Here is a 132,070-nt window from a genome sequence, read left to right as displayed (position 1 = left end):
ATCAGAACATCCTCAGAATTACGCTGAGCCCAGCAGCCATACAGTATTACAAGTTAAAATGGATGCCTGGGCATCAATGGAAAGCTTTGAAGAGCTTTTAATGAGCAGATCGTAAGAGTTAAACATTTAGAACTGGTGGAAGTGCCACTGTGGAGAGAAGAAAGGGGGGAAGGAGAGGAGGATGTGTCTTTGATGCTGGGAGATATCTACGGAGCAGTGCTGGGGAAACGAACAGTACATCCAGGGATGGTCTGAGGTTCTAAAACCACTCAATTGATTCAAGTCTGTTTCCTTTCCTACCTACAGAAACAGTCAGAGAGGTCAAAGGAGACATAGGCAAAGAGTTCAAGAGGGAGGGAAAAGTGATAGAGAGAGAAAAAAGAGATTGTAGACGGAGGTTAACTCACACAGGGAGAGGGGTGTATCAGAGAGAAACAGAGGGAGCAAATGAAAGAGAATGAGAGAGAGAAAAGCGAGAGAGGCACAACACACAGCGAGATGGAAGTGTTGTGCCTCTAAGTCGGTGGAGGAAGCAGCGGGAGTCTAGTGCAGCTTTGAACTCCACCCCCATTAGAATGCCTGATGGAGGTTTGAATAGAACTGTTGAAAGCAACCGTAGCATTTTTGATGTTCATTTGTTTTTGTTGTGTGTGTTTTTTCCTCCCTCTCCTTTCCTCTCCTTCTCGGGCCACTTCGAAATATTTTATAGTCACACCCGATTTAACACAGCGATAAAGATACTTCCAGTTTTATTCCTTGTTCCTTCTCTCTCTCTCTCTCTCTCTCTCTCTCTCGCTCTCTCTCTCTCTCTCTCTCTCTCTCTCTCCTCTCTCTTTCCCTTTAAGTTTCAGTGTTCCTCACTTTTTCAAAGAGAAGGGCGATCAGTATTTTCATGGTGTCGTTGGGTTCATGGTCATTAGAAAGTTTTCATGTGTGCTGAATTCCCCACATCTCTCATAATCACTATGTTGCTTTATGGTATGCAGAAACAAATCTGGAGAGAAAGAGAGATTTTATCTCTTCACATTTAATACACCAATTTGCAGGGGTTTTGATATTTTCCTCTTGTTTCCTCTGGCACACATTGTCAAAGTGCAGATGATGAGATATGTCTGTTTAATGCGTGGTAGTGTGACAATGACGTTGTGTATTGTAGTGTTATCTGGAACAAATCACTGAGTCTCTTACACAATACTTCATTGTACTCATGTTTTCACGAATGTAGCTTGTGTTACTGGCATACACAGTTGATTGTAGTGACGGAATCACAAATACATTAATGACACAGAAACACATGAAACTATTGTACCCTCACTAAAAATACTTATCGCTATTTTCTGTTATTACCACTTGCATACTTATAGCTTTTAAATCATAACTCAGCAAATAAAAAGCTACTATTCATAAAATCGATTCATAAAAATATGAACGCAACATGCAACAATTTCAAAGATTTTACTGAGTTACAGTTCATATAAGGAACTCAGTCAATTGAAATAAATTCATTAGACTCTAATCTATAGATTTCACATGACTGGGACTACAGATATGCATATGTTGGTCACAGATACTTTAAAAAAAAGTAGGGGCGTGGATCAGAAAACCAGTCAGTATCTGGTGTGACCACCATTTGCCTCATGCAGCACGATACATCTCCTTCACATAAAATTGATCAGGCTGTTGATTGTGGCCTGTGGAATGTTGTCCCAACTCCTCTTCAATGGCTGTGCGAAGTTGCTGGATATTGCCGGGATGTCTGGTGAGTATGCAGGCCATGGAAGAACTGCGACATTTTCAGCTTCCAGGAATTGTGTATAGATCCTTGTGACATGGGGCCGTGCATTATCATGCTGAAACATGAGGTGATGGAGGCAGATGAATGACACGACAATGGTCCTCAGGATGTCATCCCGGTATCTCTGTTCATTCAAATTGCCATCGACAAAATGAAACTGTGTTCTTTGTCCAGGCTTATGCCTGCCCATACCATAACCCCACCGCCACCATGGAGCACTCTGTTCACAACGTTGACATCAGCAAACCGCTCGCCCACACTACGCCAGTCACGTGGTCTGTGATTGTGAAGCCGGTTGGACGTACTGCCAAATTTTCTAAAACGACGTTAGAGGCGGCTTATGGTAGAGAAATTAACATTCAATTATCTGGCAACAGCTCTGGACCTGCAGTCAGCATGCCAATTGCACACTCCCTCAAAACTTGAGTCATCTGTGGCATTGTGTTGTGTGACAAAACTGCACATTTTAGAGTGGCCTTTTATTGTCCCCAGCACAAGGTGCACCTGTGTAAGGATCATGATGTTTAATCAGCTTCTTGATATTACACATCTGTCAGATGGCTGGATTATCTTTACAAAGGAGAAATGCTCACTAACAGGGATGTATACACATTTGTGCACAACATTTAAGAGAAATAAGCTTTTTGTGTGTATGTGTAATGCCCTGGCCATAGAGAGGGGTTTTTGTTCTTTATTTTGGTTAGGCCAGGGTGTTACATTGGGTGGGCGTTCTATGTTCCTTTTTCTATGTTTTTGTATTTCTTTGTTTTGGGCCGTGTGTGGCTCCCAATCAGGCACAGCTGAAATTCGTTGTTGCTGATTGGGAGTCACACATAAGGAGCATGTTTTTCCTTTGGGTTTTGTGGGTAATTGTTTCTGTTAGTGTTTGCACCTGACAGGACTGTTTGGCTGTCAGTTTTCTTGTTTTGTTTTGTATAGTGTTCTTTCTGCTATTAAATATTCTATGATGAACACTAACTCCGCTGCACCTTGGTCTACTCTCTCTCACGACAGCCCTTACAGGATTACCCACCAAAAACGGACCATGCGGCGGAGGAAGGAGCAGCGCAAGGAGAGAACCAGGAGAGGAGCTATCTGGAATCGTGGACTTGGGAGGAAATCCTGGACGGTAAAGGACCATGGGCTCAAGCTGGGGATTATCGCCGCCCGCAGTGGGAGATCGAGGCGGCGAGAGCTGAGAGGCGCTGGTATGAGGAAAGGGAGCGCAGCAGACACGAGAGGCAGCCCCAAAAAATGTTTGGGGGGGGGCACACGGGGAGATTGGCGGAGTCAGGCGGTAGACCTGAGCCAACTCCCCGTGCTTACCGGAAGCAGCGTGGTACTGGTAAGACACCGTGTTATGCTGTGGAGCGCACGGTGTCCCCAGTGCGCATTCAAAGCCCGGTGCGCTACATACCAGCCCCCCGCAAGTGCCATGCGAGGGCAGGCATCAAGCCAGGACGGGTTGTGCCAGCTCAGCGCGTCTGGTCTCCAATGCGCCTTTTCGGACCAGGGTATCCTGCACCGGCTCTGCGCACTGTGTCTCCAGGGCGCTGGGAGGGTCCAATTCGTCCAATGCCTGCTCTCCGCCCGTGCCGGGCCAAAGTGGGCATTCAGCCTGGAGTGTGGGTAAAGAGCGTCCGTACCAGAACTCCAGTGCTCCCCCACAGCCCGGTTTATCCTGTGCCTCCTCCTCGGACCAGGCCTCCAGTGGGTCTCCCCATCCTGGTTAAGCCTGTGCCTCCTCCACGGACCAGGCCTCCAGTGGGTCTCCCCATCCTGGTCTCTCCTGTGCCGCTTCCACGGACCAGGCCTCCAGTGGGTCTCCCCATCCTGGTCTCTCCTGTGCCGCCTCCTTGGACTAGGCCTCCAGTGGGTCTCGCCAGTCCAGAGCCGCCAGAGCTGCCCGCCAGTCCGGAGCCGCCAGAGCCGCCCGCCAGTCCGGAGCCGCCAGAGCCGCCCGCCAGTCCGGAGCCGCCAGAGCCGCCCGCCAGTCCGGAGCCGCCAGAACCGCCCGCCTGTCCAGAGCCGCCCGCCAGCCCGGTGAGTCCTGTGCCTGCGCCTAGGGCCAGGTCTCTTACATGTCTCCTCAGCCTGGTGAATCCTGGGTCAGTGCCGCCGGAGCCGCCAGGGACACCCGCCAGCCGGGCGCAGCCAGGGACGCCCACCAGCCGGGCGCAGCCATCGCCGCCTGCCAGCCGGGCGCAGCCATCGCCGCCCGCCAGCCGGGCGCAGTCAGGGTCGCCCACCAGACCTTCGGCGCGGCCAGGTGCGCCACCTAAGAGGGCGACGCCGAGGGTGGATCAGAGGCCACGTCCCACACCTGAGCCGCCGCCGTAAGAAGGCCCACCCGGACCCTCCCCTTCAGAGTCAGGTTTTGCGGTCGGAGTCCGCAACTTGGGGTCGGGGGGTACTGTAACACCCTGGCCATAGAGAGGGGTTTTTGTTCTTTATTTTGGTTAGGCCAGGGTGTTACATTGGGTGGGCGTTCTATGTTCCTTTTTCTATGTTTTTGTATTTCTTTGTTTTGGGCCGTGTGTGGCTCCCAATCAGGCACAGCTGAAGTTTGCTGTTGCTGATTGGGAGTCACTCATAAGGACTGTTTGGCTGTCAGTTTTCTCGTTTTGTTTTGTATAGTATTCTTTCTGCTATTAAATATTCTATGATGAACACTAACTCCGCTGCACCTTGGTCTACTCTCTCTCACGACAGCCCTTACAGTATGGCACATTTCTGGGATCTTTTATTTCAGCTCATGAAACATGGGACCAACACTTTACATGTTGCGTTTATATTTTTGAAAACCATACAAGGATACAAGGTTAGGGTTCCTTATATTGAGTTGCACCTCCTTCTGCTCTCAGAACAGCCTCATTTCATCAGGGCATGGACTCTACAAGGTATCGAAAGCATTCCACAGGGATGCTGGTCCATGTTGGCTGAATGTCCTTTGGGTGGTCCATTCTTGATACACATGTGAAACTGTTGAGCGTGAAAAACCCAGCAGTGTTGCAGTTCTTGACACACTTAAACTGGTGCACCTGGAAAATCTTTTGTCTTGCCCATTCACCCTCTGAGTGGCACACATACACAATCCATGTCTCAATTGTCTCAATGCTTAAAAATCCTTATTTAACCTGTCTGCCCCCTTCATCTACACTGACTAAAGTGGATTTAACAGGTGACATCAATAAGGAATCATATCTTTCACCTGTATTCACCTGGTCAGTCTGTCATGGAAAGAGCAGGTGTTTTGTACACTCAGTGTATATTATTATGACGATAACATGGTTGAGGATGACTGATTATTGTTGATTGTCAGAGTTGCGATGGTGATAGGGAGGTGAGGCTATGTGTTGGAGTCAGGTGGAAGGGAGGGGTCCATGTCAGACATCCTGTAACTTCAGTGTCCACTATACAGGACCAGTGAGAGGGGGGAAGGTGGTTCACTCTGACCTCTAACCTCTGGGCCACTCTGACCTCTACCCTCTCAGCTCCCATCAGGTCGGTCACATCTAAGAGCCTGTGAGAGCCTTTGTCTCCCCTCTCCCCCAGCCTCTGTGACAGGTTCTGGGGACACGTCTGTGCTGGGTGAGGGGTGGGCTGGGTCTGGGATGGTGAGTGTGTAAACAACAGTGGTGTGTGTGTGATCTGGTGTCACATGAAAGGCTTTACCGTGGGGCTGACGGCCCACCGTCTAAATGTTTACCCCTCAGATTTATGTATTTATGCAGGGGCGGCTTCGGCTCAAAGGGCTGTATGGCTGGAGAGGAGGGATGGGGCAGGGGAGGGGGCTGAAGTCTGGAGCCAGGGACTGTTCGAGTGTGAGTGGGGGGTCTGGGGAGGGTGACAGGGGAGACAGAGGGGAGACAGCGGGGAGATGGAGGGGGAGAGCTATAGGGACAGCTGGAGAGCGATGGTGCTGATTCAGAGGCTGGAGCTTCATTCAAACCTGCCTGGAGTCTGGGCTCCTCAAGTCCTGGGGTGGTTGGATACAGGGTTAGGGTTAGTTAGGTGGTTGGATATAGGGTTAGGGTTAGTTAGGTGGTTGGTTGGATACAGGGTTAGGGTTAGTTAGGTGGTTGGTTGGATACAGGGTTAGGGTTAGTTAGGTGGTTGGTTGGATACAGGGTTAGGGTTAGTTAGGTGGTTGGATACAGGGTTAGGGTTAGTTAGGTGGTTGGATACAGGGTTAGGGTTAGTTAGGTGGTTGGATACAGGGTTAGGGTTAGTTAGGTGGTTGGATACAGGGTTGGGGTTAGTTAGGTGGTTGGATACAGGGTTAGGGTTAGTTAGGTGGTTGGATACAGGGTTAGGGTTAGTTAGGTGATTGGATACAGGGTTAGGGTTAGTTAGGTGATTGGATACAGGGTTAGGGTTAGTTAGGTGGTTGGAGACAGGGTTAGGGTTAGTTAGGTGGTTGGTTGGATACAGGGTTAGGGTTAGTTAGGTGGTTGGATACAAGGTTAGGGTTAGTTAGGTGATTGGATACAGGGTTAGGGTTAGTTAGGTGGTTGGATACAAGGTTAGGGTTAGTTAGGTGGTTGGATACAGGGTTAGGGTTAGTTAGGTGGTTTGTTGGATACAGGGTTAGGGTTAGTTAGGTGGTTGGATACAGGGTTAGGGTTAGTTAGGTAATTGGATACAGGGTTAGGGTTAGTTAGGTGGTTGGTTGGATACAGGGTTAGGGTTAGTTAGGTGATTGGATACAGGGTTAGGGTTAGTTAGGTGGTTGGATACAAGGTTAGGGTTAGTTAGGTGGTTGGATACAGGGTTAGGGTTAGTTAGGTGATTGGATACAGGGTTAGGGTTAGTTAGGTGGTTGGATACAGGGTTAGGGTTAGTTAGGTGATTGGTTGTATACAGGGTTAGGGTTAGTTAGGTGATTGGATACAGGGTTAGGGTTAGTTAAGTGGTTGGATACAAGGTTAGGGTTAGTTAGGTGGTTGGTTGGATACAGGGTTAGGGTTAGTTAGGTGGTTGGATACAAGGTTAGGGTTAGTTAGGTGGTTGGTTGGTTGGATGGATACAGGGTTAGGGTTAGTTAGGTGGTTGGATACAGGGTTAGGGTTAGTTAAGTGATTGGATACAGGGTTAGGGTTAGTTAGGTGGTTGGATACAGGGTTAGGGTTAGTTAGGTGGTTGGTTGGATACAGGGTTAGGGTTAGTTAGGTGGTTGGTTGGATACAGGGTTAGGGTTAGTTAGGTGATTGGATACAGGGTTAGGGTTAGTTAAGTGGTTGGATACAAGGTTAGGGTTAGTTAGGTGGTTGGATACAGGGTTAGGGTTAGTTAGGTGGATGTGGGGAGATCAATGGAACCACTACATCACTGATGTGAATACAGAATGTATACTAACACACAGTGGGAGACATAGTCAGATTGACATGCACACACACACTACACATACACAGACACACACTACATATGCACAGACACACACATACTACACATACACAGACACACACACTACACATACACATACACAGACACACACAGGCACACTAAAAGACACACTGTCTTAGAAGGTTCATTAGCCATTTCCTAATGGAACATCATAAAACAGATGAGACAGCAGCTGTAGAGACTAAAAAGTAATGAGTAAGGTTAATATAACTGTCTTCATCATCATTTTATGAGGGAGTTCCACTTTGCTGTAGTGACTCCATGCTCCTTCTCTTTGAAGTTCAGATTATAAATGCATCCAAGAATTCTGAGGTATAATGCTTGGATTATGTGGAGTCTCCATTTCTCATGTAGGTTAGCATGAAAAGTCTACTGAATTGTATGTTGTTCATATATCAGCTAGAACCTCATCAAAGCCATGTATTTTCCTGCTGTTTCTCTCTGACAGGTTGCTGTTGTAAAGACATGGAACTAGGACCTCCAGGGTTGTACAGCCTTAATGGCTACTAAAGGGGAGGCATTATTTAATGTCAAATTGAAACCCAGCTTTGTGTCAAATCCTGTTTGTCTTCCACCTTTTCCATAAGCAAACTGCAACTCTAGATGACACCACCAGGAGGCAGAAAAGAGCCCCTTTGCGGTCCCTTATGGAATCTACAACATGGTTGATTTCCCAATTCAACTGAAGCAAACAGTTAGGTAACAGAAAACACAGCCTGCCTTGAAAGTGCTGAAACACCAATCGGAATGGGGCCAGTGGTTTACAGTGATACCTGATACCTGGGGCCAGTGGTTTACACTGATACCTGATACCAGATCTTACCAGGACTAAGATCGAGTCGTACTACACCGGCTCTGACGCTCATTTGATGTGGCAGGGCCTGCAAACCGTTACAGACTACAAAGGGAAGAACAGCCGAGAGCTGCCCAGTGACACGAGCCTAACGGAAGACCTAAACTCCTTCTATGCTCGCTTCGAGGAAAACTACACTGAAAGATGCATGAGGGCATCAGCTGTACCGAAAGACTGTGTGATCAAACTCTCCGCAGCGATGTGGGTAAGACCTTTAGACAGGTCAACATTCACAAGGCCGCAGGGCCAGATGGATTACCAGGACGTGTACTGTGAGCCTGCGCTGACCAACTGGCAAGTGTCTTCACTGACATTTTCAACCACTCCCTGTCCGAGTCTGTAAAACCAACATGTTAAGCAGACCACCATAGTGCCTGTGCCCAAGAACACTAAGGTAACCTGCCTAAATGACTACCGACCCGTAGCACTCACGTCTGTAGCCATGAAGTGCTTTGAAAGGCTGGTCATGGCTCACATCAACACCATCATCCCAGAAACCCTAGACCCACTCCAATTTGCATACCGCCCCAACAGATCCACAGATGATGCAGTCTCTGTTGCACTCCACAATGCCCTTTCCCACCTGGACAGAAGGAACACCTATGTGAGAATGCTATTCATTGACTACTCTTCAGCGTTCAACACCATAGTGCTCTCAAAGCTCATCAATAAGCTAAGGACCGGGGGGGCGGAGCTAGCATGTTGGAGTGAACGGCTGTGTGTGAGAGGCTCCTGCAACTTTTTTGCGAAATAATCTAACTTAACCTACTTTATAGCACTTTTTACAACAAACGTTTCTTTCTAATACAATATTGTAACTTTCTATGTGAAAATGCCGAGTAATAAGCGACCAAAGGACAATAAATCCACTTCGGAGGCCTACTCCCCGCCAAACATCGAGACAGACATGGCGGAAGGCACAGGTAACAACGTGACACTTACAGAACTTACCCGGGCTTTGGGAGAACTACGTGTTGCTATAGCTGAGGATCTTAAGGCTACTATTGCTGAACTGGACACTAAAATTGAGAGCACCATTCGAATGGTCGCCTCGCAGGGCCAGAGTATTGTGGACCTTGAGAAAGCCTCTGAATTCAACGCTGGTAGGATCGACGAGTTGGAGAAGCTATGCACGTCATTGCAGGATAGTGTGCAGAGGCTTTCTGTGAAAGTGGTCAACCTGGAGGGTCGATCCAGACGTCACAACCTTCGCGTTGTTGGGCTGGCAGAGGGGATAGAGGCTGGCTCTCGCCCCACCGACTTCTTCGCCAAGCTATTGAAGGATGCAATGGGATCGGATGTTTTGGCTTCAGATCCCCAACTGGACCGTGCACATCGCGCCCTTGTCCCAGTGCCTCGACCGGGCCAACGTCCTCGCCCAGTAATCATCTGCTGTCACAGTTTCAAGACCAAGGATCTTATCCTGCGCGAGGCTCGAATGAGGGGCAACCTGTTACATAAAGGGCACCCCTTCCGTGTCTACGAGGATTATGTGCCCGATGTGGCAAAGCACCGCGCCGGCTACAGAGATGTCATGACCAAACTCTACAAACTCCATCTTCGCCCAGCCTTGCTCTTCCCTGCAAGACTAAGAATTACCCCGCCTTCCGGAGAGAAGATTTGGCTCTCCTCGATTTTGGACGCAGAGAAGTTTATCCGGGAATATACGCCAATCCCCCGTACAGGTTAGAGTGCCTTGTCATTGTGTGTTAGGGTCTGCTCATGGACTCGAACCCATACTATACCATAACGGGTGAAACCGTACTAAACGGTCTCGACAGGGCCTGCCGAACATGTAACACGCTGAGCTGACCAATGGAGGGCGGTTAGAGCTCTCATTTAACGTCAGTTTCACTTTAATTCCAACTGGGTTCGTGGTGGTGCCTGTTTGGGAGGCCTTCCAGGTCTGATCATTGACACTTTCGGATGGATATACTTATGTTCCCCCATTTTTGTTTTGTTTCGTTATTTATTTTTCAATTATTACATTATTCCTATTACCATACCAGTTAGTTATTGCTTGCGGAGGTCTGGGGGTGATGGCTGGGAATCACTATTGTTTTTTTAGAATGGGGAAAAAAAATGTATTTTTTATTATTATTAATTTTTGATTTTTTTTGATTGGGGGGTACGTTCAATTTATCGAAATCCTTGTTCCCATCTCCTAACCCACAATATGTAATTGTACTGCTGTCTATGTCGGTTGCGGATGGTTTATGTTTAGACCGGCATTGCTTAGCAATGTAATCTTGTGATGCTATATCTTGCTTATCTCAGGGATTGACCCAAGATGAAGCTTAAGTGCACAATATGTTTAAGTTGCAACTTATTCTGTTTAGGTTTAATAGATGCTAATTGAACACTTTAATCGCGGGAGCCTCCTCAGTTCAGATGTTAGTAGAAGTTCTAGGATAGTGAGAGGTGAACGTACAGTTGGGATTTTATTTTTGTTTTACCTCTTGTTCGAGGTCGCGCCGTGCTTTTTTGGCATCGGCCAGACAATGTGTTTATTATTTTTATTTTCATGTTTTTTTCTCTCCTTTTTGTGTATGCCTGTTAAATGTGGGTTGATGGGAGGGGTAAATGTTGGGGTAAGTAGGGGAATAGGGTGGAGAGTAAAGGTGCTTGCAGGGGGGGAGGGGTGGGTTGGATACTGCTCGGGTGTAGGTGCTACATATGCTGATCGTGATAGTTTGGTGCACTTTCTTACCTTTTTAGTAACTTACATGCTATGCAGGCCACCATAGGAACTACAAATGAGAGGAGGGCGGGGCTTACATTCACTTCCTGGAATGTCAAGGGTTTAAATGAACAAATTAAGAGAGGCAAGGTCCTAGCCCACTTGAAAGCACTCTCGTCTGATATTATATTTTTGCAAGAAACCCATCTGAAAAACAATTCTCATAACAGACTTAAATGTAAGTGGGTGGGGCAAGTGTATCACTCTAACTTCTCTGCCAAAACGAGAGGCACAGCGATTCTGGTACGGAAAGGAATTCCCTTTCAACATAAAACCACTATTGTGGACAAAGAGGGTCGTTATGTGATCGTAATAGGAGAGATCCACTCTACTTCTGTAACTCTACTTAATATCTATGGGCCAAACATTGATAACCCCTCTTTTTTAAAAGAGTCCTTGCCCTGATTCCAGATATCTCCCATACTAACCTGGTCATTGGAGGAGACCTCAACTGTGTACTAGACCAATATTTGGATAGATCCTCTACCCGGCGAACCCCTACCTCCTATTCAAGCGAATTCTTGAATACCTACATAAAAAATGCGAACTTATTTGATATATGGAGGATCTCTAACCCTACGGGTAGGGAATACTCCTTTTACTCTCATGTTCACAATGTTTATACTCGAATTGACTACTTTTTGGTTGATGCTAAACTACTCCCCTATACCTGTAATGTGAGGTATCATGATATTATAATCTCTGACCACAGTCCACTCACCTTCTCCCTGAGATTGGGTGACATCGTACCAAACGAGAGGGTCTGGAGGTTGAATCCTCAGCTCCTCACAGAACCAACATTCTGTGAACATCTTAAAGATCAAATTACATTTTTCTTTGATACCAACGACAACACAGAGACTTCCCCAGCATTATTGTGGGAAACACTGAAGGCTTATTTGAGAGGCTGTATCATCTCCTTTCAGACTGCCAGGAGTAGGCAAAACAGAAGAGAATTGGTAGAACTGGAGGGACAAATTCACTTACTGGATAGGGAGAATGCTAGACACCCATCTAGGGAGAAACCTAAAAAAAAATTATGTCTTTAAAATTTAAATACAATCAGATCCTCTCTGCTAAAATTGCTAAATCTTTTCTCTATGCCAAGCAAAAATATTTTGAGTTTGGTGACAAACCACACAAACTACTCGCCAGACAACTTCGTAAGAATGTGAGTGACCGTATGATTCACAAAGTTAAATCTGCATCTGGGGAATTACTCTCTTCCCCAAAGACATAAATGACAGATTCCGTCAGTTTTATGAGACTTTATATACATCTAAAGCGGATCCTATCCCCTTAATTATGCAAAACTTTTTGGAGAACTGTAATGCCCTGCCCTGAACCAGGAAGACTCTAACTTCCTGAATAAGGAAATATCTCTTGAAGAAATTACAGAAACAATAAAATCTCTAAAGAGTGGCAAGACCCCGGGCCCAGATGGATACCCGAGTGAATTCTACAAAACATTCAGCAACATGCTCTCTCCCTACCTACACAAAATGTTGGTTCAGGCCAACGAGGATGGAGTGCTCCCATCCACTTTGGATGAGGCGTTTATTACAGTTATACTTAAGAAGGGTAAGGATCCGGAAGAGGTAGGGTCATACAGACCAATATCCCTCCTTAATACAGACCAAAAGATTTTAGCAAAAACTTTGGCTAACAGGCTGAGCACTTTAATTGGCAAATTGGTCCATTCAGACCAGACCGGCTTTATCCCTAACAGAAACTCATTCTTCAATCTCAGGCGCCTATTCAACATTATGTATTCTCAGAGGTTACCTAACGTGGACCTAGCCGTTATATCTCTTGACGCTGAAAAGGCCTTTGACCAAGTTGAGTGGCCCTATCTATTCAAGGTCCTACAGAAATGTAATATTGGAGATGGGTTCATAAAGTGGATCCATGTTTTATATAGGAACCCCTGTGCGAGAATACTCACTAACCAATCATTGTCACCCCGATTTAACCTTCACAGAGGGACAAGGCAGGGTTGTGCGCTGTCGCCTATGCTCTTCGCCCTAATTATTGAACCTCTCGCTCAAGCGATCAGATCTCATGCAGCAATACACGGCTATAATACTAAACATACTCTAAATAAGATTTCCCTATACGCAGATGACATTCTCCTCTATGTAACAAAACCCCAAGATAGTATTCCAGCTATTCTAGAGGTGATTAATTTGTTTGGTACCTTCTCGGGATACAGAATAAATTGGAACAAGAGTGAATTAATGCCCATTCGGTTGCAAAACACCTCCTGGCTAGAACATCTTCCAGTTAAGCTATCTTCAGATAAATTTACCTACCTTGGAATTGTAGTTACCAAACAATACTCCTTACTATTTAAAGAGAGTTTCCCCTCTCTGATGCAAAAACTTAAGGCAAACATATAATTTTGGAGAACTCTCCCAATCTATCTGCTCGGAAGAATTAATGCCATTAAAATGGTCTTCCTCCCACAACTGCTCTACCTATACCAGAACATCCCAATATTCATACCTAAGTCCTTTCATAAACAACTGGACTCTATTATCAATCCTTTCATCTGGGATTATAAAACACACAGGATAGGTAAAAAACACCTCTGTAAATCCAAGATGGAAGGAGGATTGTCTCTCCCAAACTTTATATTTTACTACTGGGCCGCCAACCTCCGCGCTGTTACGTTTCTGCTGGATGACGCACTCCCGCCATCCAGCTGGCTTAGTATGGAGCGAGAGGAGTGCCACCCCTTCTCTATTGGTGCTGTGATTTTATCACCTGTCAATCTGGAGATGTCACTTTACCGTAACAATCCTATTATACATAGCACAGTCCGAATCTGGAAGCAAATTAAAGTCCACTTTGATCTTAGACCAATATCGTTCATGCTTCCTGTTGCCAGGAATCCCTCCTTTGCCCCCTCTAACCTTGATAACACCTTTGAGCGGTGGGGAGAGTTGGGGATAAGTACCATAGGGGATTTATATATAGGGGGAACCTTTGCTTCCTTTGAATCGCTGAGGGAAACTTATAATCTTCCCAGAAGTAACTTTTTCAGATACCTACAGATTAGAGACTATGTTAGAAAATACCTCCCAACATTTGGGAATGCTAAACCTTCCACGTTTGACGGATGCATAAAAATATGCCCCACCTCAGACAAACTGATATCTCGTATATATGATGCTTTTCAATCTGTTAGCGCACCCTCTACTGATGCCATTAAGGCAAAATGGGAGGAAGAACTAGGGACTGACATTTCGGTGGCAGACTGGGAAGATAGCTTGGTGTATATCCACACCTGCTCCATTAACTCCAGACATCGTCTCATACAATTCAAGGTATTACACAGATTACACTATTCCAAAACCAAACTGCATAGGATATTTCCTGGTACATCCCCTATGTGTGATAAATGTCAGGCTGAGCAGGGTACACTACTCCACTGCTTTGCCCTATGCTCTAACTTGTATGGGTATTGGTGTGGAATTTTTGGGGTCCTCTCTGAAGTTCTGGAGACTTCAATAGACCCAGACCCGCTTCTGATAATCCTGTGAGTGTCCGATTCCCTAAACGGATTAACCAACTCCCAAAAACAACTCATCTCTTATAGTCTCATTTCGGCAAAAAAAATAATCTTGTTGTTTTGGAAAAAGAGGGAAGCGCCCTCTACCAAATTATGGCTCAGCGAATTGGCAAACACTGTACACTTAGAAAGAATTAGATATATTTTGAACAATAAATTATCAACATTTGATCAAATCTGGCAGCCTTTCCTCTCTTACTTGGACCAGGCGGCGCTGTGAATTTGCACTTAACGCACTCTTAATTGTCATGCGGTAATCTACCTTTGGGCAGCGTGTGCTGGCCCCGCCACCCGAGCAGTTGGGAGGGGAATAGGGTGGAATAAGGGGGGATAAAGTGGGGTATAAGTGGGGGGGCTACATCGACCCTTTTTTTGTTGTTTTTTTTTTTTTTTTCTACCTGTCCTTGTTTTGTATGTCTTGTTTTGTAATATTTGTTTTGTGCCCAGAACTCTGGGTCTTTTGGTTAATGTCTATTCTCTTATGTTTAGATAAGAACTGTAAACTTGTCTTTTATACCTATACACCATTCTTGTGTATGTGTTCAATAAAAAAATATTTGAAAAAAATAAAATAATTAATAATAATAAAATAAAAAATAAGCTAAGGACCCTGGAACTAAACACCTCCCTCTGCAACTGGATCCTGAACTTCCAGATGGGCCGCCCCCAGGTGGTAAGGGTAGGTAACAACACATCCGCCATGCTGATCCTCAATACAGGGGCTCCTCTGGGGTGCGTGCTCAGCCCCTCCTGTACTCCCTGTTTACTCATGACTGCACGGCCAGGCACGACTCCAACACCATCATTAAATTTGCCGATGACACAACAGAGGTTGGCCGACAACAACGAGACAGCCTATAGGGAGGAGGTCAGAGACCTGGCCGTGTGGTGCCAGGACAAAAACCTCTCCCTCAGCGTGATCAAGACAAAGGAGATGATTGTGGACCACAGGAAAAAGAGGACCGAGCACACCCCCATTCTCATCGACGTGGCTGCAGTGGAGCAGGTGGAGAGCTTCAAGATCATTGGTGTCCACATCAACAAAACAAACTAACATGGTCCAAGCACACCATGACAGTCGTGAAGCGGGCACAACAAAACCTATTCTCCCTCAGGAGACTGAAAAGATTTGGCATGGGTCCTCAGATCCTCAAAAGGTTCTACAGCTGCATCATCGAGAGCATCCTGACTGGTTGCATCACTGCCTGGTATGGCAACTGCTCGGCCTCCGACCGCAAGGCACTACAGAGGATAGTGCGAACGGCCCAATACATGACTGGGGCCAAGCTTTCTGCCATCCAGGACCTCTATACCAGGCGGTGTCAGAGGAAGGCTCTAAAATTGTCAAAGACTCCAGCCAACCGAGTCATAGACTGTTCTCTCTGCTACCACACAGCAAGCAGTACCAGAGCGCCAAGTCTAGGTCCAAGAGGCTTCTAAACAGCTTCTACCCCCAAGCCATAAGACTCCTGAACATCTAATCAAATGGCTACACAGACTATTCACATTGCCCCCCCCTCCACACCACTGCCACTCTTTGTTGTCATCTATGCATAGTCACTTTAATTAACTCTACCTACATGTACATACTACCTTAACTAACCGGTGCCCCCGCACACTGTTGTATTCAGTGCATGTGACTAATAAAATTTGATTTGATTTGATTTACCATATCATATTTATGGGATGCACAGAACGGTATCGTTTTCAAACAGAGCTAGATAGCTACTGTATCACTATCCAGCAGGCAGCATTAAAGTGACACCTGAGAGGCTGTTGTTAGGGTGGTAACTGGGACTGCTCTGAACGTTCTGTCTGTTGAAATCTATACACTGTGAAAGGAGGGTATGTTGAACAGTAGGTTTTTGGGGAACATACAGTATATGTAGAACCTTGTTTTTCATGAATTCATTTTTCACAGCCATTTTAAGGATATGTTATGTTTATGTATCAACATGATTATTTTTTTTTTTAATCCCCCCCCACACACACACATTTCTCTGCTTTTCTAACATTGTTCACATGGAGAGACACACATACATACATACATACATACATACATACATACATACATACATATATACATATATACATACATACATACATACATACATACATACATACATACATACATACATACATACATACATACATACATACATACATACATACATACATACATACATACAGTTGAAGTCGGAAGTTTACATACACTTAGGTTGCAGTCATTAAAACTTGTTTTTCAACCACTCCACAAATTTTCTGTTAACAAACTATAGTTTTGGCAAGTCGGTTAGGACATCTACTTTGTGCATGACACAAGTAATTTTTCCAACAATTGTTTACAGACAGATTATTTCACTTATAATTGTCACAATCGTCTTCATCGGATGATAAAGAGAATTCATTGTCGGACCAAAACGCAGCAGGGTTATGTGCACTCATCTTCTTTTATTGAATTGGCAAAGAAGGAAAAAAAAAAAAAAAACACGTACAAAAAACACAATGACGACTAACAGGCCGGTAAGGCATTAAAGCTATACCTAGCACAATCTCCCACAAAACACATACCTATATATAGGACTCTCAATCAGAGGCAACTAAAAACACCTGCCTCCAATTGAGAGTCCAACACCCAATTACCTAGACATAGAAATACTAAACTAGAGAGAACATAGAAATACAAAAAACATAGACCATAACCCAAAACCCGGAAATAATAAATCAAACACCCTTCTAAACAAACCACCACCCCGAACCACATAAAACAAATACCCCCTGCCACGTCCTGACCAAACTACAATACAAATAACCCTTATTACTGGTCAGGACGTGACAATAATTCACTGTATCACAATTTCAGTGGGTCAGAAGTTTACATACACTAAGTTGACTGTGCCTTTAAACAGCTTGGAAAATTCCAGAAAATGATGTCATGGCTTTAGAAGCTTCTCTTCTGATAGGCTAATTGACATAATTTGAGTCAATTGGAGGTGTACCTGTGGATGTATTGAGGCATACCTTCAAACTCAGTGCCTCTTTGCTTGACATCATGGGAAAATCAAAAGAAATCAGCCAAGACCTCAGAAAAAAAATTGTCGACCTCCACAAGTCTGGTTCATCCTTGGGAGCAATTTCCAAACACCTGAAGGTACCACGTTCATCTGTACAAACAATAGTACGCAAGTATAAATACCATGGGTCCACACAGCCGTCATACCGCTCAGGAAGGAGACGTGTTCTGTCTCCTAGAGATGACCGTACTTTGGTGCGAAAAGTGCAAAACAATCCCAGAACAACACCAAAAGACCTTGTGAAAATGCTGGAGGAAACAGGTACAAAAGTATCTATATCCACATTTAAATTAGTCCTATATCGACATAACCTGAAAAGCCACTCAGCAAGGAAAAAGCCACTGCTCCAAAACCTCCATAAAAAAAGCCAGACTACGGTTTGCAACTGCACATGCGGACAAAGATCGTACTTTTTGGAGAAATGTCTTCTGGTTTGATGAAACAAAAATAGAACTGTTTGGCCATAATGACCATCGATTTGTTTGGAGGAAAAAGGGGGAGGCTTGCAAGCCGAAGAACACCATCCCATCCGTGAAGCATGGGGGTGGCAGCATCATGTTGTGGGGGTGCTTTGCTGCAGGAGGGACTGGTGCACTTCACAAAATAGATGGCATCATGAGGTAGGAAAATTATGTGGATATATTGAAGCAACATCTCAAGACATCAGTCAGGAAGTTAAAGTTGGTCGCAAATGGGTCTTCCAAATGGACAATGACCCCAAGCATACTTCCAAAGTTGTGGCAAAATGGCTTAAGGACTACAAAGTCAAGGTATTGGAGTGGCCATCACTAAGCCCTGACCTCAATCCCATAGAACATTTGTGGGCAGAACTGAAAAAGCATGTGCGAGCAAGGAGGCCTACAAACCTGATTCAGTTACACCAGCTCTGTCAGGAGGAATGGGCCAAAATTCACCCAACTTATTGTGGGAAGCTTTTGGAAGGCTACCCGAAACGTTTGACCCAAGTTAAACAATTTAAAGGCAATGTTACCAAATACTAATTGAGTGTATGTAAACTTCTGACCCACTGGGAATGTGATGAAAGAAATAAAAGCTGAAATAAATCATTCTCTCTACTATTATTCTGACATTTCACATTCTTAAAATAAAGTGGCGATCCTAACTGACCTAAGACAGGGAATTTTTACTAAGATTAAATGTCAGGAATTGTGAAAAACCAGCCAAATACATTTAAACTCAGTTTTTCACAGTTCCTGTCATTTAATCAGAGTAAAAATCCCCTGTCTTAGGTCAGTTAGGATCACCACTTTATTTTAAGAATGTGAAATGTCAGTGTAACTTGGGTCAAACATTTCGGGTAGCCTTCCGCATGCTTCACGGATGGGATGGTGTTCTTCGGCTTGCAAGCCTCCCCCTTTTTCCTCCAAACATAACGATGGTCATTATGGCCAAACAGTTCTATTTTTGTTTCATCAAACCAGAAGACATTTCACAAAAATGTACGATATTTCTCCCCATGTGCAGTTGCAAACCGTATTTTGGCTTTGGTTAGAGGTCATCTGTCTGTAGCCGTGGTCAGCTGAAGTGAGGTCATGGACCAGCCCATCTATGTGACTCGGCATCACAAACTGTGATCACAGACTCTCCTCTCACATAGGAACAATCAGTTACAGTGGTGGGATTGTTCAGGCTGGGGTTGGTTTGGAAAAGAGTCAATACAGTACACAGTTAGTCTGCCTATTCTCTACATAAAGCACCGCCAGCTAGTGAATAATTGAAAGGTTTGGCAGCCATTTCTCCAGTGTTCAGCGTGAGAATCATGGGCCGTATTCAATAGGCACCAAACAAAGAAAATAAATGTCAGGGACTTTATCTGAACTTGTTCTTCGTTTTGCTACGGTGTGCCCTAATGAATACGACCCTGGTTCTGAGGAGCAGCAGACTTGGTTCCCATGTGTGGAGATTGGAACTCCTGCAGAGGTGTAGAACAGGCTCCTCCAACATTCCCTAAATCCTGTTGGCCGGCGTTGTAAAGACGGGGCTTCAACAAGATCTCCCCTGCCTGCCTCTGATCCTCCAGCCCTGCTCCAGAGTTCCAGAGAGGAGGCTGCCCTGCCAGCGCCTTTATCCCAGCTACCTCCCACCCTGGGCGGGCAGAGCCGGACTGACAGTCCCCCGCTGACCCTGGGGCCTCCGTCTCATTTACACCGACCACCTCCCATCGGCTTTCAATATCCAAACCAATTAGAAGGAGAATCCCCCTCTTTTGTTTGAGAAAAAGAGAGTGAAAAAGGGAAAAGAAGGCAGAGGGCCAAGTTGGTGTATTAGACCTAGCATCTAGCCAAGAGGACCCACTTGTGGAGCGGTGGGTATTAAAACTCCACAGAATTTGTTTGGAGAAAGCTGCTCTGGGGCCAGAGTGAGATTATGCTCCAGGTTGTGAGTTCCCATGGACCAGGGCCAGGGGGTTAGGAGGTAGAGGGGGTTAGAGGGGATTGGGGAGGGAGTTTCAGGTTGTGATGGTGGTCTAGAGGGGCTTTATGAGTTGGAGTCTGTGTGGATGAAAAAGCCTGCTCTCAGGGTAGAGAGAGGGACAGAGGGGCTATTGAGCCTCCAGACACCCCCCTCTATCTTTCTTTCTCCCTCTCCCTCTCTCTCTTTCTCTTTCTTTCTCTTTCTCTATCTCTCTCTCTTTCTTTCTCTCTCTTTCTCTTTCTCTTTCTCTATCCTCTCTCTCACTCTTGCACTTTCTCTCTCTCTCCTCTCCCTCTCTCTCTTTTTCTCTTTCTCTCTCTCTCTCTCTCTCTCTCTCTCTCTCTCTCTCTCTCTCTCTCTCTCTCTCTCTTTCTCTCCCTCCTCTCTCTCTCTCGTTCTTTCTCTCTCTTTTACAGAGGTCACAAAGGGTACTAGGGGTACAAGTGAGAGAAAAAGAAGAGAGAGAAGTGAGTAAGTAGAGAAAGAGAGAAGGCCACGGGGAGAGAAAGACAGATAGAAAGAGAAGGCGAGAGCCCAGGGGGTCTTGGTCAGGTCTTTGAAACAGCTCTTGATTGACACTAGGAGCATCAGGTTATTTATTCAGATGTCCAATCAACAGCTGCAGGATATCAATTAAAATGTTGGTTAGGAAAAACATGAGAACCCCTGCAGAGAGCATAGGACTAAGGGCTCGTTCAGGGAACTGGCTCATTTGAGGCTGGTAAACAGGCTTCAGTTAGAATAACTTAAATACTTCACTTCCGACATCAAAACAAAATGGACATAGTTCTGTAAGGGTGGATGGAGTCCTACTGACACACACACACACACACACACACACACACACACACACACACACACACACACACACACACACACACACACACACACACACACACACACACACACACACACACACACACACACACACACACCTTTACTTCTCCTGAGTGCATTCTATGATTCCACGCTTCTCACCCTCTCCCATCTCTCAGTGCTTGCTCCTCTTTGAAGCTTCGGCACAGCAGTTTGCTCCGCTGTCTGACTACATACTTATGTGAGGAGGTGAGAAGGCCCTTTGATTCCAGCACATCTCTCCCTGGCCCGTCTTCTACACCTGGTGAACTGGGCCTGGAAAGGGAACTTTGCTGCTCAGTACTCAGAGTGCAGTTAGAACAGGGGTGCACATCTCCAAACCTAGAGAGAAACAGTGTGTGCTGTTGGTGTGTGTGTGTGTGTGTGTGTGTGTGTGTGTGTGTGTGTGTGTGTGTGTGTGTGTGTGTGTGTGTGTGTGTGTGTGTGTGTGTGTGTGTGTGTGTGTACGTTTCTCAGCATCCTGATTTTTAATGAGAACTTTTGACCAAAGTGACAGGGTGCTAATCCTCTTATCTATCAGCACGAGTCATGGCTGGCCAGAAGTTATCATACCCACCTATACATCAATATATAACCTAGAATAGAATAGAAACACATAAGAATTATAGCAAATGATAGGAAGCTGTATCATCTCAGGCCAAATGAGTTCTATAATGTACACAAAGTATACTTCCCTCTCCTCATCTACATCTCCCCTCCCCCTCCCCTCCCCATTCTCCTCTTTTAAAGAAATCAGCGGCAGGCAGCTCAGTTGCGGCATGCACACGTTCCTGGTTATTTGAACAGCAGGGCAGTGCACTTCAAACAGCTTTCAAAGGGAACTGGAGGGGAAAGAGGAGGAGGGAGAGAACAGAGAAGTCCTTCCACCTGATCAGAAAACCCAGAGATGGACGTTTATGATATGCAAATGGGGCTTTATCATCAGTGCTGACATTCATTATAAATCCCTATAGCAGAGTAAAGGTAACATGAAAAGGTACCTCCCCTCCCCTGTCCACCCACCTCTGCCTTAACAACCAACCCCATCTCTCATTGTACACCTCGCCCAACCACAGCCCCTGTCTTTAAGATCAAAAGGTTTAGTCATTAACACACAACAAAGAAAGGGCTGCCTTGAAAAGCAAAAAGTTCCAGTACTCAGCACTTCTATGTACTTTTCACCGAACGCTGAGCGGTGCCTATTGATTGGTCAGCCGCGGTGTTGCCCCGCAGCACTGAACAGAGGGGAGAGTGAGCCGAGAGAGGCGAGACATCTGCGTCCATCAGTGGCCAGATAAGATGGCCATCTTTGTTGTTCATCACTGCTGTGTTTCAGTAGTAGTGTGTTTGAGACAGATGCATCACGGAAGGCCTTGTGATCTCCAAACACTGCGACTGAGCTTTGATATTCTCTCTCTCTCTCTCTCTCTCTCTCTCTCTCTCTCTCTGTCTCCCCACTCTCTCTGTCTCTCTCTCTCTCTTTCTCTCTCTCTGTCTTCCCCTTTCTCTCCCTTTCTCTCTCTTTCTCTCTCTCTGTCTTCCCCTTTCTCTCTCTCTCTCTGTCTCTCTCGCTCTGTCTCCCCCTCTCTCTCTCCCTCTCTCTGTCTCTCTCTCTGTCTCTCTCTCTGTCTTTCCCTCTCTCTCTCTCTCTCTCTCTCTCTCTCTCTGTCTCTCTCTCTCTGTCTTTCTCTCTCTCTCTGTCTCTCCCCCCCTTTCTCTCTGTCTCTCCCCCTCTCTCTCTCTGTTCTCTCTCTCTCTCTCTCTGTCTCTCTCTCTTCTCGCAGTCACAGGACACAGATGCAGATAGAGACACATTTCAAAGGAGGAGGCAACAGAGGTGGCTCTCTATACTTCTCTGAAGTTATTAGCTCAGCGAGTCCTCTGCATTATTAGTTTTGTTTGTGAACTTGATAAAGGATGCGTTATTAGAGCAGCAGGGAGGCAATGGGGGCTCTGGCCTTTCAGCTTAGCAGCAGGAGGCTGGACTGCTTTGATGTGAATCACTGCTAAATGGCTTTGTGTGAGGGAGATAGAGGGATCTTCTGCTGAATCTGTGACCAGGGCCCATATCAATTATTAACTACGGTCCCTCACTTTCTTCTCTCTTTCTTTCTTTGTGAGTCTCTCTCTCTCTCTGTGAGTCCCTGTGAATCTGTCTCTCTCTGTTTCTTACTCTCTCTGTCCCTCATCATTCTGAACTTTTACTGTTCTGTCCCCTTTATCATTCATTTCTCTCTCTCTGTGTCTCACTCTCTCTCTCCATTACATTACATTAAATTCAAATGGGCTTTATTGGCATGGGAAACATTGCCAAAGCAAGTGCTCTCTCTCTCTTTATCTCTCTGTTATTTTAACCCCTTACACTTTGTCTTTATCTCTCTCTCTCTTGTTCTACCCTCTTGTCAGTTCTGTACCTCACAACACCAATTTGTTCCACCAATAAATACCACTGGGTGTCACTGTGTTCCTATTTTACACCAGAGAGAGAGACTCGAAGGAGCCCAGCTGGAAACCATTGTTGGGGTCAATTTAATTTAGATGAATTCAATTCAGGAAAGTATTAAAAGTCAACCATAATGTTTTATAGAATGTCAGGGCATGTGATGTGACAATGACAGATACCTGTACAGATGGCGGCAGGTAGCCTAGTGGTTAGAGCGTTTGGCCAGTAACTGAAAGGTTGCTAGATCAAATCCCTGAGCTGACAAGGTAAAAATCTGTTGTTCTCCCCCTGAACAAGGCAGTTAACCCACTGTTCCTAGGCTGTCATTGTAAATAAGAATTTGTTCTTAACAGATGTAGATGCATTTTCACTTGTTGATGGTACATATCCACTAGATGGCCACATTTCTCTTCCAAACAGAAAGAGATTTTTGGCCACATTGCTTACACCTATTCAATCCTTTCAGATCTACACAAGTGTCTAGGTTAGGGGCCAGGGGTTGTCGCTGGTTGTCCAATGACTGTCCCACGACTGTCCCATTCAGTTCCATGACTGTCCCATTCAGTCTCAGTCCCATGACTGTCCCATGCAGTCCCATGACTATCCCATTCAGTTCCCTGACTGTCCCATTCAGTCCCATTCAGTTCCATGACTGTCCCATTCAGTTCCATGACTGTCCCATTCAGTTCCATGACTGTCCCATTCAGTCCCAGTTCCATGACTGTCCCATTCAGTCCCATGACTGTCCCATTCAGTTCCATGACTGTCCCATTCAGTCCCATTCAGTTCCATGACTGTCCCATTCAGTTCCATGACTGTCCCATTCAGTTCCATGACTGTCCCATTCAGTCCCAGTTCCATGACTGTCCCATTCAGTCCCATGACTGTCCCATTCAGTTCCATGACTGTCCCATTCAGTCCCATGACTGTCCCATTCAGTCCCAGTTCCATGACTGTCCCGTTCAGTCCCATGACTATCCCATGACTGTCCCATGACTATCCCATGACTGTCCCATGACTGTCCCATTCAGTCCCATGACTGTCCCATTCAGTCCCATGACTGTCCCATTCAGTCCCATGGCTGTCCCATTCAGTCCCATGGCTGTCCCTTTCAGTCCCATGACTGTCCCATTCAGTCTCAGTCCCATGACTGTCCCATTCAGTCCCATGACTATCCCATTCAGTTCCCTGACTGTCCCATTCAGTCCCATTCAGTTCCATGACTGTCCCATTCAGTTCCATGACTGTCCCATTCAGTTCCATGACTGTCCCATTCTGTCCCATGACTGTCCCATTCAGTCCCATGACTGTCCCATTCAGTCCCAGTTCCATGACTGTCCCGTTCAGTCCCATGACTATCCCATGACTGTCCCATGACTATCCCATGACTGTCCCATGACTGTCCCATTCAGTCCCATGACTGTCCCATGACTGTCCCATTCAGTCCCATGGCTGTCCCATTCAGTCCCATGGCTGTCCCATTCAGTCCCATGACTGTCCCATTCAGTCCCATGACTATCCCATTCAGTTCCCTGACTGTCCCATTCAGTCCCATTCAGTTCCATGACTGTCCCATTCAGTTCCATGACTGTCCCATTCAGTCCCATGACTGTCCCATTCAGTCCCATGACTGTCCCATTCAGTTCCAGTTCCATGACTGTCCCGTTCAGTCCCATGACTATCCCATGACTGTCCCATGACTATCCCATGACTGTCCCATTCAGTCCCATGACTGTCCCATTCAGTCCCATGACTGTCCCATTCAGTGCCATGGCTGTCCCATTCAGTCCCATGGCTGTCCCATTCAGTCCCATGGCTGTCCCATTCAGTCCCATGACTGTCCCATTCAGTCCCAGTTCCATGACTGTCCCATTCAGTCCCATGACTGTCCCATTCAGTCCCATGACTGTCCCATTCAGTCCCAGTTCCATGACTGTCCCATTCAATCCCATGACTGTCCCATTCAGTCCCATGACTGTCCCATTCAGTCCCATGACTGTCCCATTCAGTCCCAGTTCCATGACTGTCCCATTCAGTCCCATGACTGTCCCATTCAGTCCCATGACTGTCCCATTCAGTCCCATGACTGTCCCATTCAATCCCAGTTCCATGACTGTCCCGTTCAGTCCCATGACTATCCCATGACTGTCCCATGACTGTCCCATTCAGTCCCATGACTGTCCCATGAATGTCCCATTCAGTCCCATGACTGTCCCATTCAGTCCCATGGCTGTCCCATTCAGTTCCATGACTGTCCCATTCAGTCCCATGGCTTCTGAACCACAGAATAACAGTGTGAGCTCTAGGCCCTATTTAAATACTTTAAGAATGGATCCCTCCCTAATTCCCTCCCTTCCTCCTTTCTAGATTGGTGAAAGTCAAATCCTTGCTTTCCTATAGAAGGGAGATTGCAAAAGTGTTGTAAATCATAACTGATGCCTGTGATTACAATTCAGGATTTTCACCCCAATCACTTCATAGTGATGCACTTCTGACTATTCTGCTGCAATATCATTAAATATGCATATTATTTGATGTATGGGTTGTATGACTTCAGTATTGTAAGGTAGGCCATATGGTGCTGCAGGGTCGTATAAAGACAGCGTTATACAACGTGGGTGTGTCATATGATCACCTAAACAAATACCTAGTCTCTAACATTTTAATCAATCCCAGAGCGTATAGGCTAGAGATCAAATGCCTGTTAGGCGTTCTGCCATCGGATCCGATTTGATTATTCTGCCCTTGGAAAACGGAGAATACTTTTTCTCACTGTATTGGGCTGTCACTGGGATTCACATTCAGCTCTCATCATCACATATGTAGGCAGCTATACTATACGCAGATTGATTGTGGGAAATCCAGGATTAATTACAGTGTGCATCAGCGGCAGCATCAAACACACCCGATGTGGATGAAATGAACCGTCGATACGGTAAGATTGATATCGCCTATAATATTAGCCTAGATTCTAATATGCCTTTGCTTTCTCTCTCGGAGAGCATTTTTTTGTCAATGGCTGTATCCTCCAGTCCATTCAGTTGGGTGGGTCTACTATATTCGACGCGGAAGAGAGCAGAGAGAAGCCTTATACAGATGTGGACAGACAAAGCCAAAGTGGCGATGTGACTCCGACCTGTTTATAATGTCCGCTACAGAGGTTAACCTACAATGTTACAATGTAACGGTGCTGATACATTAAAACCATCTGAAATGGGAGCGGTAGGATATTGTAGCCTAGGCTGTAACGTTGCACATACAGTAGCGTATATCCTAGCCTGTGTATCTGCATATGTATCCGCATGTCTTTGTTTATGCTACAGTGTTTATGTCATGGTTTCTTGCTATTAACAGACATAGCATTTGCAGCAAGCAGACATAGCCTAGGGGTCGTTGTCTATAGGCTCTGAGCTGTGAAGCAGTGATCGCAGGTCTCCATTTAGTAATATTATTAACAATTATTGGCTAGGTATCACAGAGATACGATGATGAATCAGCTAGGTATAGGCCCTTCTGTTCCTTCTGAAACTGAGCCAGACACGGGCAATTTGAGGTGCAAATATCTCATTCTATAGGATTCTTCATACTGATGTTGGTTTCAGTAATGAATAGGGAGACAGATACTGATGTTGGTTTCAGTAATGAGTAGGGAGACAGATACTGATGTCGGTTTCAGTAATGAATAGGGAGACAGATACTGATGTTGGTTTCAGTAATGAATAGGGAGACAGATACTGATGTTGGTTTCAGTAATGAATAGGGAGACAGATACTGATGTTGGTTTCAGTAATGAATAGGGAGACAGATACTGATGTTGGTTTCAGTAATGAATAGGGAGACAGATACTGATGTCGGTTTCAGTAATGAATAGGGAGACAGATACTGATGTTGGTTTCAGTAATGAATAAGGAGACAGATACTGATGTTGGTTTCAGTAATGAATAGGGAGACAGATACTGATGTTGGTTTCAGTAATGAATAGGGAGACAGATACTGATGTTGGTTTCAGTAATGAATAGGGAGACAGATACTGATGTTGGTTTCAGTAATGAATAGGGAGACAGATACTGATGTTGGTTTCAGTAATGAATAGGGAGACAGATACTGATGTTGGTTTCAGTAATGAATAGGGAGACAGATACTGATGTTGGTTTCAGTAATGAATAGGGAGACAGATACTGATGTTGGTTTCAGTAATGAATAGTGAGACAGATACTGATGTTTGTTTCAGTAATGAGTAGGGAGACAGATACTGATGTTGGTTTCAGTAATGAGTAGGGAGACAGATGCTGATGTTGGTTTCAGTAATGAATAGGGAGACAGATACTGATGTTGGTTTCAGTAATGAATAGGGAGACAGATACTGATGTTGGTTTCAGTAATGAATAGGGAGACAGATACTGATGTTGGTTTCAGTAATGAATAGGGAGACAGATACTGATGTTGGTTTCAGTAATGAATAGGGAGACAGATACTGATGTTGGTTTCAGTAATGAATAGGGAGACAGATACTGATGTTGGTTTCAGTAATGAATAGGGAGACAGATACTGATGTTGGTTTCAGTAATGAGTAGGGAGACAGATACTGATGTCGGTTTCAGTAATGAATAGGGAGACAGATACTGATGTTGGTTTCAGTAATGAATAGGGAGACAGATACTGATGTCGGTTTCAGTAATGAGTAGGGAGACAGATACTGATGTTGGTTTCAGTAATGAATAGGGAGACAGATACTGATGTTGGTTTCAGTAATGAGTAGGGAGACAGATACTGATGTTGGTTTCAGTAATGAATAGGGAGACAGATACTGATGTCGGTTTCAGTAATGAATAGGGAGACAGATACTGATGTTGGTTTCAGTAATGAATAGGGAGACAGATACTGATGTCGGTTTCAGTAATGAATAGGGAGACAGATACTGATGTCGGTTTCAGTAATGAATAGGGAGACAGATACTGATGTCGGTTTCAGTAATGAATAGGGAGACAGATACTGATGTCGGTTTCAGTAATGAATAGGGAGACAGATACTGATGTCGGTTTCAGTAATGAATAGGGAGACAGATACTGATGTTGGTTTCAGTAATGAGTAGGGAGACAGATACTGATGTTGGTTTCAGTAATGAGTAGGGAGACAGATACTGATGTTGGTTTCAGTAATGAGTAGGGAGACAGATACTGATGTTGGTTTCAGTAATGAGTAGGGAGACAGATACTGATGTTGGTTTCAGTAATGAGTAGGGAGACAGATACTGATGTTGGTTTCAGTAATGAATAGGGAGACAGATACTGATGTTGGTTTCAGTAATGAATAGGGAGACAGATACTGATGTTGGTTTCAGTAATGAATAGGGAGACAGATACTGATGTTGGTTTCAGTAATGAATAGGGAGACAGATACTGATGTTGGTTTCAGTAATGAATAGGGAGACAGATACTGATGTTGGTTTCAGTAATGAATAGGGAGACAGATACTGATGTTGGTTTCAGTAATGAATAGGGAGACAGAGGATTTGAGGGGCGGTGTGGGCTCATGTCTGCTGTATCTCATTGACATCAATTGTGCTATAATCCTGTCATTACACATACATCTGTATGTGTTTTTGTGGTAAAAGCATTGACAATGTAGTTACATTGACTAGCTGGACACAGAGTTCAGTCACCATTCAATCTCTCCTTACCTGAACACCTCAGTCTCTGTTCTCTCTGCTCACACTCTCTGGTGAACAGGGTTACTGAGGGATCAGGGGGGTTTTGTCATTCATCTATGCGTTTGTGTTGGAGACAAGTTCAGCACATTAATATCTTATGAGTCCCAGTTCATTCACAGAACTGCAGTCTGTCTGCTGCTTGAGAGAGTGAAGTGGCAATCAGGGTTTACCTGCTAATCAGAGTGCTACCGCTGTGTGTGTGTGTGTGTGTGTGTGTGTGTGTGTGTGTGTGTGTGTGTGTGTGTGTGTGTGTGTGTGTGTGTGGGGGTGCATGTGTGAGTGTGACAGTAAGATAATGATATACCTTCTAGTGCTCCCCCTCACCACAATCGATGTGTCTCTCTCTCCCATGCAGGCCTCTAAAGCAGCAGCATGATCCATGGCCTGGCTGTGTGTGTGAGTGTCAGTGAGGACAGACAGTGTTGCAGCCCAGGCCAGAGGCAGCAGATTGAATGCCACTGAAGTCTCAAGGTAAGCCTGAATATGAGCTCCTATTGATCGGGACCCTGCATGGGGACTGTATGGCCTGACCTCACAGAGAGAGAGAGGGGGATTGATCCAGCCTTGAACAGCCTCTCTCTGTCTCTTTATTTCTGTCTATCTCTCTTTTTCTCTGTTTCTTTTCTCTCTCTTTATCACTCTCTCTCTTTCGCTCTGTCCATCAGTCCAAACCCTCTAAACCACTGTGCCTTTTTCTGGCATACGTTACCAATGCTAAGCGGTTTGCATTATCTCACCGCGTTACATAGAGGACATACTGTATTATACTGTCACCTGGGAAGAGACATGGGTCTGTGTTCTGTGTGTATTCTGTGTTCTGTGTGTGTGTTCTGCATGATCTGTGTTCTTTGTGTGTGATCTGTGTTCTGTGTGTGTGTTCTGTGTTCTGTGTGTGTTCTGTGTGTGCATGCGTGTGTGAGCCTGCCTTAGGGAGACTGAAGCAGTATACTTTATAAAGGGCAGCATAGCATCTTGAATGTGGCATTACCTAACTCAATAAGAGCAATAAAAACTGCAACTGACGGTATAAATCTCTGGCTTGTAGTGTTTTTGTCAAACACTGAAGAGGATCCTCCATGTTGGGCTAATTAAAGACATTACTGCTGTCACTAGACTTTTACTGTAACTACACTGGAGGTGCGTTGGTTAGTAGGTACAGTATGCTAATAGAAACACATATCAACTCTCTCTGAGTGGGAGAGATGGTGTGTGTGGGGGATAGGGGGTGATGGTGTGGGGGATAGGGGTGATGGTGTGTGTGTGTGGGGGATAGGGGGTGATGGTGTGGGGGATAGGGGGTGATGGTGTGGGGATAGGGGTGATGGTGTGGGGGATAGGGGGATGTGTGTGTGTGGAGGATAGGGGTGATGGTGTGTGGGATAGCGGGTGATGGTGTGTGGGATAGCGGGTGATGGTGTGTGTGTGTGTGTGGGGGATAAGGGGTGATGGTGTGGGGGATAGGGGGTGATGGTGTGTGTGTGGGGGATAGGGGGTGATGGTGTAGGGGATAGCGGGTGATGGTGTGGGGGGATAGGGGGTGATGGTGTGGGGGATAGGGGGTGATGGTGTAGGGGATAGGGGGTGATGGTGTGGGGGATAGGGGGTGATGGTGTAGGGGATAGCGGGTGATGGGGATAGGGGATGATGGTGTGTGTGGGGGGATAGGGGTGATGGTGTGTGTGTGGGGGATAGGGGCTGATGGTGTGGGGGATAGGGGGTGATGGTGTGGAGGATAAGGGGTGATGGTGTGGGGGATAGGGGGTGATGGTGTGGGGGATAGGGGGTGATGGTGTGGGGGATAGGGGGTGATGGTGTGGGGGATAGGGGGATGTGTGTGTGTGGGAGATAGGGGTGATGGTGTGGGGGATAGGGGGTGATGGTGTGGGGGATAGGGGGTGATGGTGTGTGGGATAGCGGGTGATGGTGTGTGTGTGTGTGGGGGATAAGGGGTGATGGTGTGGGGGATAGGGGGTGATGGTGTGTGTGTGGGGGATAGGGGGTGATGGTGTGGGGGATAGGGGGTGATGGTGTGGGGGATAGGGGGTGATGGTGTGGGGGATAGGGGGGATGTGTGTGTGTGGGAGATAGGGGTGATGGTGTGGGGGATAGGGGGTGATGGTGTGGGGGGATAGGGGGTGATGGTGTGTGGGATAGCGGGTGATGGTGTGTGTGTGTGGGGGGATAGGGGTGATGGTGTGTGTGTGGGGGATAGGGGGTGATGGTGTGGGGGATAGGGGGGATGTGTGTGTGTGGGGGATAGGGGCTGATGGTGTGGGGGATAGGGGGTGATGGTGTGGAGGATAAGGGGTGATGGTGTGGGGGATAGGGGGTGATGGTGTGGGGGATAGGGGGTGATGGTGTGGGGGATAGGGGGTGATGGTGTGGGGGATAGGGGGGATGTGTGTGTGTGGGAGATAGGGGTGATGGTGTGGGGGATAGGGGGTGATGGTGTGGGGGATAGGGGGTGATGGTGTGTGGGATAGCGGGTGATGGTGTGTGGGATAGGGGGTGATGGTGTGTGTGTGGGGGATAGGGGGTGATGGTGTGTGTGAGGGATAGGGGATAGGAGGTGATGGTGTGTGTGGGGGGATAGGGGGTGATGGTGTGGGGGAAAGGGGGTGATGGTGTGTGGGGGGATAGGGGGATAGGAGGTGATGGTGTGTGTGTGGGGGATAGGGGGTGATGGTGTGGGGGAAAGGGGGTGATGGTGTGGGGGATAGGGGGTGATGGTGTGTGGGATAGCGGGTGATGGTGTGTGTGTGTGTGGGGATAAGGGGTGATGGTGTGGGGATAGGGGGTGATGGTGTGTGTGGGGGGATAGGGGGTGATGGTGTGTGTGAGGGATAGGGGGATAGGAGGTGATGGTGTGTGTGGGGGGGATAGGGGGTGATGGTGTGGGGGAAAGGGGGTGATGGTGTGTGGGGGGATAGGGGGATAGGAGGTGATGGTGTGTGTGTGGGGGATAGGGGGTGATGGTGTGGGGGAAAGGGGGTGATGGTGTGTGGGGGGGATAGGGGGATAGGAGGTGATGGTGTGTGTGTGGGGGATAGGGGGTGATGGTGTGGGGGAAAGGGGGTGATGGTGTGTGGGGGGGATAGGGGGATAGGAGGTGATGGTGTGTGTGTGGGGGATAGGGGGTGATGGTGTGGGGAAAGGGGGTGATGGTGTGTGGGGGGGATAGGGGATAGGAGGTGATGGTGTGTGTATGGGGGATAGGGGGTGATGGTGTGGGGGTAAGGGGGTGATGGTGTGTGGGGGGGATAGGGGATAGGAGGTGATGGTGTGTGTGTGTGTGGGGGATAGGGGGTGATGGTGTGGGGGATAGGGGTGATGGTGTGGGGTATAGGGGGTGATGGTGTAGGGGATAGCGGGTGATGGGGATAGGGGATGATGGTGTGTGTGGGGGGATAGGGGTGATGGTGTGTGTGGGGGATAGGGGGTCATGGTGTGGGGGATGATGGTGTGGGGAATAGGGGGTGATGGTGTGTGGGATAGGGGGTGATGGTGTGGGGGATAGGGGGTGATGGTGTGGGGATAGGGGGTGATGGTGTGGGGATAGGCGTTGATGGTGATGGTGTGGGGGATAGGCGTTGATGGTGATGGTGTGGGGGATAGGGGTGTTGTGGGGGATGGGGTGATGGTGTGGGGGATAGGGGGTGATGGTGTGGGGATAGGGGTGATGGTGTGGGGATAGGCGTGAGGTGATGGTGTGGGGGATAGGGGGTGATGGTGTGGGGATAGGCGTTGATGGTGATGGTGTGGGGGATAGGCGTTGATGGTGATGGTGTGGGGGATAGGGGGTGATGGTGTGGGGATAGGCGTTGATGGTGATGGTGTGGGGGATAGGCGTTGATGGTGATGGTGTGGGGGATAGGGGGTGATGGTGTGGGGGATAGGGGGTGATGGTGTGGGGGATAGGGGGTGATGGTGTGGGGATAGGCGTTGATGGTGATGGTGTGGGGGATAGGCGTTGATGGTGATGGTGTGGGGGATAGGGGGTGATGGTGTGGGGGATAGGCGTTGATGGTGATGGTGTGGGGGATAGGCGTTGATGGTGATGGTGTGGGGGATAGGGGGTGATGGTGTGGGGGATAGGGGTGATGGTGTGGGGGATAGGGGGTGATGGTGTGGGGATAGGGGGCGATGGTGTGGGGATAGGGGGTGATGGTGTGGGGGATAGGGGGCGATGGTGTGGGGATAGGCGTTGATGGTGATGGTGTGGGGGATGAATGTGTGTGTGGGGGGTGTCTCTGTGTGTCAGTGTGTTTGCATGTACGTATGTTAATGACCAATGCCTGGGGATGAGGTTAGCATCATGGCTACTTCTATCAACTATGTGTATTGAGCTTTTCAGGTTGAGCTGCAGGGCTGTAGGTTCTCTCCCAGTCTAAATACATTCAGCTTGAGGCTGTCTGGCCAGCCATCTCTGACTGACTGTCTCAGCCTTAAGGAAACAAGTCACGACTGCTTCTTTTAACAACCAGTGTGTAGGATGGTATCTGTGTTCAGTACACACATGGAGGCCTCTCCTGTGTGATGGTCAAGGGTAGGGGAGTGTGTGTGTGTGTGTGTGTGTGTGTGTGTGTGTGTGTGTGTTTGCTTATCGACTGGTTCTGTTAGCCTTACTGTGAGGCAGACTGATTTCAGCTGCTTTCAATCTACAGAGGCCAGTGTTTCAATAACTACATAACATGATCCTGTGTTGTGTTGACTTCTGATTTGGTCCCTCATTGCTTTTGGAAGAATTGTTAAGTTAAATATTTAGTTACTTGTGTTTGACCAGGGTGGTACGTCCCTTTCTGTTGAGGCTCTCTGAGAGCAGGAAGTGTTCTCAACTCTTCCTGTTGAGCAGATTCTGGAAATTCCTCCAAAACACACACGCATACGTACACAGACTACGTGCACGCACACACACACACACACGCACACACTGTAGATATACATTCACTATACACACACTATAGCTGCTACTAGGCCAGATGGAATTCAGGTCAGTTGATTGCAAAGTGAATTTGCTAGTCAGATAAAGCTGTTTACCCTATTCCCTGTCATGTGTATGTGAATGCTTTACATGTGTGTATGTGTATGTATGTATTCACACTGGTCTTCGCACAATGCAGTAGGTTAAATACATTTTAATTCAATCACTTTTTGACAGCAACACCTTTTGGTTTGAACAAAACCTTCCATACATATTTGCCCATTGTAGAAGTGGTCAGAAAGTGACGTTTTGGACCTGAATGATAAAACATTGAAGAAATAAAAGGTGCTCAAAGTTGACCTATGTTGCATACCCCCCATACCATGACACATCCATGTCTTCATCACTGGAGAAGATTCCTATCATTTACAAGATTACAAACAGGGTTGTCATGTATACATAACCTGGGCGGATGGGGACTGGAGGCTAGGGGAGACAGACGTGGGGGCGGTGACAGACTCAGGAGGCATAGGATGGACTTTTTTGATTTAATAGGACCCTCTGAGAGATCTCTATATATCTGTTTATCTCCCCATTTATACATCTCTCCCCCAATTTCTCACTCTCTCCATTTCCCTTATCCCTACTCCCTTGATATCCCTCTATCCATCCCTCTCTCTTGCCATGCCTTCTCTCTAGGTGAAAGTATAAACTTGCGTCATTAAAATTTGAAGCAATATCCATTTGGTGAGATTACTTAAGAGTCTTCATTCTGTCTAGCTGATTGGTAGATATTAGAATTGATCTTTTCCTTATAAAGTGTGTCTGCAGTGGAGCGAAAAAATGACCGAACAAAGGCTCAGTACTGGAAGAGCTGACCGGGCTGGGGCTGTCAGTACTGGAGGAGCTGACCGGGCTGGGGCTGTCAGTACTGGAGGAGCTGACCAGGCTGGGGCTGTCAGTACTGGAGGAGCTGACCGGGCTGGGGCTGTCAGTACTGGAGGAGCTGACCGGGCTGGGGCTGTCAGTACTGGAGGAGCTGACCGGGCTGGGGCTGTCAGTACTGGAGGAGCTGACCGGGCTGGGGCTGTCAGTACTGGAGGAGCTGACCGGGCTGGGGCTGTCAGTACTGGAGGAGCTGACCGGGCTGGGGCTGTCAGTACTGGAGGAGCTGACCGGGCTGGGGCTGTCAGTACTGGAGGAGCTGACCGGGCTGGGGCTGTCAGTACTGGAGGAGCTGACCGGGCTGGGGCTGTCAGTACTGGAGGAGCTGACCGGACTGGGGCTGTCAGTACTGCTGCTTTTGTTTGAGAAAGAGGGAGGCAGAGAGAGAGAGTCTCCCATGCAGATTACTTTTCAAGGATACATAAGAGTTTAATAATGTAACTGAAATGGTAATCTCTCATTCTATTCATGCAGCTTTGCAGACAGGCACCTCTGTGTTGTGTGGTGTCTAATGCACCAGAGCTGAGGGAAGGGGAATAGTCTAACATCCACTCAGTAGAATTGAATCCCAACAGTCTTTGTTTGACCCTAGATTTCAGTTAAGTTTTAGCATGGCTAAACAAATCCCTCAAAGTGACATTCTTGCTTGTCGTAAATGTAGATATATTTTCATATTTAGTGACAGTTATAGAAGAACGATTCCCTCATTCCAGATGTTGTATTTTACCTTCTCATCCGTCTCTCTGCCTTTCAATCTCTCTCTTTCTCTCGCCGTCACCTCCTCCCTCCATCAGCCACTGAGCATCTCTTCCGTCTCCTGTTTTCTTCCCTCCCCCTCTCCCTCAGACCTATGGATTGTGTATATGTAAGGCTTACCCACAGTGACTGCTGAAACTCCACAGGCAGCCCTTCTACAACACACTAATCCTCCAGTACATTCTATACTCCCTGAGGTGTATCTGTCAATGACATTACCACTTTCATATTTCTATACATGCTAAAAGGCAAAGATGAAAACCAGTTGATCCCAGGTTGATACCTCTCAGCCATACACACCAAATCCACTATATCCCCAGCTTAGTCTAATGTCATCACATATGACTAAACAACCATTCCAACAACATTAGTATTACTTAAGTGAGGTTATCTGTGTGGATCTCCTCAGCTCCCTCACCGAGACTGTCACAGGACTCTCCTCTCCTCTCCTCTCCTCTCCTCTCCTCTCCTCTCCTCTCCTCTCCTCTCCTCTCCTCTCCTCTCCTCTCCTCTCCTCTCCTCTCCTCTCCTCTCCTCTCCTCTCCTCTCCTCATTATCACTCCATAAGGAACCTGAAAATACTCCACACAGAACTGTCTGTTTCTAACCAACAATTGTTGCTAACAAACACTTGTTGAAGGTCATATTCTGAGGAGGAGGAACCTGAGGATAATAGTAGAGCTAGAGATGGTAGAGTGGAGCTCTCTCACAGTTGACATGGCAACAGCTTGTCTTGATCCTGGAGAGGCTGGAGCCAGTGACAGTAAGTTCTGCCTGTGAGATGGCAATGATGATGAATGGGAGACAGAACCAGTTTGATCCGGCATGGCTGAGTGCTCTGTTCTGAGCAAGAGAGAGAGAGAGGTGGGGCGAGGGAGAGGAAGATAAATATATATAGACAGAGAGTGGGGATGCAGTGAAATACACACCACTGAATTAGAGAAAGAGAGATTTCCTGGTGATTCATTTCACTTAGCAGGTGGCAGCAGAATGCACACTGTCTGTAGGCTGTTATGGGTTATGAGTTGTTCCACAGAGACTTACAGTAGTGAATGCATACATTTTCACACACACACACACACACACACACACACACACACACACACACACACACACACACACACACACACACACACACACACACGTACATACGTATGTACAGTATGTGCCTGCTTGGCTACATACCTGCATGTGTCACCCTCTTACCTAGCCCTGTCATGGTAATGTACACCAGCATATTGAGCTGTGTGTTTGTGGATGATGTGTAACTCTGTGTCTTTGTGACAGAACAGACAGGCTCACTGGAGTGGAGCTCAATGCTAAATAGTAATGGGTGGACTCAGCAAACCCTCTCTCTTTATCTACCTCTCACTCTCTCTCTCTCTCTCTCTCTCTCTCTCTCTCTCTCTCTCTCTCTCTTTATCTACCTCTCTCTCTCTCTCTCTCTCTCTCTCTCTTTATCTACCTCTCTCTCTCTCTCTCTCTCTCTCTCTCTCTCTCTTTATCTACCTCTCTCTCTCTCTCTCTCTCTCTTTATCTACCTCTCACTCTCTCTCTCTCTCTCTCTCTCTCTCTCTCTCTATCTACCTCTCTCTCTCTCTCTCTCTCTCTCTCTCTCTATATCTACCTCTCTCTCTCTCTCTCTCTTTATCTACCTCTCTCTCTCTCTCTCTCTCTCTCTCTTTATCTACCTCTCTCTCTCTCTCTCTCTCTCTCTCTTTATCTAGCTCTCTCTCTCTCTCTCTCTCTCTCTCTCTCTCTATCTACCTCTCTCTCTCTCTCTCTCTCTCTCTCTTTATCTACCTCTCACTCTCTCTCTCTCTCTCTCTCTCTCTCTCTTTATCTACCTCTCTCTACCTCTCTCTCTCTCTCTCTCTCTCTCTCTCTCTCTCTTTATCTACCTCTCTCTCTCTCTCTCTCTCTCTCTCTCTCTCTCTCTCTTTATCTACCTCTCACTCTCTCTCTCTCTTTATCTACCTCTCTTTATCTACCTCTCACTCTCTCTCTCTTTATCTACCCCTCTCGCTCTCTCTCTCTTTATCTACCTCTCACTCTCACTCTCTCTCTCTTTATCTACCTCTCACTCTCTCTCTCTCTCTCTCTCTCTCTCTCTTTATCTACCTCTCTCTCTCTCTCTCTCTCTCTCTCTTTATCTACCTCTCACTCTGTCTCTCTTTATCTACCCCTCTCGCTCTCTCTCTCTCTCTCTTTATCTACCTCTCACTCTCTCTCTCTCTTTATCTACCTCTCACTCTCTCCTAGTTTAATCTAGCCTTCTTTACCTCAGACTATCCATACATACTGAATCTGTCTCTCTCTCTCTCTATCTCTCTCTCTCTCTCATTATCTCACTCTCTCCTAGTTTAATCTAGCCTTCTTTACCACAGACTAACCATACATACTGAATCTGCCTCTCTCTCTCTCTCTCTCTCTCTCTCTCATTATCTCACTCTGTCCTAGTTTAATCTAGCCTTCTTTACCACAGACTAACCATACATACTGAATCTGTCTCTCTCTCTCTCTCTCTCTCTCTCTCTCTCTCATTATCTCACTCTGTCCTAGTTTAATCTAGCCTTCTTTACCACAGACTAACCATACATACTGAATCTGTCTCTCTCTCTCTCTCTCTCTCTCTCTCTCTCTCATTATCTCACTCTGTCCTAGTTTAATCTAGCCTTCTTTACCACAGACTAACCATACATACTGAATCTGTCTCTCTTTCTTTCTCTATTAGTCTTAATCTAGCTTCCTTAATGTCTCAGACCAACCAGATTTCTCTCCTGTTTCCTCACTCTCATGTCTGATTGCTTATCGGTTAAGAACGTTTGGGCCATTAACCAAAAGGTTGTTGGTTTGAATCTCAGAGCCGGCCACCCGCACCTTTCTGAAAGTTAAATGTGGAAAACACATTTTGGTTGAATGCATCAGTTGAATAGGTATCCCCTTTCCCCTAATCTAATGGAGTCTACCCTTCAAACTGTCTCAGTATAATCTAACTGGCTACAGGCTCCATGTTGCTCATTAGAAAACACTACCATAAACTATTTTCAGAAGCATGGTAACTTTTCTTTGACAATGTATGTAATTAGGCAATTATTTAACCACCCCATCTCACCACTGTTTCTCCTTCCCTCTCTCTCCCCATCTCTGTTCCCTCTCTCTCCCCATCTCTGTTCCCTCTCTCCCCATCTCTGTTCCCTCACTCCCCATCTCTGTTCCCCCTCTCTCCCCATCTCTGTTCCCTCTCTCTCCCCATCTCTGTTCCCTCTCTCCCCATCTCTGTTCCCTCACTCCCCATCTCTGTTCCCCCTCTCTCCCCATCTCTGTTCCCTCACTCCCCATCTCTGTTCCCTCACTCCCCATCTCTGTTCCCTCTCTCCCCATCTCTGTTCCCTCTCTCTCCCCATCTCTGTTCCCTCTCTCCCCATCTCTGTTCCCTCACTCCCCATCTCTGTTCCCCCTCTCTCCCCATCTCTGTTCCCTCACTCCCCATCTCTGTTCCCCCTCTCTCCCCATCTCTGTTCCCTCTCTCTCCCCATCTCTGTTCCCTCTCTCTCCCCTCTCTCCCCCATCTCTGTTCCCTCTCTCTCCCCATCTCTCTCCCCCATCTCTGTTCCCTCTCTCTCCCCATCTCTCTCCCCATCTCTGTTCCCTCACTCCCCATCTCTGTTCCCCCTCTCTCCCCATCTCTGTTCCCCTCACTCCCCATCTCTGTTCCATCTCTCTCCCCATCTCTGTTCCCTCTCTCTCCCCATCTCTGTCTGTCTGTCTGTCTGTCTGTCTGTCTGTCTGTCTGTCTGTCTGTCTGTCTGTCTGTCTGTCTGTCTGTCTGTCTGTCTGTCTGTCTGTCTGTCTGTCTGTCTGTCTGTCTGTCTGTCGTGTGTGAGATGCAGAGGGCAAATCAGGTTTTAACTGATTAAAGTGGCCTTGCTTTGATTAATTGGATGAGTGTGTTGTCTCCACCTGGTTTGCAGCTCTGAGCCCCTCTTATAGCCTAGCTGTCACAACCAAGAGCTTAGGACTGTGTTTACGATCTCAACCTTGGAGTGTTCTCTCTCAACAGTTTTCAACCATTTTACATGAACATTTGAGTCGTTTAGGAGACGCTCTTATCCAGAGCGACTTACAGGAGCAATTAGGGTTACGTGCCTTGCTTATATTGCAAAAAATATATATACAATTGCTCCTATTCCATTGGTCAACGCATTTTAGCGTTATAGCTGCTAAAGATCCCTGTAACCTGCATGGAACTTCCTCTGTTTTAAGATGTTTTCAATTTTGTCAATGGTTTTCCACGATGACACTGTAGTGATAATAAGCAACAGTAGACCTGTGTGTGTTGTCAGATGCTCAGCACTAAGGCTCTGTAGTGATTTGTGTGGGATCCTCTTCCTCTCCTGGTTGAGTTTCTGGATGAATTTGTTTGGCTGTCCTCCTATAGCTGTTGAATCCAGAAATCTGGTTCAATGGCTCAATCTGATCTTTCTGTAGCCTGACGACTCACACTGCATTGTTCTGTTGCTCTGTCGTTCGCTACATACTTTAGTCTGAGACTGCCGTCATTGAAGTTGTTTGTGGTGACCAGGGGCACGAGGGGCGTCGTACAAAACAAAGTCATCAGCGACTGGATCGTCTCTAACCAATCAGAGTATCAAAACCAATGACGAATTTTCACCTCGCCACTTTACCCACGTGTGTTCTGGCCCAACCCATTGGTGTCTGGACCAATCATCAGACGGCCCCAAATGTGTTTAAATCTTTCTACCCTTTTACCTCTCATCTTTTAGTCTGTTGTTTAACCTTTGATCACCAGGATGTCATCCTTCGATCCACAGCTCCCTCCTTCTCACCCTCCCTTGCGTCGGCCCTGTTCTGTGGCCTGTACTCTCACTTCAAAAGCATTTTTCCCTGTTTGAATTCATCTTCAAAGACTAATCTCTGAAGGTCCTCTGCTTCCACTACAGGCCCCTGTGGCTCTATTTCCTTATTTTTGCTCCCTTGTTTTTTCGCCCTCTCGCTCCCTCCATCTCTTGTGCCTGCATGCCATGACTTAAGTATCACACACACACGCAAACACACTGTAACGCCCTGGCCATAGAGAGGGGTTTTTGTTCTTTATTTTGGTTAGGCCAGGGTGTTACATTGGGTGGGCGTTCTATGTTCTTTTTTCTATGGTTTTGTATTTCTTTGTTTTGGTCCGTGTGTGGCTCCCAATCAGGCACAGCTGAAGTTCGTTGTTGCTGATTGGGAGTCACACATAAGTAGCCTATTTTTCCTTTGGGTTTTGTGGGTGATTGTTTTCTGTCTCGTTCGTTTTTGACCAGACAGGACTGTTTGCTATCGTTGCTGTTTTATGTTTTGTTTATTGTGGTTCATTTGATTAAATATTCATAATGAATCCACAACCTCCGCTGCATCTTGGTTTTCTTGCGACGACAGCCCTTACACACACACAAACAAACAAACACAAACACACACACAAACACAAACACAAACACACACACACTCCCTCGCTTAGACACTTTAGAGAAAACCTATTTCAGCCCAGCAAAAAATAGGGGCTTGCAGGAGAGTCAAACACTGTGTCATTCTGTCCAGCAAATGGCTATGAAAGAGAACCAATTCAGGCTGAGCCTCTGGTGGGAAGAAAGGCTTTCTGGGATATAAAGAAACAATCACAGCCTACCAGTTTCATTGTTTCTGTCTCTCCATCTTCCATTAGAGGCTTTTATCAACCACTTGCAGGCTTGAGAGATGTGTGTGTTTGTATATTTGGGGGGAGGGGGAGTGTGTATGTGTATATGTGTGTGTGTGTCACAGGTGGCCGGTGGCACCTTCTCACCAGCCTCCTCTGGTGTGTGTGTGTGTGTGTGTGTGTGAGTGTGTGTGTGTGTGTGTGTGTGTGTGTGTGTGTGTGTGTGTGTGTGTGTGTGTGTGTGTGTGTGTGTGTGTGTGTGTGTGTGTGTGTGTGTGTGTGTGTGTGTGTGTGTCTAATATATGGCTACCCAGATAATTATACAATGGGCTAGAATAAACAGCTAGAATAACTCAATAACAACGCCACGCCTAATTTAGGAAATCACTCACTGATTATTGTCTGTGGTTCAGCCTTGGTGGAGAAAAACAATGACTGGCTTGTTACTGTATGATCTACCAGCCGGGGCTCACAGCACGGCCCATTTTGCATTAATTACAGTTTGTGTTTTGTGTGTGGTGTTGTTTGTTTTCTGTAATAACCATTATGAATTCCTTTTTTTGTTGAGGGATTTATTTATGTATTTATTTGCACCAAAGAAAACAAGTGATAGACAACAATACAGATAAAAACTCAAATCTAAAAAACAGTGTGCAGGTGTGCTTGGATGCCCAAGGGCTGATATGAAAACCACACCACAAAAAAACGATATTCAATGCATAAGTACAAAAAGAAAATTGGTTTGTTAAAACAGAACCTAGTAAACTTACTAATTATATATGTATAAATGAATTGATCAGTAATCTCAAAAAACAAAAGTAACTGTTTTGTTTAAATGTGTGTGTGCATGTGAATGTGTGAGAGTTAGGCTTTATGGAGGAGATTACTGAGTAGTTTGGTTCATCAGGCTGACCCCCAGTCTTCGCTTGAACTTATTGAGGGATGGTGATATTTTGGCAATGTGAAGATGAGAATGGTACCTCTGTATCTGATAGAGAATTGACTATGTGAGGTGCAGCAGTGGGGAGGGTGAAGGTTATCGAGGTGTCTTGTGTTGTATAGATGGATTTCAGAATGAACCTGGAAGAATCCATTGAAAGGTAAACTGTCTGGGAGGCATGAGTATTTGTAGATGAAAGTACATAATTGGAGAACATTAACGTCATAAATAGACAAGATATAGAGTTTCTTAAACAAAGGTGCATATGGAGCCAGGTAATTAGAGGAGGTGGCTAGTCTTGCAAATGTATTTTGTATGATGAGTAATTTGTGTAGTTAGGAGGCATATTTACTGGCCCAGATATGGGTAAATTAAGCTGTAGTATAGAGTTAGGAAGCAAGCCTGGTGAACCAAACCACTAGTCTTTCTGATGATACCAGCAGATTTCATCACTTCGCTAGTGACAAATCGAATATGATCTTTCCAGGATAACTTTTCATCAACTAGAACTCAGAGGAATCTAGTGGATGTGACTTGTTCCATTTCATTCCCACCAACATTTAAAGATCATTTGTTTATCTGGAACCATTCAGAAAATGTGGCCATGCCTGAGTTGGCTTCATTAATCAAAATTCTTGTGTGATAAAATGTAATATGTATCCTCACCAAAGAGAAGGGGAAGTACGGTAGAAGACACAGCAGCAAGGTCATTGATATAGATTAGGAATAACACAGGTCACATTATCAACCCTGTGTCACAGCACAGGATATCTTGGCCCTGGTAGATGCACAGCCGTTTGCATATACAAATTGTTCTCTATCATAAACAGAACTATATAGCCAATTATGTATAATCATGAAAACCATAATAATGCAATTTAGAAAGTAACATTTCATGATCAACCATGTCAAAGTCTTTGGATGAATCTAAAAAGACGCAGAGAGCGTGTTCATTGTTGTCCAGGGCTGGAAAGATTTTATCCACAAGTTACAAAGGAGCTGTCACGTCCTGACCAGTAAAGGGGTTATTTGTTATTATAGTTTGGTCAGGACGTGGCAGGGGGTGTTTGTTTAGAGTGTTTCGGGGTTTGTTGGGCTATGTTCTTATGTAAGAGGGGTGTTTGTTTTATGTGTTTCGGGGTTTGTGGATAATGTTCTATGTTAGTATATTTCTATGTTCGTTCTAGTCTTTCTATTTCTATGTTTAGTTAATGGGGTTGACCTTCAATTGGAAGCAGCTGCTCCTCGTTGCTTCTAATTGAAGGTCCTATTTAAGAGGGGTGTGTTTCTTGTTTAGCTGTGTGCCTGACAAGACTGTTATCGTCGTTGTTTTTGTATACGTGTGTTTTGTTTCGGTTTTCCCTTCTTTCTTCCTATTAAAAAGAAGATGAGTATACACATTCCCGCTGCATTTTGGTCAAGTCCTTACGACACCCGTGACAGGGGCTATATATGTGGAGTAGTTTTTCAAAAACCATATTGATGCTCATGTAGAATATAGTGTTGATTTAAGCGTTTCAACATTCTCTTACACACCACATTTCTAGGATTTTAGAAAAACATGGCAGTACAGATATTGGGAAATAATTTGTGAAAGATATTAAGATACCCAGATTTATAGAGGGGGATAACTTTTTTCAATTTTCAAATCTTTAGGAACAATACTACTAGTTTGGTGAAGATAATTCAGGAAGTAATTGAGGAAGACACTGATTAATTGAGGAAGACACTGATTTCACCAAAAAGGTACCAATCTCATCATGACCTTCTGCTGATATCTTTACCATTTACCTCCATCACCTCCATTACATCAGGAGGATCAAACTGAAGCAGAGAAGGGAAATGTCCCTTAATGTAATCCAAGGGATTGCCATCAGTTTTCTCAAATTTCTTTTACAGAGAGGAACCCACATTCACAAAAAAGTTATTACATTCTTATTTCCAACAATAAATTGAGATGGGATGGTTCTAGATGCCTTTTTCTTATTTAACAGTTGATTGATTTTCCAATTTGACTTGTATTATTTAAGGATTCTTGGAATTAGTCAAATATATTTTTGGGGATATCCGAAGTAGGTGAGTAAATTTGTTCTTTTACTTTTTGTAATTTGCAGAATCCATGGGGGAAGAAAGTGCCATTCCTATGAGCCCTCTCAATCTCCATGAGTTTAGGGTCCAGTTTGAGTTGATCTGCCAGCAGTGTCTTGGCCTTGACTTCTGTGTCATGCCAAGTTTCAGTCTTTACGTCCTCAATTCCATCAATTCAAATGTTATTGTGCCTCGATTGTTTTTTGAGGTAGTATCCTTTGGAAGAGTGCTTGTCAAGTGTTATTTGTAAAATGGTGAAATCCTCAGACATGGTTTTGAATGTGGTCTGGCTGGGGACATTCACCTCCGACTGCGTAAATTCCAAACTGTGTATAAATTCCGTTACGGCCTTAAACAGATCATCAACCCTTTTGTTGGTAGAATCCAGAAAGAGTTGCAGGAAGGACTTCAAGTTATTTTCCTGCAGATCTGTTACATCTTTATAGAAGTATTTTTGTTTATCCAGTAGTTCGTGGAGTGTAGTGCTTGATACGTACTCGTCTTCCGCATTGAGCTTTGCAGCGTTTTTCTGTATAGTATCAGCCATGCCACAAGCTTGTTGTGAGCAAAAATGAGTTCGCAAACACAACCCACAACCCGCTTCCCGAAGACAAGCTCTGCCAATAAAATGACCTACACACAACAGCAACTCACACTTGATCACACATGCACCAGTAGGATAAACAGAGAGAAAGAGGAGGACTTGCTCACTGTACTGTCCTGGCTGCACTTTACTAATCCAGTCAGTTAGTGCTGTGGATACAAGCAGTATGTGAAAACACCGGTCAAAGATGCTTGGGAGAGACAGCGGTAGGAGCATTCATTTATCCACGGAACGAGCAGCGGGAACGAGCAGCGGGAGCGAGCAGCGCAAACTTGGTGCCTCAATTAAAGCTACAATCCTTAATTGATACAATGACAAAGTGGACACCCTAGCCTCTGTTTTGGTAAAAACAAACTGAGGGATGAGCCTGGAGAAATGTAACCACTCTCAAATTCATAGACAGAGCTGTGGATGCAAGGACAGTTGTTACCATGTTTTGAGGCTATATAGTTTTTGTTTACATATATATTGTTTACATATTATATATTGTTATATATATTGTTTACCCCTATGATGTAACTGGAATGATGAGATAGATGCTCTTCTTCTATGTTTTTGTTTTATTATTTCACTGCCATACTGTGTTCGATCTTGTCTAGCCATCTTGTCTCAAGAGGATCACAATGGAAATAAGTCCCAGACTGTATTGTGTGTTATCGTCCATGATTTTATTAATGTGCATGTATGGCTTTTAAGTTTTATGTGTGCTTGTTTTTTAAAATGGTCAAATTAATAAACTAAACTTAACTAAACTACAAACTTCAGAGTAAAAAAAACATATATTTTTGGTTTTGATGGGGTACGACAGTTGAACTAAGCTCATGAGGCATAAGTTATATTCCTCAAGAATCAATAGTCAAATTGATGTAGCAGCTAAGGATTCTAGCTTTAAAACAATATATATATATATATATATATATTTTTTTTTTCTTTCTCTCTCTCTATCTCTTTCTTTCTCTCTCTCTCTCTCTGTCCCTGCCTCTCCCACACCACTCGTTCTCTCTCCCTCATCCCTCTCTCTCTTTCACTCTCTCTCCCCCTCTCCAGGCTGTGAGCCCTGTGGAGTGTGGTCATGACCAGCCAGGGCAGCAACAGTAGCAGGAAGGACGGCCATGCTGCTGACAGTACCCCCTCCTCCTCCACGCCCCCCCGCCCGCCCCCCCGGCCCCAAGCTGCAGGTGCAGCGCTCCCTCTCCCGGGACACCATCACCATCCACTTCTCCGCCCTGGGACAAGAGGAGGACGAGGACGAGGAGCTGTATGGGTTTGGGGCGTCTGTGTCATCGTCCTCTGCAGGAGAGGAGTCAGAAGGGCTGGGTGGGATGGGGGGGGAGGACTGAGGACCAGGGCATCGTGACGGCCTTGGAAGCCAGCGAGGAGCTAGTGTTTGATGCTGGAGGGATTGGGGCCACCACTACCATTGCTGTGTCCTCTACCACTCTACCCCACAGCCCAGCCCTGCCCATCCTCCCCTCCTCCATGCACACCCCCCTCCATTCCCCCCCTGCTTGCTCCTCCTGGCCCTCTGATCACACAAGGCCCACGATCCCTCCCACCTCCTCCTCCACCACCTCCTCCCCGTCTCGCTCCGCAGCCCTGCCCTCCAAGCCTTTCCTCAGCCTCAGGTCCCTGTCCAATGAAATGATGGTTGCCCCTCCTTCTTCTGCCGGACGCCACCGCCACCATCTGATGAAGACGTTCGTCAAGTCTCTCTCCACGGACAACACCAGGCCCGACCACCAGGAGGCGCCCTCACCACCATCTCTCTCCCAGCAGCGCCCACCTCCAGACTCCCGCGTCAACAACCTGCAGCTCTTCAAGCAGTTGGGCCAGCCGATGGGTTCCACCACGTTTGGGGGTGGTGACTCCAAGACGGCCCCCTCCTCACCCCTCACCTCCCCGGCCGACGGGAGGTGTTTCTTCAAGGTGCAAGAGATGGAGGCCAGGATTGAGGATACTAGGAGGCGTTTGTCGGAGGTCATGTGTGAGCCAATGCATCTGTTCAGTAAGTTCATGGGCGACGAGGCTGGAGGCGGGGCCGAGGGAGGAGGTACAGGGGGGGGTGCCTCCGCTACCCACCGCTCCCTCTCCCTCAGCGCCACGGAGCTCACCAACCTGGCAGGCCTCAATGGGCACGCAGAGAGCAACAACAACTACAGCATCAAAGAGGAGGGGGGCAACTCTGAAGGAGAGGAGGAGGAAGAGGAGGAAGAGGAGACCCCTACTGGTGAAGCCTCAGCAGACTCTGTCTTCTCCTCTCCTCCAGCCAAGTCCTCCAGGACCTCCAGGGTCTCCTCCCCTCCTCCTCTCCCCAGGTCCTCCTTCCTCGCCCTGGGTCACTGCTCCATGTCGGCCCTAGTCCGCCTGGAGGACGAGGAGTTCTGTGAGCTCTACAGTGAAGACTTTGAGCTCTGTACTGACACTGAGACACCGGACGGGGAGCGGCCCGGGTCCCTGCAGATCCAAACAGGAAGCACGGGCGTCTGCAGTGAAGCCGAGTCCGACGAAGAGGAGGAAGACTTACCAAACGTGCCCATCACTGGCCTCCTCTTCTTCACATGTCTAGTCTACAGTTACCTGGTATTCCCCCTGCCACCCTATTTGTGTGCGGTGGTGCAGGGGGTGGCAGCAGGGTTCATGCTGGCTATACTGGTGGTGTGGCTGTCGGCTCCGGAGGTCTCCAGCTGCAGTGGGACCAGGCAGGGCAGACGAAGGGGGGAGCAGTGGAACGTGGCCCAGCTGGATATCAAAGAACCTGGAATCTTTAAGGTAGGTCACTGTGTTAGCAGTTTAGTGCTAAGTATTTAGAAATTTGACGACTTACGTCTGAAATTAGTGCCAAAGCAATTGGGAAAAAACTGTAAAGGGTGCATTAGTATAAGACTGGAACAAAAGCCTGCTCAACTCTCCAGAACCAGAGTTTGTGACTGAACACTGTCCTACGTTTCACAGCCTATCCCTGTATTTTTGTGTAAGGTTATGACATAGAAAGCTTTCTACCCAAGAGGATAGATAATAGATGTATAAATGCAACAATAAAGATATTGTCATGGATAGGCATACTTTTCTGTTGTGCAACGACCAAGGTATATTTAAGGCAGATCACATAGAAAGGAGCCTGACATCTTAGATAGGCTGTGTCCTTCCCTTAGTAGTACCTGTCATCACTGTGGACAGATAGCCTGACATCTTAGATAGGCTGTGTCCTTCCCTTAGTAGTACCTATCATCACTGTGGACAGATAGCCTGACATCTTAGATAGGCTGTGTCCTTCCCTTAGTAGTAGCTGTCATCACTGTGGACAGGTAGCCTGCAGCTTCTATTGAGTTAGCAAGCTGAGCACATGTTGCTGATAGCGTCTACAAGATAAACAGCTGATACATGGCTGGCTTTTCCCCAGTGGGACTCGGAAAGAGTAGGGAGGATCTACAAGAATGCGTCCCACATGGCACCCTATTCCCTTTGTAGTGCACTACTTTTGACCAAGGCCTATAGGGTTCTGGTTGAACATAGTGCACCATATAGGGATTAGGTTGCCATTTGGGACGCAAACCAATTCTCCATATCGCGTCTCTGTTTGTCGTTAAAGTTCAGGAATAAAACCTGATGGCTGCTCACTTTATCAGATAGGACCTGAAGCCATTCAGTAAATGTCTGTAGATATCCGTCTTCTTCCCTCTCTTGAATTGCTAAACAGCATGGTTGCCAAGGTAACAATTCTCCTCCCTCCATGAATCCTAATATCCACACCAGTACTTTTCAGTCGGCTTGGGTTATTACACCATTAAACATTACACTGGCTTAAATATTGGGATGTACAACCTCTCCTGAATGCTCATGCAGCATTCACAATGGTGGCTTCCCAGTGGGATAGAGAAACATTGGCTGGATAACAAATACATCAAAGTCCGGTGTGGCTCAGCATGGTGCTTGCAACACCAGGGTTGTGGGTTTGATTCCCATAGGGGACCAGTATGAAGATGTATTCACTCACTACTGTAATAAGACTCTGGATAAGAGTGCTAAATGACTAATCTAACATCCTCATTGGGCTATCCAACAACATACTGAGGCTATATAGCGTTCCCTCCAGCTGCATTGGGGTTTGCCCTGAAACAACCTCACAGATTAAATGGTCTGTTGATTTGTCAAGCGTTCTCCTTTTAACCCAGTCAATGTGCTGGAAACTGAAGCAGAGGAGACACGCTTAGCGCTTGGCTAGCGGTTATGTAAGCGTGTGTTTGTGTTCTTATTTGAGTGTGTGTTTGTGTTCTTATTTGAGTGTGTGTGTGTGTGTGTGTACTTGTGCGTGTGTGTTTGAACCCGTGTGGCCACATGAGCTCAATAGCCTCAGGCTACAGCTGTACTGGAGAGAGGCTCTCTGGTCACGTGGAACACAGCCCAACATAGCGCCTGTGGAACCACAGAATATAGCCAGCTAAAGGAGGGGTCATACGGGTCAACTCTCACCCACAGTCACGCTATGATGTCATCATGCCCATGATGGAACTCATGAAGTAACGTCTCCCCGTCTCTGAAGAGAACTGAACAGACCGTTGTTGTTGTTTAGAGGAAGCCATGTTGTGATACTATCTCCACATATCAACATGAAGTAACGTCTCCCCGTCTCTGAAGAGAACTGAACAGACCGTTGTTGTTGTTTAGAGGAAGCCATGTTGTGATACTATCTCCACATATCAACATGAAGTAACGTCTCCCCGTCTCTGAAGAGAACTGAACAGACCGTTGTTGTTGTTTAGAGGAAGCCATGTTGTGATACTATCTCCACATATCAACATGAAGTAACGTCTCCCCGTCTCTGAAGAGAACTGAACAGACCGTTGTTGTTGTTTAGAGGAAGCCATGTTGTGATACTATCTCCACATATCAACATGAAGTAACGTCTCCCCGTCTCTGAAGAGAACTGAACAGACCGTTGTTGTTGTTTAGAGGAAGCCATGTTGTGATACTATCTCCACATATCAACATGAAGTAACGTCTCCCCGTCTCTGAAGAGAACTGAACAGACCGTTGTTGTTGTTTAGAGGAAGCCATGTTGTGATACTATCTCCACATATCAACATGAAGTAACGTCTCCCCGTCTCTGAAGGGAACTGAACAGACCGTTGTTGTTGTTTAGAGGAAGCCATGTTGTGATACTATCTCCACATATCAACATGCTCTGGATGATTATCCCACTATGATGTTAGTATGGACCAGGACTGTCAGCTAAAAGTTGGAGACCGTGTGGTTATGCGGTTGTATTGCAGCCCATCACACTCCCCAATTAGTGTGTGTGTGTTTGTGTGTGTTTGTGTGTGCGTGTCATTCGTGCATATTATTAGTCTCCATGTTGTTCCATGCGTCGGTCTGAGAGTTAACAGTGTGTGTTGTTCTCATTAACAGGGCTGGATGAACCAGATGTCCAGCTATGACCTAGAGATGTACCATGCCACTCTGACCCACTCTGTGTATGTACGCCTGGAGGGCTCCACCCTGCGCCTGTCCAAACCCAACCGCAACATCGCCCGGCGGGCCACGCACAACGAGCCCAAACCTGACGTCACCTACATCAGCCAGAAGATCTACGACCTCACCGACAGCAAGGTGTGTGTGTCTGTCCGTCTGTCTGTGGAACTTGTTGTATGGTCGTTTGCGGATGGATGCGCCATTTTGTTTGTGTATGTCTAAGACAGAGAGGGAGGGAAAGGGAAATACGATGTGCAAGTGGCGTCGTCCTACGTCATACTTCCGGGTCCTGTCCCCAAATCTCTTGAATGGGCTCGACGATTATATCATTAAATCCGTGAAAACGCGGTCATTTAAGATACAGTTGAAGTCGGAAGTTTACATACACTTAGCTTGGAGTCATTAAGTAGTTTTTCCAACAATTGTTTACAGACAGATTATTTCACTTATAATTCACTGTATCACAATTCCAGTGGGTCAGAAGTTTACATACATTAAGTTGACTGTGCCTTTGAACAGCTTGGAAAATTCCAGAAAATTATGTCATGGCTTTAGAAGCTTCTGATAGGCTAATTGACATCATTTGAGTCAATTGGAGGTGTACCTGTGGATGTATTTCAAGGCCTACCTTCAAACTCAGTGCCTCTTTGCTTGACGTCATGGGAAAATCAAAAGAAATCAGCCAAGACCTCAGAAAAAAAATTGTAGACCTCCACAAGTCTGGTTCATCATTGGGAGCAATTTCCAAGCGCCTGAAGGTACCACGTTCATCTGTACAAACAATAGTACGCAAGTATAAACACCATGGGACCACGCAGCCATCATACCGCTCAGGAAGGAGACGCATTCTGTTTTCTAGAGATGAAGGTACTTTGGTGCGAAAAGTGCAAATCAATCCCAGAACAACAGCAAAGGACCTTGTGAAGATGCTGGAGGAAACAGGTACAAAAGTATCTATATCCACAGTAAAACGAGTCCTATATCGACAGCAAGGAAGAAGCCACTGCTCCAAAACCGCCATAAAAATGCCAGACAATGGTTTGCAACTGCACATGGGGGCAAAGATCGTACTTTTTGGAGAAATGTCCTCAGGTCTGATGAAACATAAATTGAACTGTTTGGCCATAATGACCATCGTTATGTTTGGAGGAAAAGGGGGAGGCTTGCAAGCAGAAGAACACCATCCCAACCGTGAAGCACGGAGGTGGCAGCATCATGTTGTGGGGGTGCTTTGCTGCAGGAGAGACTGGTGCACTTCACAAAACAGATGGCATCATGAGGAACAAAAATTATGTGGATATATTGAAGCTACATCTCAAGACATCAGTCAGGAAGTTAAAACTTGGTCGCAAATGGGTCTTCCAAATGGACAATGACCCCAAGAATACTTCCAAAGTTGTGGCAAAATGGCTTAAGGACAACATAGTCAAGGTATTTTAGTGGCCATCACAAAGCCCTGACCTCAATCCCATAGAACATTTGTGGGCAGAACTGAAAAACCGTGTGCGAGCAAGGAGGCCTACAAACCTGACTGAGTTACACCAGCTCTGTCAGGAGAAATGGGCCAAAATTCACCCAACTTATTGTGGGAAGCTTATGGAAGGCTACCCGAAACATTTGACCCAAGTTAAACAATTTAAAGGCAGTGCTACCAAATACTAATTGAGTGTATGTAAACTTCTGACCCACTGGGAATGTGATGAAAGAAATAAAAGCTGAAAGAAATAATTCTCTCAACTATTATTCTGGGATTTCACATTCTTAAAAAAAGTGGTGATCCTAACTGACCTAAGACAGGGCATTTTTACTACGATTAAATGTCAGGAATTGTGAAAAACTGAGTTTAAATGTATTTGGCTAAGGTGTATGTAAACTTCCGACTGTATATAAAATTATATTTGTGTTTTTGGATGAATTTACCTCTGAAGTTTGTGTGCTGAAGACCGTGCTGAAGACCATATGTTTTTGCCCATTCAAAACGCAAAACTACAAGGCTACTTCCTGAAAAACGACACGTCACTTTCATATCATATATGGTGCACATTTGTGTATGACTGTGTATGTGTTTGGGCATACAGATATTGAAGTGGGCCTCCCTCACAAGTGATATAAATACCTGTATCTGTCCAGTCAGCCTAATATTTTTAGAACACCCCCAAGAGGTTCATGTAGTGTGTAACATCCAAATGTGTCCCCAGATCCACCTGGTGCCCCAGAGCCTGGCCAGGAAGCGCGTGTGGAACAAGAAGTACCCCATCTGTATCGAGCTGGCCAAGCAGGAGGACTTCATGTCCAAGGTCCAGGCCCAGGGAGAGAGGCCCGATCCTGGGGAAGAGAAGCCGGCCGGGGTGGGGGAGAAGGGGGAGAAGCTGGAGGGTCCAGGTGGAGCTGGGGGTGGAGAGGAGCCCAGGAAACCCCCAGGGGAGCGGGATCTGACCCTGTTCCTGTTTGGGAGGACGGGTCGGGAGAAAGAAGAATGGTTCAGGAGGATTTTGGTGGCATCCAGACTTAAGTCTGAGGCTAATAAAACATCCAGTGAGCATCCAGTGGGCGGTGAGGGAACATTCAGATGAACACACAGACAGCTGTACTTTTTGGAGACCAACAATTGATTCCCATTCAAAATCCTATTCTCCCTAACCTTAACCCTAACCCTAATTCTAAGAGGATTACAGACAGGGTTAGCTAAACATTAACATATGTGAAATGATTTCCAATAGAATTTGAACCCAGGTGTGGTTGTCGTTGCCTAACAGACTGGCCTCACAGACTGGAGGCAGAGAGCAGGAGTAGCAGCCGTGGCAGCCTCATGGACGAGCCCAGTCAGAAGGACCCTTCCCTGGCCGGAGGGGTCAGGCAGAAGATGCTGCTGGACTACAACGTCTACATGGCCAAGTACGTCACCCCCCTGCCCCCGCTGGACAGCCCCCCGGCCAGCAGCCCCTCCCACAGCCCAGAGGGCAGCCCTGGAGCCACCAAGAAGGTAGGGTTGATGGGGGAGACCACAGAGATCTTATTCATTCTATATGTAATTCTATGGAGGTGACCATGTTGACACAGGCTGATCAGATAGCCATGTAGACATGTAGTTAGTGTGGCCATGTAATAGCATGTAACTATACTGAACAATAAACAACTATACTAAGCAACATGCAACAATTTCAAAGAGTTACAGCTCAAATAAGGAAATCAGCCAATTGAAATAAATTCATTAGATCCAAATCTATGGATTTCACATGACTGGGAATACACAAACAGCAGGGGTTCAAACTTTAGAACCCAGTTCCTACATTTGAGTATAAAAATTGATTTTATTAAACAAAACTATGCTATATTTTTATCTCTGGGACCCTCAGGATGACAAATCAGAGCAAGATTATGGAATGTAAGTACATTATTTACCTTCAGAGGTGAATGTATCAAACCAAGTGCCGTGATAGTTTTTTGTTGTTGTGCACTCTCCTCAAACAGTAGCATGGTATTTTTTTTACTGTAATGGCTACTGTAAATTGGACAGTGCAGTTAGATTAACAAGAATGTAAGCTTTCTGCACATATAAGACATGTCTATGTCCTGGAAAGTTGGATGTTACTTACAACATCATTCTAGTCACATTAGCGCACGTTAGCAACAACCATCCCGATATAGGGACACCGATCCGGTAGAGGAAAAAAAAAACGAGGGGCATGGATCAGAAAACCAAGCATAGAGTTGATCAGGCTGTTGATTGTGGCCTGTGGAATGTTGTCCTATTCCTCTTCAATGGCTGTGCGAAGTTGCTGGATATTTGGCGGGAACTGGAACACACTATCGTGCACGTCTATCCAGAGCATCCCAAACATGCTCAATGGGTGAAATGTCTGGTGAGACCATGGAAGAACTGGGACATTTTCAGCTTCCAGGAATTGTGTATAGATCCTTGCGACATGGGGCTGTGCATTATCATGCTGAAACATGAGGTGATGGAGGCGGATGAATGGCAAGACAAATTGCCATCAATAAAATGAAATTTTGTTTGTTGTCCGTGGCTTATGCCTGCCCATACCATAACCCCACCGCCACAATGGGGTACCGCTTGCCCACATGACACCATACATTGTCTGACATCTGCCCGGTACAGTTGATACCGAGATATATCCATGAAGAGCACACTTCTCCAACGTGCCAGTGACCATCAAAGGTGAGCATTTGCCCACTGAAGTCGGTGATGAAGCCAGACAGCAGTCAGGTCAAGACCCTGGTGAGGATGACCAGCATGCAGATGAGCTTCCCTGAGACGGTTTCTGACAGTTGGTGCAGAAATTCTTTGGTTGTGCAAACCCACAGTTTCATCAGCTGCGGTTGTGAGGCTGGTTGGACATACTGCCAAATTCTCTAAAACGACGTTGGTAAAGAAATGAACATTCAATTCTCTGGCAACAGCTCTGGTGGACATTCCTGCAGTCAGCATGCCAATTGCACATTCCCTCAAAACTAGAGACATCTGTGGCATTGTGTTGTGTGACAAAACTGCACATTTTAGAGCTGCCTTTTATTGTCCCCATTACAAGGTGCACCTGTGTAATGATCATGCTGTTTATCTTGGCAAAGGAGAAACGCTCACTAACAGAGATGTAAACAAATTTGTGCACAACATTTGAGAGAAACAATCTTTCTGTGCATATGGAAAATTTCAGCTCATGAAACATAGGACCAACACTTTACATGTTGCGTTTATATTTTTGTTCAGTATACATTCAAACTCTAAGCAATGAGAAAGTATTCTCCATTCGTTTCACATACAATTGTATATACCCTGGACCTGACCTCTAAAATCAGTTGGATATAGAGTATGTATGTTTACTACGTTTGTCTCACTACCTGTTACTCCCACGTTGTTCCTGTCAGTTACCCAGCAGCCCGTGCGAGCGGCCGGGGCGAGGGGCGGTGCCAGAGGCGTGGGTGAACGCCTTGATAGGCCGGGTGTTCTGGGACTTCCTGGGGGAGAAGTACTGGGCTGACATGGTCTCCAAAAAGATCCAGATGAAGCTCAGTAAGATCAGAGTGAGTACTGGCATCATATCTCCTCTCCCTCCACATACAGTCAGCGTGTATATTCTTCTTATCTGTCTTTGTCCCAGAGAGCTCTTTGTCGATAGTCCTTTTTAAATTCCAAGCGTCTTCTCCTCACTTACTTCTCAACACACCAGAGGGAAATGAGATGTAACTCAGAGAAAACACACGTGTAAGAAAGGAGACTGTCCTGAGGTGTAAATATCCTGTGTGTTACAGCTGCCGTACTTTATGAATGAGCTGGCTCTGACAGCGCTGGACATGGGCTTCTCCATTCCCAAGATCCTCCATGCCTCCAAGCCCTCTGTAGACCACCAAGGTAGGACACTCTCTCTCTCTCTCTCTCTCCCTGCTTTCTCTTCTCCCTCTCTATCTTTTCTCCTCTCCCTCCTCCTATCATCTCCTCTCTTTCCCCCTCCCTTCTGCCTTTTGTTTCAGTCTCCACATACCTCTGCCTTTATGAACCAGAGTAATTAACATTTTGCCTCACTCTTCCATGCAGAACTGGTTTAACTCAGCGATATTTGTGGGTTTTCAAACATGAACTGTTCGTTTCAAGTCCTGCCACATCTCAATTGGGATTAGGTCTGGACTTTGACTAGGCCATTCCAAAACTTCAAATGTGTTGCTTTTTAGCCATTTTCATGTAGACTTGATTGTGTGTTTTGGATCATTGTCATGCTGCATGACCCAGCTGCGCTTCAGCTCACAGACGGATGGCCTGACATTCTCCTGTAGAATTCTCTGATACAGAGCAGAATTCATGGTACCATCCCAGTACCACCACCATGCTCAACCGTTGGCATAAGGTTCTTACTGTGGAATGCAGTGTTAGGTTTTCGCCAGGCATAATGGGACCCATGTCGTCCAAAATGTTATACGTTTCACTCATCTATCCATAAAACTAAAATAAAAACAATTGAATAAAAAAATAAAAAGGATCATCCAGGTGCTTTTTGACAAACTTGAGTCAACTTTTTGGATGAGATGGGTCCCATTATGTCTTGGCATTGGGTGTTGCATAACTTTGTTTATGAAATAAATCAATTAAGTAATTGTTGTGTTATTTGTTCACTCAGGTTCCCTTTATCTAATATTAGGTTTGGTTGAAGATCTGATAACATTTAGTATGAAAAATATGCAAAAGTAGAGAAAGTTAGAAAGTGGGCAGATACTTTTTCACAACACTGTAGATGTAATTGATTAGGATCTAAAAGGCCAAACTAGATCAGCACTCCAACTGAGAATGTGAATACAGCCCGAGGCACATTGATATGTCTGACTTTGGGAGGGGATGAGGGGGAGAAGTGGGAGGCTAGTGAGGAGAGTGGGAGGTCATATTGATCCAATCATTTAACTATATTCTGATGTAGTTGCGAGTGTGTGGGTTAAGTCTGTTTTTCATGTTTTACCTGAAAAACCTTTCATTGCTAAGCTTGAATGTCTCACTGTCTTGCTTTAACGGTCCACTTCCCCTAAAGGCCCAGTGCAGTCAAAATTCTGTTTTTCCCTGATTGTGTGTCATATTGTACAACAGCTGATGAAACTAACACTGTAATGGAGTTTTGGCTGACCTGGTGACATCAACAGGCGGTATACGTTTTAATAGACCAAAAACAAAGAGAGTTCTAAACCTCTCTGACAATACCAGCTAGTTTTCAGTTTTCCCCTCCCCATTCAGACCACTCCCAGACAGTCCTAGTAAAATTATAGCTTTTTTTGCCAAAAAGCATTTTCTTTGGGGACCATTTTAATTCAAAACAATCACAGTAAGGTACTTAATTGTTACCCAGAAATGATTTGATATTGAGATAAAAAGGCTGCATTGGGCCTTTAAAGCTACAGTCTGAGATTTGGGAAGCTTTCCATATTCAATTCAAGGTTAAGGGTTAAACTCCTAAGGCTCTACTGCGGCGTTTCTCAAACTCGTTCCTGGGGACCACAAGGGGTGCCTAGCACTACACAGCTGATTTCAAATCATCAAAGCTTGATGAGTTAATTATTTGAATCAGCTGTGTTAGTGTAATAAGGGTCGTCTAAAGGAGACCAAAATGCGGCGTGTGAAGTGCTCATAATTACTTTTAATGAAAACACTTAGCAAAATAACAAAAACGACCAACAACAGTCCCGTCAGGTACAAACAACGAAAACAACCACCCACAAAACCCCATGAAAAACAGGCTGCCTAAGTATGGCTTCAAATCAGAGACAACGAAAAACACCTGCCTCTGAATGGAAACCATACCCAGCCACAACATAGAAAATACATCATAGAACGACAATCATCATAGAACGACAATACATAGACAAAAACACCCCCCTGTCACGCCCTGACCAATCTACTATGGAAAAATGACCTCATACTAAGGTCTGAACGTGACAGTTAGGGCAAAAACCAAAACGTGCACCCCTTCGGGTCCCCAGGACTGAGTTTGGAAACACTGCTCTGCTGTCTTGCTACAGTAGAAGCATCAGATAGCCTAGTGGTTAAGAGCGTTGGGCCAGTAAATGAAAGTTCGCTGGTTTGAATGCCCCTGAGCAAGGCAGTTAACCGCCAACAACAACTGCTCCCAGGGCGCCGATGATGTCGATTAAGGTACATTTACATTTAACATTTAAGTCATTTAGCAGACGCTCTTATCCAGAGCGACTTACAAATTAGACCCCCACACCGCTCTGATTCAGAGGGGATGGGTTAAATGCAGAAGACACATTTCGGTTGAATGCATTCAGTTGTGCAACTGAATAGGTATCCCCTTTCCCATAAGCTCCTCAGTCCAGAGAGTGATTTATTGCACACTGTCCTACACAACACAGTTCCCATGGGCTTTCCCCCCAGGCATTATCAGCTAAACGCTTGCACATAATGAGCCCTATGGGGATTACTGCTCAGCAGCTCTGTGCTCCTCTATTCCAGGAGGATGATGAAGCCGATATAAGTTAAGAGCTTTATAACTGTTGTCATCTGAAGAGTTTCCAGAGAGTTAGTCACAGAAATCCCTCCCCACTTTCATTGTGTGGGATAGAGAGTGCTTGGAGAGAGATAGAGATGAAGAGTAAACATGTTGATATTTCCTCCCCGTATAGAGACGTGATACGACTGAAGAGCTTAATTTCACTAGTGCCACACACACACACACACACACACACACACACACACACACACATATACACCAAAAAACCCTGCTGGGTTCTGACCTTTCCCACCCAAAACCAGGAAGAAGCCTGGTGAGTTAGCCAGCTTCTGTGCCAATCAGAGGTGAGGCTGCCCTAGAGTTGACCTTTTGGTGTGTTTACTAGAGGATCATTCCACTCCCTACCAGTCGGACACAGCATGTGGCTTCACTGGAATTAGAAGTCAGGCGGGGAACCTCTGGTTAGTCCACAAAAACAACATTAGCATTTGTACTTTAGAGACATGCAATGTTTAACAGAGTTTTACAATAGTACTAATAACGGGCCAAAGCAAACAATACTGAATGAATTATCATCACCAGGGGCTGCTAGCGACCAGAGTGCCCCAAAGGCAGATGTGATGCTGATTAAGGCCACTACACACTTCACGCAAACAGAGCGACGGAGCGTCGTACACGTTACAACATTGTTACCAGAGTGAGAGCGAGATTAGCAGCTACGCTTCCTGGGGTCTAACAGTGTTAAAACAATTACATTACAGCCAAACACAACAACAGCCTACATCATCAATAACACAATACATCATACATTATTACTCTATTATACAACATTTATAATATAAATACACTATACCACAATACATCATATATTATTACTCTATTATACAACATTTACAATATAAATACACTATACCACAATACATCATATATTATTACTCTATTATACAACATTTACAATATAAATACACTATACCACAATACATCATACATTATTACTCTATTATACAACATTTACAATATAAATACACTATACCACAATACATCATATATTATTACTCTATTATACAACATTTATAATATAAATACACTATACCACAATACATCATATATTATTACTCTATTATACAACATTTACAATATAAATACACTATACCACAATATGACAACATTGCATTGTGTGTGTGTGCAGAGTGTGTGTGTGTGTGTAGAGTGTGTGTTTAGAGTGTGTGTGTGTGTAGAGTGTGTGTATGTGTCTCTTCACAGTCCACGTTGTGCTGTGAGTTGTTGTTTTATCTGTTTTTTTCAATCTGATTTTACGGCTTGCTTGAGTTACTTGATGTGGAAGAGAGTTCCATGTTGTCATGACTCTATGTAGTACTGTGCATTTCCCAGAGTCTGTTCTGGACTTTTTGACTGTGAAGAGACCCCTGGTGGCATGTCTTGTGGGGTATGTATGGGTGTCTGAGCTGTGTGTTAGCCATTTGAACAGACAGTTTGGTGCTTTCAACACACCTCTCACAAAGAAAAGTAGGGATGCAGTCAATCTCTCCTCTACTTTGAGCCAGGAGAGACTGACATACAGGTTATTGATATTGTCCCTCCGTCTACATTTAAGGGCCAGCCGTGCTGCTTTATTCTGGGCCAACTGTAATTTGCCAATATTCTTCCTTGCTTTATTTGACCATATAACTGGGCAGTAGTCCAGGTGGGACTCGTACTGCTCTTTGTCTCAGGCTCACAGTGCATGAGTGACTTATCCACTTACACATAGGACCAAGAGCTTTTATATACCGTCAGCATTAGCTATACATTTTTGTGCTTTTGTGGTAACTAATCCGATATGGCTGTGTAGTTTGTTGGCTGCATCCTCAACGGTGGAGAATGTTTTCATTGCAGGGAAGTGTGAAAACATCATTATTCCACTATTGTCGTCCAATGTGCCAACGATGGTATGTTAGTAATGATTTACCATCCCTCTTTTATCCCTTTCTCCCTCTCTCTCTCTCTCTCTCTCCCTCCCTCTCGCTCTCTCTTTCCCTCTCTCTCTCCCTCCCTCTCTCCCTCTCTCTCTCTCTCACTCCCTACACTTTCTAGGTCTGTGGTTTGATCTGGAGGTGTCCTACACTGGTTCCTTCATCATGACCCTGGAGACCAAGATGAACTTGGCCCGTCTGGGGAAGGAAGGAGAGGGGCTGGGGGAGCAGGGGAAAGAGGGGTGAGTATGGAGGAAGGAGAGGGGCTGGGGGAGCAGGGGAAAGAGGGGTGAGTATGGAGGAGGGAGAGGGGCTGGGGGAGCAGGGGAAAGAGGGGTGAGTATGGAGGAGGCAGAGGGGCTGGGGCAGCAGGGGAGAGAGGGGTGAGTATGGAGGAAGGAGAGGGGCTGGGGGAGCAGGGGAAAGAGGGGTGAGTATGGAGGAGGCAGAGGGGCTGGGGCAGCAGGGGAGAGAGGGGTGAGTATGGAGGAAGGAGAGGGGCTGGGGGAGCAGGGGAAAGAGGGGTGAGTATGGAGGAGGCAGAGGGGCTGGGGGAGCAGGGGAAAGAGGGGTGAGTATGGAGGAGGCAGAGGGGCTGGGGCAGCAGGGGAAAGAGGGGTGAGTATGGAGGAGGGAGAGGGGCTGGGGGAGCAGGGGAAAGAGGGGTGAGTATGGAGGAAGGAGAGGGGCTGGGGGAGCAGGGGAAAGAGGGGTGAGTATGGAGGAGGCAGAGGGGCTGGGGGAGCAGGGGAAAGAGGGGTGAGTATGGAGGAGGCAGAGGGGCTGGGGGAGCAGGGGAAAGAGGGGTGAGTATGGAGGAGGCAGAGGGGCTGGGGGAGCAGGGGAAAGAGGGGTGAGTATGGAGGAGGCAGAGGGGCTGGGGCAGCAGGGGAAAGAGGGGTGAGTATGGAGGAGGCAGAGGGGCTGGGGGAGCAGGGGAAAGAGGGGTGAGTATGGAGGAGGCAGAGGGGCTGGGGCAGCAGGGGAAAGAGGGGTGAGTATGGAGGAGGCAGAGGGGCTGGGGGAGCAGGGGAGAGAGGGGTGAGTATGGAGGAGGCAGAGGGGCTGGGGGAGCAGGGGAGAGTATGGAGGAGGGAGAGGGGCTGGGGAGCAGGAGAGAGAGGGGTGAGTATGGAGGGGGGAGAGGGGCTGGGGCAGCAGGGGAGAGAGGGGTGAGTATGGAGGAGGCAGAGGGGCTGGGGGAGCAGGGGAGAGGGGTGAGTATGGAGGAGGGAGAGGGGCTGGGGGAGCAAGAGAGAGAGGGGTGAGTATGGAGGGGGAAGAGGGGCTGGGGAGCAGGGGAGAGTATGGAGGGGGCAGAGGGGCTGGGGGAGCAGGGGAGAGAGGGGTGAGTATGGAGGAGGGAGAGGGGCTGGGGGAGTAGGAAGAGAAGGGTGAGTATGGAGGAGGTAGAGGGGCTGGGGGGGCAGGGGAGAGCATGGAGGAAGGAGAGGGGCTGGGGGAGAGGGGGGAGTATGGAGGAGGGAGAGGGGGGAGCAGGGAGTATGGTGGAGGCAGAGGGGCTGGGGCAGCAGGGGAGAGAGGGGTGAGTATGGAAGAGGGAGAGGGGCTGTGGGAGCAGGGGAGAGAGGGGTAAGGACATAGAGATAGGCAGTATTTAAAATGTTCTATTTACAAATGTGGTTAAAAAAGAGCACTCAGGGAGATATTATAAATCTTAAAATCAAGTACTTACTTATATAGTACTTTAAGGTATGTGCACCTCTTTGATTATGTAGGCAATCACGTGAGGAATTGGTGGCATTCAGGATGTATGATACTGAACAGAGTGGCTTCGCAACACCTTTTCCAAATACTTATTGGCTCCATTCACTGCCTGACTTCATCTGGAACTGTCAAAGTGTTTTGTTTGACTTCCAACAAAAATGCTATTAGTCAATTAGTGGATGCTGGGAGGGGAAGTAACATTTTTAGCTGTAAATCTGGGATCAACAGCATGGCTTTGAGCATGTGCTAATGGCTGAATTGATAGGGTTTGTTCAGTGCTGTTCTATGCAAGTCCTGGGGAATCATAGGATTTGCAGGCTTTTGTTCCAGCCAACACTAACACACATGATTCAAGAACAGGTGTGTTAGTGCTGGGCTGGACCAAAAACCTGCACCACATGAGTTTGAATGAGAGGCATTGTTAACTATCACATTTGCATATTTTTTCTCTCTCCTTTCTTTCCTTTATTCCCTCTCTCTCTGGATTCTACCTCTGACCTCTGTGGATGTGTCTTATTGCTGGTGAGTTTGGGAAAGATTTCTTTCTGCCTGGTATACTGAAATCATCCCTCTTTTTTTCTCTTTTCATATTTCACCCTCTTTTGTCTCATGGAATCATCTTCCCTGCAAGCCAATCGATCCTTTAAATGCCTCGGCAAGGAAGTGGTCTGGTACCAGATCTGTTTGTGCTGTCTTGCCATCTTCTATGGCAGTGGTCACCAACCTTTTCTGAGTCAAGATCACTTTCTGAGTCAAAATGCAAGCCGATATCTACAGCTCAGATTTGTTTTAAACATGACTTAAACGTAAGCCCATTAAAAACATTTCGGTAACAATGAGGTTTGTGCAGTAGGCTATAGGCCCAATACATCATCACTGTATGTTGGCTATGCTTGAATTGCCCTGCCAATGTTGTTCTTCTCAGATCATGTAGAAATGATATTGAAAACATTTAGGTATATGATCACACTGGTAATAGCAATGCAAGCTTATCGGAGCACTCTGCTATCGGCTACTCCTTCAATGCAGCTGCAGTGCTAGTTTTAGCGTAAGTAGAAGTAGGGAGAACGCACATTTTATTGGTTAAAGTGTTGACGGTGCTGAATAACAACTTAAACATAAATTTACTCACAAAAACATCAGCTCTTTGCTGTATTCGTAAACTTTTTGAAATCTCACAGTATCAACTTTGCTGTGCATTCGAGGCTTCATTTTACCGTCTATGGCTCGAGGAAACTGTGCAGACACGGTGATCTGAGCTACCTGATTGGCCAGTGGTAGGCCTATAGATGCACTTGATTTGCTCTTTGGGCCTGCTGTGTAGTTGGAGTTCTACCTTCAGACACATGAAACTTTAAAACAATGGGAACACTGCCTTCCTGGTGCAACTAATGATGCTGAATCAAGTGCACCTACCACCAACAGTGAAAAGAAAAAGAAGGAACACAAGGCTTTATCATTGGTTTTTTTACAGAAATGTTTGGTGATCTACTAGGAATGCCTTGGAGATCGACCAGTCGATCGTGATCAACCGGTTGGTGACCACTGTCCTATGGCTTGCCAATGACAACAGGAATTAGCAAGACAGCACAAACAGAAGTGTGACCAGGCTATTTCCCAGCCGAGGCCTCTGAGGGATCAATCATTCTGGGAATGTTTAATAGGGGATTTGATGATAGTCTTTGAGCTGCTCAACAAATGCTCTTCTGAGTGTACTTGGTTTGACGAAAAGGGAAGAAAATCCCTCTGCAAACAGTGGGGATGGCCTTGTGAGCAGAAACACTACTTCACATGCTGTTCCACATGGGAGTCCTTTAGGCTTTAGTGTAGGGTAAATGTTAAATGTTAGTCCCTGTTCAGGACTGAAGGAGTGTCAATACCTCAGCTTTGAACAATGAAACGAGCTGCTGTGTCCAGACTGGATTTGCTGAGGGCTTCCTAGGCACAAATGCTGCCAACACCGCTACCTAATAACAACAATTGTTCATACTCATTTTCATCTCTTTTCCACTTCCATTTCTTAAAGCTAATACTCATCCCCTTTGTTCTCATGTTTTGGTGTGTGTTTTATGTGTGTGCAGGCCCAGACCTCGGGCCTACTGCCTGGCAGACAGTGATGAAGAGTCCTCCAGTGCTGGATCGTCTGACGAAGAGGATCCCCCAGAAATCCCCATGGACATGGTGGGGGCGGAGGGGTGAGAACATCCTTAGCATCAGCCCGTGTCTGTCTCTGTTTCCATTAGTGTTTTTATAGACTTCAGAGACTCTTTCTACCACTAATTGGTGAATTGCAGCTCATTTTAGCTGTTACAATATTAAAATGAAGGAGATCAGAGAACACAGTCAATTATGCAGGTTAATAATCGTGCATATATTAAGGTATTGTCCTAAGTACCACAAACAGATACAGGCAGGAGCTGCTTTCCGGCCCAGTGACAGAATGTACCCACTCACTGCCCTGCATCGTGGGTGGAGAGAGACTAATGAATATCTGATGATGCTGACTCACTCCCTCCTCTTCCTTTTCCGACACCTCTTTCACCTCCTTCACTTCCCCTTATCCTTCCTTCTCCTCCTCTCCGTCGTTCTCCATCTCCTCTTTGTCCGCTCTCCTTCTCTCCCTTTTTCTTCCTCCTCTTCTCACCCTCCTCCTCCCCCCTCACAGTTTCGTCGGAGGCCACCGGCCCAGTAAGATCATGAGGTTTGTGGACAAGATCGCCAAGTCTAAGTACTTCCAGAAGGCCACGGAGACAGAGTTTATCAAGAAGAAGATCGAGGAGGTGTCCAACACGCCCCTGCTGCTCACCGTGGAGGTGCTGCAGTGCCGCGGGATGCTGGCCGTCAACATACCACCCCCACCCACCGACAGGATATGGTACGTTCCGCCCATGCCCACCTCCCCTCACTGACAGGATAATGGTACGTCCCAATACCTTCATACAGTTACATACCACCTCCCCCCACCATTAGGATATGGAACGCCCCATCACCCTCATACAGTATACATAACACCTCCCCCCGCAGACAGAATTTGGTACATTCCACTCCAGGGGTAAGGTCTGAATATTGAATATCCAGTGTGAATATTCATGTTATTCAGCTATAGAGATACGGCTTGTTGACACTTAGCCCACATATCCTCTGCTGGTCATATGAATGAAGTAGATGAGTTAAAGCATTATAAAAAGGAAGACTAGACTAGTAGCTTACTAGTTCAATAGATGTAAGAGAAACCTTCCCCAGGATATTAGGATACAGTAAGCCAGTGGGTTTAACAGAGGAAACCTTCCCCCTCCAGGTATGGCTTCAGGAGTCCCCCCCACTTGGAGCTGAAAGCCCGGCCCAAGCTGGGTGAGAGGGAGGTCACGCTGGCCCACGTCACCGACTGGATCGAGAAGAAACTGGATCAGGAGTTTCAGGTATGCTGAGACCAGGGAGAGTAGAGCAATAACGGCTCTCTACTTGGATTATGTAATAACTGTAGTGTGTGATCTGAAATCCAGGAGCTTTGACTGAGTTTTTCCTCAACATGGGATCTGCCTGGGAACATCTCTGGGCTCTATAGTCTTTCCTGGTCAGAAAGATCTAAGTCCCCCTAACTCCAGACTCCACACAAACCCCAAATCCGATCACACAGAATAAGATTGACTGCAGTCTCCTGGGTTTTTGTGCGAAATCTGCCTTTTCTACAGCATCAGCTCACTGCTGTAACTGGTGTTGTGGCCTGTTTGTTGTTTTCACAGAAACATATACTTTATAACTACTATAAATTGCTATTTTGTGATGCATTCAAAAGTGATAAACTAAAAGATTAGTGTTCTTGTCAAACATGCACAGACAAAAGGCTTATCATAAATGTAATAAATATTCTTGGCACCCCTTTAGCTTGAAGTGTGTTCTGTTTTACTCCTAGTTACTCAAGTTCTCTTGTTTTTGTTCTCACAGAAAATATTTGTGATGCCAAACATGGACGACCTCTGGCTACCCATCATGCACTCTGCCATGGACACCCGTTCTAACGCCAACCTGGCTACTGTGACAACATCGACCGATGCCTTGAGGGACCCAGACCTCTCGGAGCCTGAACTCTTTGACATGTGAAGACATCAAGACTCCGTTTCTGGGGTGTTGCTAAGGATAAGTCACTGGCGATAGGACAGGGAGGCCCAGGCGACCTGACATCCTGGTAACCACTGGTGCCTGCGCCGCAGTTGGTGGGGCTTATTGTCCTCCCCTCAGGACAGTGGGCCAATCCTATAGCCACTTCAGACTGTGGATCCTCTACCAGGAAGTGAAGACAGAGAGACAACCTACTTACTTCTCACTTGGCTGGGACATACTGCATCATTTGTTTGAAGGAATATTAATCCGAGGATGGTGTCAATCAGACAGGTCATGGATTCACAGACCATTTGGAATGTAAGTGTGTGTGGGGTCAGACAAATTGCCATGCAGTGTAAACTGAAGAACCACACTACCTGTGATGTACAGCAGCTACACCAAACGTCATAGACGAACATGAAAAGTGTGTGTACTAATTGGAGTCCATGATATGCCCTGCATTTCTTTTTCCATTGTTTCAGACCCGAAACCCTTTAAAAAAGGATGGGTGTAGATGGTCATAGAGAGAAGGCTGTGTGTGATTTGTCACATGCGTCATCATCTTATGCACATATGGGCATTGTGAGACAATGTCTATCCCTCTCTCCGCCCCCTCCCCATCCATCGCGTGGCATTCCTTATGCAAACAGGTCAACGCCACTGTGCATTGATCAACAATACCATCCTACCCCCAAAACAACTCAAACTGCAGAAGGCAGGCTCATGTGGTAGTTACTGAATAGCCTGGGATGAATACCCTTGCTTGAGACCTGAAAATGTGTTGGATCCTCAAGATAATGTCTAGGCTTTAGCTCAGCGTGCTCACACTCTTGTGACATGGGTATGAAACCCGGGTAAGTCACAGATGAAGGCTAAATATAGTAGTTACTGACTGTATAGCTTGGGAGCTTTCATCAAACGCATAGGGCCTTCAGTGTCTTCTGTCCATTACCTCAGCCATTCTGAAGTCACGAGGTGTACAAATACCAACCATAAATCTATGTATAGTCACAATAGTCTTATAGCTATGATGTCAAAAGAGGTGTGTAGACTGTAGACAGAAGGCCTAATGAATGTACCTTTAACATGTAAAGCAGGCAGTTCCCTAACTGGGTCAAATATAAAGGACCCTAACTGCTAACTTAGGGCTCCATTCAATCAGAGCCGCTTTAGGAGACATCTGCATAACGGTTGTTTTGCAGGTGTCGGAGGTGTTACTGCGTTAGAGCAGTCAAATACACAAGTGGCTTCTGGAATTATACCTAAAGCAGACATTGCCATTGGCTGTTTGGAGTCGCATTAAGAGAAATCCCATGCAGCTGTAACCGATGTGAAATGGCTAGTTAGTTAGCGGTGGTGCGCGCTAATAGCGTTTCAATCGGTGACGTCCATCGCTCTGAAGTGGTTGTTCCCCTTGCGTTGCAAGGGCCGCGGCTTTTGTGGCGCGATGGGTAACGATGCTTCGTGGGTGTCAGTTGTTGATGTGTGCAAAGGTCACTGGTTCGAGCCCACGTTGGGGCGAAGAGAGGGACGGAACCTACACTGTTACACAGCCTCGTTTACAAGTTCAAACATTGGAATGTGAGGCGTTTTCTACACCTTAATTAGGCTGATAGAAATCCTATTTTTTTTGTTGAATGATTTTAAATTTGAGCGTTATTATTTATATATAGACTATACTTTCTCATTCTGAACTTCTAATGTGTGGGACGGTGTGGCAATGATCACAAGAGCAGCTGCTCACTGATTTGTTTCAACGCAGTTACACCTCCAAAACATTTGCTTTGCGGGTGTCGTCTATCGCCAGTAAAGGCTTGATCTGATTGAATCTAGGCACTACTCTGGTAGTGGTAGGAGATATTTCCTGAGTTCATTTTCTATCAACTGTTTTAAAATGCAGAGATCAAATGCATTTGTCTCTAGCTGTCTTATAGGCCAAGAAGCACTTTCACTCACACCCACCTTTTTAAAACGGTTTCTCTCAACCTTTTTTGTACCAGCAACTGGCAAATATGGTGTCTTATTCAGGGGGTGAACTTGTACAGCAAGTCTCACGAAACAGGATAGGCTCCTTCCCTGTGGTCCATTCTAGGTCGGACAAGACATGCTTAGCTACTGGCAAAGCTATGCGTTTCCTCTTTGGAGCACCACTGCGCTACATTACTGAATTGTCAGACATCCATATCGGAGGGACTTCAACATCACAGGCCCAGAGGTTGAGTATCACTATCTTAGGACACAGCTTTCACACACTCAGATTCTGAACATGTTTCGATGCCTGTAGCTGGCGATTCAAACAGCCATAAGTAATACGTCAGCCATACCGCTCAGCCAATGGAAACATGAGCCATTCAGTAAATACGACTGCTTTTATCAATTTCCTGTACATATGAAAAAATATTAAACACGTGGCTATGACTGGGGTAGATGGTTTTTAACCTTTCAGAATCATGACATTTGCCAAGATTAACTTTTACAGGTGACATTTGGGTTTTGTTTGCCGGAAAGCAATGTGTACGAGGCAGAAGTGCCGTTTGAATAACCATTAATTCTAGTTGGTTAAATGTTTTACGATAAATTGTGTGCATGTGAGGCCACGTCATAGATTATTTCCTCATACGCTCGTTGCAGTGATGGGGGGAGAAAAAAATAATCTGGAATTTCAGTTGCGTTGAGCAATGTCATAACAGTTCTGATCAATAAAACATTGCTTTCATGTAGCTGATCATCCTAGGCTAAGATAAGACAATTCAAACTAATGTGTAGTAGTTTGGGCCATAAGGACTTTGTACTTTTGAGTTATAGGAACATTTGCCCATGTGGGCAGATCACACAACAGGTTAGTGTCACTGAATAGTACACAGAACATTTTTTTTTTTAAATTAAATCTGCCTATTAACAATATATACTGGTTTATTCCTTGTAGCTCTAAAATGAGGGAAGGGATGCCTTAGGAAGCATATTCAGATTGAAGATCAGAATACACACATGACAAATAGTGATTAGATGTGAGTTGCATTTAAAAGAGAAACTTGGGATGAAATGCCAAGTAACCCCAGTTATAACAAGCCTTTGATTTGCTCTTGCAGCTGTAGCTTGGCCTACGGAGCCATGGAGAGGGCTCCGCTGGTTCAAAGACAGTGCATACAGTTACAATATACATGAACACCAAACATTCCACTACAAATGACACTTTACAGGACAATTTAATAATGTTCAATAAATTGAGTTGTAGTAGTTGAAGTCTCTCCATGGTATTCATTTTTCACTACATTGGACACAGGACTTGTTCCATGACTGCATCTAGATACACGGGGGAAAAAAGGCACAAATAAGCCTACTATTTCAAATGCAGACAGTCAGTTTGATCTGAGAATGGGTTATGTCAGAATACAAAAGGTAACTTCACCATCAATCAGAAGTCTAACGCGTAAAACATCATTCATAACCCCCCCAATTTCACTACAGATGTCAAGATCACAGTATTCACCTTCACATCTTTGAGGGAAACCTGAATGATGCAGGGTTCCTTCGTGGAAAGGAGCCACGCTGTTAATCGCTGTTAATGGCTTACACTTCACCTGCTCCAAGACTTAAGCCACATTAACTCGACGATTCCCTGAAGTGGCAAAGAAAAATATATAACTTCACCAAGACAGGAGACAACCACATTAATGTCCATGCCTGGGTTATGAGTCAGAACAACAAGTCAACTTCACTGTCAATCAGAAGTCTAACGCGTTAAAACATCATTCATACAACCATGGATATTTTCCTAGATTATTGGATTGCCATTGCATGCAACTACCTCAAGAGAACACAAGGGGTTCCATGGTCCCAACGTGGACTCAAGAGGACCATGCTGCTGACCACGTGCGCAGTCTCCGCACATGATTGTGGTGCTCGTAATGGCCTCCGACTTTCCTGAGGAATAGAATCAAAACATTAACGGAATTATTTAGCATCAAGGATGTTTAAAGTAAATCCAGGTGTCGATAAATGAACCTTACCTTGAACGAGTCGTAAGTAGCTAGGTAGCCATTAGCTACTGGGCCTTTTACTAACCTCATTGCCAAATTACATAATAGGAATTAGTTGACATTCACTCACTACAGTTTTCAATGCATAGTATTTTAGCGTCTATCAAACAATACGGGTAAACAAAATTCGAGTTTAGTCTGCACAGTTTGCGCCATGCGTCTGTAATCAGCCATACGCTCCATGTTCCTCTTGCCTGATGTAATGTGACCGGAAGACCCCCGACGAATTTATACTTGCTTGCAAAGCATATCCGGTAGCTAGCTGTGTACTTATTGGTTGAGAGACATCCTAGATTTTCCCCCTCCTCCACTGTTTCGGACATCGCAATCTAAATCCAACCTCCACATATTAATTTCAGGAAGATGTACAGAGCCAGAGACACTTGATTACTGAAGCTTGGAAGAGTAGCAACGCAACAGACAAACTGAAATGTTTTGATACTGTAACTCTTTGGGAATGCCTCTTTAAAACTTGGTTGTATCGCCGCATTGTATTCTATGTAACTCGTACTACTCCGTCTGGACTGTATAATGGACTGGACGGTTAGCAGTCGGGCCCTATTGTGGTGCATTTTCACGTTACTGTGTAGTATTGACCCACTTCAAATGGTAAGTAGCTAACCTAACTTACGATACTGAACCTTAGTGGGAGGAATTGACATTGGCTAGCTAGTTAGCTAATGTGTTTAGGGGTTAACTAACAAGAAAAGACGGGCATGGCACTACCTAGCTAATATTTACCACTAGTTAACTAGCTGATATTTTTGGCTAAATGGTTATTAGCTAGCTAGCTCGTATCCTTAGCTGGTTGGCTATCTTTTTTTATTTTACCTTTATTTAACTAGGCAAGTCAGTTAAGAACAACAACCAGTTATATATTGTATGCCTAGCTAACTAGTGTCGACTCCAACTAAGCTACGGTCAATATTGTATGTTGTAAAATTGCTTGAAGTAGCTACTGTAGTATTAGCTAGTCTCCTGTTTTTGTAGTAGGGGTAATGTTACAGATAATGTATTGTACAGAATTTATTCAACCAACCTAGCCATTAAGTCACACTAGTTGGCTAATCGAATCATGCCATAAGATGAAGCCAAGGCATTAGCCAGGCTAGGGACCCTAGCTAAATTGATATGATTAGACTTTAGACCCCCATGTAAAGAATCTGTCAGTAAAGACCAATCAGGTGAAGTTCCACCACCTCACTGGTTGCTTGAGCAAGACCATTGCTCTGTTAAATGTTTCTTTCTAAATTGGGAAAAAACTTTAAATAAAAATATTGTGATAGTTACATTTTGAAGCACTATCCAACATGCAGCTTTATGAATAGCAGTGCAGGGATGTTTGTTTAACACACTCCGTGCCCTAGTAATTCAGCATGCTTGTTCTGGTTGTGCTCACACTCTTGCAGTCAGACGTGTAGGTGGAGCTGGGCGATATGGACAAAAATCCATATAATGATAAATTGACTTGTCATGATAACAATAAATTGGATGATAAGTTTAACATTAATGTGCACCACAGTTTTTTATTTATTACCCTTAAAACTACTACTTGTAGTATGTTGTAGCTTTCAATTGTCCCATCAACAATCACCCATATTAGCAAACTTATTTAATTTAAAACTTCACATTTCTCTAGTAGGCCCCTATAGGTTATTTATCATAATGAATGAGATCAGCAGAATGTCCATGATAAGTGGTCGGTTTATTGTCCCAGCTATACTTGTAGGCCGTGCTACCATGTGCGTATAGACAGAGTTCAGTCTGTGTATACTCTTTTTGACTGTGTGTGTGTGCGTGTCCTATCTTATCACAAGGCCAATGGCTGTGCAGGCACTTTTCTGGCTGTATTAGGGTCTACATGCAGCTGCGGCAGAGACTGTGCCACTGAATGTTGACGAATGGAAGGGAGCTCAAATGGCCATGCACAGAGAAATCACAACACAAACATGCTTGATGTTTTAAGTCTCTGCACACACTAATATCTGGCCATCCGACCTGCCTACGTGTGCATTGCATGTGGGCAAAACAAGTAGACAATTAAAATTCAACCACAGTGAAATTTAATGCAAGGTGGTGTTGAGGGCAAGATGCTCAAGATGGGACACGCAGGTTCAACACAAAATATACATAACCTGGTCATGCATGGCCATTTGTACACCATGTCAGTTTAATTTCTTCACCTTCTCAAAAAACATTTCCTCTTAGATTTTGATCTGTGGTCACCAGAAGTGAAATGATAATGAGCGTCATCAGTTCCTGTCTTAATTCATGCCTGCACACAAACTGTGAGCGCTACAGCAAATCTACAAATGGAAGGAAACATTCCGACTGTTTTGGAAATGTTCCATTGAAGGTGAATTAATGGAGGCAAGGTTGATAAAGCACTTGATAGAGTCAAGCATTAATTACCTTGTACAAATTGTAAAAGTTGCTATCAATAACACCTCTTCAAGGCAATGGTCTGTTCTGATATAGTAGGTCAGTTAACAGGGATCCTGCGGATTTGGGTTGGAAGGTCATTTCTACATTCAGTTCCACTAAGTATTTCTGAAGCAGCTTGTACCGTGTCCGGTTTCTGTTCTCCATGTCCCTTCTGGAGGGTGCATCTAGTGTCAATGTTTTTCACTCTCTTTTTGATTAGGCCTGTGAATTCTGTAGGCTAGTGCCTCACTTAGTGATTCCAGTAGTAGTGGTGGAGAACTAGCATACATCTGGTCCCTACTTTGTATCACATTTGAACACATTTAAGTCTAGATGCAATGTTAAAAAAAATAACACTTTCTCACCTGTCTCTACCAGTGAGACCTTTAGCTCTAAGCATCAGTAGCATTACATTACACTGAAAAAGTACTTGTTTTCCTCTCTTTTGTGTTCCCTCTTCCCTGGAAGGCTTTGATTCCTATTGACTAACGGTGGGAAACCTGCCAATCACATGTTCCTGATACCACTGCACGAGAACTCTTAGGCATGTTCATTCTGTCTCTCTAATGGAACATGGCCTCTGCAGAGGGAGAGAGGCAGAGTGAAAGCTCGGAACCTGCCAAGAATTGTTTCGCCAAGTTCGAGTACATTATGTAACCCTAGCAGTGTTACGCAATATCTTACTTCTTTCCCTGGTAAAAAGCATTAGGACATGTAAACCAAACGGGGCCTGCTCCAATGACCCCTTCTCTCTACTCCCGCTCCCAGATATAGACCCGTATAGAACTGAACTCCCCTATACTATCAATCATACCGTATAGCCTAACAACCGCGGACAGATGTTCCAAGGATGTACTTTTAGGCCTGACGGTGTTAAACGTTGTTTCGAACAGAGTGCTGCTTCTCACAAACTCCAACCGTCCGACATATGTTCCAGAGATGTTGATTTTGAAACTGAGAGCAGGCTGGATGTTTGTGTGGATGAATAATAACAAATCGACATTGATGGTTATTGTTTTACTGTTCCTGGTACAGTTCTTATGAGGTGATAAGCCAGTGGGAACAACCACAGCTGTCCACTATTGACACAAGCTCTCTCTGGTGTGTAGACTGTAAGATTACAGCAGGGTTAACTGAACAAACAAACCCAGGAACACACACGTTTCCTTTTTTTACCAAATCCATTTTAAGATAAACTGCTAAATAAATTAGCTGTAGCTAGCAAACAGCACCTAAGTGAAGTGGTTCGGTTATTATTGCTTTGATTTCATCAGATAGGCCTAGCTTTATACAGTAACCTTGGTTTTCTTTCATTACTCCAGCAGGCCGAGTGTGTTTGGTCTGGTCCATTTCGGAGACTAGACGGCTGGGAGGAAGACGACATAACAAGGCTGTCTGATTCATAAAGGCCAGGGGTGATTCACTGAAGTGTACTCTGTTTGTTCTGGATGCCATGTGCTCCTCAGGCCCTGGCTCGCTGGTTGTGGTGGGGGGGCCACATTGGTGTCTGGCCTAACAGCACTTAGGCCTAGTTCTCCCTTGTAAGTGTGAGTGCTGGGTAGGGCCTCGAGTAATTATAGATCAGTGATCTGCCTTTAACAGAAACAGCACGGGCTAGTTATACTATCCTGAGGGCCCTTTGGAGGGGATGTTTCATCCCATTGAATTAAGACATTCAATTCTATGTTCTACTGTCCTAATTTTGTTTCGGCTGGAGGAGTGGGGGTGGGGTTAGTGGAGTAGGTTGGTACACAGAAGTCAGGCACGGTATTAAAATCCCTCTGGCCCTAGCTGCCTCCTTTAGCTGGGTCATGGCTATAAGAGATGTATAGCTTTTGTGAAATGAATGTCAAAATGTTTTAAATTTTTTTGGTGTATTTTAGCTATCCCTAACCCTTCCTAACCTTAACCTGCTACGTTAATTATCCTAACCTGCTGCATAAGTTCTCCTAACCTGCTAGGGAAAGGTAAAATCTTACAAAAACTGTATCCCATCTAGTCAAAACCCTTGAGCAGCCAGAGCACTCTACAGTACAGACACCCCCACCCGGCCTCTTCCTGTGCCAAAATCAAAATGAAGACTACGGATCGCATATCAGTGTGATGTTTTTTTTTTTAAATGATCCCTTGCACTCACTGACCACAGAGACTTCCAAGGAGAGAAACACCCCCTTGGCTTGACCGGGCCTCTGTCAGAGCTTAGTGTGGTCAGTGATTCAGGCGCGGCATACACCCACTTACGCCTGCATATATTTCTCTTTCTTTGGTTTTTCATTCCCTCTCTCCAAAATTGCTGTCCATGTTGTGCTACTGAACCCAGTCAAGGTCTGCCCATGTGGGCTTGTGTCCCTCTCCCAGAGAGAGCGATATGAGAAGGACTGGAGAGAAACACATTCACATGTCCATCTCAGCCCTCTTCGTCTGTGCGGTGACTGTGAAACGCATTTCTCCCTGAGTTTCACAGTAAAGCAAGCTGACCATGCTTGCTTTATCAGCCCAATATTTTTTAAGTAACCTTTTATTTAACTAGGCAAGTCAGATAAGAACAAATAATTATTTACAATGACTGCCTACCCCGGACGACACTGGGCAAATTGTGCGCCGCCCTATGGGACTCCCTAACACGGCCAGTTGTGATACAGCCTAGAATCGAACCAGGGTCTGTAATGACACCTGTTGCACTGAGATGCAGTGCCTTAGACCGCCGCTCCACTCGGGAGCCAAAATTGTGATATTGGTGATTCTGCAGACAGCAGCGTGGCTCTTTTGCAGAAGTTCTTGAATCTTGGCACACGTGTTCCTCCTCACAGCCTTTGTGCACTAGCTGCACTCTTCAGTCTCCCAGTCCTGACCCCCAGACCCTTACCTAGCCTTCCTCCCCACTCTTCAGTCTCCCAGTCCTGACCCCCAGACCCTTACCTAGCCTTCCTCCCCACTCTTCAGTCTCCCAGTCCTGACCCCCAGACCCTTACCTAGCCTTCCTCCCCACTCTTCAGTCTCCCAGTCCTGACCCCCAGACCCTTACCTAGCCTTCCTCCCCACTCTTCAGTCTCCCAGTCCTGACCCCCAGACCCTTACCTAGCCTTCCTCCCCACTCTTCAGTCTCCCAGTCCTGACCCCCAGACCCTTACCTAGCCTTCCTCCCCACTCTTATCACAGACTCCCTTTTGAAAACAACTGTCTTAAATTAAAGGCTCTGCATGATCAATCTGACGTCTGAAGTGGCCATACAGCATTTACTGCAAAGCAGCCTCCAGTCTTCAGAGCTTTCATGCTTATTGTGCTTAGCGGAGCAGAGCTATTGTGAAGAAAGTTGTCAAGGGAGTGAGTTTGTTTTATATAGGACGTACCGCCCCAACCTACTGTCAACCAATCATGTCAATGCGGAGCTATACAGAGCCCTCTGCATTGTTAAAATAAATAACAAATGAGGCACACGGCGATGAGGTACAGAGCTTGATTTGGCCTCTGCGTGCCTCGAGAGGCTCCGCAATGCAGTCACACCCTCCATACAAAGCCTCCGACCACATTTTTCGGATCAAGCATAACTTGGCCTTTTCGGCTAAAGGCGTCTGCATGCTTCCCACCCGAAACAGTTTGGAACAGTTCATCAGCTGTGCACATGGGGGGGAAAAAGAGGCAAGCAGAAGTCTATGCCCCTTCCTCTGTGATTGGTCGACAGTAAGGATTCTTCAATTAAGCGTTTGAGACAATTTATGCAAAAAATGTTCACTCTCTAAATACTGCACCAAACAGCTATCTTAATTAGGTGCAAAATTGCGCGACTAAGATCTCCTTGGAATTTTTTTAAATGTATGACAGATTTCATGAGTAATCTTTTAGATTAATTCTGACTTGGCGTCTCAAGATGGTCAGATAGTACTATTGATCCTTTTCTCATTTTTCAAGCGAAGGTCTTGTTAGGGACTATGAGAGCACAGACGAACTGAAGCCGAACTGAAGCCGTAACTCCCCCTCAGGCAGGTAGCTAGCGAGACCTAACCCCTCATCTGCTCCTAAGTGTTTTACACAGCCAGTTTGAGGAGGGGGTAATGTTTGGCGATATGGGGCAGCAGTTAACCCTCGGCTTCCCTGCAGCCCCCCCCCCATTCTAGTGGTAGTATTCAGGATATGTATTCAGTTAATGAGGAAAACAGTCCTTCTCAGTATTGGCATTCCTCTGGGGCCTTATAAACTGCTGGAGGTTCTCTGTTATGGCAGCACATTGCCTGTATTCCTATGTAGTGTAGACTATTTTATAGTTAGTTAGGTATGATCAAACTGATTATGAATCAGTGTTCAATAATACCACCGTTTAATTAGTAGCAACCATTCGTCATGTATACAATACAACGGCACACATGTGGCCTTGGCTCTGATATGGCTATAGTTTCCATTATTATAGTGTCTAGCCATAGAGGCCATGGTCATAACAGGGCTGATATGGCCAGAGCTCTTCGGTCGACAGAATGTACTTGCATTGGCTGTAGATGAAACTCTTTTTGAAAGAGGTGAATACTAAGATTAGGCCCTTGGCTTATGTTGAATACCACTAAAGAAGACTATCTTCTGTTCCCCTATAGATGTGCTTTAACAGTATTTTGTGTTCTGTCTTGCAGAGTTTCTGCCGCGCCAGCACCGTCTCCCTCCCCGACAGCCTGCTCTTTGTGTCCACCCTGGATGGAAACCTACACGCCGTCAGCAAGAAATCAGGCTCTATCAAATGGACGCTGAAAGAAGGTAAGGAAGAAGAGAGTCCTGAGTAATTCACTAGCACCTTTTGTTTGTGTCTCTATCAATCTTTAGGTGCTGTTTGGGTTACACCTGCGAAACAAAGCGCCATTGTTGTTCCACAAGGATCACAATTGAGACCCTTTAGTTTGTGAAAGTGAAGACCAGTTCTGTGCTTCGTCTTTTGTTGAATGGTGGAAACCAGATTCAGAGCAGAAACATTATTTTGAGAACTAATCACACAGTGTACGAGGCAGTGGGGAGGAATGCACGTGTCGGCCTACTTTTTTAACTCCGCTGCGTATCATTGCATGTACTAATACTGTAATTACAGCTATTGAGGTACTGAATGGTTAGAGAAATCAACACTGCTCAAGTGAGCGTGGGAGTAGGCTGTCAATCATAAACTACAGTAGCTGTGTTATTCTCAGGCCTACCTCATAAAGGGATGGATTGACAGATACATTTTCACTGTGTAAATGGTATTTCTGGGTTTAGATAATGGTGGGTGTTTTCACTGTATTTTCTGCTCTCCCGGCGCATGAGTAAATGCAGTGAATGCTTTGCTCACACATGCTAACCTGGTAATCATTAACCTGGAGAGAGTGGAACAGATATAGCTTTTAATCGTGGTCAGCCATAATAGGCAGGGGTGAACTGCTCTGCTGTATTTATATTTCTCTTGTTTTTGTTCAACTTTTATTTTATAGTACTACTGATAATGATTACTGCGTTGTTGGAAAAGAACTTGCAAGAAAGGCTGTACTTATGAAAGTGTTTTTAAAAAAAAAAAATATTATCTAAACATCCTGTCTGAGATTAAATGGTCAGAATGAGCATTGGTATGATTAGCATACTAATGCAGGGTCCATTTACTAGAAGTCATGTAGCTAGGCTAATAACGTTACCATTTCGGATTCAAGGTGAACAACAAATGCAAACCGTATCAGATGGGCTGAATAACAGGGAAACAGTGGATCACAAATGGTTGACCTTTCATGTCAAACCAGCGAGTCACACCTGATACCGTAGAACATCATTAATAAACATGAGAATATGGAATCGGTCCCATCTGAGCCCTGTGTTTACTCAAAATGCCCTTTTAATGTGAACATGGACAGGGATAGCACCAGGTCGCCTTTCTCAAACATCTGCTGTCTTCCCTGAGGCCTAACTAACTAAAGCCCACATCCAGGAGGTAGGCAGGTCTTCCCTAACTAACTAAAGCCCACATCCAGGAGGTAGGCAGGTCTTCCCTAACTAACTAAAGCCCACATCCAGGAGGTAGGCAGGTCTTCCCTAACTAACTAAAGCCCACATCCAGGAGGTAGGCAGGTCTTCCCTGAGGCCTAACTGACTAATGCCCACAGAAGGAGCCTGGAGGGAACCTGTCACTCAGGCCCAGCAGGTAGACCCAACCCAGGGTTGGCATGAGTCCCATCCCTGGTGTGTCCTTTTTATGGGGCGAAACCACGCCCACAAGTAACCTAGCAACATTCAAAGCCGTGCTGATTGGTCAGAGTTCGGAGATACTGATTACGTAAATGCGCGGAAGTTCGTAGTTTGCTCGTGCCTGCCATGCTATGAACCGCGGGAGATGCGGCCTCGTTTTGAAATTAGCTAAGCTAAAGGCGAGCAACAAGTGACTGTAGATGGCTAACATTACATTATTGTCAGTAAATTAATGGAGCTAGCATCTATTTTAGTTGCCTACTAGCACAAATGTCATGTAGCTAAGTAGCTCAATAGTCATTTTGTAAACACTTCAACGCACTACTAGACAGCTTCAGCCCAATCGGCGATGTAAGCTAGCGATAACACACTTCACAGCTTTCTTATCTCCAAAAACAATTAAACTATCCATGACGTCAATGCTATCCATCTGGTCAATCAGGCTGGTTGCAGTCACTAACTAAAAAGCTACATAGTTAAATGCAACTTCATATCCAAATTCGGGGGTAATGCAAAGTATGGATGGCAATGTTTTGGTGGCGATTCTGTCTGTAGCATTTGTTCTTTTAAAACGCAGGAACAACTGAACTCTGACCAATCAGCGCGGCTTTGAATGTTGCTAGGATAAATGCTAGGCGTGGATAAAACGACGCATCACTGTCTTGACCCTGCTGCACCTACCAGTGACATTTATGACACACCGGCCAAGTATACTCTTTCATACGACAACACACACATTAATAGTCAGTGTGTCCTCCCAAACAGTTATGCTATCAGGTGAGGTGCATATTCAGTGAAGGGAAAGAACATTGAGGTCAGAACACGGCTCTATTGTTACAAATGGAGAAAACGTTCTACTAAAAAATATATATATCTCCAGCATGGTCATCCGTAAAAGATGTCGTCATCACCACCAGTCACGATCATAATCATTTGTATACCCTAGTATTTCCATGGGTGGGCTTTGATGTTCCATCTACGATGTTCTGAGTGTTGTTCCCTACTGAATATTCCTTGGTAATACAGCCATCCAAATACACAAGCAGCCCAATTCAGATTTTTTTCCCCCTTCTTCCCACTAATTGTTCTTCTCACATCAGAACTTTTTCAAAGCTGATATGACTGGTCAAAAGACCAATTAATAAAAATAAATAAATTTAAAAAAAAGATCACAATTGGGCTACCTGTGTAAACGCAGTTCCAGGTAAACCACCCAGCACAGACCTCTGCCAGTCAGAGCAGAGGTTCCATCTGGCTGACCTCGTGGACTCCGCTGCCACTGTGTGTGTTTGTCTAGTAGTAATGTCATCACGCCCTGCTCCCTGTGTGTGCCCGTTTGGCAGGGTGGCCTGGGTGCTGTATCACATTCAGTGGGGTGCGACATTACAGGACATTCAGATAGTAATATATGCTGTAGAACAGACCTGCTTCTCTATCATGTAGAATAGGGAATCATGTCCGCTCTATACAATACATTTCTAGCTGCGAAGTTCAGAATACGACCTGGGTCTTTACAGTGAGTATTAATGTGTCCCCTGTGGGCTACTGGCCACTGTTTATTTAGGCTATACTGTTGTCATTAGATAAATAAGGGGCGTTGGCCTCTTATCAGTTAGGACAAGTGCAGTTTTAGGAGCCGCTTAACCTGAGACCAACAATGCAGGGGTCTATGCTGACCATTTTTACAAGGATCATGTGTGGCGTAAGTTGAAAAAATATAGGTGCACAAAGATTAATTTAGGAGCACAATTAAAAATATTTGAGATATTAAAGCTGGATCCTTAATTTTTCCTTTCTCAAGATCAGAGAGTGAAAGGTCCCTGACCTTAACGTTTTCAGTAAACCTTCTGAGTTAATTCTGTGTTTGGGAGTAATTGTTTATGGACTGAAGAACTATGGGGTTTATATTCAAACAGGAAAGACAGCAGTGTAGTGGTTCATATTGTGTACTGTATACATGCTGCTGATTCTTGATCAACCAGTACTGTCATCATTTGTAGTGTACTATTCATGGCACTGATGACTGAAAGGCACATTTTCTTCCATTTTCTTCTGTGGACAGATCCTGTTCTGCAGGTTCCAACGCATGTGGCAGAGTAAGTATCCTAAAGTGTGTGTGTGTGTGTGTTTGTCAGTTTTTGTGTGCGAGTCTGTCAGTTTGGGTGTCGTAGTGTATTGAGTGCAACAGGAAATTAACACAATGTGCTGAGCATGCATAACTGTGTTTTGTCCTGTTCTGCTTGAGCAATAAGACAGTACTCTATTCAAAATACAACCGGGTTCATTGATGACTGATCTGAAAATGTGTAAGCCCTATGCAACAATCAAATCCAACTTTATTTAGGCCTATAGTGCACAGGTGTCACAACACACTTCACCTTGAAGTATGTATGATCTGTCGGAGTGTTAACATTCTCTACCCCATCTCTCTCTCTCTCTCGCCGTAGGCCAGCTTTTCTGCCTGACCCTAATGATGGCAGCCTGTACTCTCTAGGAGGGAAGAACAACGAGGGACTGACTGTAAGAGGAACCACTGAACCCCCTTATTAGACCAACAGGGTCACCATCACTAGAGGAACCACTGAACCCTCTTATTACACTAACAGGGTCACCATCACTAGAGAGGAACCACTGAACCCTCTTATTGGACTAACAGGGTCACACCTCACTAGAGGAACCACTGAACCCCCTTATTAGACTCAGGGTCACACCTCACTAGAGGAACCACTGAACCCCCTTATTACACTAACAGGGTCACCATCACTAGAGAGGAACCACTGAACCCTCTTATTAGACTAACAGGGTCACACCTCACTAGAGGAACCACTGAACCCTCTTATTAGACTAACAGGGTCACACCTCACTAGAGAGGAACCACTGAACCCTCTTATTAGACTAACAGGGTCACCATCACTAGAGAGGAACCACTGAACCCCCTTATTAGACTAACAGGGTCACCATCACTAGAGAGGAACCACTGAACCCCCTTATTAGACTAACAGGGTCACCCATCACTAGAGAGGAACCACTGAACCCCCTTATTAGACTAACAGGGTCACCATCACTAGAGGAACCACTGAACCCTCTTATTAGACTAACAGGGTCACCATCACTAGAGAGGAACCACTGAACCCCCTTATTAGACTAACAGGGTCACCATCACTAGAGGAACTACTGAACCCCCTTATTAGATTGGTGAGGGGTGACCCTGTTAGAGGAACCACTGAACCCTCTTATTAGACTAACAGGGTCACCATCACTAGAGAGGAACCACTGAACCCCCTTATTAGACTAACAGGGTCACACATCACTAGAGAGGAACCACTGAACCCCCTTATTAGACTAACAGGGTCACACCTCACTAGAGAGGAACCACTGAACCCCCTTATTAGACTAACAGGGTCACCATCACTAGAGAGGAACCACTGAACCCCCTTATTAGACTAACAGGGTCACCATCACTAGAGAGGAACCACTGAACCCCCCTTATTAGACTAACAGGGTCACACCTCACTAGAGAGGAACCACTGAACCCCCTTATTAGACTAACAGGGTCACCATCACTAGAGAGGAACCACTGAACCCCCTTATTAGACTAACAGGGTCACCCAGCACTAGAGAGGAACCACTGAACCCTCTTATTAGACTAACAGGGTCACCCATCACTAGAGAGGAACCACTGAACCTCCTTATTAGACTAACAGGGTCACCATCACTAGAGAGGAACCACTGAACCCTCTTATTAGACTAACAGGGTCACACCTCACTAGAGAGGAACCACTGAACCCCCTTATTAGACTAACAGGGTCACCATCACTAGAGAGGAACCACTGAACCCCCTTATTAGACTAACAGGGTCACCATCACTAGAGAGGAACCACTGAACCCCCTTATTAGACTAACAGGGTCACACCTCACTAGAGAGGAACCACTGAACCCCCTTATTAGACTAACAGGGTCACCATCACTAGAGAGGAACCACTGAACCCCCTTATTAGACTAACAGGGTCACCCAGCACTAGAGAGGAACCACTGAACCCTCTTATTAGACTAACAGGGTCACCCATCACTAGAGAGGAACCACTGAACCTTCTTATTAGACTAACAGGGTCACCATCACTAGAGAGGAACCACTGAACCCTCTTATTAGACTAACAGGGTCACCATCACTAGAGAGGAACCACTGAACCCCCTTATTAGACTAACAGGGTCACCATCACTAGAGAGGAACCACTGAACCCCCTTATTAGACTAACAGGGTCACCATCACTAGAGAGGAACCACTGAACCTCCTTATTAGACTAACAGGGTCACCATCACTAGAGGAACCACTGAACCCCCTTATTAGATTGGTGAGGGGTGACCCTGTTAGAGGAACCACTGAACCCTCTTATTAGACTAACAGGGTCACCATCACTAGAGAGGAACCACTGAACCCCCTTATTAGACTAACAGGGTCACACCTCACTAGAGAGGAACCACTGAACCCCCTTATTAGACTAACAGGGTCACCATCACTAGAGGAACCACTGAACCCCCTTATTAGACTAACAGGGTCACCATCACTAGAGAGGAACCACTGAACCCCCTTATTAGACTAACAGGGTCACCATCACTAGAGAGGAACCACTGAACCCCCTTATTAGACTAACAGGGTCACCATCACTAGAGGAACCACTGAACCCCCTTATTAGACTAACAGGGTCACCATCACTAGAGAGGAACCACTGAACCCCCTTATTAGACTAACAGGGTCACACCTCACTAGAGAGGAACCACTGAACCCTCTTATTAGACTAACAGGGTCACACCTCACTAGAGGAACCACTGAACCCCCTTATTAGACTCAGGGTCACACCTCACTAGAGAGGACCCACTGAACCCTCTTATTAGACTAACAGGGTCACCATCACTAGAGAGGAACCACTGAACCCCCTTATTAGACTAACAGGGTCACCATCACTAGAGAGGAACCACTGAACCCCCTTATTAGACTAACAGGGTCACCCATCACTAGAGAGGAACCACTGAACCCCCTTATTAGACTAACAGGGTCACCCCTCACTAGAGGAACCACTGAACCCTCTTATTAGACTAACAGGGTCACCATCACTAGAGAGGAACCACTGAACCCCCTTATTAAACTAACAGGGTCACCATCACTAGAGGAACTACTGAACCCCCTTATTAGATTGGTGAGGGGTGACCCTGTTAGAGGAACCACTGAACCCTCTTATTAGACTAACAGGGTCACCATCACTAGAGAGGAACCACTGAACCCCGTTATTAGACTAACAGGGTCACCATCACTAGAGAGGAACCACTGAACCCCCTTATTAGACTAACAGGGTCACACCTCACTAGAGAGGAACCACTGAACCCCCTTATTAGACTAACAGGGTCACCATCACTAGAGAGGAACCACTGAACCCCCTTATTAGACTAACAGGGTCACCCATCACTAGAGAGGAACCACTGAACCCCCTTATTAGACTAACAGGGTCACCATCACTAGAGAGGAACCACTGAACACCCTTATTAGACTAACAGGGTCACACCTCACTAGAGAGGAACCACTGAACCCCCTTATTAGACTAACAGGGTCACCATCACTAGAGAGGAACCACTGAACCCCCTTATTAGACTAACAGGGTCACCATCACTAGAGAGGAACCACTGAACCCCCTTATTAGACTAACAGGGTCACCATCACTAGAGAGGAACCACTGAACCCTCTTATTAGACTAACAGGGTCACCAGCACTGAGATGAACCACTGAACCCCCTTATTAGACTAACAGGGTCACCATCACTAGAGAGGAACCAATGAACCTCCTTATTAGACTAACAGGGTCACCATCACTAGAGAGGAACCACTGAACCTCCTTATTAGACTAACAGGGTCACCATCACTAGAGGAACCACTGAACCCCCTTATTAGATTGGTGAGGGGTGACCCTGTTAGAGGAACCACTGAACCCTCTTATTAGACTAACAGGGTCACCATCACTAGAGAAGAACCACTGAACCCCCTTATTAGACTAACAGGGTCACACCTCACTAGAGAGGAACCACTGAACCCCCTTATTAGACTAACAGGGTCACCATCACTAGAGAGGAACCACTGAACCCCCTTATTAGACTAACAGGGTCACCATCACTAGAGGAACCACTGAACCCCCTTATTAGACTAACAGGGTCACCATCACTAGAGGAACTACTGAACCCCCTTATTAGACTAACAGGGTCACCATCACTAGAGGAACCACTGAACCCCCTTATTAGACTAACAGGGTCACACCTCACTAGAGAGGAACCACTGAACCCTCTTATTAGACTAACAGGGTCACACCTCACTAGAGAGGAACCACTGAACCCTCTTATTAGACTAACAGGGTCACCATCACTAGAGGAACCACTGAACCCCCTTATTAGACTAACAGGGTCACCATCACTAGAGAGGAACCACTGAACCCCCTTATTAGACTAACAGGGTCACCATCACTAGAGGAACCACTGAACCCCCTTATTAGACTAACAGGGTCACACCTCACTAGAGAGGAACCACTGAACCCTCTTATTAGACTAACAGGGTCACACCTCACTAGAGAGGAACCACTGAACCCTCTTATTAGACTAACAGGGTCACACCTCACTAGAGAGGAACCACTGAACCCTCTTATTAGACTAACAGGGTCACCATCACTAGAGAGGAACCACTGAACCCCCTTATTAGACTAACAGGGTCACCATCACTAGAGGAACTACTGAACTAGGTGGGGGGGGGCCTGTTAGAGGAACCACTGAACCCTCTTATTAGACTAACAGGGTCACCATCACTAGAGAGGAACCACTGAACCCCCTTATTAGACTAACAGGGTCACACCTCACTAGAGAGGAACCACTGAACCCCCTTATTAGACTAACAGGGTCACCATCACTAGAGAGGAACCACTGAACCCCCTTATTAGACTAACAGGGTCACCATCACTAGAGAGGAACCACTGAACCCTCTTATTAGACTAACAGGGTCACCCAGCACTAGAGAGGAACCACTGAACCTCCTTATTAGACTAACAGGGTCACCATCACTAGAGGAACTAATGAACCCCCTTATTAGACTAACAGGGTCACCATCACTAGAGGAACCACTGAACCCCCTTATTAGACTAACAGGGTCACCATCACTAGAGAGGAACCACTGAACCCCCTTATTAGACTAACAGGGTCACACCTCACTAGAGAGGAACCACTGAACCCCCTTATTAGACTAACAGGGTCACCATCACTAGAGAGGAACCACTGAACCCCCTTATTAGACTAACAGGGTCACCATCACTAGAGAGGAACCACTGAACCCCCTTATTAGACTAACAGGGTCACCATCACTAGAGAGGAACCACTGAACCCTCTTATTAGACTAACAGGGTCACCATCACTAGATGAACCACTGAACCCCCTTATTAGACTAACAGGGTCACCATCACTAGAGAGGAACCACTGAACCTCCTTATTAGACTAACAGGGTCACCATCACTAGAGAGGAACCACTGAACCTCCTTATTAGACTAACAGGGTCACCATCACTAGAGGAACCACTGAACCCCCTTATTAGATTGGTGAGGGGTGACCCTGTTAGAGGAACCACTGAACCCTCTTATTAGACTAACAGGGTCACCATCACTAGAGAGGAACCACTGAACCCTCTTATTAGACTGACAGGGTCACCATCACTAGAGGAACCACTGAACCCCCTTATTAGACTAACAGGGTCACCATCACTAGAGAGGAACCACTGAACCCTCTTATTAGACTAACAGGGTCACACCTCACTAGAGAGGAACCACTGAACCCTCTTATTAGACTAACAGGGTCAACATCACTAGAGAGGAACCACTGAACCCCCTTATTAGACTAACAGGGTCACACCTCACTAGAGAGGAACCACTGAACCCCCTTATTAGACTAACAGGGTCACCATCACTAGAGAGGAACCACTGAACCCCCTTATTAGACTAACAGGGTCACCATCACTAGAGAGGAACCACTGAACCCCCTTATTAGACTAACAGGGTCACCATCACTAGAGAGGAACCACTGAACCCTCTTATTAGACTAACAGGGCCACCATCACTAGATGAACCACTGAACCCCCTTATTAGACTAACAGGGTCACCATCACTAGAGAGGAACCACTGAACCTCCTTATTAGACTAACAGGGTCACCATCACTAGAGAGGAACCACTGAACCTCCTTATTAGACTAACAGGGTCACCATCACTAGAGGAACCACTGAACCCCCTTATTAGATTGGTGAGGGGTGACCCTGTTAGAGGAACCACTGAACCCTCTTATTAGACTAACAGGGTCACCATCACTAGAGAGGAACCACTGAACCCCCTTATTAGACTAACAGGGTCACACATCACTAGAGAGGAACCACTGAACCTCCTTATTAGACTAACAGGGTCACCATCACTAGAGAGGAACCACTGAACCCCCTTATTAGACTAACAGGGTCACCATCACTAGAGGAACCACTGAACCCCCTTATTAGACTAACAGGGTCACCATCACTAGAGGAACCACTGAACCTCCTTATTAGACTAACAGGGTCACCCAGCACTAGAGAGGAACCACTGAACCTCCTTATTAGACTAACAGGGTCACACCTCACTAGAGAGGAACCACTGAACCCTCTTATTAGACTAACAGGGTCACACCTCACTAGAGAGGAACCACTGAACCTCCTTATTAGACTAACAGGGTCACACCTCACTAGAGAGGAACCACTGAACCCTCTTATTAGACTAACAGGGTCACACCTCACTAGAGAGGAACCACTGAACCCTCTTATTAGACTAACAGGGTCACCATCACTAGAGGAACCACTGAACCCCCTTATTAGACTAACAGGGTCACCATCACTAGAGAGGAACCACTGAACCCTCTTATTAGACTAACAGGGTCGCACCTCACTAGAGAGGAACCACTGAACCCTCTTATTAGACTAACAGGGTCACACCTCACTAGAGAGGAACCACTGAACCCCCTTATTAGACTAACAGGGTCACCCAGCACTAGAGAGGAACCACTGAACCCTCTTATTAGACTAACAGGGTCACCATCACTAGAGAGGAACCACTGAACCTCCTTATTAGACTAACAGGGTCACACCTCACTAGAGAGGAACCACTGAACCCTCTTATTAGACTAACAGGGTCACCATCACTAGAGAGGAACCACTGAACCCCCTTATTACACTAACAGGGTCACCATCACTAGAGAGGAACCACTGAACCCTCTTATTAGACTAACAGGGTCACCATCACTAGAGGAACCACTGAACCCCCTTATTAGACTAACAGGGTCACCATCACTAGAGAGGAACCACTGAACCCTCTTATTAGACTAACAGGGTCACACCTCACTAGAGAGGAACCACTGAACCCTCTTATTAGACTAACAGGGTCAACATCACTAGAGAGGAACCACTGAACCTCCTTATTAGACTAACAGGGTCACACCTCACTAGAGAGGAACCACTGAACCCTCTTATTAGACTAACAGGGTCACCATCACTAGAGAGGAACCACTGAACCCCCTTATTACACTAACAGGGTCACCATCACTAGAGAGGAACCACTGAACCCTCTTATTAGACTGACAGGGTCACCATCACTAGAGGAACCACTGAACCCCCTTATTAGACTAACAGGGTCACCATCACTAGAGAGGAACCACTGAACCCTCTTATTAGACTAACAGGGTCACACCTCACTAGAGAGGAACCACTGAACCCTCTTATTAGACTAACAGGGTCAACATCACTAGAGAGGAACCACTGAACCCCCTTATTAGACTAACAGGGTCACCATCACTAGAGAGGAACCACTGAACCCCCTTATTAGACTAACAGGTTCACCATCACTAGAGAGGAACCACTGAACCCCCCTATTAGACTAACAGGGTCACCATCACTAGAGAGGAACCACTGAACCCTCTTATTAGACTAACAGGGTCACCATCACTAGAGGAACCACTGAACCCCCTTATTAGACTAACAGGGTCACCATCACTAGAGAGGAACCACTGAACCCTCTTATTAGACTAACAGGGTCACCCAGCACTAGAGAGGAACCACTGAACCTCCTTATTAGACTAACAGGGTCACCATCACTAGAGGAACCACTGAACCCCCTTATTAGACTAACAGGGTCACCATCACTAGAGAGGAACCACTGAACCCTCTTATTAGACTAACAGGGTCACACCTCACTAGAGAGGAACCACTGAACCCTCTTATTAGACTAACAGGGTCACCATCACTAGAGAGGAACCACTGAACCCCCTTATTAGACTAACAGGGTCACCCTCACTAGAGAGGAACCACTGAACCCCCTTATTAGACTAACAGGGTCACCATCACTAGAGAGGAACCACTGAACCTCCTTATTAGACTAACAGGGTCACCATCACTAGAGAGGAACCACTGAACCTCCTTATTAGACTAACAGGGTCACCATCACTGAGGAACCACTGAACCCCTTTTAGAGGAACCACTGAACCCCCTTATTAGACTAACAGGGTCACCATCACTAGAGAGGAACCACTGAACCCCCTTATTAGACTAACAGGGTCACCATCACTAGAGAGGAACCACTGAACCCCCCTTATTAGACTAACAGGGTCACCATCACTAGAGGAACCACTGAACCCCCTTATTAGACTAACAGGGTCACCATCACTAGAGAGGAACCACTGAACCCTCTTATTAGACTAACAGGGTCACCCAGCACTAGAGAGGAACCACTGAACCTCCTTATTAGACTAACAGGGTCACCATCACTAGAGGAACTACTGAACCCCCTTATTAGACTAACAGGGTCACCATCACTAGAGGAACCACTGAACCCCCTTATTAGACTAACAGGGTCACCATCACTAGAGGAACCACTGAACCCCCTTATTAGACTAACAGGGTCACCATCACTAGAGGAACCACTGAACCTCCTTATTAGACTAACAGGGTCACCCAGCACTAGAGAGGAACCACTGAACCTCCTTATTAGACTAACAGGGTCACACCTCACTAGAGAGGAACCACTGAACCCTCTTATTAGACTAACAGGGTCACACCTCACTAGAGAGGAACCACTGAACCCTCTTATTAGACTAACAGGGTCGCACCTCACTAGAGAGGAACCACTGAACCCTCTTATTAGACTAACAGGGTCACCATCACTAGAGAGGAACCACTGAACCCCCTTATTAGACTAACAGGGTCACACAGCACTAGAGAGGAACCACTGAACCCTCTTATTAGACTAACAGGGTCACCATCACTAGAGAGGAACCACTGAACCCCCTTATTACACTAACAGGGTCACCATCACTAGAGAGGAACCACTGAACCCTCTTATTAGACTAACAGGGTCACCATCACTAGAGGAACCACTGAACCCCCCTTATTAGACTAACAGGGTCACCATCACTAGAGAGGAACCACTGAACCCTCTTATTAGACTAACAGGGTCACACCTCACTAGAGAGGAACCACTGAACCCTCTTATTAGACTAACAGGGTCACCATCACTAGAGAGGAACCACTGAACCCCCTTATTAGACTAACAGGGTCACCATCACTAGAGAGGAACCACTGAACCCTCTTATTAGACTGACAGGGTCACCATCACTAGAGAGGAACCACTGAACCCCCTTATTAGACTAACAGGGTCACCATCACTAGAGAGGAACCACTGAACCCTCTTATTAGACTAACAGGGTCACACCTCACTAGAGAGGAACCACTGAACCCTCTTATTAGACTAACAGGGTCAACATCACTAGAGAGGAACCACTGAACCCCCTTATTAGACTAACAGGGTCACACCTCACTAGAGAGGAACCACTGAACCCCCTTATTAGACTAACAGGTTCACCATCACTAGAGAGGAACCACTGAACCCCCCTATTAGACTAACAGGGTCACCATCACTAGAGAGGAACCACTGAACCCCCTTATTAGACTAACAGGGTCACCATCACTAGAGGAACCACTGAACCCCCTTATTAGACTAACAGGGTCACCATCACTAGAGAGGAACCACTGAACCCTCTTATTAGACTAACAGGGTCACCCAGCACTAGAGAGGAACCACTGAACCTCCTTATTAGACTAACAGGGTCACCATCACTAGAGGAACCACTGAACCCCCTTATTAGACTAACAGGGTCACCATCACTAGAGAGGAACCACTGAACCCTCTTATTAGACTAACAGGGTCACACCTCACTAGAGAGGAACCACTGAACCCTCTTATTAGACTAACAGGGTCACCATCACTAGAGAGGAACCACTGAACCCCCTTATTAGACTAACAGGGTCACACCTCACTAGAGAGGAACCACTGAACCCCCTTATTAGACTAACAGGGTCACCATCACTAGAGAGGAACCACTGAACCCCCTTATTAGACTAACAGGGTCACACCTCACTAGAGAGGAACCACTGAACCCCCCTTATTAGACTAACAGGGTCACCATCACTAGAGAGGAACCACTGAACCTCCTTATTAGACTAACAGGGTCACCATCACTAGAGGAACCACTGAACCCCCTTATTAGACTAACAGGGTCACCATCACTAGAGAGGAACCACTGAACCTCCTTATTAGACTAACAGGGTCACCATCACTAGAGGAACCACTGAACCCCCTTATTAGACTAACAGGGTCACCATCACTAGAGAGGAACCACTGAACCCTCTTATTAGACTAACAGGGTCACCATCACTAGAGGAACCACTGAACCCCCTTATTAGACTAACAGGGTCACCATCACTAGAGAGGAACCACTGAACCCCCTTATTAGACTAACAGGGTCACCATCACTAGAGAGGAACCACTGAACCCTCTTATTAGACTAACAGTGTCACCCAGCACTAGAGAGGAACCACTGAACCTCCTTATTAGACTAACAGGGTCACCATCACTAGAGAGGAACCACTGAACCCCCTTATTAGACTAACAGGGTCACCATCACTAGAGAGGAACCACTGAACCCTCTTATTAGACTAACAGGGTCACACATCACTAGAGAGGAACCACTGAACCCCCTTATTAGACTAACAGGGTCACCATCACTAGAGAGGAACCACTGAACCCTCTTATTAGACTAACAGGGTCACCCAGCACTAGAGAGGAACCACTGAACCTCCTTATTAGACTAACAGGGTCACCATCACTAGAGAGGAACCACTGAACCTCCTTATTAGACTAACAGGGTCACACCTCACTAGAGGAACCACTGAACCTCCTTATTAGACTAACAGGGTCACCCATCACTAGAGAGGAACCACTGAACCCCCTTATTAGACTAACAGGGTCACCATCACTAGAGGAACCACTGAACCTCCTTATTAGACTAACAGGGTCACACATCACTAGAGAGGAACCACTGAACCCCCTTATTAGACTAACAGGGTCACCCAGCACTAGAGAGGAACCACTGAACCCCCTTATTAGACTAACAGGGTCACCATCACTAGAGAGGAACCACTGAACCTCCTTATTAGACTAACAGGGTCACCATCACTAGAGAGGAACCACTGAACCTCCTTATTAGACTAACAGGGTCACCATCACTAGAGAGGAACCACTGAACCCCCTTATTAGACTAACAGGGTCACACCTCACTAGAGAGGAACCACTGAACCCCCTTATTAGACTAACAGGGTCACACCTCACTAGAGAGGAACCACTGAACCCCCTTATTAGACTAACAGGGTCACCATCACTAGAGAGGAACCACTGAACCCCCTTATTAGACTAACAGGGTCACACCTCACTAGAGAGGAACCACTGAACCCCCTTATTAGACTAACAGGGTCACACCTCACTAGAGGAACCACTGAACCCCCTTATTAGACTAACAGGGTCACCATCACTAGAGAGGAACTGACAGTTTCCTCTTTTTCTAGAAGGCCACTGCATATCTGCCAACCACCGGAGATAAGCAAGTCATGCCCACATTGGTGTGTGTGTGTGCAACATGTTTCTGTTTGGCGTGGTTGTAGTAGCTGTGTGTGTGTGTGTGTGTGTGGTTTGTGATGAAATAGCATTGCTCAACATTGACCCCTTGATATTGATACACTCACAGTAAACATGCTTACAAGTGGGCTAACGGACATTTCCCTGTTTTCCACAGAAACTGCCTTTCACCATACCTGAGCTGGTCCAGGCGTCTCCCTGCCGCAGCTCTGACGGGATCATCTACATGGGTAAGTCTTCCAGCTCTCAGACCTGGGGTATATGACGACACACACACTGACATGACATTTAGAACAGACCAGGAACAGTTTGGACTACGTTGTCATGGTTATCTACTCTACCAAGTGGGACTATCGTTCAAGTCCCGATCAGGCTGACCTCTAATGAATGAGTATAATCTTGTTAGAGCTAAAAGACGTTATACTACATTTCCATTCCTTTCACCTCAAGGTCATCATAACCCCTGCTTCTTTGAATATACTGCGGTACGAAGGCGTGACCGTAATCTAACCTATCTACCGTGCCATTGTTCAGCGGAGAAAATGGATGTCACGTTTCTTCTCAGTCCTGTAGATGTTTTCACACCCATTCACTGAAGCCACTGCGAGCACAAAGGGAGAATCTTCTGTGTTAATTGTCAAACCTGTTGGCCAATGGCAATTTACACCTCACACTGTGCTAGACAAACAACCGTAATCTTCAGTCTAAAGCCGTCCTGCAGAGTCAGTTTGAGGAGCAGCTCAGCCAACAACATCCTACTCACGGGTGGGGCCACCAGCACTGCAGATGGGACACTGTTTCATAATCCATCAGGCGTTATTACAGTCCAGCCAGAATAACGATTAGTGTCACTCCCTTCACCAACACAATAGGGAGACAGTGCACTACCAGGGTATGGGGTGTTCTTAGTAACAGACTATAGGTAGGTAGGTTTACTCCCATTAGCCTCTGGGAGAATGCTGGGGGCTTGTCTAGCCCACCTTTACTTAACTGAGGTTGCCCGCCCTCTGTCCCTCCCATTCACTCAAAGTATAATAAGGATAATAAACAACTCGGATTGAATGTGGTTCAACTGCATGTATGGCTCTGCTTTCAGACCAGAGACAAGTAGGTTTTTACAATGTTATTAGGCTGACTGCTCTGTGTTTCCTAGGGCTGGGCGATGTGACCTAAAAAGAACCATGCATAATAAGGATTCACTTCTTGTAGCAGGCATTATAGAACATTAATACGGGTCTCATACACAATCTCTCAAGCACAAGCCCACGTGCTAGTGAGTAGCCAGCTAATCTTTATATTTCAAGTTTAGCCAACTTGTATCTATTTGCTAGCTAACAAGGTAGAACAGTTGAATTGTTATGAACACACCCTTCTGTCCGTCTCCAACTGTTTGAACAGCATGCTAGCCTGTCCACTTGGTTCAGATGTTGAAATCAAGTGGCCTACCTAGAATGAGTTGCCAGTTCCGTATATATTTGTGGTTTTACGCTTATTGCATATTTATTAAAACACAGACTAGACAGCTTGAATAATAGGCTTTGGCTAAAATGCTCCTAGTTGTACGCAATGCTGCGCGCGACAGAAACTGAGCATGAAAAGGAGACGAGACCAAAAAGACATGAGAAGTGGACATAAACGGCCATAAAAACAAATGAATTGGATATATATCACCCAGCCCTATTGTGTCCACGTGTTTGTGTCCTCATGATGGGGTGGCAGGTAGCCTAGTGGTTAGAGCGTTGGACTAGTAACCGGAAGGTTGCAAGATCGAATCCCCGAGCTGACAAGGTAAAAATCTGTCGTTCTGCCCCTGAACAAGGCAGTTAACCCACTGTTCCTAGGCTGTCATTGAAAATAAGAATTTGTTCTTAACTGACTTGCCTAGTTAAATAAAGGTAAAATAAATGTTGTCTGTTTTTTTTTATCACTTTGTGTATATGCACAGGTAAGAAACAGGACCTGTGGTATGTGGTGGACCTGTTGACAGGGGAGAAGCAGCAGACCCTCACTTCCTCCTTTGCTGAGATGCTGTGTCCCTCCTCCTCCCTGCTCTACCTGGGACGCACCGGTAGGCACCTGTAGACCACACCCACCTGGCTGGCTTGGGGTCTAAACGTCTCCGTGGGATATTCCTTATTCACTTCTCTCCGTTAAGCCACTGGGCAATACCTATGAGGTTCAGTTAGGCCCAGGCTCATAGAGATGTGTTCTGTCTATTCATTTCTACGGATAGACCCGTTTGCCCCCAACCCCTGTCCTCTCTACATCCCTGCCTCTTCCTGGCTTCACCTGGTCAGCCCTACCTATCCTTCCCCCACAGTCCCAAATCTACTTACTTAATCTCCATAGGTATCTTATCTCCAGCCTATCCCAGCTAATTTGTTTGTACTGACTAAAGGCGTCAGCATGTAGTTCAGCTGGCAGCTAGCCGAAGTCAGCTTGGCGAACCGAACATGTGTGTTCGCATACTCCCTTAAGACAGTCACTTGAAAAACAAGAAAAAAGCGTCTGTAGTACTATTTGTCCATTTTGAGACACCGTAGTCAGTATACACTTCCTCAAAATAGTCAGAATTGATCTAACTCAAGGAATCTGTCATTCATTTTAACGTTTTTTTGCAGAGGAGATCTTTGTTGCCCAATTTTGAATCTAATAACTAAGATGTTTGGTGCATTATTTCTCAATGAAACAATGTGCATGAAAATGAGTCGTCTCTCGTCGAATGACAAGACTTTATTGAAGAATCCCTACTGTTGACCAATCTCAGACGAAGGGGCGTAGACTTCGGCTATCGACTTCGTCTTGCGTCCAGAAAAAAATGTGTGTGCCCGAACATTCAAAAACCCTCACTGAAGTCCAAAACAAACAAAAAAAAACATAACAAAATGTCGTCATAATATATGCACAAACTCTTCCGAACTGTTTCAGCTGGGAAGCATGCAGACGCCTCAACCCTCTCTACTAATGGCACTTATGTAAAAGTCTGGTGTCGACGCAAAGCCTCTTTTCAATTTCAATTTAAGGGGCTTTATTGGCATGGGAAACATGTTTACATTGCCAAAGCAAGTGACATTTCTCTCCCTCTGACATTTTAACCAGGATCTTGTTGTACTGGGTTTAATTTTCCACCTCATTCACATCCCCTTTACAGATCTGGGATCAGCTCCCCTCCCCCAATCCTAACCTTGACCATTAGAGGGGAAAATGTGAATCTGACCTAAGATCAGCGATTAGGGGCAACTTTACTGCCTTGGAAATGCTACGCTACTTCCATTCCCATGCCCGTTTGTACTCCCAGTTATTACTGCAGTGATCTGTCATACCCTGTGTCCTATGGCATCCGCTTAATTTTGATGTGTCACTTCAGATGACTTGTGTGTGGCTTGTTGTAGATATTTATGGCGGTTGTAAAGGTCAGGCTGCCAGGGCAGCAGTCCAAGAAGTAGCCTATAAATGCTTTGAGACATGGAGATGTGGGATACCTGTCAGGGGAACATGAATTTGGACTTCTGTCATGTTATCCTGTGTTTTTCTAAGGTGGCCAGAGTTGTCACCATAGCTAGCATGGCTGTATAGTTGTAATGAGCGCTCTCACCATTTCTTCTAAAAACACAATATCACCATGGGTTGAGTCCTGCTGAGTTTAGTTTCACTACTCTGGCATATCCTACATGTTCTAGGCTACAGTATATGATGTTGTCCCTTCCCCAGAGTACACTATCACCATGTACGACACCAAGAGTAGACAGCTCCGCTGGAATGCCACCTACTTCGACTACGCCTCCACGCTGCCTGACGACGACACCAAATACAGTAAGACATGCTTTTATATCTCTCGATAGCGACAGTGAATGTAGGCTGTAGGCTATGTATGTGAGAGACTGAGTTGTTTGCGATATGCTGTCTGGTAGGGCTGTGATGATGCCAGTGTCACAATATATTTTCCATGGCATAAATGAAAACAGGAAGCAGATGTAACTCTTTGGTCCTGTAAGAACCTGCTCGATGTAACATTGTGTGCTATAGCCTGGGAAAGAAATACCTGTCACTCTGGATGACAACAATGATGTTTGTTTCCAACATCAGGGCTGTTTTCCTAAAGAAGTTAAATCCGCCTCGTGTTTTTGTTTCCTTGCCATGATACTAACGAGTATTGTGTTACTGATATCGTCCCAGCCCTACTCTCTGGTTGAAAGCATATCTCATAGGACATAGATCCAGGGAGACGATTTTCTACTGTCATTATCCTCACAACATATTACTATTGAACATCATCCAATATCAAGGAAACTAATATATTAAATATCATTCTTCTCTCTCTCCTCACATCTCCATCTCTTTCCCTCTCTACCTCTTTCTATATGTGTATTATCCACCTCACGTCATCTTTCACATAGTTGCACTGATGCAATACGTACACCCAGTTTATGCAACCCCCCTCTCCCCCTTATAGAGATGGCCCACTTTGTCTCCAATGGTGACGGACTGGTGGTGACAGTGGACAGTGAGTCGGGTGACGTCCAGTGGATCCAGAATTACAACTCCCCCGTGGTGGCCATGTACATATGGCAGCGCGAGGGCCTGTGCAAGGTGCCGCTCACCAACGTCGCTGTGGAAACGCTGCGCTACCTCACCTTCATGTCAGGCGAGGTGGGCCGCATCACGCAGTGGAAGTATCCCTTCCCCAAGGAGAAGAAGCCCAAGAACAAGCTCATGTAAGTAGACTGTGTGATCGACAGTGGCCCCCCTTTAGTTACTCAGCTACGGAGGCCGCAAAACCCTGACTTAAGATATGACTTTGTATGTGGCTTATGCTTTCATAGAAAAACACAGACAATGGGATGAAACTTTTTCATTGTCACTTTTTTACCCTCATGTCATTGTTTTTCTAGAGTAAATATCCCCAGGGGTGGGTATTTTAAAGTGTAGAGCTGACTACTGTTTTAGCTTGAACGTTCATGCAAATCTTCCCATAGCCATGGGCATTGAATGTGCATACACATATATTCTGCAATGTAGAAAATAGTAAAAAATAAAGAAAACCCCTTGAATGAGCAGGTGTTTCCAAACTTTTGACTGGTACTGTATATATTTGCATATCTGGGGTGAGGATTCTGTCCTGATGGGTTAGGAATAGAAGCCCCACCCTTTTCTATAAACAATGTTGATTGGTTTCTATCAGCTCCAGTCTATGCTCAGCAAGACTCCAAGCAGAGCCTCTCCCCTTTGGCAGAAATGCTGTGGCAAATGCTAAGACCATTCTCCTTTGACCTCTGTTGAATTAGTTTATCACGCTTATTTAGCCACTTCCTTCTATCTTTTATGAATAATTAAATAATTTACTCCGAATCTGTTTTCCTTCAAGGCATTTATTTTGTTAACAGGGGCCTCTTTGAAAATGCTTTAGGTGAACTCTTGAAGTCTGAAGTAATTTAAGATGGGTTGAGTAAGTTGATTTTGCAAGCAGCACGTGTTACGGTTGATCTCCCCATCCTGAGAACAGGGGTTGGCCCCAACTCTACCAGTCGTGTTAGAGCTTTGACATGCATTCCGGGGCTCTGAATCATTGATGGGGTCTATTGAAGATCTGTTTATATCTATGTTTGATGCCAGTGGTGGTGTAGTCAGGACTTGTAGAGATGTATCACTTTATGAACAAATGATGCCCATCTAACCAACACAGATGGACTCTTTCAGTTGTGGTTTCATAATACAGTTTTGTACTTCTATTTACACCAGCTTTCAGAAGAAAGGAGAAATGACAGTTTCAGTGGGTGATCTTGTAGTGTGTGTGGGAAATTGTCTGTTTGTAACCAATAGTGCAGTTTTCTGACTCAAGTCAAAGCTGCCTACAGTATAATAGAGAATCTCCCTATTCTAAATGTCCTGGTTGAGGTAGACTATTAGGCTTCTCTTCCATGTTTAAAGCTAACATTAAGACTATCCTGTTCTGTTGTCTTCACAGGGCCACACTCTACGTAGGCAAGTACTCCACCAGCCTGTACGCATCGCCCTCCCTGGTGCATGATGGGGTCACGGTCGTGGTGAGTGGCACTAGGCTCTTCTGTGTTAGAACAAAATGTGACATTCCGTCTAGAATCTAGAACATCACCAAACAACTGGAAGCTTCTGGGAGCTGATCTCTTAGCCCAAGATGAAAGATGTGAGTTAAGAGTCACAGGGACCCTGCACTAGTGTTGGTTTGGTTGTTTACCTGACCACAACCCAGGTCACAATCCCCTCAGGCCTGGGTCCCTGCAGCACAGAGGAACATGGGATAGTATCAGCAAGACCCCTTATTTCTATCTATTTATGATAAGATGTTGAGATTAATTTGACGTAATCCATTTGATCTTGACATCCCACTTATTTCAGTTTCCTTCTAAGAAGTAAAGGATGTATTCATTTATATCAACATTTAACAACATTAAACTACACAAATGAGTGGATTCGGCTTTTTGAGTGCTGAAGCGCATAAAAATCACTTGTCCTCGGTTGCAACACTCTACTGAGTTCCAAACAACATCAGCACAAGAACTGTTCGTCAGGAGCTCCATGAAATGGCCGAGCAGCTGCACACAAGCCTAAGGTCACCATGTGCAATGCCAAGCGTCAGCTGGAGTGGTGTAAAGCTCGCCGCCATTGGACTCTGGAGCAGTGGAAACCCGTTCTCTGGAGAGATGAATCACGCTTCACCATCAGGCAGTACAGCAGATGAATCTGGGTTTGGTGGATGCCAGGAGAACGCTACCTGCCCGACTGCATAGTGCCAACTGTAAAATTTGGTGGAGGAGGAATAATTGTCTGGGGCTGTTTTTCAAGGTTCGGGCTAGGCCCCTTAGTTCCAGTGAAGGTAAATCTTAACGCTACAGCATACAATGACATTCTAGACGATTCTGTGCTTCCAACTTTGTGGCAACAGTTTGGGTGAAGGCCCTTTCCTGTTTCAGGTCCATACAGAAATTATTTGTTGAGGTCAGTGTGGAAGAACTTAACTGGGCTGCACAAAGCCATGACCTCAAACCCATCGAACACCTTTAGGATGAATTGGAACGCAGACTGTGATCATCAGTGCTTAATCGTCCAACATCAGTGCATAATGCTCTTTTGGCTGAATGGAAACAAGTCCCTGGAGCAATGATCCGACACCTAGTGGAAAGAGTGGAAGCCGTTATAGCAGCAAAGGGGGGACCAACTCCATATTAATGCCCATGATTTTGGAATGAGATGTTCGACGAGCAGATGTACACATACTTTTGTCCAGGTAGTGTATATTAACATTGAACTACTAGTACTTGAAAAGGATGACAATCACAAGGTGACTTCCCTAGTTAAATAAAGGATCCATAATCTAGTGGTTTGTGTGTCTCCTGTAGCCCCGCGGCAGCACCTTCCCCATGCTGGAGGGTCCTAACAGCCAGGAGGTAACAATGGAGGAGGAGTGTGTGATCACCCCCAGGACCAGCGTCAAATTCAACTCTGCCCTGAGGGAACGCAACCGCATCAACTTCATGAGGAACCACCTGCTCCTCATAGGTAGGAAACACTCCTCTCGTGCGTTTTGAGTGGTGTCAGCATGATGATGTTTTAAGAATGTTATTGATGTTATATAGATGTTATTACACACTTTAATATCATCATAGTGATGATACTGATGCTGGTTGGATGCGTTTCTCTCCCAGGTCATCATGAGACGCCTCCTGATGCCCATAACGAGATCCTGGAGAAGTTCCCTGACAGTATCCCACGCCAGCAGGGCAATGTCATCCCCCCCACCACAGAGAAGACCCTAGAGGAGGTGTGTGTTTCAGTCCTTCAGCATGCCAACTAACCTCTCCTCTTTGATTTGATTTTGTTGGGGTATAAAAAGATCTTCTCCCTCGTCCTCCCCTAGAAGGTGAATGAGAGTGACATGGGAGAAGGCCCCACTGTGGGCCCCAGCCCCCCGGTGGTCACCTCCATCCAGGAGCAGCCGGGGCGGACCACACCGGTGAGGGTGGAGGCCCCTGTGGACTCCATGCTTAAAGACATGGCCACCATCATTTTCAGCACCTTCCTCCTGGCTGGCTGGGTAGCCTTCATCATCATCTACCCCAAGGTGAGGGAGCACTGACACCTAGTGGTGATCTGGTGTATGGCTGTGGCTGTTACTACCTGGCTGTACAGATTTGTCAGTCAACAAGCGGAACATGAGTGACGAATGTATGAAGTAAAGCCACAGTTTAGTTTCAGTATAATGGTAGGCTCTGTGTTAAATGTAGGAAGTAAAGCCACAGTTTAGTTCCAGTATGATGGTAGGAACTGTGTTAAATGTAGGAAGTAAAGCCACAGTTTAGTTCCAGTATGATGGTAGGCTCTGTGCTAAATGTAGGAAGTAAGGCCAGTTTAGTTCCAGTATGATGGTAGGCTCTGTGTTAAATGTAGGAAGTAAAGCCACAGTTTAGTTCCAGTATGATGGTAGGAACTGTGTTAAATGTAGGAAGTAAAGCCACAGTTTAGTTCCAGTATGATGGTAGGCTCTGTGTTAAATGTAGGAAGTAAGGCCAGTTTAGTTCCAGTATGATGGTAGGCTCTGTGTTAAATGTAGGAAGTAAGGCCACAGTTTAGTTCCAGTATGATGGTAGGAACTGTGTTAAATGTAGGAAGTAAAGCCACAGTTTAGTTCCAGTATGATGGTAGGCTCTGTGTTAATTGTAGGAAGTAAGGTCACAGTTTAGTTCCAGTATGATGGTAGGAACTGTGCAAAATGTAAGGCCACAGTTAAGTTGAAATGTAGAGTTATAGATATCACACATACCTGGCATCACATGAACACTCTAACTTATACATGTACCTTGTTTTTATATATATACACACACCTTCTCATACCCTCTCTTCTCCATCTCTCCTCTCCCAGAGTGTTCACAAACAGCAGCAGCTGCAGCATGAACAGTTCCAGAGGCAGTTGGATGAGCGGCTGGATCTCCTGAGGAGACAGCCGTTCCCTCCCCCAGGGACCGACCTGCCCCTGCTGGCCCCGGACGCTGACTCAGACCACAGCAGCCCCAACGGCACCCCCAACATCACCCCACGTGCATCCAACCACTCCAACCTGTCTGTGCCCGAGCTGGGCAGCTCCGCCAATGAACACGAGGACGGAGGTATGGAGGACACAAGTGGATACACACATTGATGAAGACACACGCATTGATGCACATAATCTCACTCACTCACTCACTCACTCACTCACTCACTCACTCACTCACTCACTCACTCACTCACTCACTCACTCACTCACTCACTCACTCACTCACTCACTCACTCACTCACTCACTCACTCACTCAAACATTTACAGTAGGTCTAGAACTGCTCTGTTCATCTTGATGCCTGGCAATTGTTTTGAAAATGAGAGTAAAATACTCTTCTGATTCCAATATCTGATGTGTTTTTTTTATGGTTCATCAGATGAGGACTCCAACATGGTCAGAATTGGAAAGATAACGTTCCGTCCCAAAAATGTTTTGGGACACGGTGCAGAGGGAACCATCGTGTATAAGTAAGTCTCAACCCAGGCTAATGTATCTAGATTTTGTAACAAATTGAAATTAAAGTCAAGTCAAGTGAAGTGTCTTTTTGAGGCTGCTTAGTTAGTCGTTCAATCATCTCTACTCGTCATATAGACTCTTGAGAGTCTTTGGCCGCATGCCCGTTATTTCTGTGCAAGTGGGTGGAGAATTGGGACACAACCTTCGTTTTTTATTTATTTTGATAAATGTTCAGTTTTACAAACATACTGACAAGAACTCAACCTTTCTTTGTAAAGTGTCTGTTTAGGAATGTTCTACCAACCTTCCCTTGCTCTGTCCCCCAGGGGTCAGTTTGACAACCGTGCCGTGGCAGTCAAGAGGATCCTCCCAGAATGCTTCAGCTTTGCTGACCGTGAGGTGGACCTGCTGCGCGAGTCGGACGAGCACCCCAACGTCATCCGCTACTTCTGTACAGAGAGGGACCGCCAGTTCCAGTACATCGCTATAGAGCTGTGTGCCGCCTCACTGCAAGAGGTACTGCAGCCTCACTGACCACCAAACCCAGGGGTCTGCAACACCCGGCCCACAAGCCAAATGTTTCTGGCCCTCCAAAGTTGTCTTTAGCCCTACAACGTCCTCTCTCTTCCTGACCTTTCAGCTTACGCTCTCATTCATTTATTTATTCATTCATCCTCTTAAACTTGCTTCTTGTTACTTTTACTCACTCACTAGATGCGGACTCTTTGTGTTTCCTCTTTCAGTATGTGGAGAGACAGGATTTTGATCGGCATGGACTGGAGCCTGTGATGCTGCTGCAGCAGACCATGTCAGGACTGGCACACCTGCACTCCCTCAATATAGGTAATAATCACAAGATGTGCACCTCCACTAGGTTTTATTATAGGTTTTCATGAAGAACAAAAGGTTATACTCAAATGTTTCTATATAAGTTAGTTAGGGCAAACCATGCAGTAATATTTTCACAAGACTACTGCAGCTGGACTAGGTACAGTAAACATATAAGATCTCCTAGGTTACAGGTTATTCTTCCAGCCTGATCTTCTCCACTCTTCCCGTCCCCAGTGCACAGAGACCTGAAGCCCCACAACATCCTGGTGTCCATGCCCAACGCGCACGGCCGGGCGCGGGCCATGATCTCCGACTTTGGCCTGTGTAAGAAGCTGGCGGTGGGCCGACACAGCTTCAGCAGGAGGTCCGGGGTGCCCGGCACCGAGGGGTGGATCGCCCCAGAGGTCCTCAGTGAGGACAGCAAGGACAACCCTGTGAGTGGTCTCTCTCTACTGGAGACATGACTGGTCCTGATTTAACAGATAACAGCTGTCATGAAACACAGGCCTGTGTGACTGTCACTGTCTGATACTAATTTCAATTGGTGTGAATGCAGTTCACTGTTACATACTTATCATGCCTTTATCAAAGAAATTGATTGCTAACCATCAACAGAACACCATTATTGAACTCCTAACCTCTCTCTCTCTTCCTCTGTAGACGTGCACGGTGGACATCTTCTCTGCAGGCTGTGTGTTCTACTATGTAGTGTCCTGGGGATGTCATCCCTTTGGCAAGTCCCTGCAGAGGCAAGCCAACATACTGCTGGGTGCCTACAGCCTGGACCAGCTACAGCCCCACAAACATGGTGAGCACATCACTTCCTGTTCTCAGACCCACAGGAAGGTGGTGAGGGGAAGTTGGTGTAGGATTGGTTTGGAAGTGATTTGATTTAAACCAAGATGTTGACTGTCTAAGAAACAGTAGTTTCTTGCTAGTGAGCATCAGTTCAGCCTTTGAAAGTACAAAGAAGAGAACAGTATGTTTACATTGGACAGATTTGGTAAAGGCAGTATTAGAGTTATTATAGACAGACAGGGTCCTGATGTTATTGCAATTTTGTTTAATGCAAACCCAAACATCGACAATCAGTTGTTTCACATCAGAGACTGCTGTTGTGGAAAATTTGATCCAAAGATTAGGCAGAGACTAATTTATAATAGTGAATCTTTAATACAGACGAGAAGCTGCTAGGTAGATCTCTCTCTGATCGCAGTCAGTGAAGGAGCTCCAAGAGTAAATGGCTACATGTCCCTTATATAGTGGAAGGTAATAATACAATCATATTGTTACACAACAGTTATTTGTACAAGCAACAGTTCCAGAACACAATGGCCATGTTTTAGGGTGCATACATAACAGGAGTTGTTTAAAGTTAAGGAGTCACAGCCTGAGATGGTGTCAAACATAACATCACAGAACAATAACCTAACCCTTGAGAAGTGACAATAGCTCACCCCAATTCTGCCACAACACCGCCCCATAGTGACTGAGTGTTTGGTCTTGTCTTTCCCAGAGGACATTGTGGCCACAGACCTGATAGAACAGATGCTGAATATGGAGCCCCAGAGGAGGCCTTCTGCTGAGAGCGTGCTCAAACACCCCTTCTTCTGGAGCCTGGAGAAACAACTGCAGTTCTTCCAGGTCACAATCAAATCCAGTACTTTTCTATTAAAGCTGTTCCACATAAATCAGTATAGCACTAGAGATGCAACTGTGAAGGGAACACTTTCCAATAATGACATAAAAAAATAATAAAAACCCATATTTAATCTTGTTTCCCCTGTAGGACTTGAGTGACAGGATAGAGAAGGAGCCGCTGGACGGACCAATCGTAAGGCAGTTGGAGCGAGGGGGGCGGGCCGTGGTGAAGCTGGACTGGAGGGAACACATCACAGTGCCTCTACAGACCGGTAAGAGACTGGCCTGAGATCAGTTGTAGCTGCAACCACATACCTGTCTTACAAGACTTTGTCCATGTCATGAGTGTAGACTGGTAAAGAGACTGGTCTGAGTTCAGTTTTAACACTACTACTATGCTAGTGCCATTAATAAATTAAAGGGTATATATTTAATGCGTTAAGAAATTATATGACCTACTACAGTTTTGTACTGAACCTGATTGTTAGGGTTAATGTTTCTCAAGTGCAGAAGAGATGTGAGTGTAGTCACTGATTTATAAAATGCAGTGACTGTGGATGTGGTTTGTATTTCCTGTCAATCCAGACTGCAGCATTTAGCTGAGCTCATCTCAACCTGAAAGGCTGCTTTGCTTCCTGTTGACAGTGTTCATCTTTATAGGGCTGTTCTAATCTTAATATGCTACTGTATGTGAAAGAAATGGTAAGAGAAGGTTCGCTGTGACTGTTGCATTCATGACTTTTTAATTTGCATGTTAGTCATTTGTCTATTTAGCTTGTTATGTTTTAGTTTTCATGCATTGTGGAGAACTAGTCGGCTGAAGATTTCCTGGCAGGTAGACTATATTTATAGGATATCTAACTTTAAACCAGGACATTGTGAGGTATTTCAATCTTGCTGTATTATGAGACTTCTAGGATAAATTATACATTTTTGGATAAATTATTAGAATGTACTGTGTGGATTACTCATTGCATGTATTTTCTCTTGGCAGATCTACGTAAATTCCGGTCGTATAAAGGAGGGTCTGTCAGAGATCTTCTCCGCGCCATGAGAAACAAGGTATGGGTGTCTTTCCAGCTAAATTATGTGTGTTTACCTGATTAGATGTCCGTGTATATGAATCCTTCTTCTCTTGTCCCTCCTATAGAAGCACCATTACAGGGAGTTACCAGCAGAGGTCCAGGAGACTCTGGGCTCTATCCCTGATGACTTTGTCTCCTACTTCACCTCCCGCTTCCCCCACCTGCTGCGCCACACCTACCTGGCCATGCACACCTGTGCCCACGAGAGGTCATTCCTTCCCTACTACTCCAGCTCAGAGCAGCTCTCCTGGATACGGACTCCCTACACACACCCCGGGCCCAAGGCCACACCCACGCTGCAGACACACACGTCGCAGCCAGAGGAACCCACACCGTCAAATACAGTACCCTCACAGCCTGAGATGGTGTCAAACACAATTCCATCCACAGAACCCATACAGTCAGTGACCGTATCAGACTCTACACTCATACAGTCACTGTCAATCACAACAACACCCCCACAGTCAGTGCCAACCACATCATTACCAGTCCAACTAGTACTGCCTACATCATTACCCACATCACCCACATCATTACCAGTCCAACCAGTACTGCCTACATCATCACCCACATCATTACCAGTTAAAATAAGTACTGCCAAAAGCCACATCATTACCAATCCAACCAGTACTGCCTACATCATCAGCCACATCATTACCAGTCCAACCAGTACTGCCTACATCATCACCCACATCATTACCAGTCCAACCAGTACTGCCTACATCATCACCCACATCATTACCAGTCCAACCAGTACTGCCTACATCATTACCCACATCATTACCAGTCCAACCAGTACTGCCTACATCATCAGCCACATCATTACCAGTCCAACCAGTACTGCCTACATCACCCCCACCCTCATCCACACTGCCAGACCTGCCTCCACAGACAGTGTTGCCCTCAGAACCCCCCACACCATCAGAAACCCCCTTACAGATCCCGTCCCACCTGAACCACACATACTGCCAGTGCCACATCCAGCCACACCGGACACGGAGCCTGCCTGAGAGCCGACGAGGGGTGGTGGATGAGTGCTGCACAGAGGAGCGTTGCCTTACGAGTGGACACATACTGGGGCTCTGTTGCTCTGTCCTGTGCTGGTGAGGACCAGGCCTGCAGTGCCTGGGAGCTGCCGACGGGGGAGCAGCAGCCCAAACCAAGTGCCTTTCCTGCTCGACTGAGACAAAATGGCACCGAATGAAACCATCCAGAGGTCCCTCAACGCATCAAGAAGCCAGGGTTGAAATGAACTAGTGGGGGCCGTACTGTGTAGTACAGAGAGAAACGGTTTTATTTATAATGGAGTCCCTCCTAATGTCAAGTATTGTGAGGTATTCAAGTATTGTTGGGCACAAAATACCTGGCAAAGCAAGGGAGGAATTCTTCTGTTGATGTTGTTGAAAGACAAGTCGACAATGGTAGTTTTACTGTGGAATCTTGTTATTTCTCTTAATGAGCCTATTCACTGTAAAGAGGTGTATATTTTTGTATAGGTGATGACTTGATAATGACTTAATCATCGATAATCAGGTGATGTGGCCATTGTGCCTTTTTAAATAACACTGTGTTATGTATGGGAGCTCTGTGAGGGTAGACTTCTCTGAAATAGTTTTGCTTACTGCTGCAGATGCTGTTAGTGACTGCTTTTCTGTCTTGAATCAATACTATTTCAGTGCCTGTCTTCCTGTGCAGGCGAGGACAGATAGTCCAAAGGTTGTTTGAACTGAACACTGGTAAAATCATAATGTGTTTATCTTTTCGACTTTTGTCTTGTTTCTGATAGCGTTGTGCTGTACATCGGGTACAAGACGTACTGATTGTGTTTTTATTGCAGGGCGTCACCCAAAGTCTTGTTTGCTTGACCTCTGACACACTAGGCCTTTACTAAAACTGGTTCAACTACAAGTCATGATAGGATGATTACAGAAAGTATTCACTTCACATTCTGGTTTTTGCTGTCAGAGGAATGATGTGTTTTCTCTCATCTTAGCTTTGATGAATGATGATCCAATGCAACATGTTTTATTCAATCATATTGTCTGTATAATGATTGGCAGTTAAATAGGTCTTCATTTTTTTAATGAATTAACTGTTATAGTTTGTTAATATTTTCTTAAGTGGAATACATTTACTTCAGGTTTATTTTGTACTGTTCATTGTACATCAAAAACCCCAAGAATGTACAGTATTTTGTCTAATGCAAGCTGTTTAAAATTAAGTGAAGAGGGTTTTGTGCAAAAGTGAACCGTAAATATTTTGCAGTCCCGTCTGACGATGCCTTTTACTGTTAAGATTTCATTTCTAACATGCCATCCTGAATACAAGAATAGTTTGTTTTATGATATTCCACTTTCAGTTTTGCAATTGTCTCCTTTTGCTAACATGTCTGCCATTGTTGGAGTGAAAATGCCAAATTAAATCAGCATTAATATCTGTTATGGTGTTAGTTTGCAGATATTTTGAGCTTGTGGAACTAATGCTGCATTCATAACCAAGTGGGAAGGTGGTATTTACCACATACCGACTGGGAAAAATCCACTTGAACGCACCTACACCTTGTAATTACTAGTAGGAAACTCATCGATCATCCCTGACCTCGACTTCTCCCACATGCTGACCTCTGACATCACCTACTAAGGAAGTGACTTCACCAGCAGCATTTTCGGCAGTTAAATGTAGCAAAACATTTATAAAAAGCAATCTAGTAACGTTTTTTAACAACCATGAAAGCTGTACTTTTATTTTGTGAATTATGACTTGGTGTAACAATGTATGCAGACCCTTTTCTATGCAACTGCCTCCTATGCGTGTTTACCTGATTTAGATGTCAGTTTTATATGAATCCTTCTTCTTTTGTCCCCCTCCTTTAGAAGCACCATTACAGGGAGTTACCAGCTGAGGTCCAGGAGACTGGGCTCCATCGCTCATGACTGTCACCTACTTCACCTCCCGCGCCACACCTACCTGGCCATACACACCTGTGCACAGGAGGCACTTCCTTCCCTACTACTCCAGCTCAGAGCAGCTTGCCTGGATACGGACTCCCTATACACACCCTGGGCCCAAGGCCACAGAGCTGCTGCAGACACACGTCGCAGCCAGAGGAACCCACACCATCAAACACAGTATCATCATAGCCTGTGATGGTGTCGAGCACAATTCCATCCACAGAACCCATACAGTCAGTGACTGTATCAGACTATACACCCATATAGTCACTATCAATCACAACACAACCACATTACCAGTAGAGCCAGTATCATCCACATCATTACCAGTCAAACCAGTACTGCCTACAAGCTCATCCCACACTGCCAGACCTGCCCCCACAGACCGTTGCCCACCCAGCCCTCAGAACCCTCCACACCCTCAGAAATCCCCCCTACAAATCCCATCCCACCTGAACCACCAGTGCCACACTGGACACGGAGCCTGCCTGAGCGCCAGGTGAGGGGTGGTGGATGGGTACGGCACAGAGGAGCGTTGCCTTGGGGTTTTAGGCTGGGTTTCTGTATGGCACTCTGACACCTGCGGATGTAAAAAGGGCGTTTTATAAATACATTTGATTGATTGCCTTACGAGTGGACACATACTGGGGCTCTGTGGCTGTTTCCTGTGCTGGTGAGGACCAGGCCTGCATTGCCTGGGACCTGCCGACGAGGCAGCCCAAACCAAGTGCCTTTCCTAATCTACTGAGACAAAATGGCTCAGAATGGAACCGTCCTCCGATGTATCAAGAAACCAGGGTGGAAATGAACTAGTGTGGGCAGAGAGAACCTGTTTTATTTGCAATGTAGTCCCGCCTCATGTCAAGTATTGTTGGGCACAAAATACTTGGCAATGCAAGGGAGGAATTCTTCTGTTTATGTTGGAAGATTTAAGTCAACAATGGTAGTTTTACTGTACAACGTTCCCTCGGTGAGCCTTTTCACTGTAAAGAGGTGTATATTTTCGTATATGTGACTCCTTGATAATGACTTGATCAATGATAATCATATGATGTGGCCATTGTGCCTTTTTAAATAACACTGTGTTATGTATGGGAGCTTTGTGAGGGTAATGTCTCTGAAATAGTTTTGCTTACTGCTGCAGATGCTGCTTGTCTCTTGACTCAATACTATTTCAGTGCCTGTCTTCCTGTGCAGTCAAGGAGAGATATTCCAAAGGGTGTTTGAATTGAACACTGGTAAAAGCTTGTGTTTCTTTTCTACTTTTATTTCATCTTTGTCAGCGTTGTGCTGTACATCGGGCACAAAGAAATATATTTTTTTGTTTTATTGCAGGGCGTCAGCCAAAGTCTTGTTTGGTGATCTCTGACACACTAGGCCTTTACTAAAACTTGTTTGGCTCCAAGTCATGATAGGATGATTACAGAAAGTATTCACTTTACATTCCGGGTTATGGGCGGTATTTTTTTTTTGTCCATTCTTTGATGGCGGAATTATATTTATTTTCTCTCAACTAATATTCCTTAATGATGATCCAATGCAACATGTTTTATTCAATCATATCCATTGTCAGTGAATAACAGCTGAATAGGTATTTAATGTATTACATTTAACTGTAATAGTTCAATATTTGATTTATATTTGAAGGTGTTTTTATGTACTGTCCATACTACACTGTTTCACAATTTTCTCATTTTGCATTGCCAACGAATATGCAGCTGTTTAAGTGAAAAAGCCAAATAAATCAGCGTTATATTCGTGCCTTTGAACTTTACATTTTTGTCAGTTATTCTTGGGACTAAGCAAACATAATACATGAATTATTGCCTGTTATTTAACGGATTTCCACTGCAAGCCTGAGGAGGTCCATGCCAAGTTGCCAGTGGCTGCCTTGCTGGCCCTCATAACTCTCCTTTTCTCCTTAACGAAACTTGCGGATAAAAACAAGCCCCATCATGACGTCATTCCTCTGATCTGAGGTAGTTCGGGTCCATGGTTTTCAGGGGAGTGACTGAGCGTTCTAGCATTCGACACCACCTATCTGGTACAGCAGCAGAAATCTACCAGCTGAAAAGAGTAGTCTTCTATCACACCGAGTCTTCTAAAGCATGAACGACGAGCGGCGTATTAAGAGCTAAACATACACTGCTCAAAAAAATAAAGGGAACACTTAAACAACACAATGTAACTCCAAGTCAATCACACTTCTGTGAAATCAAACTGTCCACTTAGGAAGCAACACTGATTGACAATACATTTCACATGCTGTTATGCAAATGGAATAGACAACAGGTGGAAATAATAGGCAATTAGCAAGACACCCCCAATAAAGGAGTGGTTCTGCAGGTGAGGACCACAGACCACTTCTCAGTTCCTATGCTTCCTGGCTGACGTTTTGGTCACTTTTGAATGCTGGCGGTGCTTTCACTCTAGTGGTAGCATGAGACGGAGTCTACAACCCACACAAGTGGCTCAGGTAGTGCAGCTCATCCAGGATGGCACATCAATGCGAGCTGTGGATAGAAGGTTTGCTGTGTCTGTCAGCGTAGTGTCCAGAGCATGGAGGCGCTACCAGGAGACAGGCCAGTACATCAGGAGACGTGGAGGAGGCCGTAGGAGGGCAACAACCCAGCAGCAGGACCGCTACCTCCGCCGTTGTGCAAGGAGGAGCAGGAGAAGCACTGCCAGAGCTCTGCAAAATGACCTCCAGCAGGCCACAAATGTGCATGTGTCTGCTCAAACGGTCAGAAACAGACTCCATGAGAGTGGTATGAGGGCCCGACATCCACAGGTGGGAGTTGTGCTTACAGCCCAACACCGTGCAGGACGTTTGGCATTTGCCAGAGAACACCAACATTGGCAAATTCGCCACTGGCGCCCTGTGCTCTTCACAGATGAAAGCAGGTTCACACTGAGCACATGACAGACGTGACAGAGTCTGGAGACGCCGTGGAGAACGTTCTGCTGCCTGCAACATCCTCCAGCATGACCGGTTTGGAGGTGGGTCAGTCATGGTGTGGGGTGGCATTTCTTTGGGGGGCCGCACAGCCCTCCATGGGCTCGCCAGAGGTAGCCTGACTGCCATTAGGTACTGAGATGAGATCCTCAGACCCCTTGTGAGACCATATGCTGGTGCGGTTGGCCCTGGGTTCCTCCTAATGCAAGACAATGCTAGACCTCATGTGGATGGAGTGTGTCAGCAGTTCCTGCAAGAGGAAGGCATTGATGCTATGGACTGGCCCGCCCGTTCCCCAGACCTGAATCCAATTGAGCACATCTGGGACATCATGTCTTGCTCCATCCACCAACGCCACGTTGCACCACAGACTGTCCAGGAGTTGATGGATGCTTTAGTCCAGGTCTGGGAGGAGATCCCTCAGGAGACCATCCGCCACCTCATCAGGAGCATGCCCAGGCGTTGTAGGGAGGTCATACAGGCACGTGGAGGCCACACACACTACTGAGCCTCATTTTGACTTGTTTTAAGGACATTACATCAAAGTTGGATCAGCCTGTAGTGTGGTTTTCCACTTTAATTTTGAGTGTGACTCCAAATCCAGACCTCCATGGGTTGATAAATTGGATTTCCATTGATTATTTTTGTGTGATTTTGTTGTCAGCACATTCAACTATGTAAAGAAAAAAGTATTTAATAAGATTATTTATTTCATTCAGATCTAGGATGTGTTGTTTAAGTGTTCCCTTTATTTTTTTGAGCAGTATATTTCTGTTGGCAATGGAACAATTTAAAGAGGTGAGGAGAACTATTCAATTATAGTCTACGCTTGTCGAGAGTGCTCTCCAACAAAGGAAAAACACATTCTTAACCCTTTATTTCTGTTTGGTGTAAAGTTTATCTGCTGTAGGGAAAAAAACTATATTGAAGTCTTATCTCTGCAATCTAAAACTGGAGTATATTTTTTTCCAGAGAGGACAACATCCCAGCCAACGTCTGGTTCATCGTCGCCCGCACATTGGTAAACCCAATATTTGTTTTTCTTGGAGACTACAGATTAGTTTACATTTTTATTAAAACTATGTATGTAGCTACTTTAGTCCACCATTCATGCCCCGGGGTTCCCCCAAGTAACGTTGTTACTCAATCCCATCTTTATGCCTAAGATCAGCAGCAATTACAATTGTATCACCTTGGAGCTAATTGATTTCCACCGATCACCCTTCTACTCTACAGAAGAAGGCCGTCTCCATCATTTATGTCCAGTACACATGTTGCGCTTCTACTTGGACAAACTAGAGCATGGCAAAAGGGTGACCTACTCTTCGTTTCCTGGGCGCCCCCTTGCAAACGTGGGCCCCTCTCTCATCAACAGCTATCCCATTGGATTGTGGAGGAGGCTATTATATGCTTATATTAGCAAGGGTTTACAGCCCCCGGAGATTCTGAGTGCTCATTCCACCGGGGTGTTTTGGCGTCTTGGGCACTGTGCAAAGGCATCTCTTTAGAAGAGATCTGCACCATTCACACCAACATAGGCATAGAGCTATGGCATACTGTTTTTGTCTTACTATCATTTTTAGACAGACCCCAATGAGAGAAAAGATGTTGAAAAGTAATCTCTGTCTGACATTGCAGTCACGTTCATTTTCACAAATGGCAAAGTTTTGCAGAGGGTTCATGTGGAACAGAAACTGTGAACCATTCCAGTGTTGTCGGGATGAAAATGGGCCATGTAGATGCGACACTGCAGCGAATCCAACCTGTAACATCTTGAGACACCAAACACTTGCCTATCTACCTGAAAGGACAGTGCCTCCTTGAAACTCGTGACGAGGAAAGGATGTATTCCTTGGAAATCCTGAGTGTCAATCATTGTGATGAAACAAGTGACGATTACATCAAAGCAGAGAAAGAAAACATTGAAAGACAGTTTTACCACGGGGGAAGAGTGACCTGGTTGAATTTCTGGCTTGCAGAGAAGAAGTTTGTTGGAGAAGTGATTAAAAGGGATGCATACAGGGATGTCTCCAAACTTCTCACTGACACTATGAAATGGGGTGTAGACAGACCTGTGAACAGTATCAACATCTACCATCACCCAGGAAGCGGTGGAAGCACAGTGGGAAGGCAAGTGTTATGGAACAAGAGGACAAACCTAAGATGTGCTGTTGTGAAGCAGTCATACTCAGCAGCCAATGTATCTGAACATGCTGTTCAACTCCGAGAGTATGAGGAAAAAGATCCTGAGAAATGTCTCAAAGTGCTCCTGCTGATTGAGGACTGTGACAAAGAATACCTTGATGAGCTGAGGAATGAATTAGAGTTTGCCATCAACACTAAGAAAATCAAACAAGGAACACCGTGCTTCATTCTGTTGAGCTGCAGACGATCACATAACCCAGAGGCGATGTGCAAAGACTCACCACTGCAGAATGTAGCTGTCACTCACAAACTATCAAAAGAAGAGAAGAGACAGTTTGCTGGGAAACGACAGAAGCTTGAAGAACAGTACCAGCCAGAATTCATTTTGACATTCGTCTTGATAAGGTGAAGAATTTGAACACCAGAAGATTGTTGAGTATGTTGCACAATTTGTGAAACATTTGCTCCAAGACATTGATCATGAAGCAGTTGTCACTCGGCTCATTCAGTATGTGGCATTGCTCAACACTTATGTTCAGAACTCATTCATTTCCCAGTCCCATTGCGAAGCTCTGCTATTATTCACCATTCATATGGATCGATTCCGCCAGCATGCTTTTGAGAGATCACTGAGTGAGCAGGCCAAACTTGTCTTTATACATCTGAGAGATGACAAGACGCACATTGAATCAGTTCGAATCATTCATCCACTTGTTGCAAAGGAAATCCTTCAGCAGCTCCTTGGTGACCAAAAGCAGCAAAGTGGGTTGGCCATGGATCTTCTCCACGAGGATGTGCTTTTTGAGCACAGATTTGGAGAAGAAGATTATGGTAAGTTTTTGCGAGCCCTGTTCATGAGACGTTGCAGAGTAAGTAAAGGTGATAAATCAAACAGCTTTTTCTCTCCTCTCATTGAACACGTGAGTAAAAAGGAAACCCCTGACAAGGCAATCGAGCTCCTCAAGGAGGCATACAAACGCTTCAACAAAGATGCATTCTTTGCTCAGCAACTTGCTCGCCTGAATTACTCCCATGAGAAGTTTGAAGAGGCAAAAAATTGGGCGGAGATAGCAGCAAAGCAAATGCCTAACAACTCTTACATTCTTGACACGAAAGGCCAGGTATACAGAAGATGGTTCAATGCCAAGTGTAAAGCAATTGAGAAAGTACCAAAAACGGCAGAAAATACAGCAGACGCTGTTGAAACTGCGCTGAAAGCAATGGAGTGTTTCAGAGAATGTGAGAAATCTGCTATCTCGGACATTGAAAACATGAACAACAGTGGCTTTTTTGCTGCAGTTGAAGTTGGCTGCAGTCTGTTGAAGCTCGTATTCTCATTGCGTGTTTTCTCAAGCAAAACGTATGGCCATTCAGAATGTATGAAGTACCTTCTCACTGATTACATTCCTGAGGCAGTGAAGAAGCCCTGGGAGAATTTTCACATCAATTTGAAAGGCCTTCAAATGACACTGCATGATGCCCTGGAGTGGATCTCGGAAGACCTGAGTTACTTCCAGACAGACATCAGTGCAGATGAGGAGGAAACAATTGAAAGCTCTGAGATGAAAATAAGCCATCCAATGACATGGTTGGTGAGAAATATCCTCTGAGTATGGTAAATATTTCAGTGATGCCTCTCTCAGCATTGCCCCAAAGCTGTGCCAGTCGAACCCTGGCAGTTTAACTCCTTTCATGAAACGCATGATCATTTACCGGCTTGGGGGGGGATATAACTTCGATCTTCTCCCTTCTGACTGACCAGAAAGAAAGAGACCAAGTCAAAGTCCTAGAGAATATCATATCTCTCTACCCCAGCAACCCTCTGATGCCCAGGCTGGATCAAATGGATCTCGTCAATTACATAGCAGCTCATATTGCTCTGAGTTGCCTTACAACCCAATCTCCAAAGTTGGCTGCTCTGAAAGACCTTCAGAAACTCAGTCAGCAGTTCCCAACAGAGAAACGGAAGTGCCTGTCCAGTGCTCTGTTCCTGCTCATCTTGCTCTTCTGGCCAGAAACTCAAGACAAAGACCCTGAAAAAGAGACCAAATACAACATTGTTCTATCAGCTGTTGAGTACCTCAAAAGGAGCTACTGGACCAAAATGAAGGATATACCACAAAGAAAGAAAAGGATTTACACCCACTTTTTCCTAAGTAATGAAAGTGGGTGGGACAAGATTCTTCACAAAAGCAAGGTTGAAACGATTACAAAGGTCCTCTCCATCTCAGAAAAGAGAATGAAGTGGTTCAGTGGGGAGGTGTGGAAAATGCCAGAGATGGCAAAACTGCTCAGGACTGTGTCTGGGTGGACAGAAGATGGGATAGTGTACCTTGAGGGCCCAAAAGAGAAGAAGTTCCCTATTCCTCATCTGAAAGCAGCCTCCGTGCCCTATGGCAATGAAAACATCACATTCTACTTGGGGTTCACATTTAGAGGACCTGTTGCGTACAACATCACTGTGAAATAGTAGGGTTGCAATAGAAGGCAGAGAGGCCAGTTAGACAGATGCTGCCAGACAAGGAGTCTCATTGAATATCTCCTGAACATTTTGGACCAACATACCAACGAATGAGCATGTTTTAGAGCACATTGTCAGAGGAAGACTGTGTGTGTGTACAAAATTCAGTTTAGTGTCAAAAGACTGAATTAAATTCTGCCTGTAAAATAAATTTGCGAGGCAATTGTATGGATATTTTGCATACCGTAAGTGTAAAGTTATTTCTGTTTGAATGCTTTGTTGCAAGTTTTCAACCATTATGTGGACTGAAAATATTAAGGAATGGGTTGTCAAGTTATGCAGTCATGATCTGTTTTTGTTTCATTCTTGAAGAATACTGTATATTTTTTTATATTAAATCTTGTCTTATGCAGGAAGCCTGTGTAATATTATATATGTATTGTGCCCAAAATGTGGTATTTGATAACCAAACTACTTTGTACTTCTCTCATTCATTTTATTGATCGTTTTCCCAGTGAAAAGGCCCCTTCTATAGGATTTTCACAAGTTTTAATATTGTCTTTTTGTATGAAGAATGACTAGTTCAAAAATGGAGTTAGGCCTAATAAAGTTGGCTTAACTTTTTCTTTGTTTTGAATGGTTATTGTGTGACTGTTCACACATTTGCTAAAAGAAACAATGTTAAAATAGTAACATGAAATTCACATGTAGACAAAATACAAAATCAAAATTTTAATGGTAGTCCCATGAATCCATAGGACCACATAATAAAAACAGTTGAGTTCAAACTACCCACAAGCAGGTATGTAGGCCTAAGTGCAATGCTTCTAACACTTAACTGTGATGGACAGTGTCCATTGTGTAAAGTCTACTGAAATGAACTCTGGTTTATCAACATAACTTCAGTGGTCAACATCAACTAGATGTCCCATTCCTTCTCTGAAGAACAAAACGGCATGAAGCCAAGGTGTATCCACGACATCAACAACACAAGTGAGCATCTCGTCATAGAATCATAGCTGGATATTTTACCCTCTTGTTGTAAACTCAAGTGTATTCAATAGTAGTCAAATATTTTCCTCAGTATGAGGCATGCAGATCAAATATGGTAGATGTGTGACCAATAGTTGTTGTGGTGCATTATTAACAGCACATCTTTGTTCATTTCAACACTTGGCACAAAAGTGTGACGGTGTTCTTGTCCTACATTAATTTACTGTAATTGCACAATTGCTTTGATTGAGGATCTCTATGTAATTGAATGTGATTGCTTTTATTAGATGTTTTTATTTTTTGTTTATTGTGTTGAATTTTATTGTTTTATACACGTGTATGTTTTAATATTCCGTTTTTATTGTAATGTGTACAGGGCTCTCTTGTAAAATATATTTTAATCTCAATGTGACTCCCTGTTTAAATAAAAAATGGCATGCAGTTGAAAACAATTACAATTTTGTCAGGAGTCAACTGTATTTCACAGTTGATTTGACCAATGCTAACATTCACAATCCACTGCGTTGTTGTCAGGATGTGCACTAACACAGTCACAGATCACTACATAGTGAAGCGCAGTGTTCACCTTTGACCTTCAGCATTTCAGGGACCTTTGTTATGGAGAAAGACTTCTGCTTCCAACTCTTATAAGTAAATGATTCCAATAGAGGAAGTGGAAGGCCTTCCTTATCCTGGTAAGAGAGGTCTCATCACAAGGTTCAGTAAGGTTTATGGATAAAATGTTTTTTTATTATGCCAACAACTTGCTGCAGTGAGGGATGATTGATTATGTCTCTGTTGTGGTAACGTATAATGAATATCTAACATATTTATGTTCAGAATTCAAACTAATTACATAGATGATTAATGTGTGCACTCTCCCATCATGGAATCCATCTGGGTCGAGTTCGACTTTACAGAATGTTCAGATGGAAATACTGTGCAGAAATATTGTGTAGGAAAGACATGGTTCTATGTTATTGCCTAAGCTTATGATGGTTTTTGTTGTTATCCTTAGTTTGCTTAGCCCTGTTGTTTATTTTTCAATAACCAACATGTATTAAATAGTAATGGTTGTATATCAATTACACCTACTGTAGTTGAAAAAAGCTTGTCCAGTTTTCCAGTTGTTGTTTTACTTCTGTTTTTCATCACTAGGTGGAGACATTGACCACAGCACACCACACCCTGAGGAACAACCTGTATGGTCTACCACACTGTAACTCATTAGCACTACCAGCTGAAGAGAGTTTTCTCACTAGTTGTCTTCCCTATGCCCTAAATGAACTTGTCCATTCCCATTGTGATTATTCTGAAGAAGGCCATTGAAGGCCGAAACGTCAATCTTTAAACTTGTCTAATAAAACTGCATTTTTAATAGTGAGCGAGCGTTGCAAATTTTCCTGTCCAATGATGTATACTGAACAAAAATATAAATGCAACATGTAAGGTGCTGGTCCAATGTTTTGTGAGCTGAAATAAAAGATCACAGGAATTTTCCACACGCACAAAAAGCTTTTTCCTTTCAAATGTTGTGCTCAGATTTGTTTGCATCACTGTTAGTGAGCATTTCTTCTTTGCAAATATAATCCATCTACCTGACTGGTGTGGCATATCAAGAAGCTGATTAAAGAGCATGATTATTATACAGGTGCAACTTGTGCTGGGGGCAATAAAAGGCCACTCTAAAATGTGCTGTTTTGTCACACAACACAATGCCACAGCTGTCTCAAGTTTTGAGGGAGCGTGCTGACTGCAGGAATGTCCACCAGAGCTGTTGACAGAGAATTGAATGTAAAATGTTCTACCATAAGCCACCTCCTACGTTGTTTGAGAGAATTTGGCAGTATGTCCAACAGGCCTCACAACCACAGACCATGTGGAACCACACCAGCCCAGGACCTCCACATCCGGCTTCTTCACCTGCGGGATCGTCTGAGACCAGCCACCCAGGCAGGGGATGAAACTGAGGAGTATTTCTGTCTGTAATAAAACCATTTTGTTGTGAAAAACTAATTCTGACTTGCTGCGCCTCTGCCCAGTGGAATGTGAAATCCATAGATTAGGGCCAAATTAATTTATTTCCTTATATGAACTTTAACTCAGTAAAATCTTTGAAATTGTTGCATGTTGCGTTCATATATTTTTGTTCGGTGTAGAATAGGGAATGATGCCAGCTCTATACAAAACATGTCTATCTACAACGTTCAGATCATTCTACTCTCCTGAGTGAGGCCCTAGAGGCCTGAAGCAAAGATGATGGATGAATGAAGATCTCCCACTCAGGCCGTTTACCATTGAAAATAATTGTCACAGTTCCGGTCGGCTTAAGGGGTGTCTCTCCCATAGGGAACAATGCATTAGCATCTGTGTCTGGTCTGCTTAGTTTATTGACTGTATATGAACCAGAAAAAAAGGAGCGAGTGAGATGTCTTGCATCCTCTTCTGTCTGTGAACTCAAAGCCATGTACAGCAAAGTAGGACTCATCTCTTGGCAGTATACAGTAGTATCATCCTCCTAAGGCCAGCAGATGACGATTCAGGACAGGCAGTGATCCAGGGCAGCACTGGAGTGAGTACTCTAATACTATCTGAACCCTTAGATATCCTTTCATGAAGGGGTTGCTGAAATTAGTATTCATCAGCAGAATATTGGACTAGAGACAGTTGGCCTCTTCTCAATGAAACCCAGATATCGGTTTTGTGGGATAAGTGTGATAGAAAAATGATGTATTCACCTTATTTGTTGGATATGTAAGAATTATTTACTTAACAAACAGTAAGATATTTCTGTCCTGCTAATGCTGCGTTTTATGGTCTCCACTCTAGCACCTTGAAGCTAATCTGGGTGTAGGGTTTACTACAGATAGCTTGAGCAAGACTGTTGGGCTGAAGGTTTCATTATTGCAATAATTCATCGATATTAAATAAAGATGATTGTTTAAAGAAATAACCAGGTCTCTCTCAGTACTGAATTTCCACAACATTTTTGGCGACGAGGAGGTGATCTGCAACTTCACCTGTTGACCGCTCCTGAAGATCTAGGTAAACTGTGCAAAGGGGATCAGAAATTGGGATCTCAGGGTAATCCACCCTTATTATTGAGCAGCTGGACCCGCTTATGATCTCAGAGGTAGCTGGCATGGGTGGATACCAGATCTCAGACAGAGTACTGAGAGAGGTAGGCTTGGACAATTTATCAATAAGTGATAAATTATAAAGGAGAAAAAAATGAAAAAAACAGCCCCTGTTGAGGGTACGCTCAGAGCGAGGTCTTCCGTAAGAGCCACAGCTGAGGTAACTAGCAGGGCTGAGTTGAGTTGATAAGAGTGTTCTTAAAACTTATTCAGGATCGGTGTCCCTTCCATGGGATGGTTGAGCTAATGTAGGCTAATGCGAGTAGCATGAGGTTGCAAGTAACAAGAACATTTCCCAGGACATAGACATATCTGATATTGGCAGAAAGCTTAAATTCTTCTTAATCTAACTGCACTGTCCAATTTACAGTAGCTATTACAGTGAAAGAATACCATGCTATTGTTTGAGGAGAGTACACAATTTTGAATATGAAAAGTTATTAACAAACAAATGAGGCACATTTGGGCAGTTTTGATACAACATTTTGAACAGAAATGCAATGGTTAATTGGATCAGTCTAAAACTTTGCACATACACTGCTTCCAACTAGTGGCCAAAATCTAAATTGCAACTGGGCTGGAATAACATATTATGTCCTTTCTCTTGCAAAACAAAGATGATGGTACAAAAAAATACAAAAGAACGGTTGTTTATTTATTTGTATTATCTTTCACCAGATCTGTTGTGTTTTACTCTCCTACATTCCTTTCACATTTCCATAAACTTCAAAGTGTTTCCTTTCAAATGGTACTAAGAATATGTATATCCTTGCTTCAGGGCCTGAGCTACAGGCAGTTAGATTTGGGTATGTGATTTTTGACGAAAATTGAAAAGAATTGGCAGATCCTTAAGAGGGTGAGCTATCCTTGAGAATGATTGTTAATTAGCCAGTTGCGGGCAACCAAAAGTCCAGATCCGTGGTACTGGTTTGATCACAGGAGGACTGGAGAGGTTTATGTTTAGTGTGAGGGACTATAGTGCAGGTGACGCCCTTGCGAGGGCATTTGACTTTGGGGAAGTTCAAATTATAACGTGTATGTAATTGATATTATGTTTTGATAAATGTGTCACGACTTCCGCCGAAGTCGGTCCCTCTCCTTGTTCAGGCGGCGTTTGGCGGTCGACGTCACCGGCCTTCTAGCCATCGTCGATCCACTTTTCATTTTCCAATTGTTTTGTCTTTGTCTTACACACCTGGTTTCAATTCCCCAATTACTTGTTCATTATTTAACCCTCTGTTCACACATGTCTGTCTGTGAGTAATTGTTTGTATGTAGTACGGTCCGTTATTGTGGGCTCTCTTTTTGTATTGCATTTTTATATATTGAGTAGAGTACGTTTATTTAGTCATATCTGCTGTCTTGCGCCTGACTCCTCTACACCAGCTACACACAGACCACATTACAGAATTACTCACCTTGAATGGAGTCAGCAAAAGCAGACGCCCTCCCTGTGAACGTAGAGGAGCGCGTCCAGCAGCACGCGACCATGTTGCAACGTCTGAGCACCGCCATGGATCACGTGCTGCAAACAATGGATCGTTGGGAGAGAGGAGGAGGTCGTCCAGCGCCTCCAATAGCCCCACTACAGCAGGCCCCACTGTCCACCACTCCTTCACCCGGTCCCAGCGGGATTCGGCTCACGCCCCCAAGGGAGTATGATGGGACGGCTGCTGGATGCCAGGGGTTCCTACTCCAGCTGGAGCTCTACCTGTCGACCGTCCACCCGGCTCCTTCGGGACGTGAGAGCGTGTCCGCCCTCATCTCCTGCCTCTCAGGCAAAGCCCTCGAGTGGGCCAACGCCGTATGGAGTGAAGGAGACGCGGCGTTGGACCATTACGCAGAGTTCACCAGCCGCTTTCGGGCAATTTTCGACCACCCGCCTGAGGGTCGAGCGACGGATGAACGTCTGTTCCACTTGAGGCAGGAGACAAGGAGCGCGCAGGATTTCGCTTTGGACATCCGGACCCTGGCCGCCAGCGCGGGATGGAACGACAGGGCCCTGATCGATCACTACCGGTGCAGTCTGCGCGAGGACGTCCGTCGGGAGTTGGCCTGTCGAGACACCACCCTCACGTTGGACCAGTTGGTGGACCTGTCCATCCGGCTGGACAACCTGCTGGCTACCCGCGGACGTCCGGATCGGGGCCTGTCAGTTCCATCTCCCAGCACCTCCGCTCCGATGCCCATGGAACTGGGAGGTGCTGTGCTTAGGGTTACCGGAGGAGGGACCATTGCTTGCACCATCTGTGGCCGCAGAGGGCACACTGCAGGTCGGTGCTGGGGAGGTTCCTCAGGGAGTCGAGGCAGCAGGCAGGGCACTATCGTGTCACCCCAGGTGAGTCGGCACCAGCCTCACCCAGAGCCCCCTGTTGCGCACATGTATGTGTTTATCAAATTTCCTGAGTTTTCTCCTCATTCCCAGCATAAGGCGCTCGTAGATTCAGGCGCAGCTGGGAATTTTATTGACGGTTCATTAGCCCATAGTTTAGGGATTCCCCTTGTTCCTGTGGACATGGCCTTCCCTGTGCACGTCCTAGATAGTCGACCATTAGGGTCAGGGCTGATTAGAGAGGCCACCGCTCCACAAAGCATGGTTACGCAGGAGGGTCACAAGGAGAGAATCAGTCTCTTCCTTATTGATTCTCCTGCTTTTCCCATGGTGCTGGGCCTACCCTGGTTGGCCTGTTATGATCCCACTATTTCAGGGCAACAGAGGGCTCTCAAGGGGTGGTCACGAGTAGAGGTCGACCGATTATGCTTTTTCAACGCCGATACCGATACCGATTATTGGAGGACCAAAAAAAAGCCGATACCGATTTTTTTACGTTTATTTGTAATAATGACAATTACAACAATACGGAATGAACACTTATTTTAACTTAATATAATACATCAATAAAATCAATTTAGCCTCAAATAAATAATGAAACATGTTCAATTTGGTTTAAATAATGCAAAAACAAAGTGTTGGAGAAGAAAGTAAAAGTGCAATATGTGCCATGTAAGAAAGCTAACATTTAAGTTCCTTGCTCAGAACATGAGAACATATGAAACTGGTGGTTCCTTTTAACATGAGTCTTCAATATTCCCAGGTAAGAAGTTTTAGGTTGTAGTTATTATAGGAATTATAGGACTATTTCTCTCTATACGATTTGTATTTCATATACTGTACCTTTGACTATTGGATGTTCTTATAGGCACTTTAGTATTGCCAGTGTAACAGTATAGCTTCCGTCCCTCTCCTCGCTCCTACCTGGGCTCGAACCAGGAACACATCGACAACAGCCACCCTCGAAGCAGCGTTACCCATGCAGAGCAAGGGGAACAACTACTCCAAGTCTCAGAGCGAGTGACATTTGAAACGCTATTAGCGCGCACCCCGCTAAATAGCTAGCCATTTCACATCGATTACACCAGCCTAATCTTGGGAGTTGATAGGCTTGAAGTCATAAACAGCGCAATGCTTGAAGCATTGCGAAGAGCTGCTGGCAAAACGCACGAAAGTGCTGTTTGAATGAATGCTTACGAGCCTGCTGGTGCCTACCACCGCTCAGTCAGACTGCTCTATCAAATATCAAATCATAGACTTAATTATAATATAAGAAACACACAGAAATACGAGCCTTAGGTCATTAATATGGTCGAATCCGGAAACTATCATCTCGAAAACAAACCTGTTATTCTTTCAGTGAAATACGGAACCGTTCCGTATTTTATCTAACGGGTGGCATCCCTAAGTCTAAATATTCCTGTTACATTGCACAACCTTCAATGTTATGTCGTAATTACGTAAAATTCTGGCAAATTAGTTCGCAACGAGCCAGGTGGCCCAAACTGTTGCATATACCCTGACCCTGCGTGCAATGGATGCAAGAGAAGTGACACAATTTCACCTGATTAATATTTCCTGCTAACCTGGATTTCTTTTAGCTAAATATGCAGGTTTAAAAATATATACTTCTGTGTATTGATTTTAAGAAAGGCATTGATGTTTATGGTTAGGTACAGTTGTGCAACGATTGTGTTTTTTCGCAAATGCGCTTTTGTAAAATCATCCCCCGTTTGACGAAGTTGGCTGTCTTTGTTAGGAAGAAATAGTCTTCATACAGTTCGCAACGAGCCAGGCGGCCCAAACTGCTGCATATACCCTGACTTTGTTGCAAGAGGTGACACATTTTCCCTAGTTAAAATAAATTCATGTTAGCAGGCAATAGCATGTTAAAAATATATACTTGTGTATTGATTTTAAGAAAGACATTGATGTTTATGGTTAGGTACACGTTGGAGCAACAACAGTCCTTTTTCGTGAATGCACACCGCATCGATTATATGCAACGCAGGACAGGCTAGATAAACTAGTAATATCATCAACCATGTGTAGTTAACTAGTGATTATGATTGATTGATTGTTTTTAACCTCTTACATCTAGACGTTCCTCTAGCGGAACACCTGCTCCAATATCCAATGATGGGCGTAGCGCGAAATACAAATTCCTCTAAAATCCGAAAACTTCAATTTTTCAAACATATGACTATTTCACAGCATTTTAAAGACAAGACTCTCGTTAATCTAACCACACTGTCCGATTTCAAAAAGGCTTTACAGCGAAAGCAAAACATTAGATTATGTCAGCAGAGTACCCAGCCAGAAATAATCAGACACCCATTTTTCAAGCTAGCATATAATGTCACAAAAACCCAGAAGACAGCTAAATGCAGCACTAGCCTTTGATGATCTTCATCAGATGACAACCCTAGGACATTATGTTATACAATACATGCATGTTTTGTTCAATCAAGTTCATATTAATATCAAAAAACAGCTTTTTACATTAGCATGTGACGTTCAGAACTAGCATACCCCCCGCAAACTTCTGGGGAATTTACTAACAATTTACTAAATTACTCACGATAAACGTTCACAAAAAGCATAACAATTACTTTAAGAATTATAGATACAGAACTCCTCTATGCACTCGATATGTCCGATTTTAAAATAGCTTTTTGGTGAAAGCACATTTTGCAATATTCTAAGTACATAGCCCAGCCATCACGGGCTAGCTATTTAGACACCCGGCAAGTTTAGCCTTCACCAAAATCAGATTTACTATTACAAAAGTTTGATTACCTTTTGTTGTCTTCGTCAGAATGCACTCCCAGGACTGCTACTTCAATAACAAATGTTGGTTTGGTCCAAAATAATCCATCGTTATATCCAAATAGCGGCGTTTTGTTCGTGCGTTCCAGAAACTATCCGAAATGGTAAATCAGGGTCGTGCGCATGCCGCATTTCGTGACAAATAAAATCTAAATATTCCATTACCGTACTTCGAAGCATGTCAACCGCTGTTTAAAATCAATTTTTATGCAATTTATCTCGTAAAAAAGCGATAATATTCCGACCGGGAATCTCCTTTTCGGTAAACAGAGGAAAAAACACAAAGACGTGGGCGGCCAGTGCATGCGCCTAAGCCCACAGTCCCTTGATTGGCCACTTGAGAAAGGCGATAATGTGTTTCAGCCTGGGGCTGGAATGACGACATTCAGGTTTTTCCCGGGCTCTGAGAGCCTATGGAAGACGTAGGAAGTGTCACGTTAGAGCAGAGATCCTTTGTAATGGATAGAGATGGCAAAAAAGTTCAAGAAATGGTCAGACAGGGTACTTCCTGTACAGAATCTTCTCACATTTTGGCCTGCCAAATGAGTTCTGTTATACTCACAGACACCATTCAAACAGTTTTAGAAACTTTGGGGTGTTTTCTATCCAAAGCTAATAATTATATGCATATTCTAGTTTCTGGGCAGGACTAATAATCAGATTAAATCGGGTACGTTTTTTATCTAGCCGTGAAAATACTGCCCCCTAGCCATAACAGGTTAATAAGATAAGTTTAATGCTAGCTAGCAACTTACCTTGGCTTCTTACTGCATTCGCACAACAGGCAGGCTCCTCATGGAGTGCAATGTAAAGCAGGTGGTTAGAGCGTTGAACTAGTTAACCTGTTATGAATATCCAATGGTAGAGCGTGGCGCGAAATACAAAAACCTCAAATGCAATAATTTAAATTTTTCAAACATACAACTATTTTACACCATTTTAAAGACAAGACTCTCGTTAATCTAACCACATTGTCTGATTTCAAAAAGGCTTTACAGTGAAAGCAAAACATTAGATTATGTTAGGAGAGTACATAGCCAAAAACAATCACACAGCCATTTTCCAAGCAAGCATATATGTCACAAAAACCCAAAACAAAGCTAAATGAACCTTTGATGATCTTCATCAGAAGACACTCCTAGGACATTATGTTATACAATACATGCATGTTTTGTTCAATCAAGTACATATTTGTATCCCAAAACAGCTTTTTACATTGGCATGTGATGTTCAGAACATGCATTCCCACCCAAAACTTCCGGTGAATTTACTAAATTACTCATCATAAATGTTGCCAAAATACATAACAATTATTTTAAGAATTACAGATACAGATCTCCTTTATGCAATCGCTATGTCAGATTTTAAAATAGCTTTTCGGTGAAAGCACATTTTGCAATATTCTGAGTACATAGCTCAGCCATCACGGCTAGCTATTTTGACACCCGCCAAGTTCGGGGCTCACTAAACTCAGATTTACTATTAGAAAAATGGTTTTACCTTTGCTGATCTTCGTCAGAATGCACTCCCAGGACTGCTACTTCCACAAGAAATGTTGTTTTTGTTCCAAATAATCCATAGTTAAGTCCAAATATATGCATTCAGGTCACTAAGGGTAACGCGCGAGTGCATTTCGAGACAAAAAAATTCAAAATGTTCCTTTACCGTACTTAGAAGCATGTCAAACGCTGTTTAAAATCAATTTTTATGGTATTTTTCTCGTAAAATAGCGATAATATTCCAACCGGACAATAGTGTATTCATTTAAAGAGGCAAAGAAAAAACAGCATGGTCGCGGGACCGCGCATATCCAATCTCTTTGTCACCAGGCAGACCACTGACAAACTGAGCTACTGTACTCTGCCCAGAGACAGGAGACGTCTCAATCCGCTTTCTGAAGGCTTTAGAGAGCCAATGGAAGCCTTAGAAAGTGCTACGTAATCCCACAGATACTGTAGTTTCGATAGAGAACCAAAAGAAGAACTACAAATTCTCAGACAGGCCACTTCCTGCTTGGAATCTTCTCAGGTTTTTGCCTGCCATATGAGTTCTGGTATACTCACAGACACCATTCAAACAGTGTTAGAAACTTCAGAGTGTTTTCTATCCAAATCTACTATTTATATGCATATTCTAGTTTCTGGGCAAGAGTAGCAACCAGATTAAATCGGTTACGCTTTTTTCATCCGGCTGTGAAAATACTGTGAGAATCCCTATCCACAACAGGTTTTAACCCTTTCACGCGTGAGTTCCAAATATCTCTAACGGTCGCCCCAGCGTGAGTTTTTTTTATGCACGTGATATTCGAACGTTCTCTCCATTCCAGGATGTGATTGTTACATAAACAACAACACTGAATGGCTCAGAGTGGGAGTGAGAGGTTACCGTGATTGACTGCCTAAACGCGCAATTTGTATCAATAAATCACTATCAGAAAATGTTTTGTGTGGTATTATTGATATATTTACTATTTTATTTACGTTTTTCAATTACCCGTGATAAATCATGCGTTCCGATTTTTGCATAAATTGTAAAGGGCGCATAGTATGTGTGTAAAATAATGTTTTGAAGGTTGTACTGATTATGATGAGCTAAACTAATTCCAGCTTTGTGTATGGAGCCATGTTTGTTGACATACAATGCATTCTGGGTTTCACTTGATCGTCTGTCGGACCAAAGATGCTATAACAAAATGAGGTGAGTAAGGGTTCACTCATTTTTTGAGAACTTCAGGAAGTGAATGTGGGATGTGAATGATGGTAGACCACACCCCTTCAACAACTCATCTTGTCTTCTCTTATTATCTTCGGTTTCTGTGAGGTAAAAAAGCATGGCTGCGCGCTGAAACTAATCTTCGGATTGCTTTCGATTTCTAGAAAGTGTTTTACTCAATTATTTTGATCAACGGTGAGCTCACCCGTGATGTGATTAATTGTACATAGTAATTGCTATTAGCTAATTCATAGTGTAGTTTATGTCAGCCGAGAGTTAGAAAATATGACCGCTTGTGTTGCGTCAATCTTTCCTCAGCGCTAGGACAAATGTAGCCTACATTTTTCCGGTTAGGATGATTGTGTTATGCTATAGATACTTCTGTGAATATCTGAACATTGCATCCAAAAATAAACTGCTCACATTCTGGACATAACTTTGTAAGGACTGTGTTTGTGTATAATAGTTTCTGAAAAAAGTGTGGCCAGCTCAAATGTTGTTTGTTGCGTCATTCGAAACTGGCCGTTATAAATGAGCATTCTAAATGAGTGTTCTAATCACACGCTTCAGGGACCACTGTAGAACGATCACACCCCGTGTGATGGTACGTGTGAAAGGGTTAACCGTAAGGTTGCAAGACTGAATCCCCGAGCTGACAAGGTAAAAATCTGTCGTTCTGCCCCTGAACAAGGCAGTTAACCCACCGTTCCTAGGCCGTCATTGAAAATAAGAATGTGTTCTTAACTGACTTGCCTTGTTAAATAAAGATGTAAAGAAATAATAAAAATAAATAAAAATCGGCAAATTGGTGTCCAAAAATACTGATTACCGATTGTTATGAAAACTTGAAATCGGCCCTAATTAATCAGCCATTCCGATTAATCGGTCGACCTCTAGTCACGACAGTGCTCAGGGAGGTGTGTAGGGGTTTTCATCGGTGCGACTACGGTGGAAAGTCCAGACCAGGTCTCCACCGTGCGCATCCCCTCAGAATGTGCCGATTTGGCTCTCGCCTTCTGTAAGAAGAAGGCGACTCAATTACCACCCCATCGACGGTGGGATTGTGCGATAAATCTCCTGGTAGACGCAGCACTTCCCAGGAGTCACGTGTATCCTCTGTCACAGGAGGAGACGGCGGCTATGGAAACATATGTCTCCGAATCCCTGGGGCAGGGATACATTCGGCCCTCCACTTCACCTGCCTCCTCGAGTTTCTTTTTTTGTGAAGAAGAAGGATGGAGGTCAATGCCCGTGTATTGACTATCGAGGTATCAATCAGATCACTGTGAGGTACAGCTACCTGCTGCCTCTCATTGCCAGTGCGATCGAGTCAATGCACGGGGCGCGCTTCTTCACAAAATTGGATCTCAGGAGCGCTTACAACCTGGTGCGTATCCGGGAGGGGGACGAGTGGAAGATGGCATTTAGTACCACCTCAGGGCACTATGAGTACCTCGTCATGCCATTTTGGGTTGATGAATGCTCCATCAGTCTTCCAGGCCTTTGTTGACGAGATTTTCCGGGACCTGCACGGGCAGGGTGTAGTGGTGTATATCGACGACATTCTGATATACTCCGCTACACGCGCCGAGCATGTGTCCCTGGTGCGCAGGGTGCTTGGTCGACTGTTGGAGCATGACCTGTACGTCAAGGCTGAGAAATGTCTGTTCTTCCAACAGTCCGTCTCCTTCCTAGGGTACCGCATTTCCACGTCAGGGGTGGAGATGGAGAGTGACCGCATTTCAGTCGTGCGTAATTGGCCGACTCCCACCACAGTAAAGGAAGTGCAGAGGTTTCTAGGGTTTGCCAACTACTACCGGAGGTTAATCCGGGGTTTTGGTCAGGTAGCAGCTCCCATTACCTCACTGCTGAAGGGGGGACCGGTGCTGCTGCAGTGGTCGGCTGAGGCGGACAGGGCTTTTGGTCACCTGAAGGCTCTGTTTATATATGGTTTTGAAATCTAAAAACAGAGCTTACCGTCATTCCCCTCTGTGTTTTTTGTTTGCGTTTTCTGTTAATGTGATACGAGAGTGTGTGAGGGAGGTATGTTTTCTGAACAGTACTGTGTGAATGTGAATGAGAGTTTTGTGAGTCTAGAACTAAGTGTTAATCTTACATTTGGATAATACGTTTTGGGGCCGGTTCAACACTGCCCATAGAATACCATGGAGTGGTGTTATTAAGTGCTAGATGTTATTCTATAATTTCTGGAAGACAACAGAACCGATGAGAATTATTCCCATAGGGCAGCGTCCGAGAAACTAACGTTTTTGGGTTCCGCTGGGAGTTGATGGGGTCAATTTGGGGTCATGATAGGGGCTGCACCAAATGTTTGATGTACTATAATAATTGATTATGCTTATATTGTATTAATAGAAGGGGAAGGGCTATAAGACCCCTCCCCCACTACATTTATAAGGTCGATTAGCAATATGTACACTGCTCAAAAAAATAAAGGGAACACTTAAACAACACAATGTAACTCCAAGTCAATCACACTTCTGTGAAATCAAACTGTCCACTTAGGAAGCAACACCGATTGGCAATACATTTCACATGCTGTTGTGCAAATGGAATAGACAACAGGTGGAAATTATAGGCAATTAGCAAGACACCCCCAATAAAGGAGTGGTTCTGCAGGTGGTGACCACAGACCACTTCTCAGTTCCTATGCTTCCTGGCTGATGTTTTGGTCACTTTTGAAAGCTGGCGGTGCTTTCACTGTAGTGGTAGCATTAGACGGAGTCTACAACCCACACAAGTGGCTCAGGTAGTGCAGCTCATCCAGGATGGCACATCAATGCGAGCTGTGGCAAGAAGGTTTGCTGTGTCTGTCAGCATAGTGTCCAGAGCATGGAGGCGCTACCAGGAGACAGGCCAGTACATCAGGAGACGTGGAAGAGGCCGTAGGAGGGCAACAACCCAGCAGCAGGACCGCTACCTCCGCCTTTGTGCAAGGAGGAGCAGGAGGAGCACTGCCAGAGCCCTGCAAAATGACCTCCAGCAGGCCACAAATGTGCATGTGTCTGCTCAAACGGTCAGAAACAGACTCCATGAGGGTGGTATGAGGACCCGACGTCCACAGGTGGGGGTTGTGCTTACAGCCCAACACCGTGCAGGACGTTTGGCATTTGCCAGAGAACACCAAGATTGGCAAATTCGCCACTGGCACCATGTGCTCTTCACAGATTAAAGCAGGTTCACACTGAGCACATGTGACAGACGTGACAGAGTCTGGAGATGCCGTGGAGAACGTTCTGCTGCCTGCAACATCCTCCAGCATGACCGGTTTGGCGGTGGGTCAGTCATGGTGTGGGGTGGCATTTCTTTGGGGGGCCGCACAGCCCTCCATGTGCTCGCCAGAGGTAGCCTGACTGCCATTAGGTACCGAGATGAGATCCTCAGACCCCTTGTGAGACCATATGCTGGTGCGGTTGGCCCTGGGTTCCTCCTAATGCAAGACAATGCTAGACCTCATGTGGCTGGAGTGTGTCAGCAGTTCCTGCAAGAGGAAGGCATTGATGCTATGGACTGGCCCGCCTGTTCCCCAGACCTGAATCCAATTGAGCACATCTGGGACATCATGTCTCGCTCCATCCACCAACGCCACGTTGCACCACAGAATGTCCAGGAGTAAGCGGATGCTTTAGTCCAGGTCTGGGAGGAGATCCCTCAGGAGACCATCCGCCACCTCATCAGGA

At 45.3% G+C, this 132,070-nt stretch overlaps 2 protein-coding genes, 1 long non-coding RNA gene and 1 other non-coding gene across 11 annotated transcripts; 2 read left to right on the top strand and 2 right to left on the bottom strand.

The window, feature by feature from the left end:
* The first annotated feature begins 25,835 nt into the window (after nucleotides 1-25,835).
* On the top strand, nucleotides 25,836-69,316 carry tex2 (testis expressed 2). 4 transcript variants are annotated; one of them, XM_045720002.1, is made up of 14 exons: nucleotides 25,836-26,111; nucleotides 29,242-29,357; nucleotides 45,883-46,138; nucleotides 46,170-47,604; nucleotides 50,242-50,442; nucleotides 52,503-52,839; nucleotides 53,061-53,287; nucleotides 55,192-55,347; nucleotides 55,576-55,675; nucleotides 60,366-60,486; nucleotides 64,060-64,167; nucleotides 64,638-64,847; nucleotides 65,271-65,391; nucleotides 65,918-69,316. In XM_045720002.1, the coding sequence occupies exons 3-14, from the start codon at nucleotides 45,948-45,950 to the stop codon at nucleotides 66,071-66,073; spliced, it is 3,363 nt and encodes a 1,120-aa protein (XP_045575958.1). In that variant the 5' UTR covers nucleotides 25,836-26,111; nucleotides 29,242-29,357; nucleotides 45,883-45,947; the 3' UTR covers nucleotides 66,074-69,316. The 4 variants fall into 4 exon arrangements, with proteins under 4 accessions (XP_045575958.1, XP_045575957.1, XP_045575955.1 ...); XM_045720001.1 differs by having other exon boundaries at nucleotides 45,883-47,604; nucleotides 64,054-64,167; XM_045719999.1 differs by having other exon boundaries at nucleotides 45,883-47,604; nucleotides 52,503-52,857; nucleotides 64,054-64,167.
* LOC106606515 (uncharacterized) lies at nucleotides 68,969-70,329 on the bottom strand. Its single transcript, XR_001329073.2, has 4 exons — nucleotides 70,084-70,329; nucleotides 69,882-69,997; nucleotides 69,564-69,692; nucleotides 68,969-69,376 (listed from the first exon to the last, which is right to left on the bottom strand). It is a non-coding gene; the product is annotated as an uncharacterized lncRNA (long non-coding RNA).
* LOC123743616 (small nucleolar RNA SNORA50) lies at nucleotides 69,078-69,219 on the bottom strand. The gene has a single exon (XR_006770472.1). It is a non-coding gene; the product is annotated as a small nucleolar RNA SNORA50 (small nucleolar RNA).
* Nucleotides 70,330-70,411: 82 nt separating the features above from the next.
* On the top strand, nucleotides 70,412-108,292 carry ern1 (endoplasmic reticulum to nucleus signaling 1). 5 transcript variants are annotated; one of them, XM_045719994.1, is made up of 24 exons: nucleotides 70,412-70,722; nucleotides 77,157-77,277; nucleotides 80,783-80,816; nucleotides 81,168-81,240; nucleotides 92,929-93,001; nucleotides 94,717-94,839; nucleotides 96,483-96,584; nucleotides 97,225-97,486; nucleotides 98,737-98,815; nucleotides 100,148-100,307; nucleotides 100,454-100,569; nucleotides 100,666-100,869; nucleotides 101,668-101,911; nucleotides 102,217-102,307; nucleotides 102,623-102,812; nucleotides 103,040-103,139; nucleotides 103,362-103,561; nucleotides 103,788-103,935; nucleotides 104,644-104,771; nucleotides 104,917-105,040; nucleotides 105,763-105,830; nucleotides 105,919-106,424; nucleotides 106,462-106,628; nucleotides 106,662-108,292. In XM_045719994.1, exons 1-24 carry the CDS (start codon nucleotides 70,645-70,647, stop codon nucleotides 106,958-106,960), a joined length of 3,690 nt encoding a protein of 1,229 aa, XP_045575950.1. In that variant the 5' UTR covers nucleotides 70,412-70,644; the 3' UTR covers nucleotides 106,961-108,292. The 5 variants fall into 5 exon arrangements, with proteins under 5 accessions (XP_045575950.1, XP_045575954.1, XP_045575951.1 ...); XM_045719998.1 differs by having other exon boundaries at nucleotides 70,413-70,722; nucleotides 105,919-106,382; nucleotides 106,504-108,292; XM_045719995.1 differs by having other exon boundaries at nucleotides 70,413-70,722; nucleotides 105,919-106,382; nucleotides 106,462-108,292.
* The last annotated feature ends 23,778 nt before the right edge of the window (nucleotides 108,293-132,070 follow it).

The sequence above is a fragment of the Salmo salar genome, chromosome ssa06 (assembly GCF_905237065.1).
Source record: "Salmo salar chromosome ssa06, Ssal_v3.1, whole genome shotgun sequence".
Taxonomy (NCBI): domain Eukaryota; kingdom Metazoa; phylum Chordata; class Actinopteri; order Salmoniformes; family Salmonidae; genus Salmo; species Salmo salar.
This window is presented reverse-complemented; position numbering and strand designations above follow the sequence as displayed.

Excerpts from the sequence above, each read along its gene's own strand:
- ern1 (XM_045719993.1), top strand. The coding sequence starts at position 70,645 with ATGGACTGGACGGTTAGCAGTCGGGCCCTATTGTGGTGCATTTTCACG. Across the intron at positions 80,817-81,167 it reads GTTCCAACGCATGTGGCAGA|GCCAGCTTTTCTGCCTGACC; the intron begins GTAAGTATCCTA and ends CTCTCGCCGTAG. Across the intron at positions 97,487-98,736 it reads AAGCCCAAGAACAAGCTCAT|GGCCACACTCTACGTAGGCA; the intron begins GTAAGTAGACTG and ends TTGTCTTCACAG.
- tex2 (XM_045720002.1), top strand. The coding sequence starts at position 45,948 with ATGCTGCTGACAGTACCCCCTCCTCCTCCACGCCCCCCCGCCCGCCCC. Across the intron at positions 47,605-50,241 it reads AAGAACCTGGAATCTTTAAG|GGCTGGATGAACCAGATGTC; the intron begins GTAGGTCACTGT and ends TCTCATTAACAG. Across the intron at positions 55,676-60,365 it reads GCCCTCTGTAGACCACCAAG|GTCTGTGGTTTGATCTGGAG; the intron begins GTAGGACACTCT and ends TACACTTTCTAG.